This window comes from Odocoileus virginianus, unplaced genomic scaffold, assembly GCF_023699985.2.
Source record: "Odocoileus virginianus isolate 20LAN1187 ecotype Illinois unplaced genomic scaffold, Ovbor_1.2 Unplaced_Contig_6, whole genome shotgun sequence".
NCBI classification, from domain to species: domain Eukaryota; kingdom Metazoa; phylum Chordata; class Mammalia; order Artiodactyla; family Cervidae; genus Odocoileus; species Odocoileus virginianus.
In genome coordinates this window covers 235195-363507 of record NW_027224323.1, presented here as the reverse complement: position 1 = coordinate 363507, position 128313 = coordinate 235195, and the positions used below count along the sequence as shown (strand labels likewise).

Genomic DNA, 128313 nt, shown 5'->3' with positions numbered 1-128313 from the left:
CTCCAACACCACAGTTCAAAAGCATCAATTCTTCAATGCTCAGCTTTCTTTATAGTCCAACTCTCACATCCATACATGACTACTGTAACAACAATAGCCTTGACCAGACGGACCTTTGTAGGCAAAGTAATGTCTCTGGTTTTTAATATGCTGCCTACATAGGTCATAACTTTTCTTCCAAGGAGCAAGTGTCTTTTAATTTCATGACTGCAGTCACCATCTGCAGTGATTTTGGAGCCCAAAAATGTAAAATCCACCAGTGTTTCCACTGTTTCCTCATCTATTTGCTATGAAGAGATTGGACCAGATGCCATGATCTTAGTTTTCTGAATGTTGAGCTTTAAGCCAACTTTTTCACGCTCCTCTTTCACTTTCATCAACAGGCTCTTTAGCACTTTCTGCCATAATGGTGGTGTCATCTGCATATCTGAGGTTATAGATATTTCTATAGGCAGTCTTGATTCCAGCTTGTGCTTCATCCAGCCCAGCGTTTCTCATGATGTACTCCGCATATAAGTTAAATAAACAGGGTGACAATATACCTTGATGTATTGTCAACTACATTGTATACCTTGACAAGTACACCTTGATGTACTCCTTTTGCTATTTGGAACCAGTCTGTTCTTCCATATCCAATTCTAAGTGTTCTTTCCTGACCTACATACAGGTTTCTCAAGAGGCAGGTCAGGGGGTCTGGTATTCCAATCTTTTTCAGAATTTTCCGCAGTTTATTGTGATCCACACAGTCAAAGGCTTTGGCATAATCAATAAAGAGAAATAGATGTTTTTCTGGTCCTCTCTTGCTTTTCTGGTGATCCAGCGGATGTATGGTCCATGGGGTCACAAGAGTCAGACACGACTGAGTGAATTTCACTCATAGATATACATACATACACTTGTATGTGCGCATCTTTTCATAACTGTATTTATTATAAGTGAATTATCACCAAAAATTACACAAATAAATAACATGACAAAATAATAAACAGGCTAATGTTATTGAAATGAGCACTTCTGTAGAAATGGACACATTACTTGAAAGGTGTGTCATGACAATTAATGTATGATAAAGCAGAAAAATTCTACTCTCCTTTATCTGTAAAAGACATTGAGTAGACTGCTCCATAGGGTTCCCGTTCAAGAAGATTTAATTCATATCCAAGAAGTAAACAAGAAATATCACTAAACTTGGAGAAAGTCATCTACTGACAGATGATCATGTGATTCACATCAAACTATTTTTCATCCCTGAAAATTGTATGAAAGTGAAAGTCGCTCAGTGGTGCCTGACTATGTGCGACTCCATGACTATACAGTCCATGGAATTCTCCAGGACAGAATACTGGAGTGGGTAGCCTTTCCTGCTCCAGCAGATCTTTCCAACCCAGGGATCGAACTCATGTCTCCCACATTGTAGGAAGATTCTTTACCAGCTGAGCTACAAGGGAAGCCCAAGAATACTGGCGTGGATAAGCCTATCCCTTCTCCAGTGGATCTTCCCAACTCAGGAATCAAACCAGGGTCTCCAGCATTGCAGGCGGATTCTTTACCAACTGAGCTGTCATTTGCTTTCTAATGCCCTAGGCAGGATTAGATACTTCCAACAGATTTGGTTAAAATCTATATGCCTGAAGAAAACCATAATTCAAAATGTACATGTACCATAATGTGCAACAACACTCTTTACAAAAGCCAGGACATATGAGGAACTTAAATGTCCACCAACACAGGAATGGAATATATGTGGTTGGTGTTCTGGTCTACTGACTCAGTTGTGTCCAACTCATTGTGACCCCATGCACTGGAAGAGCCCACCAGGCTTCTCTCTTCATGGAATTCCTCAGGCGAGAATACTCGATAGAGAAAATGAAATACTACTCAGCCTATTCCAGTGACGTGGAAGGACCTGGACAGTGCCACCCATACAGAGCGAAGTAAGTCAGAGACAGAAAAGCAACTATCTCATATTAACAAACATATTGTATGTGGAATAGACTCAAGCGGTACAGATGACAAGTTCCAGGGCAGGAACACAGACATGCACTTAGAGAGCAAACATAGAGACACCAAGGTAGAAGGCATGGGGTGGGATGAATTGGGAGATGGGGAATACCACCTATGCATGATTGATACTATAGATAAAATCAGTAATGAAGGAGAGCCTACTGTTCAGCACAGGGAACTCTACTCAGTGGTCTGTGGTGACCTACAGAGGAAGGAAAGCCAAAAAAGAGGCTATAAATATGTATCTATGACCGATTCACTTTGGTGTACAGCAGAAACACAACATTGCGCAAAGCAACTGTTATCCAATAAAAATTTTATAACAATTTGATATACTTACACAGGCATTTTCATTAAGGCACAAACATCCAATATACCAAAGAGTAGTTTTTTAAAAAATATCAGCTCAGTTCAGTCACTCAGTCGTGTCTGACTCTTTGCGACCCCAGGGACTGCAGCACACCAGGCTTCCCTGTCCATCACCAACTCCTGGAGCTTACTCAAACTCATGTCCATCAAGTGGGTGATGCCATCCAACCACCTCATCCTCTGTCATCCCCTTCTCCAAACATACATTAGTGTTAAATTATAAAGAGAATTATACTTCTGTTTATTTTAAATACTAATACTTCTAAAGATTGATTCATAGATATACAATTGATGAATCCAGTTTCATATATTTTCTACTAAGAATGTTCATAGTTATTAGGTGGTTATTTTTATTTCTAAATCTTTCCAACCTTTTGGTCTTTAAATCAAACCAATGGTTTGTTGATGCTTTTTGTATGTGTCAATTGTTTCAGAATTTCTTTAAATGGGATGGCTATTCAAAGTGAGTGCACTTCTAAGGACTTCCTTGACGGTCTGCTGGTTAGGACTTGGCCTTCCAATGCAGGGGATGTGGTTCGATCCCTGGTTGGTAAGCAAAGATTCCACATGCCTCACAGCCAAAAATCCAAAATATAAAACAGAAGAAGTGGTGTAACAAATTCAACGTGTGTATGTGTGTTATCCACTCAGTCATGTCTGACTCTTTGTGACACCATGGATTATAGCCCACCAATAGCCTCTGTCCATTGGATTTCCCAGGTAAGAATACTGGAGTGTTTTGCCATTTCCTTTTCCATGGGATTTTCCTGACTGGAGGTTTCAAACCCGTGTCTTCTGCATTGTGGCAGACACTTACAGTCAGAGCCACACACAAGCCCATCAGACAAGATCGGGTGCATTCAGGGCCATAGAATTCTATGGTCATAGAATTTTGACAGATTCAAACAGCCAAGGGGCCCTTTCTAATCAGATTTGTATAATTCTCAAGTCATAGTTTGTTCTTCTCACAGATTCACACAGAGCTCACTCTTTCAAATGCCTCAGAGAATCTACTCACATTGAGAGTTGATCTGTCCTTTATACTCAAAACCTCTCTATAGAAATATTCTCTTTCCAAAACAAGACTCCAAATACACTCTGGGTTCTCATTTTTCTTTATTCTTTATCCTACAGCTATCAAAAAGGATATAATTTGGTAGTTATCTGTTAGCTTGTGTTAATATTTTTATGTTTCATTTCACAGGAAGACCACTCACTGGACAATGTATTGAGCCTGCCTGTTTCCTGCTGAATTCTGAGTCTTTGGTTCTTGTTGGCACTAAATTTTTGTTTACTGAATCAGGACAAAGTAAGGACAGGAGGAACGTGAAGATAGGAGCAATGTCACAGAACACACGTTCTTTATGACGGACGTGTAGGTTACAGTTTACAGCACATGGTACTGAATCTGTTTCTTGTCTGTTACTGTCACATGAAAGAGAAGTCAAGACATTCTCCAGGGAAAATAATTTTTCTCTCACTTGGTACACACACTTTCAGAAGGGCAGGTCTGGGGTTTACTGTTGTTGATGCTGCCTCTTGTTTCCAACATGACATTAGAAAACTCACCCATTATTACAGTAGAGTGGCCAGTAGAAATATCAATAAACTCAGATATGCAGATGACACCACAGTTACGGCAGAAAGTGAAGAAGAACTAAAGAGCCTCTTGATGAAAGTGAGAGGAGAATGAAAAAGTTGGTTTAAAGCTCAACATTCAGAAAACAGAGATCATGGCATCCAGTCCCATCACTTCATGGCAAATAGATGGAGAAACAGTGGAAACAGTGGCTGGCTTTATTTTGGGGGGGATCCAAAATCAGTGCAGATGGTGATTGCAGCCATGAAATTAAAAGATGCTTGCTTCTTGGAAGGTAAGTTATGACCAACCTAGACAGCATATTAAAAAGCAGAGACATTACTTTGTCAACAAAGGACAGTCTGGTCAACGCTATAGTTTTTCCAATGTGTTGCGCTCCTTTAATGGACTGGAACCTGGTGGTCTGGAGTCGACAATAAGAAAGTGAAAGAGAGAAAGAAGCTAATATTCCCTGGTTTATGCAGAGAACCAATAAAACCCTAGAACAGGGCTTGCACCACTCACGAAGGCACAGGGCGCCCTCTCGAGGAGGTCTTGAAAGCCCGGGCAGGAACGTGAGCTCAGCGGGTTTCCAGGCTCCAGAGAAGTAGCCGGAGGGAGGGAGGGAGGAAGAGAGAGAGACACGGGGACCCAAGCCTCTGATGAGTATATATAGGCTGTTGTACAAGGAATTTCTTTCGACAATGATAAAGATCAGAAAACCAAATGTACAGCAACCGTTATCAAGGGAACAAGGGATTAACAATGGTCATAAGGTCAGGAGACAATCCATATCTCAAGAAAGAGGATCAAGACTAAGCAGTTTTGTCATAAGGAGAATGTTTACTGAAGGAGATTCATGCATGTGTTTCATCCTATGACCTCAGTCCTGGGAGCAGCGTGCCGTTCCACTCATTCCTGTTGCCAGGAACTGATAAGGAACAGAGGATTTATGAGAAACAGCATGCAGGAATCCTCCTGTTAAACGTTCCCTGACAATTCCCCCTTATTTATTTATTATATTTGTAAAAAGGGTCCTGACCATTTGAGTTTGTTTAGTTTTAACAATTTTTGCATAAAGGCAACAGTAAACAACAAATATAATTGTCAAGACAATCACCAAAGTTACAGTTCCAGACCCGATGCTGTGAGTAATGCTCTGAAACCATCCACGTGGGTCTAGCCCAGATAATTGATCAGCTAGTTGTTCAGCTAAAGTTTCCAAATTAGTGGAAGAGGGCAGACTTTTAGAAAAGGTTTCAAGGATTTCTTTTTGTAATAATTGTACATTCAGAGAGGCATTATCATGTATGTTTTGTAAATGAAATTTGATTTGTTCCCAGTTGTAGGCACTATGATTGAATTGAACAGGAGTAACACAAAATTGAGTAGAATTCCAATCACATTTTAGTATCACTTGTTTTTGTACATCTATTAATTGATCTCCAACCCATTTGATGGCTGTTTTTAGTTCCTGTATTTCATCTTGAATATCCTCATCTATCTGAGCCTGAGTGGCCCACATAGTATGGGCATCTTTAGTCCAATTTTGGATAAAATTATGTGTTTGAATTGAGGTTTGTAAAGCAAAACCAGCAGCAGTGGTTCAAATACCTATTAATCCCAAATGCCAAGAATCAGCCATCCAATGAATCGTTTAGATCACCGGAGCAGTTTAGTAAGTAACCGGGAAGCAAGTCCAGCCATGGGACCTTCTTCCCAGGGCTGTTGGAGATTTATTGGTAACCACAGACTACGTCGAGATCGAAGAATCAAAAGGGATTCATTTCTTAAGGAAATAGAAGAGTTAAGACAAGTATATAATTTGCAATTTATACAAGTTACAGAATGTAAAGTCTTATTGAATTGTAAGTTTCCTATAGCTATAACAAAAGGAAGGGGAACACAAGCTTGTATGAAATATGATTGATTATAATGATTGATTATAATAGTTACTATGACTACGACTGGTCCCTGTGAAATGTCCAGTCCAAGTCCCAAGTTCTTCAGTGCTCACAGCAAGTTTCCAGATGTCCCATTGTTCAGGCCCAATCTGTTTATCGAGGATGATTCGAGGACAAGGGGGGCCATTCCACCGTCAAGCCACCCAAGAAGTCCTTTGTCATGGTAATGCTCCATTGTAGTGTTAGTAACCTTCCATGCTACTTGAGTAGCATAATCACACACAGTGCTGTTAATATCATCTGAGCAGTTAGATAACCACATACCATGGGGTCCCCAATCGACAATTGTATGATTAGCCACAAACATTAATTTTCCTGATTTGGCTTGACATTTGTCCCAACGAACAGGAGTATATTTAAAGTTCTTATAAGTAAACCCTTTGCATAGTGTTTTGTTCTTTCCCTAACTCTTTCCCTAAAGTTTCAGTAGTATAAACATGGTTCACAGACAAAGAAAGGGCAGTAAATAATCCAAGCAACGTCCAAAAGTCCTCTTTTGGAGGCAGGGAGAAAGCCCAAGTTTGTCGGCTAACGTTTATGCATAATTCTGCTGGGCCCATGCACAAAGGAAGGACTTCATAACCTAGAGAAATATTAATTAGTTTCCCTTCTTCTTCAGGGTGTGAGGGCCCTTTAATGCTCCAGGGAGAAGGCATATGTATGGAGTCATTGGTTGATACGATTGGTCCTTTCTCCTGTCCATTCTACAACCTGTAGTAAAGGGGGGTTGGGTATGTAAGCCCAGTAAGGATGATTAGTTCAGTTCAGTTCAGTTCAGTCACTCAGTCATGTCTGACTCCTTGCGACCCCATGAATCACAGCACACCAGGCCTCCCTGTCCATCACAAACTGTTAGTTCAGCTCGATTGGGGTGGGATGTGGTGGGGGAAGCACAAACAGGTAAAGTCAACATAGCAACAAAAATATTTTCAGGACATCAAGGCATTCCCTGTTGAGAAACCACATTTTCAGCTTGATTAGTAAGGGTTTTTATTCGTCCCCAAGAGGGGAGATCATAAGGTTGATGCTGCTGAGGGTGGTGCTTCCTGAAGATCTTTAGAGCTGCCATGGCCCACATTGGAATTTCTTCCTCTTGGGGTTCTTGCTGTTTCATCTCTAGTTTGAATGCTGGGGGCCCCCTTGGGTTGAATTTTCCGAAGAGGAAGCCATATGAGTTCATTGTATCTATCTGGAGAAATGCAAGTATACCCCTTTTCTTGTAAGATTAATTTCCCAGATTTCCATTGTTTAGTTAACGTCTTGGTACCAAATGGGTAGAGGAAGAGAAGAGTCCTTAAATTCCTCAAAACGCTTTTCTACTCTTGTCAAGATATCTACTTGCAGTAAAAAATTTAAAACAAATAAAGCTGTATTAACAATAGTTATAGGTTTACAGAATATCTTATGTTGGAATTTAGTAAAGTCTGCTTTAGATAAGTAGTGTTCCTGTGTATTCCCCCCCCTTTTTAATTTTTTTATTTGTAATTTTAGTGTGTGATGTGCTAATTCAACTATGCCTGGTGCCTGTGAATTATAAGGAATACCTGTGATATGTTTAATAGAAAATGATTGTAAAAATTGTTTGAAATATCTTGAAGTGTCAGTCAGCCAGTCAGTTCAGTTGCTCAGTCCTGTCCGACTCTTTGCGATCCCATGTATCTCAGCACACCAGGCCTCCTTGTCCTTCACAAACTACCAGAGTCTACTCAAACTCATGTCCATGGAGTCGGTAAAGCCATCCAGCCATCTCACCCTCTGTCATCTGTTTCTCCTCCTGCCTTCAATCCCTTCAGTCCAAGGGCCTCTCAAGAGTCTTCTCCAACACCACAGTTCAAAAGCATCAATTTTTCAGTGCTCAGCTTTCTTCACAGTCCAACTCTCACATCCATACATGACTACTGGAAAAACCATAGCCTTGACTAGACAAACCTTTGTTGGAAAAGTAATGTCTCTGCTTTTTAATATGCTATCAGGTTGGTCATAGGTTTCTAGGTTGGTTTAGGTTACCTTCCAAGGAGTAAGCATATTTAAATTTCATGGGTGCAATCACCATCTGCCTTGATTTTGGAGCCCCCAAAGATAAAGTCTGACACTGTTTCCACTGTTTCTCCATCTATTTCCCATGAAGTGATGGGACCAGATGCCATGATCTTAGTTTTCTGAATGTTGAGCTTTAAGGCAAGTTTTTCACTTTCCTCTTTCACTTTCATTAGGAGGCTTTTTTGTTCCTCTTCTCTTTCTGCCATAAGAGTGGTGTCATCTGCATATCTGAGGTAATTAATATTTCTCCCGGCAATCTTGATTCCAGCTTGTGCTTCTTCCAGCCCAGCATTTCTCATGATGTACTCTGCATAGAAGTTAAATAAGCAGGGTGAAAATAAGCAGGTGATGTACTCCTTTTCCTATTTGGAACCAGTCTGTTGTCCCGTGTCCAGTTCTAACTGTTGCTTCCTGACCTGCAAATACATTTCTCAATAGGCAGGCCAGGTGGTCTGGCATTCCCATCTCTTTCAGAATTTTCCACAGTTTATTGTGATCCACACAGTCAAAGGCTTTGGCATAGTCAATAAAGCAGAAATATATGTTTTTCTGGAACTCTCTTGCTTTTTCAATGATCCAGTGGATGTTGGCAATTTGATCTCTGGTTCCTCTGCCTTTTCTAAAGCCAGCTTGAACATCTGGAAGTTCACGGTTCACATATTGCTGAAGCCTGGCTTGGAGAATTTTGAGCATCACTTTACTAGCATGTGAGATGAGTGCAATTGTGCAGTAGTTTGAGCATTCTTTGGCATTGCATTTCTTTGGAATTGGAATGAAAACTGACCTTTTCCAGTCCTGTTGCCACTGCTGAGTTTTCCACATTTGCTGGCATATTGCATTCAGTACTTTCACAGCATCATTTTTAGGATTTGAAATAGTTTAACTGGAATTCCATCACCTCCACTAGCTTTGTTCATAATGGTGCTTTCTAAGGCCCACTTGACTTCACATTCCACGATGTCTGGCTCTAGGTGAGTGATCACACCATTGTGATTATCTGGGTTGTGAAGATCTTTTTTGTACAGTTCTTCTGTGTATTCTTGCCACCTCTTCTTAATATCTTCTGCTTCTGTTAGGTCCATACCATTTCTGTCCTTTATTGAACCCATCTTTGCATGAAATGTTCCCTTGGTATCTAATTTTCTTGAAGAGATCTCTAGTCTTTCCCATTCTGTTGTTTTCCTCTCTTTTCTATTGCATTGATCACTGAGGAAGGCTTTCTTTCTCTCCTTTTTTCTTTGTTTTTTTTTTTTTTTTCCATTTATTTTTATTAGTTGGAGGCTAATTACTTTACAGCATTGCAGTGGTTTTTGTCATACATTGAATTAGCCATGGATTTACATGTATTCCCCATCCCGGTCCCCCCTCCCACCTCCCTCTCCACCCCACCCCTCTGGGTCTTCCCAGTGCACCAGGCCTGAGCACTTGTCTCATGCATCCAACCTGGGCTGGTGATCTGTTTCACCCTAGATATACATGTTTCGATGCTGTTCTCTTGAAACATCCCACCCCCGCGTTCTCCCATAGAGTCCACAAGTCTGTTCTATACATCTGAGTCTCTTTTTCTTTTTTTGCATATAGGGTTATCATTACCATCTTTCTAAATTCCATATATATGTGTTAGTATACTGTAATGGTCTTTATCTTTCTGGCTTACTTCGCTCTGTATAATGGGCTCCAGTTTCACCCATCTCATTAGAACTGATTCAAATGAATTCTTTTTAATGGCTGAGTAATATTCCATGGTGTATATGTACCACAGCTTCCTCATCCATTCATCTGCTGATGGGCATCTAGGTTGCTTCCATGTCCTGGCAATTATAAACAGTGCTGCGATGAACATTGGGGTGCACGTGTCTCTTTCGGATCTGGTTTCCTCAGTGTGTATGCCCAGAAGTGGGATTGCTGGGTCATATGGCAGTTCTATTTCCAGTTTTTTAAGAAATCTCCACACTGTTTTCCATAGCGGCTGTACTAGTTTGCATTCCCACCAACAGTGTAAGAGGGTTCCCTTTTCTCCACACCCTCTCCAGCATTTATTTCTTGTAGACATTTGGATAGCAGCCATCCTGACTGGCGTGTAATGGTACCTCATTGTGGTTTTGATTTGCATTTCTCTGATAATGAGTGATGTTGAGCATCTTTTCATGTGTTTTTTTGCCATCCTTATGTCTTCCTTGGAGAGATGTCTGTTTAGTTCTTTGGCCCATTTTTTGATTGGGTCATTTATTTTTCTGGAGTTGAGCTGGAGGAGTTCCTTGTATATTTTTGAAATTAATCCTTTGTCTGTTGCTTCATTTGCTATTATTTTCTCCAAATCTGAGGGCTGTCTTTTCACCTTGCTTATAGTTTCCTTTGTTGTACAAAAGCTTTTAAGTTTCATTAGGTCCAATTTGTTTATTTTTGCTTTTGTTTCTAAAATTCTGGGTTGTGGGTCATAGAGGATCCTGCTGTGATTTATGTCAGAGAGTGTTTTGCCTATGTTCTCCTCTAGGAGTTTTATAGTTTCTGGTCTTACATTTAGATCTTTAATCCATTTTGAGTTTATTTTTGTGTATGGTGTTAGAAAGTGTTCTAGTTTCATTCTTTTACAGGTGGTTGACCAGTTTTCCCAGCACCACTTGTTAAAGATGTTGTCTTTTTTCCATTGTATATCCTTGCCTCCTTTGTCAAAGATAAGGTGACCATAGGTTCGTGGATTTATCTCTGGGCTTTCTATTCTGTTCCATTGATCTATATTTCTGTCTTTGTGCCAGTACCATACTGTCTTGATGACTGTGGCTTTGTAGTATAGTCTGAAGTCAGGCAGGTTGATTCCTACAGTTCCATTCTTCTTTCTCAAGGTTACTTTGGCTATTCGAGATTTCTTGTATTTCCATACAAATTGTGAAATTATTTGTTCTAGTTCTGTGAGAAATACCGTTGGTAGTTTGATAGGGATTGCATTGAATCTATAGATTGCTTTGAGTAGTATAGCCATTTTGACAATATTGATTCTTCCAATCCATGAACACGGTATATTTCTCCATCTGCTTGTGTCTTCTTTGATTTCTTTCATCAGTGTTTTATAGTTTTCTATGTATAGGCCTTTTGTTTCTTTAGGTAGATATACTCCTAAGTATTTTATTCTTTTTGTTGCAATGGTGAATGGTATCGTTTCCTTAATTTCTCTTTCTGTTTTCTCATTGTTAGTGTATAGGAATGCAAGAGATTTTTTTTGAAAAAATAAACAAAATTGACAAACCGTTAGCAAGACTCATTAAGAAACAAAGGGAGAAGAACCAAATTAGCAAAATTAGAAACGAAAATGGAGAGATCACAACAGACAACACTGAAATACAAAGGATCATAAGAGACTACTACCAGCAGCTCTATGCCAATAAAATGGACCACTTGGAAGAAATGGACAAGTTCTTAGAGAAGTATAACTTTCCAAAACTGAACCAGGAAGAAATAGAAGATCTTAACAAACCCATCACAAGCAAGGAAATCGAAACTGTAATCAGAAATCTTCCAGCAAACAAAAGCCCAGGACCAGATGGCTTCACAGCTGAATTCTACCAAAAATTTAGAGAAGAGCTAACACCTATCTTACTCAAACTCTTCCAGAAAATTGCAGAAGAAGGTAGACTTCCAAACTCATTCTATGAGGCCACCATCACCCTAATTCCAAAACCAGACAAAGATGCCACAAAAAAAAAAGAAAACTACAGGCCAATATCACTGATGAACATAGATGCAAAAATCCTTAACAAAATTCTAGCAAACAGAATCCAACAACATATTAAAAAAATCATACACCATGACCAAGTGGGCTTTATCCCAGGAATGCAAGGATTCTTTAATATCCACAAATCAATCAATGTAATACACCACATTAACAAATTGAAAGATAAAAACCATATGATTATCTCAATAGATGCAGAAAAAGCTTTTGACACAATTCAACATCCATTTATGATTAAAACTCTCCAGAAAGCAGGAATAGAAGGAACATACCTCAACATAATAAAAGCTATATATGACAAACCCACAGCAAGCATCACCCTCAATGGTGAAAAATTGAAAGCATTTCCCCTGAAATCAGGAACAAGACAAGGGTGCCCACTCTCACCACTACTATTCAACATAGTTTTGGAAGTGTTGGCCACAGCAATCAGGGCAGAAAAAGAAGTAAAAGGAATCCAGATAGGAAAAGAAGAAGTGAAACTCTCGCTGTTTGCAGATGACATGATCCTCTACATAGAAAACCCTAAAGACTCTACCAGAAAATTACTAGAGCTAATCAATGAATACAGTAAAGTTGCAGGATATAAAATTAACACACAAAAATCTCTTGCTTTTCTTTGAAACTCTGCATTCAAATGGCAATATCTTTGCTTTTCGCTTCTCTTCTTTTCACAGCTATTTGTAAGGCCTTCTCAGAAATTTTGCATTTTTGCATTTCTTTTCCATGGGGATGGTCTTAATCCCTGTCTCCTGTACAATGTCATGAACCTCCACCCATAGTTCATCATGCACTCTGTCTATCAGATCTAGTCTCTTAAATCTATTTCTTACTTCCACTGTACAGTCATAAGGGATTTGATTTAGGTCATACCTGAATGGTCTAATGGCTTTCCCTGCTTTCTTTAGTTTAAGTCTGAATTTGGCAATAAGGAGTTCATGATCTGAGCCACAGTCAGCTCCCAGTTCTTGTTTTTGCTGACTGTAGAGAGCTTCTCCATCTTTGGCTGCAAAGAATATCATCAATCTGATATAGTTGTTGACCATCTGGTGATGTCTATGTATAGAGTCTTCTCTTGTGTTGTTGGAAGAGGGTGTGTTGGAAGAGACAGTGTGTTCTCTTGGCAAAACTCTATTAGCCTTTGCCCTGCTTCATTCCGTACCCCAAGGCCAAATTTGCCTGGCCTTTCTTGACTTCCTACTTTTGCATTCCAGTCCCCTATAATGAAAAGAACATCTTTTTTGGGTGTTAGTTCTAAAAGGTCTTGTAGATCTTCATAGAACTGTTCAATTTCAGCTTCTTCAGTGTTACTGATTGGGGCATAGGCTTGGATTACCATGACATTGAATGGTTTGCCTTGGAACTGAACAGAGATCATTCTGTCATTTTTGAGACTGCATCCAAGTACTGCATTTCAGACCCTTTTGTTGATCATGATGACTACTCCATTTCTTCTAAGGGATTCCTGCCCACAGTAGCAGATATAATGGTCATCTGAGCCAAATTCACCATTCCAGTCCATTTTAGTTTGCTGATTCCTAGAATGTCGACACTCACTCTTGCCCTCTCCTGTTTGACCACTTCCAATTTGCCATGATTCATGGACCTAACATTCCAGGTTCCTATGCAATATTGCTCTTTACAGCATCAGACCTTGCTTCTATCACCAGTCACATCCACAACTGGGTATTGTTTTTGCTTTGGCTCTATCCCTTCATTCTTTCTGGAGTTATTTCTCCACTGATCTCCAGTAGCATATTGGGCACCTACTGACCTGGGGAGTTCCTCTTTCAGTATCCTATCATTTTGCCTTTTCATACTGTTCATGGGGTTCTCAAGGCAAGAATACTGAAGTAGTAGGCAGGGCCATTGTCTGGTTTAATAGAACTAAGTGTTCCCATTATAGCAAAGCAAGCTAATAGGTGAGTTATAACGTGTTGTGTAGCTTCACCATGAAGAGGTGTGGCCCATATAAAAGAAGAATTGGTGTTGATACAGACATGTAGGAAGGAAGATGGAGAAAGTTTAGGGCAATGAGTTACATACATCTGCCATAGTGTATTAGGTTGCAATTCCCGAGGATTAATACCCTGTGCAACGGGTTGAAGATGTAAGGGTCTACAAGTAGAACAATTATCAATAATTTCTTTAGCCTGGCAGTATGGGATTTTCCATAGCTTGTGTAGAGAAACACCATTGTTGTGCAACAGAACATGTTGTTCCTCCTGAGTAACAAAAGAAACCAGTTTATCAGCCTGTTCGTTACCATGGATCATGGTGCTGGGAAGGCAGGAATGTGATCGAATACGTGCAATATAAATGGGAGAATTGTGGTTTCTAATAACAGACTGTAGTGCGAAAGAGTTGTTGAATTAACAGGTTGATTGCAGTGTCTGGTGGAGGTTTCTATATTTTTTAATACAAAAACTGAATACAAGGAATCAGAGACTATATTAATGGGGTAAGGGTGTAGGCAAATAACTTGAATAAGAGCATATAATTCATTTTGTTGAGCAGAATGGAATTTAGTGTAAAAGACTTTATATTCTTTGAGAGACCAGAATGAGGCTTTGGTGTTTTTAGTCCCATCTATATAGAAAACTTCAGCTTGTGGTATAGGCTGTGTGCTGATGATGCGGGAAATAATAAATTCAGTATTTTTGAAGAAATTCCATAGCTTGTTAGAAGGATAATGAAATGAAATTTCTCCAAAATATTCCAGAAAAGCTATTTGGAAATCAGTGGAAGTTTGTAATGCATTCTCAAATTGAGATTTATTGATAGGTATTACAATTTTATGAGGATCAGAGCCAATTAGAGTTTTAGTTCTATTTCTTCCATTGATAATGATTAGAGCAATTAAATCAAGGTAGGGTGTAAGTGACTTCATTCCTCTAAAATGGGTATAGATCCATTCTATTGGGTGTTCTTGTTGGGCAAGAAGTCCTGTGGGAGAATGAAGAGAGGGGAGTATAAATAATTCTAGAGGTAAATCTAGTCTGATGCGAGTAAGAAACTGTTTTTGTAATTTATTTTGTACTAAATAGAGTTCCTCTCAGCCTCTTGAGAAAGTGAACGAGGGCTATTTAAATTAGGATCTCCTTTCAAAGTATTAAATAGATTAGTCAGTTGATAATTAGCAATGCCTAATGAGGGTCTAATCCAATTTATATCACCTAAGAGTTTTTGAAAATCATTTAAAGTTGATAATTTATCAGTATGAATCTGTTAGTTGGGGAGTAATATGTTGTCTTTTAACAACAAATTCTAAATAATGGTAAGGTGTAGAGGTTTGAAATTTTTTCAGGGTCAATGATTAACCCAGAGTTATCTAAGCATTGTTGAGCTATATCAAACATGTGTTGAGTTTCTAAAACAGATGGAGCCGAAAACAATATATCATCCATATAATGAATAACAAGAAAGTCAGGAAATTGTTTTCTCACAGGCTCAAGGGCTTTAGCTACGTAGTATTGACACATGGTGGGAGAATTCATCATTCCTTGAGGCAGCACAGTCCATTGATATCATTTATGAGGCCCGATGTGATTAGGAAAAGGGAGAGAGAAAGCAAATCTCTCTCGGTCTAAAGGGTGTAAAGGTATATTAAAAAAGCAATCTTGTAAATCAATAATAATAATGTGCCAATTTTGAGGAATAGTAGTAGGTGATGGGATCCCTGGTTGCAATGCACCCATAGGTTTCATAGATGCATTAACTTTTCTAAGGTCTGTTAAGAGACACCATTTGTTAGATTTCTTTTTTTTATAACAAAAATAGGAGAGTTCCAAGGAGAGCAAGATTCCTCAATATGTTCCAGTTCTAATTGTGTCTATAAATTCTTTAGCAGCCTGTAATTTTTCTTTCATAAGGGGCCATTGCTCTGTCCAAATAGGCTCATCATTCTTCCAAGTTATTTTAATAACTGTTTTGTTTGTAAAATGAGCAGTGGCCCCTAGGAAAAATGTGGAATGTATATCTGAGTTTGCCATTGCATAAGTAAGTCCCTTCCTATTAGATTAAGGGGTGCATCTATCACATAAGGTCTTAATGTTGCAGGTTGGCCTTCTGGTCCCTCACATGGGTAGATTTGAACACTTTGATAAACTTCTTGCATTTTGGTTTGAGAAATTCCTGCAATTTGGCAAGAGATTTTTGTATAGGCCAGGATTTGGGCCATAAGTGTTTGGAAATAATAGTAATATCAGATCCAGTGTCAAGGAGACCAGAAAATCTTTTACCATTAATTTTGATATTTATATTTGGTCAGACATATTTAAATAACAATGATGTCCATAAGGATTGTTTTGATCTGTATTACCAAATCTGCCTGTCCATACATTATTAGAGGAGTTAATAGAAATGTAAGGTAAAAGAAGTAATTGAGCAATTTTGTCCCCCGTTTTGAATTGCCATAAAATCTGAGATGACATCATAATTTGAATCTCTACTTTATAGTCTGAATCAATTACTCCAGGGTGAACAGTAATTCCTTTAATAGTCGAACTAGATCGGACAAAAGTTTGTGGGGGCAGGGGTCCAAAAAGTCCAGTAGGTATTCTAGAAGGAACTGCTTGAGGATAAAGGAGAAAATCATTTAAGGCTGGTATATCAATGGCAGCACTGCCGGATGTTGAGGGTTTGAGGGAAAAGATGGAATTTGCCCCTGGTTTTTGTTGAAGGGGACCTGGGGGGTCCCCTGCTTGGAGTTTCCCAGAATAGGTTTTTCTTCAATATCAAATTTAGATTTACAATCGTTGGCCCAATGCATCCCTCTACAGCAACGAGGGCGGATTTTTGGAGGTTTTTTATTAGCCTTCTTAGGGCAGTCCTTTTTTAAATGGTTTTTATCTCCACATGTAAAACATCCTTCATTTCCCTTTCTAAAGGCAGCAGCCATTGTTTCAGCTAGCATTTGCATCTTTTGAGTTTCTGATCCTAGATTGTGACAAGCCTTCAAATAATCAATAATAGTCCCTGTCTCATGAATTGGAGCGATAGCTTTTTGACATTCCTGATTTGCATTCTCATAAGCAAGTACTTTCTCTAGCTGTTTCTTGGCTTCTTCTCTGACTACAGGATGGGAAATAGTCATTTCTAATCTAGCTAAAAAATCAGCATAATTTTCATTAGGTCCTTGTAATATTTTAGTGTAGCTACCTGTAGGCTCTCCTTGAGGAGTAATTCGATCCCAAGTTTCAAGGGCCACTGTTTTTAATTGTTCATGCAACAAGGGAGGGCATTGTATTTGAGCTTCTATGGCATCAAATTGTCTGGTGTCAGTTAACATTTCAAAAGTAATTTGGTTTTGGGAGTGCCAGCTCGAGCATTCTTGTTAGCATGATCTCTGGCTATATCATGAAACCACATTGTCCATTGAAGATATTCTCCTGGTTTAAGGAGAGCTTTTACTAAAATTCGCCAATCATAGGGAATAAAGTTTCCAATAGAAGATGCCACAGCATTTAGAAGCTCTTTAGTAAAAGGCGAATGTGGGCAATGCTTAGCTATAGCCTTTTCATTTGGTGCATGTGAAAAAAGTTAATACCTTCATATTGAGGTATTATTTGCCCTTGAGTGTCAGGATTTCTTAAAACTGGAAAGCAGAAAAACCATCGGCTTCAGAGACTTGTAATTGCAAAGCCAGCAATTCAGAGAGCCCCTGTCATGAAGGACAGCGAGTAAGTGCAATTTTTTGCAAATATGAGTTTGTGCTAAGGACTTATCATTATTATCCAGAAAAGTATTGCCAGTTTTGGTGTCAAAAAGTGTCTCAGGAGAGTCATTGTTAGAATCATTAGGTTCTAGCAAAGGAGAGACTTTTGGATTTGTGCCTGCTGGCAGAGGAGGAGCATTTGGAGCAGCCGGGGCAGGGCTTGTAGGAAAATTCTGAAATATTTTATGTTGTTCTAATTGGGCCTTTTGTAAAGTTTCATCATCTAATTCATATTCATGTAATAAGTGTTCTGTCTGTTGTCGAATATTGTGAGGGCTAGAATTACCTTGAAATGGCAGCATTACAGCTTTAATGAGAGCCCATAGGGGCCAGATCAATTGGAATATTCTCTCCCTGCCCGGAAAATCATTCAACATTTTCTTTGACCTGGTGCCAAATTTCTAAATCAAAACTGCCTTCATCAGGGAACCAGGGATTATGTTCAACTATTGTTTGAAGGCAAGCCTCTATTCATTGGCGTGAAACCAAAAGTCCCTGAACTTTAAATAAATGATGAAGTAAAGTAGAGAAATGATGGGGCTTTCCAGCCATTTGACCCATGTCTTAGTACTTACCGACCTCAATAGGTCCTGACCTCAATAGGTTCTGAGTCACTCCGTCCGAAATGCCACATATACCAGGTCCCTGTTTTGGGCGCCACTTGTGCAGTCCCTTAATGGACAAGAACCTGGTGGTCCGCAGTGGAGAATAAGACAGTGAAAGAGAGAAAGAAGCTAATATTCCCTGGTTCACGCAGAGAACCAATAAAACCCTAGAACAGGGCTGGCACCGCTCATGAAGGCACAGGGCGCCCTCTCGAGGAGGTCTTGAAAGCCTGGGCAGCAGAGTGAGCTTGGCAGGTTTCCATGCTCCAGAGAATTAGTTAGAGGGAGGAAGAGAGGGAGGGAGAGAGAGAGAGAGAGAAAGAGGGAGAAAGACACGGGGACCCAAGCCTCTGATGAGTATATATAGGCTGTTGTACAAGGAATTTCTTTCAACAATGATAAAGATCAGAAAACCAAACGTACAGCAACCGTTATCAAGGGAACAAGGGATTAACAATGGTCATAAGGTCAGGAGACAATCCATATCTCAAGAAACAGGATAGAGACTAAGCTGTTCTATCATAAGGAGAATGTTTACTGAAGGAGATTCATGCATGTGTCTCATCCTATGACCTCAGTCCTGGGAGCAGCATGCCAGGAACTGATAAGGAACAGAGGATTTATGAGAAATAGAAAACAGCATGCAGGAATCCTCCTGTTAAACGTTCCCTGACAGTCATATACTGATGTGAATGTTGGACCATAAAGAAAGCTGAGTGCCAAAGCAGTGATGCTTTTGAACTGTGGTGTTGGAGAAGACTCTTGAGAGTCCCTTGGACTGCAAGGAGAGCCAACCAGTCCATCCTAAAGGAGATCAGTCCTGGGTGTTCATTGGAAGGACTGATGCTGAAAGTGAAACTCCAATCCTTTGGCCACCTGATGCAAACACCTGACTCTTTGAAAAGATCCTGATGCTGGGAAGGTTGTGGTCAGGAGGAGAAGGGGACAACAGAGGATGAGATAGTTGGATGGCATCACCGACTCAATGGACATGGGTTTGGGTGGACTCCGGGAGTTGGTGATGGACAGGGAGGCCAGGTGTGCTGCGGATCATGCAGTTGCAAAGAGTCAGACAGGACGGAGCGACTGGACTGAACTGATTGAATAATAACACACTTTGATCAAGGACTAAGTCAAGAGGTTGCCTGACTGAAATATCCAGGAAGGAATGAAGTATCCATCATTCAGAAAAACTAACATGTATGATGAAAAGAATCCAGACACTGAGCAACAAATCCCAATATGAGAACATAAACACAACAGTAAACAGTGCTGAGACAGAATGGGACCTTTCCCTATGGGACCTGTCCTCTCTGTTATCTGTGGGACGTTTGCTCCTGTTCACGTCAATCTGCAGCAATCCGAAAAGCTTCCACAGGTATTAGGAAACGCATGGATATGTCACATTTTTTTTCTTTTCTATCTCTCTGTTCCTCTCGAGATGTTCTCAGTGGAAAACAGGAACTGAAAGGAAGCTCTGAGCGGTGAGGATTTCTAGCAGGATCACTTGAGACAAAGGATAGATATCACCGTCTCTATTCACACTGAGCGTTGATCTGTTCTTTACTTGGGCTGTGTGCACCTCAAAGTTTCTCCCTGACATTTAGTAACAAACGATCAATCTTTCCTGAGTCAGACGAATGAGGCACCCTTGGGAGTTGTGCTGAAATCTACAGCCTGGGTTGACCTCTGAGAGGGGCCCCTCCTCTGTGTTACCCTGCTTCTAGGTGGGGACTCCCTAGAGACCAACATGCATGTCTACCTGCCAACTTCGTACATTCCAGTTTATCTAACTGAACCCTTATTGCTCTCTTTCCCTGAGATCACAGGTCAACGGGACAAACAGTCACAGAGCTGGGGTGTGAGGTAACTTCTAAACTCACGTGGGGCCAGTGTACTCCAACCTTCTAGACTCATCTTCCTTGTCCAGTAGATGGTGTTGACTAGGTCAACTTCTGCTGAAGCAATGCACCCATGCATGTCACTGAATGACCCTTGGCTCTGTATTCAAGATCTTCCAAAAGCCCAGCTGGTAATAAACTGCTGACACAATTTTTCAGGCATGAGGTTAAGGAGCATTGATCAGATCCACCTCCTTGTTATAAGAAGTACAGACCCCACTGAGGGGCAGGAGGAAATGATAAAGACTTTGTTTTGATGTGTCTGTCACCTCTGAGAACTAAGAGTTGTTCCAATAGCATGTACTATTGTTAACATCCTAAATTTGCTATGATAAATCTAAGTGACAATAAGTTAAGGTGGGGTTCTGAATCTGCATATTCTCTCTCTCTCACAGATGCAGGTAAAAGTGAAGTTAGAGATTTTTTGCATCGGAAAATGTTCTGATAACATGTAATATCAATCTGGATCAACAAGGCAAGAAGGCAGTAGTGACTGGACTCTCTGGGATGTATGACAGCCTGCTATTCACATCAACATGGTCATGTAACTTTTCCATCATTAGAATTCATTCAGAAAATCAGTATGCAGTGATAATGTCCGTTAATAAGTGAACAAAGCCTAGGTCTTTACAGACACTGAGTTAAGAACCCTGGAATGTAATCTTCCAAGAAAGAGGAGCTCATATGGGTGGGAAGGATCAGATCATCATATAGTTCTAAATAATTCCCATTCTGTTGACACTAAAGAATAAAATATGGGGTTTTACAAGAATAGTTGCTTGGGCTGCTTCTTCTTATTTTAACATTTCAACTAACTACAAGTCACTACTCTGAGTTCAACCTCCATTTTCTGATTTTATACTGGTTTTCCAATGCACTCTAACCCTTGAACAAAAATATTTATAATATATTTTCATCCTGTTCAACTTTTCAAATGCACTGTTCTTATGAACACTGACATCACCTCAAATACCCACATGGAAGTACCAAGACGTGTGTGCACCATTGCAACAACATGTGTCTATTTCAGAAAAGGTACTGGGTACAACAGTGTGTTGATTAAAGTCTAAATTATCTCTCATTATTAAGTGTGACGTGGGGAGTGTGTGTCTCTCAGGAAAGAACCATGTTTCCTATTTATTTGGGTCAGAACAAAGCCATGAGTGGCAGGTACAGGTTCTAGGAAGTTGGTCAAGGAGCACATCGGTTCCCCACTGTGATGGGTGGAGCCCCAAATTCATGGAGCTCCTATGAGTCTTTGGGGTCATGCTCTAAATGTGGCCAGGGGTCTAGTTATATAGTTGGACAGGGATTAATTCTTAAGACAAACAGCAGACATCTGTGTCATGGGAAATGGTAACTGTTTGAGGTTCAACTCACATCAAGTGAAGACCTGATGTGCACACTCAACTTCTTGTTCTATATTCAGAAATTTCTCTGGGTTCTGAGAGGCAAAATTCTACTTTCTGCCTGGTGTTTTTTCAGGTAAGGAAAATGATATTGAGGAGGAAGATGCGAAGTTCTAGGAGCTGATAAGCGAGAAGCGGATTAAATAAAAAATTATTATGCATATCAAAAAAGTGCTAATGGAATTATACTTTTTCCTTAATATATCATTCACCTGGTAAGTAAATATGCTAGCAGGAAACAAATCAATTTAAAATTTATTTAAAATTTCTTTCTTCATAAATACTCTTTTCTATAATATCCTGCTGAAAACAAAATGGTAGAAATATTGGGGAATGATAGTAATCTATGGGTCTTTTCTTCTTTCCCACAGATAACTATCCTCCATGTAGAAAGACAAAGCCTTCAAAACAACCAAAGTGTGAGTGAAAATGGTCTGTTACTAGTGCGGTTCCCTCCAATAAATCAATAAGGACATATTGTGATTTCATACATGCCAAATTTTGCAGGTAACAATTTTTAGTCCTAGTAACTTATATTCTATCTTCTTTATTTTAGGTACTTTCTCTTCTCTTGAGCCATATTAAATTTTAATTCGTTGCGTGATTCATGCTGAGCAGCTTCGGTGCAAAAGCCTTATCCTGCGAGAATCTTACAGACCAGAGTCATCAGATAGAAGCAAGAATGACCACAGTAGTTCTGGAAACTAATTATTTTTCCCGTCAGTCCTGACCTCGTGGTTGTCCACACACACCCCTCCTCCAGGAGGATGGGGAGTAAAGAGAGCTCACTTTTTTTTTTTTTTTTTTACAAGAACATAATACTGACAGTCCCTTTAATGGATTTCCAACGACGCTGAAACACGTATATGCTTCCTTTCCTCCCTCGGGTGACTTATTAAAGCGGGACCTTTAAGCTTTCTAAAATCAGATAGCCTCAGAAAATGATATGGATCTAGGCTAAGTTGGGGTTTTTTTCTGATAGGAAGAGATGGAGTAGCAAAAAGAAAATGGTAACATTGGCTGACTGGTGAATATATTTCTTGAAGCCAGTAAATACAAAACGTGTTGAATTAGGAGATCTTGTAAACCATCTTTAGATGAACCACTCTTGTGAATGGTGCACTAGTAGATCCCACCATATCGTATTGAGTAAACTTTCACAGGGACCCCCACCTACATCTCAGAGATGTGCAGCACTGAGGTCCACGAGGATTCTGACAATGGATCAGCTCCCAGCTCCTGTTTCTTGGACATCCTCCTGCCTGAGGCCCACCCCCATCAGCTGTCACACAATGGATACCACCAGACCTTCAGTTCTGTTTTATTCTCCTACAGAAAGAGGCCCAGAGACCAGACACATCCTTATCCCCATGGAATCAAGATCAACACCACGAAGATGACTTTCCTGGTTCCTGAGTAACACGATCCTTCTCGCTTCACACTCATACTCCCTCTCCCATCTCATCTCTCCTGGTCAGTTAATCATCTCCTGCTCGGTGGTATTTGATTTCTGAGGGTTTAAATAAACTGGTTCAATATACACCCGAATTATGTGTGTCTGAACTCAAAGTCCATGTTTAAAAACACACAAATATGCACATTCTATTTAACTATCCAGAAACATAGACATATTACTATGTCTTTAATAGGATAGGTGTTCCATCAGAGACAATTCAGAGGAGGAGCAGATGCAGATGGGTTGAGGTGTCCAGGGGAGAAGGAGATAAAGGATTCAATGATCATGAGATAGAGGACAGGGGACAGGATCCACTTACTGCAGTGGGAGGGTCAGTCTGGCCAAGAAAACGTCCCTAGAAGAATCTTATTCCCTGAAGAAAAGGAACTTGGGTTGGACTCACTGAGCTTTATAGAAAGTATAAGATGCCATGGGCTGTAATTAAGGGTAAATGTCCATTCTGACAGTACCAGCACTACTGACTGAGATGAAAGACTGGCATTTCTTGTTGACTAGGTCACTAGCAATGAGAGATAGGGCTTCCCAGGTGGTGATAGTGGTAAAAAGAACCCACCTGCCAACCCAAACATAAGACAGGCAGATTCAATCCCTAGAATGGGAAGAGCCTCTGGGGGAGGGCACAGCAACCCACTCCAGGATTCTTGCCTGGAGAACCCCACTGACAGAGGAGCCTGGCAGGCTATATACTCCATGAGGTTGCAAAGAGTCACACATGACTGAAGCGAATTAGCACACACACAGGCAATCAGAGATAGGTCAGTAGCTGAGACTGGATCAATTCACGGCAACAGACAGTGCAGAGTTTGCAGGAACAAGATGACTGACAGTTCAGTTAGGAACTGGTGACTGCAACCACAGTTCACAGGACCTAAAGATGATTTTCCAGCTTCTGCCCTTCAAAGGGCAGTGGACAGTAGTACTGGCAAGGACTGGCCACACCCACAGTCATAGACAGAGCACACAGATCAGCTCTCCAGGGTCCTCGACGTGTTTACAGACTACAAGATCTAGCAAACGCACTCCTGGTTCCCACCCTGCCTCATTTTTTACCCTACAACTTAGAAACAGGATATATTAGGCAACTACAGGTTGGTTGGTTTGTATATTTGTCTCCTCTCTGGAAAAGGGGTCCCCAACTACAGGTCCATAGACTGCTGGTCTGTGCCCAGCAGACAGCTGGTCTTTTGCCCAGTCTGGCCCAAACTGCAGGAGGTGAGTGGCAGGCAAGTGAATGAAGCTTCATCTGTATTTATAACCACTCCTGATTGCTTCTCTGGGCTTCCCAGGCGGTGCTGGTGGTAAAGAATCTGTCTGCCAATTCAATAGACATAAGAGAACTGGTTTCAATCCCTGAGTCTGGAATATTCCCTGGAAATGGGAAAGGCTATCCACTCCAGTATTCTTGCATGGGAAATCCCATGGACAGAAGAGGCTGGTGGGCTATAGTCCATGGGGTCGCAAAGAGTCAGACACGACTGAGGGACTAACTCTTTCACTTACTGCTGTTGTTTCAACATATAAAAGGTTACTTTATAAAATAAAGAAGGCACCAAGTCTTCCTACAGAAAACTGAGACTTGTCCCTCCTGAGTGTTCACATCCAGATAAGGGCTGGCCTGGGAATCACCACTCTTCATCTTGGATTTGGTTTCCAACCTGGCATTAGCTTGATGTTGTTCAGTCACTAAGTCATGTCCGACTCTTCACCACCCCATGAACTGTAGCACGCCAGACTTCCCTGCCCTTCACCAGCTCTCCTGGAGCTTGTTCAAACTCATGCCCATTGAGGCAGTGATGCCATCCAACCATCTCATCTTCTGTCTCCCCCTTCTTCTCCTGCCTTCAATCTTTCCCAGCATCAGGGTCTTTTCCAAAGAGTGAGCAGTTCATATCAGGTGGCCAAAGGATTGGAGCTGCAACTTCAGTCCTTCCAAAGAATATGGTGGGTTGATTTCGTTTATGCTTGACAGATTTGATCTGGCATTAGCTAACACTCATACCAACAACAAGAGTAGGGTGGAGCAGTGGAAAAATCTGATTTGCTTTATTGACAACACACATGATGATCCAGGATGATGTCCGAAGGCTGACCAACTGAAGAACCAAACACACACATTATACAGAGAAGAAAGAATAAAGTGACACCAGCTGATAAATATGGGAACCAATACAGGGACCTAAAACCAAAGGTAAACAGTGGCAAGCCACAATTGGACCCTTCTGTCTGGAAGCTGCAGTCTGTGACATTTGGAGAACATTTTGCCCTGTCCACATCTACCTTCAGCCTAAAAGTTTCCACAAGTATTATGAGGGTCATCGAATATGCCAGTTTTTTTTTTTTTTAAACATTGACCCGCCTTGACCATCTTTCTTTTCTCCAGGGATTTGAGGTACAACTAGTCCCAGCATGGGTGATGCTGGCATTGTCTTTTTCCTTCTAAACAAACCTAAGGCAGTGCACCTCAGCCTCAAGAACAAAACTTTCTGGGACACACACTGTCTCCTTCATTAAACAGCTGTAGGCACTGGAAACACAGTCATTACCCAAGTCTAAAGACTATGACATGGCAGAATTTACTCATCACTGAATGAAGACTTTATTGACTGGCCAAAGCCTTCGACTGTGTGGATCACAATAAACTGTGGAAAATTCTGAAAGAGATGGGAATACCAGACCATCTGACCTGCCTCTTGAGAAACCTATACGCAGGTCAGGAAGCAACAGTTAGAACTGGACATGGAACAACAGACTGGTTCCAAATTGGAAAAGGAGTATGTCAAGGCTGTATATTGTCACCCTGCTTATTTAGCTTATATGCAGAGTACATCATGAGAAACACTGGGCTGGAAGAAGCACAAGGTGGAATTAAGATTGCCGGGAGAAATATCAATAACTTCAAATATGCAGATGACACCACCCTTATGGCAGAAAGTGAAGAGGAACTAAAAAGCCTCTTGATGAAAGTGAAACAGGAGAGTGAAAAAGTTGGCTTAAAGCTCCACATTCAGAAAACTAAGATCATGGCATCTGGTCCCATCACCTCATGGGAAATAGATGGGGAGACAGTGGAAACAGTGTCAGACTTTATTTTTTTGGGCTCCAAAATCACTGCAGATGGTGACTGCAGCCATGAAATTAAAAGATGCTTGCTCCTTGGAAGGAAAGTGATGACCAACCTAGATAGCATATTAAAAAGCAGAGACATTACTTTACCAACAAAGGTCCGTCTGGTCAAGGCTATGGTTTTTCCAGTGGTCATGTATGGATGTGAGAGTTGGACTGTGAAGAAAGTTGAGTGCCAAAAAATTGATGCTTTTGAACTGTGGTGTTGGAGAAGACTCTTGAGAGTCCCTTGGACTGCAAGGAGATCCTAACCAGTCCATCCTAAAGGAAATCAGTCCTGGATGTTCATTGGAAGGACTGATGTTGAAGCTGAAACTCCAATACTTTGGCCACCTGATGCGAAGAGCTGACTCATTGGAAAAGACCCTGATGCTGGGAGGGATTGAGGGCAGGAGGAGAAGGGGACGACAGAGGATGAGATGGCTGGATGGCATCACCGACTCGATGGGCATGAGTTGAGTAAACTCCGGGAGTTTGTGATGGACAGGGAGGCCTGGCATGCTGCAATTCATGGGGTCGCAAAGAGTCGGACACCACTGAGTGACTGAACTGAACTGAACTGCATGAAGACTGCTTGTAAGAAGAAAAAATATAAGATGATGGGGGCAAGGAGAAAGGAGTTAAGGGATTGGGAATCTGTGACCTAGATGAAAAACCACATCCTATAGAAATCATCAGGTTCCTAAAGGGAATATGGCAGAAAGTGAAGAAGAACTAAAGAGCCTCTTGATGAAAGTGAAAGATTAGAGTGAAGAAGTTGGTTTAAAGCTCAACATTCAGAAAACGAAGATCATGGCATCCAGTCCCATCACTTCATGGCAAATAAATGGGGAAACAGTGGAAACCGTGGCTGACTTATTTTTCTGGGCACCAAAATCACTTCAGATGGTGACTGCAGCCATGAAATTAAAAGACACTCACTCCTTGGATGGAAAGTTATGACCAACCTAGATAGCATATTAAAAAGCAGAGACATTACTTTACCAACAAAGGTCCATCTAGTCAAGGCTATGGTTTTTCCAGTGGTCATGTATGGATGTGAGAGTTGGACTATAAAGAAAGCTGAGTGCTGAAGAATTGATGCTTTTGAACTGTGGTGTTGGAGAAGACTCCTGAGAGTCCCTTGGACTGCAAGGAGATCCAACCAGTCCATCCTAAAGGAGATCAGTCCTGGGTGTTCATTGGAAGGACTGATGCTGAAGCTGAAACTCCAATATTTTGGCCACCTGAGGTGAAGAGCTGACTCATTGGAAAAGATCCTGATGCTGGGAAACATTGACGGCAGGATAAGGGGACGACAGAGGATGAGACGGTTGGATGGCATCACTAACTCTATGGACATGGGTTTCGGTGGACTCCGGGAGTTGGTAATGGACAGGGAGGCTGGCATGCTGTGGTTCATGGGTTCGCAAAGAGTCAGAAATGACTAAGTGACTGAACTGAACTGAAAGGGAATATAGCAGCTCGGTAAAAATGACACAGCATGGATGACCCTAAAGATGAACATGCTGACTGAATTCAGTCCGACAGAGAAAAAAAAAAAAAGTCTTATATGATGCCATGTATGTGTGGAATGAATTTTTTAAAATGATCCCAATGAACTTATTTAGAAAACAGACAGAGACTCACAGACATAGAAAACCAACTCATGGTTACCAAATGGGGAAAGGGAAATTGAAAGTCAAAGTCTCAGTCACGTCCGACTTTTGGCATCCCCATGACAATACAGTCCAAGGAATTTGCCAGGCCAGAATACTGGAGTGGGTAGCCTTTCCCTTTCTCCAGGGGGATCTTCTCCACCCAGGGATCGAACCCAGATCTCCCACATTGCAGGCAGATCTTTACCAGCAGAGACACCAGGGAAGCACAGGGGGAAAGGGGACAGGGATAAATTAAGAATTTGGGATTAACATATACACAGCTCCATATAAAACAGATAATCATCAAGGACTCACTGTGAAACAGAAACAAACTCACAGACACAGAGAACAGACTTATGGTTGCCATAGGGGAAGTTGGGGGAAGGATGGATTGTGAGATTTGGTTAACAGATGCAAACGTTGGTATATAGCTTGGATAAGCAACAAGGACCTACTGTATAGAACAGGGAACTCTACTCAATATCCTGTGATAAACCATAATAAAAGAGATTATATTAAAACTTTGTGTATATATATATTAGTGTTTATATACATATTGTAACATAAATTTGTTTATTATATAAGTTTATAAAATTTATATCTATTTTAAAAATTGAATATATATATGTATATACTGCTGCCGTGCTGTGTCTCAGTTCACTCCGGGAGTTGGTGATGGACAGGGAGGCCTGGTGTGCTGCAGTCCATGAGGTTGCAAAGAGTCAGACATGGCTGAGCAGCTGCACTGAAGATGCACTGAAAAAATACCAACTAATGAATTGTGTCAGGAAACTGAAAAGTGGGTTCCCAGAACCAGGTGGGAGATGGTTGGGAAGCAGCAGGAAGAGGGACGACCAAGGAGCCCCAGGATAGTTTTGCACTTGACAGATATGCTCACCATGCCGACTGGGGAAAAGTTCTCACAGCTCTACTCACACAAAGCTTGTCAACTGTATGCCTGAAATAGGTGAACTTTTGTTGTATCTCAACTAAATTAGTTTTAAAAACTCATTTCAGTTCAGCTATAGAGCTTTCAGTTGCTAAGTTTCCATTCTATTTCTATATTTTTTATATCTCTAATCACTATCCATCCATTTTCTTTTCTTCTTATTATTATTAACACGACCATCATAGGGCTGCTGTTGTCCTGAGAGCAAACTGTCCAAGTGAGTATAATTTAGGGATCGGTTGCCCGTGGTTTCTTTAATCTAGGTTCCCAGATGTGTGGACAGTTCAGGAGGAAGGTTGAAATAACCTGGAGCTACAGGTAAGGCAGAAATCTTACCCACTGTAGGGAGACTAGGTCATACGCTCAAGGGAAAATAAAGTGTAGAGATGAACTTGACAGGGATTCTTGAGTAGGGTAGGAGATAAGAGTTTGCTCTTGTTGAAAATATTTCATGACATTTAAATATAAAAACAAAAGTATAATGAGGTTGTAGTGTAAATACACACACACACACAATGGAATACTACACAACCATTAAAAGTAGAAATTTCATCATTTGCAGCAACTTGGATGGATTTGGAGGGTATTATGCTAAGTGAAATAAGTTAGACAGAGAAAGACAAATACTGTATGATACCACTTATGTGTAAAATGTAAAAAATAAAACAAACTAATAGAGTAAAAAGGGACTACCTCACAGATACAGAGAACAAATAGTGATTACCCCTGCAGAGAGGAAATGAATAGAGTTCAACAGGAGGGGAGTAAGAACGACAAGCTACTATGTATAATATAAATAACGTACAAAGATATATTGTATATCATAGGGACTAAACCCAATATTCTTATAACTATAAATGGTATATATAAAAATCATGAATCACTATATGGTACACCTCTAACTTACACAATATTTCATAATAACAACACTTCGATTTCAAGACAAAAAGTACAGACTCCTTTGAGGAATGCCCTGATAAATGATTCCTGGCAGAGGAATTAATCTCCTCAAACTGGACAAGTGTACCATCTTCAGTTTTAGAAAAGAAGCTTAAACCGACCTCTTCAGTGTTAAAGTCATAATACAGGAGTTGTGACTATGTGTCTTGGACTTTCTGTTCCATTTTGGAAACTGAGGATATAAAAATATAAATCACTGCCCTTGAAATACCTCCTATGTCCTGTGATTTCTCACTTAATCTGAAGGCAAATGTCCAGATCTACTTATGCTTCCCTTAAAATTAATCTCTTTATAGAAAGAGCAGATTGCATAAAAGGATCACCAGCCAAGCAGGGTATCAGAAGACAATGTCTATGTAACCAAGGTCTTAGGATTAACTGCTGTTTGATCACTATGTATCCTGCCAAGAAACTCATCCTGTAAGAAGTGGGAAGAATTCACAACCTCTCCAACACCGGGGACACCATCAGCTTCTCTAGAAGAAGTTCGACAAAGGTCAGAAAGATGAAGGGGATGTTTCTGACTCTTCTGCTTAGTCTGGCTTGGTCAGCACAGGAAGCTCCAGCTGAGACAGAAGCCTCAGAGGTACCCAAATTCAGCTGATGTGGGAGAAGGTGTTGTTTCCAGGAGTGTGTGTGTGTGTGTGTGTGTGTGTCTGTGAGATGCTTTTGTTTAATTATTTGTTTTTTAAATTTTTATTGCAGGATAATTGCTTTACAGAATTTTGTTGTTTTCTGTCAAACCTCAACATGAATCAGCATTCAGTTCAGTTCAGTTCAGTTCAGTTCAGTCACTCAGTCGTGTCCGACTCTTTGCAACCCCATGAATCGCAGCATGCCAGGCCTCCCTGTCCATCAGCAACTCCCAGAGTTTACTCAAACCCACGTCCATCGAGTTGGTGATGCCATCCAACCATCTCATGCTCTGTCATCCCCTTCTCTTCCTGCCCCCAATCCCTCCCAGCATCAGGGTCTTTTGCAATGAGTCAACTCTTCACATGAGGTAGCTAAAGTACTGGAGTTTCAGCTTCAGCATCAGTCCTTCCAATGAACACCCAGCACTTATATCCTTCAGGATGGACTGGTTGGATCTCCTTGCAGTCCAAGGGACTCCCAAGAGTCTTCTCCAACACCATAGTTTAAAAGCATCGATTTTCTTGGCGCTCAGCTTTCTTCACAGTCCAACTCTCACATTCATACATGACCACTGGAAAAACCATAACCTTGACCAGATGGACCTTTGTTGTCAAAGTAATGTCTCTGTTTTTTAATATGCTATCAAATTTGGTCATAACTTTCCTTCCAAAGAGTAAGCGTCTTTTAATTTATGGCTGCAGTCACCATCTGCAGTGATTTTAGACCCCCCCAAAAAATAAAGTCTGACACTGTTTCCACTGTCTCCCCATCTATTTTCCATGAAGTAATGGGACAAGATGCCACGATCTTAGTTTTCTGAATGTGGAGCTTTAAGCCAACTTTTTCACTCTCCTCTTTCACTTTCATCAAGAGGCTTTTTAGTTCCTCTTCATTCTCTGCCATAAGGGTGGTGCCATCTGCATATCTGAGGTTATTGATATTTCTCCTAGCAATCTTGATTCCAGCTTGTGCTTCATCCAGCCCAGCATTTCTTATGATATACTCTGCATATAAGTTAAATAAGCAGGGTGATAATACACAGCCTTGACGTACTCCTTTTCCTATTTGGAACCAATCTGTTGTTCCATGCTCAGTTCTAACCGTTGCTTCCTGACCTGCATACAGGGTTCTCAAGAGGCAGGTCAGGTGGTCTCGTATTCCCATCTCTTTCAGAATTTTCCACAGTTGATTGTGATCCACACAGTCAAAGGCTTTGGCGTCATCAATAAAGAAGAAATAGATGTCTTTCTGGAACTCTCTTGCTTTTTCAATGATCCAGCAGATATTGGCAATTTGATCTCTGGTTCCTCTGCCTTTTCTAAAACCAGCTTGAACATCTGGAAGTTCATGGCTCAGGTATTGCTGAAGTCTGGCTTGGATAATTTGGAGCATTACTTTACTAGCGTGTGAGATGAGTGCAATTGTGCAGTAGTTTGAGCATTCTTTGGCATTGCCTTTCTTAGGGATTGGAGTGAAAATTGACTTTTTCCAGTCCTGTGGCCACTGTTGAGTTTTTCAAATTTGCTGGCATATTGAGTGCAGCACTTTCACAGCATCATCTTTCAGTATTTGAAATAGCTCAACTGGAATTCCATCACCTTCACTAGCTTTGTTCATAGTGATACTTTCTAAGGCCCATTTGACTTCACATTCCAGGATGTCTGGCTCTAGGTGAGTGATCACACCATTGTGATTACCTGGGTCGTGAAGATCTTTTTTTGTACACTTCTTCTGTGTATTCTTGCCACCTCTTCTTAATATCTTCTGCTTCTGTTAGGTCCATACCATTTCTGTCCTTTTTGAAACCATCTTTGTGTGAAATATTCCCTTGATATCTCTAATTTTCTTGAAGAAATCTCTAGTCTTTCCCATTCTGTTGTTTTCCTCTATTTCTTAGCATTGATCGCTAAGGAAGGCTTTCTTGTGTCTCCTAGCTATTCTTGGAACTCTGCATTCAAATGGGAATATCTTCCCTTTTCTCCTTTGCTTTTCGCTTCTCTTTGTTTCACAGCTGTTTGTAAGGCCTCCTCAGACAACCATTTTGCCTTTTTTGCATTTCTTTTCCATGGAGATGGTCTTGATCCCTATCTCCTGTACAATGTCACAAACCTCCATCCATAGTTCATCAGGCTCTCTGTCTATCAGATCTAGTCCCTTAAATCTATTTCTCACTTCCACTGTATAGTCATAAGGGATTTGATTTAGGCTATACCTGAATGGTCTAGTGGTTTTCCCTACTTTCTTCAGTTTAAGTCTGAATTTGGCAATAAGGAGTTCATGATCTGAGCCACAGTCAGCTCCCGGTCTTGTTTTTGCTGACTGTATAGAGCTTCTCCATCTTTGGCTGCAAAGAATATAATCAATCTGATTTCAGTGTTGACCATCTGGTGATGTCCATGTGTAGTCTTCTCTTGTGTTGTTGGAAGAGGGTGTTTGCTATGACCAGTGTGTTCTCTTGGCAAAACTCTATTAGCCTTTGCCCTGCTTCATTCTGTACTTCAAGGCCAAATTTTCCTGTTACTCCAGGTGTTTCTTGACTTCCTTCTTTTGCATTCCAGTCATAGGTATACATATATCCCCACCCTTTTGAAACTCCCTCCCACCTCCCTCCCCACCCCACCCCTCTAGGTTGATACAGAGCCCCTGTTTGAGTTTCCTGAGACATACAGCAAATTCCCATTAGCTATCTATTTTACATATGGTAATGTAAGTTTCCACGTTACTCTTTCCATACATCTCACCCTCTCCTCCCCTCTCCCCATGTCCATAAGTCTATTCTCTATGTCTGTTTCTCCACTGCTGCCCTGTAAATAAATTCTTCAGTACCACTTTTCTAGATTCTGTATATATGTGTTAGAATATGGTATTTATCTTTCTCTTTCTGATTCACTTCACTCTGTATAATAGGTTCTAGGTTATCCACCTCATTAGAACTGACTCAGATGTGTTCCTTTTTATGGCTGAGTAACATTCAATCATCTATATGTACCGCAACTTCTTTATCCATTCACTTATCAACGGATATCTAGGTTGCTTCCATGTTCTAGCTATTGTAAATAGTGCTGCAATGAACAATTGGATACATGTGTCTCTTTCAATTTTGGTTTTCTTGGAGTATATGCCTAGGAGTGGGATTGCTAGGTCATATGCTGGTTTTATTCCTAGTTTTTAAGGAATCTCCATAGCATCTTCCATAGTGGCTGTATCATTTTACATTCCCCCCAACAGTTCAAGAGAGTTCCAATGTCTCCACACCCTTCCCAGCATTTATTATCTGTAGACTTTCTGATGAGGGCCAGTCTGAATGGTGTCAGGTGATATCTCATTGTAGTTTTGATTTGCATTTCTCTAATAATGATCAATCAGTTCAGTTCAGTTCAGTTGCTCAGTCATGCCCGACTGTTGCAACCCCATGAATCATTGCACACGAGGCCTCCCTGTCCACCACCAACTCCCGGAGTCCACCCAAGCCCATGTCCCTTGAGTCGGTGATGCCACCAAACATCTCATCCTCTGTTGTCCTTATCCTCCTTCCCACAATCTTTCCCAGCATCAAGATCTTTTCCAATGAGTCAGCTCTTCACCTCAGGTGGCCAAAGTATTGGAGTGTCAGCTTCAGCATCAGTCCTGCAATGAATGTTCAGGACTGATTTCCTTTAGGATGGACTAGTTGGACCTCCTTGCAGTTCAAGGGACTCTCAAGAGTCTTCTCCAACACCACAGTTCAAAAGCACCAATTCTTTAGTGCTCAGCTTTCTTTACAGTCCCACTCTCTCATCCATACATGACCACTGGGAAAACCATAGCCTTGACAAGACAGACCTTTGTTGACAAACTAATGTCTCTGCTTTTCAATATGTTGTCTAGTTTGGTCATAACTTTCCTTCCAAGGAGTAAGTGTCTTTTAATTTCATGGCTGCAATCAACATCTGCAGTGACTTTGAAGCCCTGTCAGGGAATGTTTGACGGGAGGATTCCTACGTGCTGTCTCTCATGAGTCCTCTGTCCCTCTTCAAGCGGAACAGCACGCTGCTCCCAGGGACTGAGGTCATTGTGTGAGGCAAGCTTGGGTCTCCTTTAGTAAACATTCTCTTTAGGACAAAATGCTTAGTCTCGTTCCCCTTTCTTGAGATATGGATTGTCTCCTGACCTTGTGACTAACATTACCCCTTGTTCCCTTGGTAACGGTTGCTGTACGTTTGGTTTTCTGATCTCTATCATTCCCGAAAGAAGTTTCTTGTACCACAGCCTATATATACTCATAGGAAAATCATTAAAGCACCTTTGCTTCATCAGAGCTTAGGTCCCCGGGTCTTTTTTGTCTCTCTCTCTCTCTCTCTCTATTTTTTCTGGCTGACTCTCTGGAGCGTGGAGACCCGTCGTGCTCACTTTTCTGCCCGGGCTTCTAAGACCCCCTCGAGAGGGCGCCTGGTGCCTTCGTGAGCGATGCAAGTCCTGTGTCAAGGACTTTATTGGTCCTCTGCATAAACCAAGGGATATCAGCCTCTTTCTCTCTTTCACTTTCTTATCGTCGACTCCGTACCACTAAAGGACGGAGTCCACTAAAGGTTCCGGTCCACTAAAGGACCCCAACAAAGCCCCAAAAACTAAAGGCAGCCACTATTTCCACTGTTTCCCAATCTATTTGCCATGAAGTGATGGGACCGGATGCCATGATCTTAGTTTTCTGAATGTGGAGCTTTAAGCCAACTTTTTCACTCTCCTCTTTCACTTTCATCAACAGGGTCTTTAGTTCCTCTTCACTTTCTGCCATAATGTCGGTGTCACCTGCATATCTGAGGTTATAGGTATTTCTCCAGGCAATCTTGCTTCTGGCTGTGCTTCATCCAACCCAGAGTTTCTCATGATGTAATCTGCATATAAGTTAAATAAGCAGGGTGATAATATACAGCCTTGACACACTCCTTTTCCTATTTGGAAGCAGTCTGTTGTTCCATGCCCAGTTCTAAGTGTTGCTTCCTGGCCTGCATATAGGTTTCTCAAGAGGCAAGTCAGGTGGTCTGGTATTCACATCTCTTTCAGAATTTTCCACAGTTTATTGCAATCCACACAGTCAGATCTTTGGCATAGTCAATAAAGTAGGAATATATGTTTTTCTGGAACCCTCTTGCTTTTTTGATGATCCATCAGATGTCTGTGGTTAGATCTCTGGTTCCTCTGGCTTTTCTAAAAACAGCTTGCACATCTGGAAGTTCACAGTTCATGTATTGCTGAAGCCTGGCTTGGAGAATTTTAAGCATTACATTAGTAGCATATAAGATGGTCTGTAGTTCTGGTTTTGTGCCAGTACCGTAGTTTCTTTATGACCGTAGCTCTGTAGTTTGAAGTCAGGAAAGTTGATTCCTCCAGTTCCATTCTTTTCTCAAAACTGCTTTGGCTATTCAGGGTCATTTGTGTTTCCGTATGTATTGTGAACATTTTTGGTCTAGTTCTGTGAAAAATGCAATTGGTAATTTGATAGGCATCACATTGAATCTGTAGATTGCATTTGGTAGTATAGTCATTTTCAGAACATTGATATTTCCTACCCAGGAACATGGAATATCTTTCCATCTGTTTATGTTGTCTTTGAGTTCTTTCTTTAGTGTCTTATAATTTTCTGTGTACAGTTCTTTTGTCTCCTTAGGTAAGTTCATTCCTAGATATTCAATTCCTTTTGTTGCAATGGTGAATGGGATTGATTCCCTGATTTCTCTTTCTGATTTTTCACTGTTAGTATATAGAAATACAAGTGATTTTTGAGTATTGATTTTTGTATCCTGCAACTTTACTAAATTCACTGATCAGCTCTAATAATTTACTTTTCTTTTATTTCCATTTATTTTTATTAGTTGGAGGCTAATTACTTTACAATATTGTAGTGGTTTTTGTCATACATTGACATGAATCAGCCATGGATTTACATGTATTCCCCATCCTGATCGCCCCTCCCACCTCCCTGTCCACCCAATCCCTCTGGGTCTTCCCAGTGCACTAGGCGCGAGCACTTGTCTCATGCATCCAACACGGGGAGATGATCTGTTTCACCCTAGATAATATACATGTTTTGATGCTGTTCTCTCAAAGCATCCCACCCTTGCCTTCTCCCACAGAGACCAAAAGTCTGTTCTGTACATCTGAGTCTCTTTTTCTGTTTTGCATATAGGGTTATCATTACCATCTTCCTAAATTCCATTTATATGTGTTAGTATACTGTAATGGTCTTTATCTTTCTGGCTTACTTCAGTCTGTATAATGGGCTCCAGTTTCATCCATCTCATTAGAACTGATTCAAATGAATTCTTTTTAATGGCTGAGTAATATTCCATGGTGTATATGTACCACAGCTTCCATATCCATTCATCTGCTGATGGGCACCTAGGTGGCTTCCATGTCCTGGCTATTATAAACAGTGCTGCTATCTTTAGGGCTTTCTACATATAGTATCATGTCATCTGCAAACAGTGAGAGCTTTGCTTCTTCTTTTCTGATCTGGATTCCTTTTATTTCTTTTTCTTCTCTGATTGCTGTAGCTAGGACTTCCAGAACTATGTTGAATAATAGTGGTGAAAGTGGACACCCTTGTCTTGTTCCTGATCTTAGGGGGAATGCTTTCAGTTTTTCACCATTGAGAATAATGTTTGCTGTAGGCTTATCATATATGGCCTTTACTATGTTGAGGTAGGTTCCTTCTATGCCCATTTTTTGAAGAGTTTTAATCATAAATGGGTGCTGAATTTTGTCAAAGGCTTTTTCTGCATCTATTGAGATTATCATATGGTTTTTATCTTTCAATTTGTTAATATGGTGTATCACATTGATTGATTTGTGTATATTGAAGAATCCTTGCATCCCTGGAATAAACCCAACTTGATCATGGTGTATGAGCTTTTTGATGTGTTGCTGAATTCTGTTTGCTAAAATTTTGTTGAGGATTTTTGCATCTATGTTCATCAGTGATATTGGCCTGTACTTTTCTTTTTTTGTGTTGTCTTTGTCTGGTTTTGGTATCAGGGTGATCATGGCCTCATAGAATGAGTTTGGAAGTGTTCCTTCCTCTGCAGTTCTTTGAAAGTGTTTTAGAAGAATAGGCGTTAGCTCCTCTCTGAATATTTGATAGAATTCTCCTCTGCGGCCATCTGGTCTTGAGCTTTTGTCTTTTGGGAGACGTTTGATCACAGCTTCAATTTCAGTGCTTATAATTGGCTTGTTCATAATTTCAGTTTCTTCCGTTTTGGTCTTGGAAGATTCAACTTTCCTAAGAACCTGCCTATTTCTCCCAGGTTATTTTATTTTATTGCCATATAGTTGTTCATAATAGTCTCTTACGATCCTTTGTATTTCTGCATTGTCTGTTGCAACCTCTCCTTTTTCATTTCTAATTTTGTTGATTTGATTCTTCTCTCTTTTTCTTGATGAGTCTGGCTAAAGGTTTGTCAATTTTCTTTATCTCCTCAAAGAACCAGCATTTAGTTTTATTAACCTTTACTATTGTTGCTTTCATTTCTTTTTCATATTTTTGTTCATATTTTTATCATTTCTTTCCTTCTACTAATTTTGGGGGTATTTTTTTTCTTCTTTTTCCAGTTGTTTTACATGTAAAGTTAGGCTGTCTATTTGATGCTTTTCTTGTTTCTTAAAGTAGGATTGTATTGCTATAAACCTCCCCCTTAGACCTGCTTTAACTGCATCCCATAGGGTTTGAGTTGTCATGTTTTCATTGTCATTTGTTTCTAGACATTTTTAAGTTTCCCTTTCGATTTCTTCAGTAACCTCTTGGTTGTTTATAAATGTGTTGTTTAATCTCCATGTATTTGTGTTTCTTACACTTTTTTTCTTGTAATAGATATATAGTCTCATAGCATTGTGGTTCAAGAAGATACTGCATACAATTTCAATTTTCTTAAATTTACTGAGGTTTGATTTGTGACCCAAGGTGTGATCTATCCTGGAGAATGTTCCATGTTTACTTGAGAAGAAGATGTATTCTTCTGCATTTGCATGGTTTATCCTAATATCAATGAGACCCATCTCATCTAATGTATCATTTAAGACTTGTGTTTCCTTATTAATTTTCTGTTTTGATGATCTGTCCATTGGTGTGAGTGGGATGTTAAAGTCTCCTACTATTATTGTGTTACTGTCAATTTCTCCTTTTATATCTGTTAGTGTTTGTCTTATGTATTGAGGTGCTCCTGTGTTGGGTGCATAGATATTTACAATTGTTATGTCTTCCTCTTGGATTTATCATTATGTAGTGTCCTTCCTTGTCTCTTGTAATCTTTTTTATTTTAAGGTCTATTTTGTCTGATATGACGATTGCTACTCCAGCTTTCTTTTGCTTCCCATTTGCATGGAATATATTTTTCCATCCTCTCACTTTCAGTCTGTATGTGTCTTGAGGTCTGAAGTGGGTTTCTTATAGACAGCATATATATGGGTCTTGTTTTGTATCCATTCAGCCAGTCTGTGTCTTTTGGTTGGAGCATTTAATCTATTTACATTTAAAGCAATTACTGGTATTATGTTCCTATTGCCACTTTCTTAATTGTTTGCGACTGATTTTGTAGCTCTTTGATCTTGTTGTATTTCTTGACTGTATCTATGACCAGATTGTATCAATATACCATGGTACACCTATCTACATGAGCACAATGTGACCCAATGACTTTCTGCCCTTTGCACTTTTTTTCATCTTATTTGTCTGTAGGTGAAAAAAAAATAATATGCCATCATTCAGAGACCTATGAACTGTCATGGTCTTGATTGGCATTGTTTTAACTATTTCAAAAACTCTGAATTCTACGCTTTCTGTTCAAATGTGAACCATGCTTTCATTTCATGTTATTCGGCAGGGTAGAGAGTAGAACCCCACTCTTTACTTAATAAGATTGAATTTACTTCTCTTCTGAGGTAAATGTGTAAGCAAAGATGCTGGTGTCTATTGGTGAAAAACAAGTAAAGAGACGGAATGACACTATGAAGATTTTCCTTCTTAGATTACAGGAGACTGAAACACCATTTACCGTGCTGTGGATAACAAGGAGAAGATTCAGCAAGGAGGCCCACTGAGGGCATATATCCATCACTTTGAATGTATCAACAACTGCGAACAACTCTCCATTACTTTTTACATCAAGTAAGCACAATCTGCCTAAACTGAGAACAACGAGACTGTTGACTTCTGACCTGGGGTCCAGTCTCCAATGTGCACGAAAGGTGTGAGTCATGGCTGTGAGTGTGTGAGTTGCGAAATCTATCCATGGAAGGGTGAGCTTAAGTGCTGGGGAATGGATGGTGAGGAAGGAACACCGTGTTTGTTTGTTTTTCAGGGTTTACTATAACTGCGTGTTACTCACAGTAGTGGCAAATAGAGAAGAAGGAGATGTTTATGTCGTAAACTGTGAGTATGCAAGTTCTGCCGATGTGTGCATCTTCTCAAGCTTGTTAATCACTAAGTTGTGTCTAACTCTTTGAGACACCATGGACGCATAGCACCTGGCTCCCCTGTCCATCACTAACATCTGGAGCTTACTCAAACTCATGTCTATTGAGTCACTGATGACATCTAACAATCTTATCCTCTGTCATTCTTCTCCTGCCGCCCTCAACCTTTATCAGCAGCAGGGTTTTTTCGAGTTAGTTGACTCTTCTCATCAGGTAGCCAAAATATTGAAGCTTCATTTCAGCATCAGTCTTTCCAATGAACATTTCCTTTAGGACTGACTGGTTTGATCTTGCTGTCCAAGGGACTCTAGGAGTGGGTAGCCATTTCCTTCTCCAGGGTATCTTCCCCACCCAAGGATGAAATCTGCGTCTTCAGCATTGCAGGAAGATTCTTTACCAGCTGACCCAACAGGGAAGGGTGAAACCACAGAATGTGTGCAGACTGATGGTCTTGGCTCAGTCCAAGACAACTAGATGTCTGGAATTGTGAAGTATTTCTTCTACTCATTATAAAAGCAACCTTGGAAATGACACTTAATTGTCCAGGAATTCTGCACTGGAAAATCAAGATAAGGTCCAATTTGGAAGGTGCATTGATGGCAACTGAAAAGAAGTCCCAGAACATGGATTCTCCATGTGCCTCAGTCATGGGGAAGTGTTTAAAGCTACTTAAGAATACAACGATATTTAAAAAAAAATTTTTTTCTATCTCTTATTTCACTTGCATGTGTCAGCTCTTCAAATCAGGTGGTCAAAGTATTGGAGTTTCAGCTTCAATATCGGTCCTTCCAATGAACACCCAGGACTGATCTCCTTCAGGAGGGACTGGTTGGATCTCCTTGCAGTCCAAGGAACTCTCAAGAGTCTTCTCCAACACCACAGTTCAAAAGCATCAATACTCCTGTGCTCACCTTTCTTTATAGTCCAACTCTCACATCCATACATGACGACTGGAAAAAACATAGCTTTGACTTGATGGACCCTTGTTGGGAAACATAAGCTGTCTAAGTCGGTCATAACTTTTCTTTAAAGGAGTAAGCGTCTTCCAATTTCATGGCTACAGTCACCATCTGCAGTGATTTGGGAGCCCCAAAATTAAAGTCTGTCACTGTTTTCATTGCTTCCCCATCTATTTGCCATGAAATGATGGGACCAGATGCCATGATCTTAGTTTTCTGAATGTTGAGTTTCAAGCCAACTTTTTCACTCTCCTCTTTCACTTTCATCAAGAGGTTCTTTAGTTCTTCTTCACTTTCTGCCATAAGGGTGGTGTCATCTGCATATCTGAGGCTATTGACATTTGTCCCAGCAATCTTGATTTCATCTTATGCTTCATCCAGTCCAGCATTTCTCATGACCTATTCTGCATATACATTAAATAAGTAGGGTGACAATATACAGCCTTGATGTACTCCTTTCCCAATTTGGAAACAGTCTGTTGTTCCATGTCCTGTTCTAACTGTTGCTTCTTGACCTGCCTACAGGTTTCTCAAGAGGCAGGTCAGGTGGTCTGGTATTCCCATCTCTTTCAAACTTTTCAACAGTTTACTGTGATTCACACACTCAAAGGCGTTGGCATAGTCAATAAAGCAGAAGTAGGTGTTTTTCTGGAACTCTCTTGCTCTTTCAATGATCCAGCAGATGTTGACAATTTGATCTCTGCTTCCCCTGCCTTTTCTAAATCCAGGTTGAACATCTGGAAGTTCACAGCTCATGTACTGTTGAAGCCTGTGTTGGAGAATTTTGAGCATTACTTTGCTAGCATGTGAGATGAGTGCAATTGTGTGGTGGTTTGAGCATTCTTTGGGATTGCCTTTCTTAGGGATTGAAATGAAAACTGAAATTTTTCAGTCCTGTGGCCACTGTTGAGTTTTCCATATTTGCTGGCATATTAAGTGCAGCACTTTCACAGCCTCATCTTTTAGGATTTGAAATAGTTCAACTGGAATTCCATCACCTCCACTAGCTTTGCTCGTAGTGATTCTTCCTAAGGCCAACTTGACTTTGCATTCCAGGATGTCTGGCTATAGGTGAGGGATGACACCATCATGATTATCTCGGTCAGGGAGATATTTTTCTATAGTTCTTCCATGTATTCTTGCCACCTCTTCTTAATATCTTCTGCTTCTGTTAGGCCCATGCCATTTCTGTCCTTTATTGAACCCATCTTATATGAAATGTCGCCTTGATATCTCTAATTTTCTTGAAGAGATCCCTAGTCTTTCCCATTCTACTTTTCCCCTCTATTTCATTGCAGTGATCACTGAGTAATGCGTTCTCGTCTCTCCTTGCTATTCTTTGCAACTCTGCATTCAGTTGGCTATATCTTTCCTTTTCTCCTATACCTTTAGCTTCTCTTTTTTTCTCAGCTATCTGTAAGGCCTCCTCAGGCAGCCATTTTGCCTTTTTACATTTCTTCAACTTGGGGATGATCTTGATCCCCACCTACTTTACAATGCCAAGAACCTCCATCCATCATTCTCCAGGCACTCTGCCTATCAGATATAACCCCTTATATCTATTTGTCACTCCCACTGTATAATCTCCCACTGTAAGGGGTTTGATTTAGGTCATACCTGAATGGTCTAGTGGCTTTCCCTACTTCCTTCAATTTATGTCTGAAAATTTGGCAATCATGAGTTCATAATCTGAGCCACAGTCAGCTCCCAGTCTTCTTTTTGCAGACTGTATAGAGCTTCTTCATCTTTGGCTGCAAAGAATATAATGAATCTGATTTTGGTATGGAAAATCTGGTGATCTCCATGAGTCTTCTCTTGTATTGTTGCAAGAGCATGTTGGCTATGACCAGTGCATTCTCTCGTCAAAATTCTACTAGCCTTTGCCCTGCTTTATTATGTAATCCAAAGCCAAATTTGCCTGTCATGCCAGGTATTTCTTGACTTCCTACTTTTGCATTCCAGTCCCGTATAATGAAAAGGACATCTTTTTAGGGTGTTAGTTCTAGAAGGTCTTGTAGGTCTTCATAGAAATGTTCAATGTCAGCTTCTTCAACATTACTGGAATGGGGAATAGACTTGGAATACTGTGATACTGAGTGGTTTGCCTTGGGAATGAACAAAGATCATTCTGTCATTTTTGAGATTGTATCCCAATACTGCATTCTGGACTCTTTTGTTAACTATGATGGCTACTCCATTTCTTTGAAGGGATTCTAGCCCACAGTAGTAGATGTAATGGTCATCAGAGTTAAATTATGAGTTGATGTGATGTACATAAATTTGTAGAATTACTTTTTTATTTTATTTAATTAATTTTATTTATTAGAATTACTTTTAAAATCATGACTGTACTTAAGAATTTGGCCACAGAATTCCTGAAAATTGAACTGTCAGCTCTTAGGAGCTGGTATGAGGTCACTGGAGTCCACCTCCTACTCTAATTGTGAGAAATAACTTTCCTATTATTCACAAACTGTACAGTCTAGAATAATGGAAGATTTTGCCGTTTTTGCAAGAGGAGTCTTTGGAGAAATCTTTCCTAGTTGCAGGCGGATTCTTTACCAGTTGAGCTATCAGGGAAGCCCCTATAGACTATAATGACTAGCCATTAATGATAAGCAAGTAGGTGAAATCTGAGAGGTTTACGTTGTAGGAAGACAATGCAGATGCAAGATGAAGAACTTGCGGCTATAATGCACAAAGCCCCGATGCTTACAGAATCCAGTACCACTACGAAATCACAACACCAGGGTACACACGTTAAGCCAGGACCTATTTTAGGTAGACAGAATTCCCGCGGACCTACTAGCAATGAACAATACACTTAGCATGCAGGAGATCCTCATTTTCTTACCAAAAATTCACCGATGGGAGGGTCTGTTGAGCAGTTTCAAGGGAGAAAAACCGAAAGCTTGTTATCAGACTTCTGGAAATACCAAAAGAGGAACTCCAAAAATTCTCTCCTCCAACAACCAAGACAACTGTTATGCTCACAAAACTATGGTGTTATCAAAGAGAACTATTTTAGGGTTCTGGAAATTACTTAAAGGTGTATAACAAAAGGGACTTCAAGGTGACTCAGCTGGTAAAGAATCCGCCTCCAGTGCAGGAGACATGGGTTCAATCCCTGGGTTGGGAAGATCCCCTGGAGAAGAGAATCGCAACCTGCTCCAGTGTTTTTGCCCAGAGCATCCCATGGACAGAGAAGCCAGGTGGGCTACAGTCTACATGGTCACAAAAGTAGGCATGTGGTCACAATAGCAGACATGTGGACATGACTTAGCAACTAAACAATAGCAATGTTCAGTTCCAGGGTCCATTTCTTCCCATCTCCTTGAGACTAGTTCTTGGGACTGTGCCAGCGTTCATCCTGGCTACAGTCTAGTCATCATGAAGCTAACTTCTCCACCTAGTGGAGCTTTCAGGATCTATCAGACAGCTTACAGGACATGGCTCAGAATATAGTCTATAGTGCTTCAGGAAGAACTGAAGGGCCTTGCTGCTATTACTGACTAAACTATTACTGTTTAGACTTGCCGGATCTGTTACCCTTTGTCAGGATGTTTTTTGTTTTTTTTTTTTGTTTTTTTTTTTAGCTTTTAAGGTTTATGGTAAGAAAAAGTTTGAAATTCAAAGCATATATCAGTATATCACATTTAACTTCTTTGGCTTCTAGGGCAATTTGCATTGCTTTAGAATTCACTTCTTTGTCCTAGGTAAACCTCAGCTGACCTTTCCTTTTTTCTTTTTTCTTTTTTTCATTTATTTTTATTAGTTGGAGGCTTATTACTTTACAATATTGTAGTGGTTTTTGCCATACATTGACATGAATCAGCCATGGATTTACATGTGTTCCCCATCCCGATCCCCACTTCTCGCCAATCTGCATGTTCTAACTTCTCTGATTAAACGGATTCTTTGGCCAAAGTTTTTCCACAGACCAAAGGCAGGTGGAGGATGTGAGGGGCAAAGACCATAGGGTCCCGCTCCGTTTCAGTAATATACCTGGAGAAGGGGTCTTGTGAACAAAGAGATGCCGTGCATTGTGATTAGAATACAAGGAGTTCTGTTTATATTAAGATCTACAAAGGTCATGACCAAGTGGACTATAAGATGTTCGTAGAGAAATCTGAATGATAAAATCAAAGTGGAAAAAAAAAGGGAAAAAAGAATTCACATACATCAGTCTTCCTTTGAAAATCCAAAATGACGATTTCTGCCTTTTCCTTTGTTCATTTATATTTATATAAATGAATATAAATTTATACAAGTTTATAATAATAAATTTGTATAAATTTATATGTATATACACTATTCATTTCATTTATATTTAATGCCATTCATTGCATGGCTGGGTTAATGCCATTCATTGCATGGCATTCATGTGTTGTCTGGCATTTCTCAGGTCTCTAAGTGCCTGTTGGTTCTCCTCTTGTGTCCTATGGACTTCACTGCCCTGCAGACATCTACCTCAGGTCTGTCAGATGATTCTGTACCAGTTATATGTCTTATATATATACTCTATATATAATGCAATATATCTATAATGCATTATATGTACAATAAATTATATAAAATAAATCACATACATATTAAGTTATATACATGATATATTAACTAATTATATTTAACTATAGTACAGCATCAAATACATTTCATGGTTTGTAATTGCCTGTACATCAGGGAGCTCCCAACTCTTTAATAAACTCATTTAATTTAATAGGACTATAATTCCTAAAGTTACAATGATGAAAATAGTGTGTGTGTCTGAGTCTGTGTGTACTTTTGTGTGTGTGTGCTTCTATGTCTGTGTGTCTGCGTGTCTGTGTGTCTGTATGTGTCTGTGTGTGTGTCTGCATGTCTGCATGTGTGTCTGTGTGTCTCTGTGTGTGTTCATGTGTGTGTGTGTGTGGTGTCTGTGTATCTATGTCTGTGTGTGTGTCTCTGTGTGTGTGAGTGTCTGAGTGTCTGTGTGTGCGTGTGTCCATGGGTGTGTTTGTATGTGTGTGTGTCTGTGCCTGTGTGTATCTGTGTGTGGGTCTATGTGTGTGTGTCTATGAGTGTGTGTGTGTGTGTCTGTGTTTGTGTCTGTGTACCCCATTTTTCCTGGTTCTGGACTGAAAACCACGGGGACAACTCTGTAGTTAATGGAAACAGGTCACTGCGAGATTGCACACAGACACTTCACGTGCTACACTTTACAGACGTTTCTCTAATAACCTGATGAGTGAAGGGGTAACTTTTCTCGAGCACAGAAGGGTTCAGAGTTTCCATAACTCACTCATAACGCCAGCATAAAGTGGGGGTGTGGTCAGGAGATGGGAGGTGCATGAATCGCTGAGTCAGGGTGACAGCTGCTGCCATTTAATTATTGAGAAATCATTCGGTGCAGTTCAGTTCAGTTCAGTCGCTCAGTCATGTCTGACTCTTTGCGACCCCATGAACCGCAGCAGGCCAGGCCTCCCTGTCCATCACCAACTCCCAGAGTCCACCCAAACCCATGTCCATTGAGTCGGTGATGCCATCCAACTATCTCATCCTCTGTCGTCCCCTTCTCCTCCCACCTTCAGTTTTCCCAGCATCAGGGTCTTTTCCAGTGAGTTGGCTCTTTGCATCATGTGGCCAAAGCATTGGAGCTTCAGCTTCAACATCAGTCCTTCCAGTGAATACCCAGGACTGATCTGCTTTAGGATGGACTGGTTGGATCTCCTTGCAGTCCAAGGGGCTTTTGAAAGTCTTCTCCAACACCACAGTTCAAAAACATCAATTCTTCTGTGCTCAGCTTTCTTTATAGTCCAACTTCACATCCATACATGACCACTGGGAAAACCATAGCCTTAACTGGATGGACTCTTGTTGGAAAAGTAATGTCTCTGCTTTTTCATATGCTGACTAGGTTTTTCATAACTTTCCTTCCAAGGAGCAAGCATCTTTTAATTTCATGGCTGCAATCACCATCTGCAGTGATTTTGGGTCCCTGAAAAATAAAGTCAGCCACTGTTTCCACTCTTTCCCCATCTATTTGCCATGAAGTGATGGACCAGATGCCATGATCTTAGTTTTCTGAATGTGGAGCTTTAAGCCAACTTTTTCACTCCCTTCTTTCACTTTCATCAAGGGCCTCTTTAGTTCTTCTTCAACTTCTGCCATAAGGGTGGTGTCATCTGCATATCTGAGGTTATTGATATTTCTCCTGGCAATCTTGATTCCAGATTGTGATTCCTCCAGCCCAGCGTCTCTCATGATGTACTCTGCATATAAGTTAAATAAGCAGGGTGACAATACACAGCCTTGACGTACTCATTTTCCTATTTGGAACCAATCTGTTGTTCCATGCCCACTTCTAACTGTTGCTTCCTGACCTGCATACAGGGTTCTCAAGAGGCAGGTCAGGTGGTCTGTTATTCCCATCTCTTTCAGAATTTTTCACAGCTTATTGTGATTCACACAGTCAAAGGCTTGGGCATAGTCAATAAAGAAGAAATAGATGTTTTTCTGGAACCCTCTTGCTTTGTCGATCATCCAGCAGATGTTGGCAATTTGATCTCTGGTTCCTCTGCCTTTTCTAAAATCAACTTAAACATCTGGATGTTCACCATTCATGCATTGTTGAAGCCTGGTTTGGAGAATTTAAAGCATTACTTTACTAGCATGTGAGATGAGTGCAATTGTGCAGTGGTTTGAGCATACTTTGGCATTGCCTTTCTTTGGGACTGGAATGAAAACTGACCTTTTCCCATCTTGTGGCCACTGCTGAGCTTTCCAAATTTGCTGGCATATTGAGTGCAGCACTTTCACAGCATCATCTTTCAGGATTTGAAATAGCTCAACTGGAATTCCATCACCTTCACTAGCTTTGCTCATAGTTATGGTTCCTAAGACCCACTTGACTTCACATTCCAGGATGTCTGGCTCTAGGTAAGTGATCAAACCATTGGGATTATCTGGGTCATGAAGGTCTTTTTTTGTACAGTTCTTCAGTGTATTCTTGCCACCTCTTCTTAATATCTTCTGCTTCTGTTAGGTCCCTACCATTTCTGTCCTTTGTTGATCCCATCTTCACATGAAATTTTCCCTTGGTGTCTCTAATTTTCTTGAAGAGATCTCTAGTCTTTCACATTCTATTGTTTTCCTCTATTTCTTTGCATTGATCACTGAGGAAGGCTTTCTCATCTCTCCTGGCTATTCTTTGGAACTCTGCATTCAAATGGGAATATCTTTCCTTTTCTCCTTTGCTTTTCACTTCCCTTCTTTTCACAGCTATTTGTAAGGCCTCCTCAGACAGCCATTTTGCTTTTTTGCATTTCTTTTTCTTGGGGATGGTCTTGATTCCTGTCTCCTGTACAATGTCAGGAACCTCCGTCCATAGTTCATCAGGCACTCTGTCTATCAGATCTAGTCCCTTAAATCTATTTCTCACTTCCACTGTATATTCATAAGGGATTTGATTTAGGTCATACCTGAATGGTCTAGTGGTTTTCTCCACTCTCTTCAATTTCAGTCTGAATTTGGCAATAGGGAGTTCATGATCTGAGCCACAGTCAGCTTCCAGTCTTGCTTTTGCTGACTGTATAGAACTTCTCCATCTTTGACTGCAAAGAATATAATCAACATGGCAGGGAGGTCCCAACTCTTTAATAAACTCCTTTGACTTAAGAGGACGATAATTGCTAGAGCTACAATGATGAAAATACTGTGCATGTCTGTGTATGTGTCTGGGTCTGTGTGTACATCTGTGTGTGTGTGTTTCTATGTCCCTGTGGGTGTGTCTCTGTGTGTGCATGTGTCCGTGTGTGTGTGCCTGTGTGTGTCTGTGTTTGAATGTGTCTCTGTGCCCCATTTTTCTTGGTTTTGGAGTGAAAACCACAGGGACAACTCTGTGGCTAATGGTAAGAAGTCACTGCGAGATTGCACACAGACACCGCACATGTTACACTTTACAGATGTTTCTCTAATAACCTGATGAGTGAAGGGTTGACTTTTCTCGAGCACAGAAGGATTCAGAGTTTCCATAACTCACTCATAAGGCCAGCAGGAAGTGGGGGTGTGGTCAGGAGATGCGAGGTTCATGAATTGCTGAGTCAGGGGGACAGCTGCTGCCATTCAATCCTTGAGAAATAATTACCAGGCAGTAAACACCTCACCATCATTCCCAATGCACTATATTCTTTGGAGACTGTGTGTCTTGAAAGGGGAGCCATTTCTTCCATTAATATGTGCAGAGAAACAATAACTTTTTAAACTATGTCATGTATATTGATTAGTTGAAACGAAATCTTTTGCATTCTAAAATGTATTTAAGGATTTACTTATGGGATGGTGGGCCCACATTTCCTGTCTCTGTAATTCTTCTTCACGAAGAATGAGAACATAACTTGTAGGAGGACAAATTTTTATACTGCACATGTGTATTACACCAGATGAATTTAATAACCATGCCATTGCATAAATATACCATAAATATAAATGTAACTATCGCTTGCTTATTTATTAAATATATCGATCGGTTCAGTTCAGTTCAGCCCTGTCCAAGTCTGTGATGCCATTGACTGCAGCACACCAGGCTTTACGGTCCATCACCAATTCCCAGAGCTTGCTCAGTCATGACCATGGAGCCAGTGATGCGACCCAACCACCTCATCCTCTCTTGTCCCCTTCTCCTCCTGCCTTCAATCTTTCCCAGCATCAGGGTGTTTTCCAATGAGTTGGGTCTTTCAATCAGGTGGCCAAAGGACTGGATCTTCAGCTTCAGCATCAGTCCTTCTGATGAATATTCAGGACTGATTTCCTTTACTATGGACTGGCTGGATATCCTTGCAGTCCAAGGAACTCTCAAGAGTCTTCTCCAACAACACAGTTCAAAAGCATCAATTCTTTGGCACTCAGCTTTCTTTATGGCCCAACTCTCACATCCATGCATGACCACTGGAAAAGCCATAGCTTTGACTAGACAGACCTGTGTTGGCAAACTAATGTCTCTGCTTTTTAGTATGTTGTCTAGGTTTGTCATAGTTTTTCTTCCAAGGATTAGTTTCCATAAAATTTGCAATATAGTTATCAATCACAACATTATAAATGGATTCAGGCTTGTTTGTGTGTTACCAATGTATAAGGTAATAACAGTGTATAACTGTGGATATATATTTACTGTTTAATTCATCATTTGTGAGTTTCACATAATAAAATATGCTCAAATACAGAAACGTTTACATGGTTTCAGTTCCGTTCAGTCGCTCAGGTGTGTCCGACTCTTTGTGACTCCATGAATGGCAGCACGCCAGGCCTCCCTGTCCATGGTTTACATCATTTATAAATAACAAATATGGGAAGCCCCTGGTGACCTTATGGTACAGAACCCACCTGCCAGTGTGGGGGACACGGATTTGATCACTGCTCCAGGAAGATTCCACCTGCCACGGGGCAATAAAGCTCTGGCAGCACAACTACTGAGCCCATGTGCTGCAACTGCTGAAGCCCGTACTCAGTGGCCCGTCCTCCAAACCCAGAGGAGCCCCTGCAATGAAAGGGCTTGCACCACGACTAGAGAGTAATCTCTGCTCAATGCAAGTACAGAAAGACTGCGTGCTCAACCAAGACCCAGAGCAGCCAAACACAAATAAATACACAAAATGCTTATGTATTTCTCATTCATGTGTCACTTAGCTGATCATATAAATATGATAAATGTGGCTGTAGATAACACTACATAAGTGGATTACGGCTAATAGCGTATCCTTATACTGTATAGGAGAACTTCCTGGTGGCTCAGATGGTAAAGCGTCTGCCTACAATGAGGGAGACCCGGGTTCAATCCCTGGGTCGGGAAGATCTCCTGGAGAAGGAAATGGCAACCCGCTCCAGTATTCTTGCCTGGAAAATCCCATGGACAGAGAAACCTGGTAGGCTACAGTCCATGGGGTCGCAAAGAGTGGGACACGACTGAGCGACTTCACTTATACTGTATAGAGACACGGAGCTATTTCTTCTGAGTTTTCTAAAGGAAGCAGAGAGATGCTGACCATCCATTTTTTGTCACTACAGGAGCAGGTAGGCTACCAGATAATGGGATCCTGGGACAACCAGAGTTCTAGAACCTTCTAGGGGTGAGCCAGAAGCAGTGAGAGGAGCAACAAAGGAACTGTAATGAATATCTCGTATCAAATCTATAATGGAACAGAATCTGAAAAACACCGCTGCTGCTGCTGCTTCTAAGTCTCTTCAGTCGCGTCCAACTCTGGGCTACCCCATAGATGGCAGCCCACCAGGCTCCCCTGTCCCCGGGATTCTCCAGGCAAGAACACTGGAGTGGGTTGCCATTTTCTTCTCCGATGCATGAAAGTGAAAAGGGAAAGTGAAGTTGCTTAGTCGTGTCCGACTCTTCGTGACTGTGGGCTGTAGCCTACCAGGCTCCTCTGTTCATAGGATTTTCCAGGCAAGAGTACTGGAGTGGGTTGTCATTCCCTTCTCTGTGAAAAACACTGATATGAATATATGTATAACTGAATCTCTAGTGCACAGCACAAACTGACTCAACACAATAAATCAAGGATATTTCACTGTTCTGAGAAGAGGCAAGGGAGGCAGGAGGGAATCAAATCACAGTAAACTCCAATACAAAGAAAAGAACTGCAGGGCTCGGCTCCCAGAAGGGTGTGTCTCAGCCCACTGCCATTGCCAGGATCCCGCCAGCCACGTGGTGACCTGTCCTCAGGAGGACTACGCAGTAACCTGAGGTCAGCAGGCCAGAAATGGAGCCCAGAAGCAGTGACTTTCTTCTGATACTTTATGTCTCAGATGAAACACCACTCCCCTGCCGTGCCTCATCAGAAGTGAATATTCTTGAGACCCAAGTCCACCGTTGCCAGGAAGCTTAGCAACACGGCTTGCACCATGGCCAAGGCACCTTTCTTTCAGAATGCAGGTAAACATGCTTCACCGTCACTTCCTGCTTCAACATTTTCAGCAGTCTCCAGGGAGTAAAGAACCAAATCTTACATGATTCTTGACTTGAAATTCAACAATACTGATGCAGGGACTGTCCTGGTGGTCCAGGAGTTAAGACTCCACCTTCCAAAACGCAGAATGTTGGGTTCCACCCATCGTCAGAGAACGAAGATCACGCATGCCCTGGAGCAACTAAGAGTTGGCACAGCCAACAAACAAACAAACAAACAAAATACTGATGCCAACCTAACTTTCAGGCCAAACACCCACACTTCTATTAAAGACACACTGGTCATCTGTCTGTATTTAATCCAAATAGTTTCTTTTTTTTTTTTTTTTTCACTTTTTCAATCTTGGTAGTGTGTTCATCTTTGTGTTCTTTAGTTATCTACTTTATTATATTTTATAATTTTCTACATTGTTTCATAAATAGACTACACACACCTTGATATGAGTTATGGTATTAAATAATTCTTTACTTTTTCTAATTATTTTATCTATTTAAATTGAAGGCTAATTACTTTACAATATTGTGGTGGTTTTTGCCATACATCAATGTGAATCAGCCATGGGTGCGCATGGGTCCCCCCCACCACCCTGAACACCCCCACCCCCACCTCTCTCCCGTTCCCATCCCTCTGAGTTGTCCCAGAGCACCAGCTTTGGGTGTCCTACTTCATGCACTGAATTTGCACTAGTCACCTATTTTACATATGGTGTAAAGAATTCTTAACCTAAAAATTTCTCAGACTACATGTTGCAAGGCACCTGCATTATTTTGTACAAGGAAAACAAGAACGCTTTAGGTCTTTAATTGGGACAGAAGCATCTGTCCTCTCAGCCACCATCCACCACACTGCTGTGGGCACCTGATTAATTACCGGGGACACCAGTCCTCAATGCCCTTCTCTGAACCTATGCCTTATCTGAACACCACTGTCAATCTCTCAACTTCCCTGGTCTAAAAGTGGAAATCCTTAAATGCATGTTGCAACTAGGCAATAGAAACCATTTCAAGGTCTGCTCCACGTCGAGTACAAACTTTTTTAGGGGAAAAAAAAAACAAAAAAGGATTTCATTTAGGGGTCTATGTGGGTTCCTATACCCCAAGGTATTTTGCTGGCAAGGTCTATGGGAACCTGTGTACCTTGCCCTCTCTGAAGCTCTAAGCTCTCAGTTATTAGGACCCAATGAAAATGAAATCAAGAACTGACTAAACATAAGAGACAGACAGTCACAGGAGAAAGGCAGCCGAAAACTACAGCACTTGCTAGATGACCACGAAGCTATCCTGACTGAAGTAGATTTTGCTGTGTGGACAGACCCAGATTCATGTCTTAATGTCTTAATGATACAATCTTCTTTCATTTTCACATAAGGCTAACGGAAAAAGACATTACTCCAAGTTTTTGCAATATAAACAGACTTCCTATTGAATGAAAAAGCAAGGTTCATACAGTTGCTATTAAATATAATCATGAGCTACAGTAAAAAGAGTGACCAGGGCAACAGGCCACTAAAATAAGTGTGAAGAATTTTAAGTGAAATGTTTGCAGTTTAAATAATGACTTAAGTCACAGTCAGGAAATAGGAACCATTGCAAAATTTTTGTCTTTAGAAATTATTTTCAAGGATCTTCTCCAGCTAACAATATATAAAATCCTGGAAAAGAGGAATCTATGGCAGGTATATTCTCAATTTATGGATTGGGTTTAATCAGTGTGGATCAATGAACTCTTAAACCTTGCAGGAAGTAAAAGAGCATGACTCACTGGAAAGGACCCTGATGCTGGGAAAGGTTGAAGGCAGGAGAATGGAATGACAGAGGAGGAGATGGTAGGATGGAATCACTGATTCAATGGACCTGAGTTTGAGCCAAGCGCCAGGAGTTGGTGATGGACAGGGAAGCCTGGACTCCCTGTAGTCCATGGGGTCACAAAGAGTTGGACACGAATTAACAGCACAACAACAAGGATCAGGAAGGTATAGTCAAGGGGTAAATGCCATTGTGATTGTAATAAGAAATGAGTAAATACACATATCTACCTGCTCACACACTTAACCCTGTCTGTGTGTTACATGAGTGAGGTAAGAACACTCAAAAGATATGCTCTAAGTGAGTGACAAGTATACGTGCAATTTTAATAACAGTCACCATACTGTTCATTACATCTTTCAATAAGTCACAGGAGTTCTTTAGGTAATTATAACTAAACAAAAACACCTTGTAGCTCAGTTGGGAAAGACTCTGCCTGCAATGCAGGAGACCCAGGTTCAAGTCCTGGGTCAGGAAGATCCCATGGAGAAGGGAATGGAAACCCACTCCAGTATTCTTGTCTGGGAAATCCCATGGACAGAGGAGCCTGGTGGTTTACAGTCCATGGGGTCGCAATAGTTGGACACTACCGAGTTGTTGCTAAACAACAACAACAAATTATTTAAGTCAATAAAGCTTTATGTTTGAAACTGATTATCTGATTATGTTGAAGACTCTGCAAGTCTCAAGCATTTATTCAATGATTATTTGTTTTTGGTTCAAAATATAGCAGACATGTTGTCTTGCTGGTTTAGATAGCTCTGTGGGAAAATCAGGAGAAAAACATAATACTATAATCTAGTATAAATGGATGAGCAATCCTATACTCAGAAGTTTGTGAACCATGAACGCTTTATGCTTTTGACACAAACGTGTTGAAGGTTAGACATATGAGCTTCATGTTCTAATTATCTTTAATTAAATGCTGTCTCAAACACAAAGAATGGTGGGGGGGAGGGGCTGGTAAACAAAACAAGAGAAACCCTGAACCAGGAAAAGAGACAAGAATATACACCCAATCGAATTTTGCATAAAATTACAAAGGAAATTCAGTGGAAAAAAAGAAATTTATGGAGTAAAGTTGCTGGAAAAGTGGGATATCCACATGCCAAAAACAAATAATTCAATGCATTCATTGCTCCATGTTTTAGAAGTAACAGAGAGGTTCATAGACCTATATGTAAGACCTAAAACAAGAAAGGCCTTCCCTTGTGGCTCAGCTGGTAAAGAAGCCATTGGCTTCAATGTGGGAGACCTGGATTGAATTCCTGGGTTGGGAAGATTCCTTGGAGGAGGAAAAGGCTATCCACTCCAGTATTCTGGGCTGGAGAATTCCATGGACTGTATAGTCCAATGGGGTCGCAAAGAGTCAGACACGACCGAGCGACTTTCACTTTCAAAGCAAGGAAGACTCAAGAGGTAAAACATGGGTGGAAACTCTGTGACTTAAGACCAAGAGGTTGCTGATTAGAAAATACACCAAGTCAGATTCATTCACAGGGGACACTATGTTAGTAAGCAGGCCTAGATCAACACAAAAATATTTACAAACTTGAGGAACACTCTTAAGAAAGTACAGAAGAAGCCTGGGGCTGAGGAAAAATATTTGCCCTTCTATCTCAAAAAGGACTTGTTTCCAGAATGCATAAACAACCTCCAACCTTCATAATAAGGAAACAAAGAATTTATTTCATAATGACCAGATGATTTGAAGAGATATTTAGCAAAGAAAATAGACAAGTGGGAAGTGGAGACCTCCAAAGTCGTCCCATGGCTTTATTCCCTCAGAAATTGAAAGTTAGGATGGCAACTAGATACACTCACACACTTACTTTAATGTCTAAAATGAAAACAACTGAATGGTGCTGTTCATTTGTGTGATCTGAAATGATCACACTGAATCCTGGCAAGGGTCTGAAGCAATGGAAACTCTCAACGACTGTTGGCAGTACTCTAAAATCGGAACATCCTGAGATCCAGTAGTTCCACCGCTAAGTGTCTACCAAGGAGATAAGATGGCGCAGTTTCTTATAAAGACTTGTCTATGAACCTGTATCCATCAACATGTGAATGGGTAAAATGGGATATATCCCTACTTCCTGGGTGGCTCAAGAGTAAATAACCCCCGCCCCCCCATGCCAGTTCAGGAGACACTGGTTCCATCCTTGGATCGGGAAGACAACCTGGAGGAGAAAATGGCACCCACTCCTGTATTCTTCCCTGGGAAATCGCCCCCCACCCCGGAGGAACCTGTCAATGGACAAAGGCTACAGTCCGCGGGGCCTCAAAAAAAGCTGGATACACTTAGCCACTGAGCCCACACACACCGCTGTGCCCAAGCAAGACAATACTTTACCAACTGAGGTATCAGGGAAGATGAAAGTTGATCTTCCCAAGCCAGGGATTGAACCCAGGCCTCCTGGATTGCAGGCAGATTCTTCACCACCTGAGCCACAAGGGAGGAATAGGAACACTGGAGCGGGTAGCCTATCCCTTTTCCAGGGGAACTTCCCGACCCAGGAATTGAACCGGGTCTCCTGCATTGCAGGTGAAGTCTTTACCAACTGAGCTATCAGGGAAATCCCAAGATAATACAATGCAGGGGTCAGTAGGAATGGAGTCTACAAAAAATTTAGACAATCACTAAAATAAACATGCTAAGTGAAAGAAGCCAGAAACACACACACAGATTCCAGTTTTGGAAAATTCTAAGGAATGTCAACTGACTTACTGGGCCAGAAAACTGAAGAGAGGGCTCCCAGGACCGGGTGGGAGGTGGCTGAGAAGGGGCAGAAGGAAGGATGAGCAAGGAGCCCGAGCATAGTCCTGAACTTGACAGGTAAGCTCACCATGCTGATTGAGGGAAGGTTTCACAGCTCACTTCCTCCAAAGCTTACCAACTGTGTACCTCAAGTATGTGAACTTTTGTTGAATCTGAACTGAATGAGTTTTAAAAACTCACCTTTCACTTCAGCTATAGAGTTCAGTTCAATTCAGTTCAGTCGCTCAGCCATGTCTGACTCTTGCAATCCCGTGGACTGCAGCACACCAGGCTTTCCTGTCCATCTTTCCATCACCAAATCCTGGAGTTTGCTCAGTTCATTTACAGAGGCTCAGTTCAATTTCTGTACTTTTATATATCTAATCATTATCCACCCATTTTTTATTATTATTATTGACAAGATCATCACAGAGCTGGTGTCCTGAGAGCAAACTGTCTGAGTATAATTGACAGAGTAGGTGCCCATGATTTCTTTCATCTGGGTTCCCTGACTCTTGAATAGTTCAGGAAGAAGGTTGAAAGAACACACATCTTAGGATCAAGAGCTAAAAGTAAGGCAGAAATCTCACCCGCTGTAGTGAGACTAGGTTATATCCACAGGACAAAATGAAATTGTAGAGATGAACTTGTGAGGAATCCTTGAGTAGGGTAGGAAATAAGAATTTTCTCTTGTTGAAAATAATTCATTAAATTTACATTTTCTCTTGTTGAAAATAATTCATTAAATTTACATATAACAATCTACTAGACAAAGCCATAGTGTATACACACACACACACACACACACACACACATACACACACACCACACACACATATACACACGATGGGATACTACACAAGCGGAAGTTTTGCCATCTGTAGCAACTTGGGTGGATGTTAAGGGTATAGGCTAAGTGAAAGAATTTAGACAGAAAAAGACAAATACTGTAAGATATCACTTGCATGTTAAATCTAAAAAATAAATCCAACAGGTCAATGTTATTAAAAAAAAAAAAGCGGCAAACCAACAGATACAACCAAACTAGTGTTACTAGTATGGAAAGCAAAGGGGGTTGGGGTAAGATAAGAGGAGGGGAGTAAGAGGTATTAGCTATTATGTATAAAATAAACAGTGTACAAAATTATATTCTACAACACAGGGAATAAAGCCAATATTCTTATAATGATAAATGGGTACATAAAAATTACGAATCACTACATGATATGTCTATGATAATACCATGAAAAATGGAAAAGACCATCCTAAACTCCATATATATGCGTGAGTATACTGTATTGGTGTTTATCTTTCTGGTTTACTCCACTCTGTATAATGGGCTCCAGTTTCATCCATCTCATTAGAACTGATTCAAATGCATTCTTTTTAATGGCTGAGTAATATTCCATGGTGTATATGTGCCACAGCTTCCTTATCCATTCATCTGCTGATGGGCATCTAGGATGCTTCCATGTCCTGGCTATTATAAACAGTGCTGCGATGAACATTGGGGTACACATGTCTCTCTCAGATCTGGTTTCCTCGGTGTGTATGCCCAGGAGTGCCCAGGAGCCCATTATACAGAGTGAAGTAAGCCAGAGAGATAAACACCAATACAGTATACTAATGCATATATATGGAATTTAGAAAGATTGTAACAATAACCCTACATGCAAGACAGAAAAAGAGACACAGATGTACAGAACAGACTTTTGTACTCTATGGGAGAAGGCAAGGGTGGGATGATCTGAGAGAACAGCATCAAAACATGTATATTATCAAGTGTGAAACAGATCGCCAGTCCAGGTTGGATGCATGAGACAAGTGCTCGGGGCTGGTGCACTGGGAAGACCCAGAGGGATGGGATGGGGAGGGAGGTGGGAGGGGGGATCAGGATGGGGAACACATGTAAATCTATGGCTGATTCATGTCAATATATGGCAAAAACCACTACAATACTGTAATTATTATTAATATAATACTGTAATTAGCCTCCAACTAATAACACTAAATGGAAAAAAATATATAATAAAATAAAATAAAAAAAGGAAAAGGCCATGATGCTGGAAAAGATTGAAGGCAGGAGGAGAAGTGGATGACAGAGAATGAGATGGTTGGATGGCATCACCAACTCGACGGACATGACTTTGGGCAAGTTTTGGGCATTGGTGATGGAGAGCAAAGCCTGGCATGCTGCAGTCCATGAGATTGCAAAGAATCGGACACAATTGAGTGACTGAACTGACTCACTGTACATCAACTAATACTTCAATTTCAAATAAAAAATATAGACTCCTCTGAGAAATGCCCTCATAATGGGTTCCTGGGATACATGCCACAGATTAGTCTCCTTACACCAGACAGGGACTTCCCTCATGGCCCAGTTGATAGAGAATCTGCCTGCAATAAAAGAGATTCCCTTCATGCAGGTGACTCAGGTTCAATCCCACGTCAGGAGGATCCCTTGGAGAGGTAAATGACAACTCAGTCCAATAACCTTGCATGGGAGATCCCAAGGACAGAGGTGCCTGGGGAGCTACAGTCCGTGGGGACCAGAGTCACACACAATTGAGTGACTAAACCACACCAGATGGTACCATCTTTAGTTCTGAAAAATAAGCTTAAACTGACTGCTTCAATGCTGAAGGAAGAACACAGAATTTGGGGTTATGTGTCCAGGACTGTTTGTCCCATTTTGGAATCTGAGGATACAAAGCAATATACATATCACTGTGCTTGAAATATTTCATATGTGCTGTGATTTCTCATCTAGTCTGAAGGCCAAATGTCCAAATTTACTTATGCTTCTCTTAAACTTAATACATTTATTTTTTTTTCCATTTATTTTTATTAGTTGGAGGCTAATTACTTTACATCATTGCAGTAGTTTTTGTCATACATTGAAATGAATTAGCCATGGATTTACATGTATTCCCCATCCCGGTCCCCTCTCCCACCTCCGTCTCCACCCGATCCCTCTGGGTCTTCCCAGTGCACCAGGCCCGAGCACTTAAAAACCACAGATTGCGAAAAAAGCTCAGCTGCCAACCAGGATATCAGATTACATCAATGCAACCAAGGTTTTATACATAATCATTATTTGGTCATTATGTATTGTGCCAAGAGATGTGTCCTATAAACAGCAGAAACAATTCACAACCACTTTAAAACTGGGAAACCATCAGATTCTGTAGAGGAAGAATCAATAGACTCACAAGATGAAGGCTGTGTTCCTGACTCTTCTCCTTGGTCTGGTTTGTGCTGTCCAGGAAGCCCCAGCTCAGCCAGAAGCCTCAGAGGTACCAAAATTCTGCTGATCTGGAAGAAGGGGTTGGTTCTGTGAGTGTGACAGAGAAAGAAAGTCTTGTTAACATGGATGACCAGCTCGTGTATGTGTGTATATGTGTATATATACACACATACTGTGATACACATATCTACATGAGCATAATACAACACTCTATCTTCCTGATCTTTGTATGTTTTTTTCATCTGATTTGTCTGTATGTAAGAAAAATAAAAGCTAATATGCTATCATTTAGGGAGTTATGATTTGTCATGGTTTTGATGGTATTGTTTTAGCTATTTCAAGAAACTCTGAATTCTATTCTTTCTGCTTGAATGTGAATCATTATTTCATTTCACATTAATCTGCAAGGTAGGAGGTAGAACACTACTTTGCTTAATAAGATTGACTTTACTTCTCTTCTGAGGACATGCAAAAGCAAAGACTGTGCTGGGTGTTGGTGGAAAACATGTAGCCAGATTGACTGATGTTTATGGAGACCTTCCTTGTTAGATTACAGGAAACTGGTACACCATTTACATGGCTGCGGATAACAAGGAGAAGATTGAAGAAGGAGGCCCACTGAGGACATACTTCCGTCGATTTGAATGCATTGACAACTGTGAAAAAATGTCCATTAGTTTTATTCTCACGTAAGCACAATCTGCCCCAACTAAAAACAGGAAGACTGTTGAATTCCATCATGGGGTTCGGTCTCCAACAGGCAGTGAGTGGTGGAGGTGATGCAATTGAAGATGAGTGTGTGAACCTAGTTCATGGAAGGGTGACCTCCAGCACTGGGGAATGGATAGTGATGAAGGAACGTCTTGTGTGTTTGTCTTTCAGGAATTTCGATAGCTGCACCTTACTCACAGCAGTGGCACAGAGAGCAGAAGGAAATGTTTACCACATAGACTGTGAGTAGGCGAGCTTTTCACTGTGTGCATCACCTCAAGTTTGTTAGTCACTAAGTCATGTCCAACTCTTTGTGACCCCATGGACTGAAGCATGCTAGGCTTCCCTGTCCTTCATCATGCCCCAGAGTTTGCTCAGACACATGTCCATTGCGTGATGCCATCCAACCATCTCAGCCTCTGCCATCTCCTTCTCCTCCTGTCCCCAATCTTTCCCTCATCAGGGCCTTTTCCAATGAGTCAGCTCGTCCCATCAGGTGGCCAAAGTATTAGAGCTTCAGCTTAAGAATCAGTCCTTCCAATGAATATTCAGGGTTGTTTTCCTAGAGGATTGACTAGTTTGATCTCCTTGCAGTCCAAGAGACTCTAGGAGTGGGTAGTAATTTCCTTCTCTAAGGAATCCTGCCGAACCAAGGACAAAAGCCAGGCCTCTTGCATTTCACGCAGATTCTTTACCATCTGAGCCACCAGGAAACCCAAAACCATGGACCCTGTTCAGATCGATGGTCTTGGCCCCATCTAAGACAATGAGATGTCTGGACTTGTGTATATTTTCTCTATTCATTACAAATGCCAGCTTGGGAAAGACATTAAATTTTCCAGGCATTAACTCTGCACCAGAAAACTAGGATAAGGTCCAATTTGGAAGGTGCCACTGATGGCATCTGAGAAATGCCCCAGAACAAAGATTCCCCATGTTCCTCAGACATAGGGAAGTGTATACAGCTACCTAAGATTGCAACAATCCATTAATTTTTTTTTTATTTGACATGCATGTGTCTGTGCTCAGATGCTCAGTCTTGACTGACTCTTAATGACCCCATGGACTGTAAGCTACAGGGTCCTCGGTTCATGAGATTCTCCAGGCAAGAATACTGGATGGGGTTGCCATTTCCTCCTCCTGGGATATTCCTGACCCCAGAATCAAGGCACATCTCAGGCATCTCCAGCACTGACAGGCAGATTCTTTACAGCTGAGCCCCCTGGGAAGCCACTTATTTAAGCTTACAAGATCACAATTGCTTTAAATAAAGAAACTCTTTAAGTATTAAAAGTTCTTTACTGGCCTAATTAAGAAGTAGAACCAGATTAATTTAAATCCCACATAAAAGTATGAGAATAAAGTAACTCAAAAATTTCAAGATAATTTTTATGCAGTTCGAAAACAAAAGAGGGCTAGCACAGATTTCTACCTCTGTTGTTTACAATAATAGAAAGAATACTCATATATGAATGCTGTAACACTGAGTGATCAAATGTCTACATATTTGATTTTCAAGGAGAAACTGCTCAAGGGAGCATTCTAATTTGGTCTGCTGCATGTTTTTTGTTTTTGTTTTTTTAATTTCCTGTGTGGACATGCAGCCACAGAAACTAAATGAGAATCATTTCAGAGAACATGTCTCCAGCATTTGACAAATGCCTCATTTCCAGCTCTTTTACCACCCTCTGTACGAGGAAATACATTTATCTATTAACTTTTACTTTAACATGATTTTCTTAAACTTAGAGAACACCTTGGTAATCACGACTGAATGTGTAAATTCAATCAAAAAAATTCCTGAAAAGTTAATGGTAAGCTCTTTACCAGTAAGCTCCTATGAGCTGGTATGAGATGGTTCAGGTCCACCACCTACTATAGTTGCAATAAGCATCTAACTAAATATTGTTCACAGACGGTTCAGTAGAGGACTGCAAGTCTTTACTATGTTCAGAAGAGAGTCATGTGGAGAAAGATTTCCTAGTTCACTAGCTGTCTTAACTGTTTCTCGCAACACACCCACTATAAATATCATTGCAACAAAGGCCACCATCAGAGGGAAGACTGAGAATAGCAGGTGAAGAATAAGAGATGCCCAAATCAAAACGAAAGAAGTTAATTGTACTGAGGCTTGAATTTATGTTTTTCTGTTACAGTCATGGGTAAAAATTCTGTGCAACTGATCCGTGTATCAGAAAGCATGTTGGTATTTGATGCTGAAAACTTTGATGGAGAGAAGACCACAAAAGCAACTTATGCCCTGGGTAGGTACTGTAACTGATTCTATGGAAACTGGTCATGTTCATATTATCAGTATTTTTGTATTGAGGACAGAAGACATTACACACCATATCTTTTATTAAGCACACTGGAGCAGACATGTATTCACATGGGAGAACTGAGACTTCATGTGACATGAGTCACGGCTGTGCCCAAAGGTTGTCTACTAGGAAACTGGACAAACGTATCCACTGCCAATTCTATCATGTGGCTTTTTTAAAAATTAGATACACTATTCCTGGAGGTGCAATGAAATATTCCAGGATGGTCTATGGGATCCTTGACAAATATCACATATTGGAGTTGCCAGATTCTAACACCAAAGCAAACCAAGGTTTAAATTTGAGTTTAGCAGACTCACAGTTTCTGATCATGAGTGTAATCATCTCTACCAGAAATGCTTTATTGTTTGTCTCAATCGTTAAAATAAATCCTGAAACCTGAATTCATGCTCTGGAAAAAACACTGGAGCATATTGAATCGTTCAGAAGCATGTGGTCAGGCTTGTGAATATGGTGCCAAGTGGCCAACACTACAGGGACACTGCCTGGTCCCTTTATCCTTTCTGATAAGAAACCCATGTTGGAACCGGGTAGGGGGAGTGTCTGCTGTCTGAGGATGACAAAGACTGAGTTTTCCCCCTCAGTAACATGTGTAATGAAATTAGTGCTTGGTGAATGTTCAAATCATTTCTCCTCATTTTGTGAATATTGTTGCTCAGTCACTAAGTTCTGCCTGACTCTGTGACCTCATGGACTGTAGCACGCCAGGCTCCTCGGTCTTCCACTCTGTCCCAGAGTTTGTTCAAACTTATGCTCATTGAGTTAGTCGTGCTATCGAACCACTCCTTTGACTGGAGATCATGAAAACCCCAGGGACGCAACTCTAGGATGTAGACAAAGTGGACAGGAACAGGTAGCATTGGGAGGAATTCTGAGTTTCTAACTCCACCATGACCTTCTCGGATGTTCCACTAGAGACAGCACTGTCTTGGGGCTGCTGAATATCACAGGTGAATGGTCTGCAGTTCTCTCAGTAGTTGTGAGAACTGGAACGTGAGAAAATGGAAACTATGTAGATTCTACCCCCTTGGACCCATCTGAAGACCTGTATGCACACATGGGCACCTCTGTAGAAAATTCCCTGGTGAGCAGGGTTTAGGTGATGGAGGAGGGAAGTGTTCATGCTGAGACTTACTGGACACTACAGATACGAGCCGGGGGACACTCGGTAACCAATGAAGGATTCTGACGCACACCTCTTCTGTCCTATTTGCTATGAAATCCAGGCAAAGGAGACAGTTTGAGTCAAGAAGATATTCAGAAGTATGAGGAAATGAACAACGAAAGGGGTATTCCAAATGAAAATATAGAAGATGGTGCCCAAACAGGTAAAGAAATGCCCTGAGGACAGTGGGTATCAGAAATGAAAACTCATCAGGAAGATACTTGATTCAAATTCCCTACTCCCTCAGTCATCTTTCATGCAGGTTGTTATGAAATAAGTATTTGAAGTAGAGACGTATCAATGATCATTTGTGCCCTTCTTCATTCTCTTTCGCAGACAACTGTGCTAAATAAGAACTGAGAACCTCCGTTGGGTGAGTAGAAACACGATACCTAACAACACTGAGTCTTCTTTAGCAGGTTAAGGCTCCCCCCGCCCCGGGGGGGCATACTGCTTTAAGAATGGGCTAGATACACAACTGGCTATTACTCAACCATGACAAAGACTGAAATAATGCCATTTGCAGCAACATGGATGGACCCAGAGATAATCGATAAGAAACAAAGAGAAAAGCACATATCATATGATATCCCTTACATGGGGAATGTTAAATACGACATAAATGAACTATTTACAAAACAGAAACAGACTCAAGACACAGAAATCAAAGTATGGTTACCAAAGTGATAATTGGAGGGAGGGATGAATTGGGAGTTTGGGTTTAAGAGATACATACTGCTAAAAATAAAATAAACAACTAGAATCTGCTGTGGAGCACAGAAATCTATATGAATGACTTGTAATAACCTGCAAAGAGAAAAATCTAAAAGAGTACATATTTACCTACATATGTGTACAAAAGACCCTGATGCTGGGAGGGATTTGGGGCAGGAGGAGAAGGGGACGACAGAGGATGAGATGGCTGGATGGCATCACTGACTCGATGGACATGAGTCTAAGTAAACTTCGGGAGTTGGTGATGGACAGGGAGGCCTGGCATGCTGTGATTCATGGGGTCGCAATGAGTGACTGAGTGACTCCACTGACTAACTGAGGGATCCCTTGTTAGCTCAGTACAAAGAATCTGCCTGCTGATGCAGGAGATGTGGGTTTTGCAATAGGTAATGACTATCCACTCCAGTATTCTTGCCTAGAAAATGCCAAAGACAGAGGAATCTGGCAACTTACCATAGGGACAAAGGGCGGGACATGATTTGGCCATTACACAAATACAACAAATGTATGCATAAATCAATTTGCTGTGCATCTGAAATTAACACAGTATTGCACATCAATTTCATTTCAATAAAGATTTATTTAAAAAAATAGGACCCCAAAAAACATCCACCTTGCCAAGTGGCAATGGCTAGGGCTTCCATTAGTTTGGATTTAAGTATCTAAACACTCACACTGGTCTAGAGTGACATGCTTGGCAGATAAAGGAGATTGTGTGAAGCCCTGAGCTGTGAAACATGGTGAACTCTGGGGAATCCCAGTATGAATGAATGATCTTGCAGCCACATCTTTATGAGTGTAAGGAAGATTTATAGAATATGTAAGCAGCATACGTGACCCAGTACATAGTTTCCTACATGTTGGACGTGTGTATATGTAACTTAGTGACTCTCATCATAAGACCCGATACCAGGTTGCTCACAGCTAGTTTCAGTTCACTTCGGTTGCTCAGTCACGTCCACCACTTTGGGACTCCATGGACTACAGCACACCAGGCCTCCCTGTCCATCACCAACTCCCGGAGTTTACTCAAACTCATCTCCATCGAGTAGGTGATACCATCCAACCATCTCATCCTCTGTCGTCCCCTTCTCCTCCCGCCTTCAATATTTATCCAGCATCAGGGTCTTTTCCAATGAGTCAGCTCTTCACATCAAGTCGACAAAATATTGGAGTTTCAGCTTCAGCATCAATCTGTCCAATGAATATTCAAGACTAATGTCCATTAGGAAGGACTGTTTGGATCTCCTTGCAGTCCAAAGGGCTCTCAAGAGTCTTCTTCAACACCACAGTTGAAAAGCTTCCATACTTTGGTGCTCAAACCTCCTTATATTCCAACCCTCACACTCATACATGACTAGTGGAAACATCATAGCTTTAACAGATGGACACCAGGTAGTAAATCTATGCAAATCCCAAGGGCAGTCACATGGAGGGACTCCTGTGAAATGGGTCTTGTAGGGGAATTTCTCACTACATCCACCAATAACTGTTTCCATGTTCTCTTTCATTCTCTGACCAGCATCATGCTAATCGTAATCCTCTCAACAACCTCTTAAATCTTTTCATAGTTAAAGAAGAAAATGAAGTAAGAATATGAGAAGCATTGCATCACTAATGTGTCACAATCATCCATATGAAGATTATAGACCTTTTCCTTGAAATCATCCTTTCTTCTCTCCCAGGAAATCATGATACTGGCCCCATGGCTTTCCTGCCACAAATCTCCTCTGCTCTTGCTGATGTTACTGAATTCCTAAAATGTTCAATAAAATGATTAGTATATATATGTGTCAGTAAAGAAACATGCCATATTTGCAAATACTTAAACCACATAAATTCAACTATGTAGAAAATTGAGTATACAATCTGGCAGGAGAAAACTGTTTAGGACACATGGTGTGAACACTGCAAATGTCTTGGTGAGAAGAGAGAATAAACCACAGATACTAATTTTATCTGAGCTTCCCTTATGGCTCAACTGGTAAAGAATCCACCTGCAATGCAGGAAACCTGGGTTCGATCCCTGGCTTGGAAGATCCCCCCAGAGAATGCAACAGAAACCACTCCAATAATCTGGCCTATGGAATTCCATGGACTGTACAGTCCATGGGGTCACAAAGGTGCTACGACTGAGCAACTTTCTCTTTCATTAGTTTTATACAGTGATATGAGTTTCCCACCCGATGTCATGTGAGCAATGGGAATGATTAGTCAGACAAGTTCAAATAGGACTTGTGCTTTCCTACCTGGCATAGGGGAAAAAAAAAACTCAATTCTGTTTTTAAGCAGTGCTCATCTGCTGCGGGGTTGGTGGTAGTGGTAAGGATTTAGCAGAATGCAGTGCTACATAGGCTTCGCAGATGGTGCACTGGTTTAGAATATGTGGACCATTGCAGGTCACACAACATACCTGGGACCCATCCCTGCGTGGGTATATCCCCTGGAGAAGGGAATTAAAACCCACACCTGTATTCTTGCCTGGAGATTCCCATGGACAGGGGAGTGGGCAGGCTATGGGGTCCACTGTGTCTCAAAGAGTCAGAGAAAATTTATTGATATGCAAGAACGTGAACAGTAACTACTCAAGAAAGAGCACTGAGGTTGGATACAAGGCACCGGGTATGTGCTGTTCCATTCTGGACATCTGGTGGTCAGCTCCATCCCCAGAGGCAGTGTCATTGCTGCTGATGGAGGCGTGGATTTATCTGCAGCTGTGCAGTCAGTTATCAGTGGTGTTTTAAAAGAAAAATCATTTCTTGGTGCCTACTGATGGGAAAAAAAAGGAGCCTCGTGGGAAAGCAAAATGGTCATGCCACTGGCCCAGACGAGAGATTCAGTTCAGTGGTCCATGGTGTCCGACTTTTTGTGACTCCATGGAATGCAACATGCCAGGCTTCCTTGCCCATTACCAATTCCTGGAGTTACTCAAACTCATGTCCATCGAGTTGGTGATGCCATCCAACCATCTCATCCTCTGTTGTCCCCTTCTCCTCCTGCCCTCAATCTTTCCCAGCATCAGGGTCTTTTCCAATGAGTCAGTTCTTCCTATCAGGTGGCCAAAGTATTGGAGTTTCAGTTTCAACATCAATCCTTCCAATGAGCACCCAGGACTGATCTCCTTTAGGATGGACTGGTTGGATCTCCTTGCAGTCCAAGGGACTCTCAAGAGTCTTCCCCAACACCACAGTTCAAAAGCATCAATTCTTCTGTGCTCAGCTTTCTTTAGAGTCTAACTCTCACATCCATACATGACCACTGGAAAAACCATAGCTTTGACCAGATGGACCTTTGTTGCCAAAGTCATGTCTCTGCTTTTCAATATCCTGTCTAGGTTGGTCATAACTTTCCTTCCAAGGAGTAAGCAGCTTTTAATTTCATGGCTGCAATCACCATCTGCAGTGATTTTGGAAACCCCAAAACTAATGTCAGCCACTGTTTCCACTGTTTTCCCATCTATTTGACATGAAGTGTTGGAACCAGATGCCTTGATCTTTCTTTTCTGCATGTGGGACGTTAAGCCAACATTTCACTCTCCTCTTTAAGTTTCATCAGGAGGTTCTTTAGTTATTTTTCAATTTCTGCCATAAGAGTGTCATCTGCATATCTGAGGTTATTGATATTTCTCCCAGTAATCTTGATTCCAGCTTGTGTTTCATCCAGCCCAGCATTTCTCATGATATACTCTGCATATAAGTTAAATAAACAGGGTGACAATATGCAGCCTTGATGTACTCCTTTCCAATTTGGAACCAGTCTGTTGTTCCATGTCCACTTCTAACTGCTGCTTCCTGACCTGCATACAGGTTTCTCAAGAGGCAAGTCAGGTGGTCTGGGATTCCCATCTCCTAAAGAATTTTCCACAGTTTATTGTGATCCACACAGTCAAAGGCTTTCACATAGGCAATAAAGCAGAAAGAGATATTTTTCTGGAACTATCTTGCTATTTTGATGATCCAGCAAATGTTGGCAATTTTATCTCTGGTTCCTCTGCCTTTTCTAAAACCAACTTGAGTATCTGGAAGTTCACGGGTCACATATTGCTGAAGCCTGGCTTGGAAAATTTTGAGCATTACTTTACTAGCATGTGAGATAAGTGCAATTGTATGGTAGTTTGAGCATTCTTTGGCAATTCCTTTCTTTGGGATTGGAATGAAAATGGACCTTTTTCAGTCCTGTGGCCACTGCTGAGTTTTCCAAATTTGCTAACATATTGAGTGCAGCACTAAGAGACTAGAAAGTGTTCTAATTTCATTCTTTTACGAGTGGTTGACCGGTTTTCACAGCACCATTTCTTAAAGAGGTTGTCTTTTCTCCATTTTATATTCTTGCCTCCTAAGTCAAAGATAAGGTGTCCATAGGTGTGTGGATTTATCTCTGGGATTTCTTTTTTGTTCCACTGATCTCTCTTTCTGTCTTTTTGCCAGTACCATACTGCCTTGATGACTGCAGGTTTGTAGTATGAAGTCACACAGGTTGATTTCTCCAGTTCCATTCTTCTTTCTCAGGAATGCTTTGCCTACTCAAGGTGTTTTGAATTTCTATACAAATTGTGAAATTATTTGTTCTAGTTCTCTGAGAAATGCCATTGGTAGCTTGATAGTGGTTGCATTGAATCTATAGATTGCCTTGGGTAGTATCCTCATTTTCATTATATTGATTCTTCTAATCTTTGAATATGGTAAATTTCTCCATCTATTTGTGTCCTCTTTGATTTGTTTCATTGCTGTTTTATAGTTTTCTATATATAGGTCTTTGGTTTCTTTAGGTAGATTTATTCCTAAGTATTTTATTCTTTTCATTGCAATGGTGAATGGAATTGTTTCCTTCTCTTTCTGTATTCTCATTGTTAGTGTATAGGTATGCAAGGGATTTCTGTGTGTTAATTTTATATCCTGCAACTTTACTATATTCATTGATTAGCTCTAGTAATTTTCTGGTGGAGTCTTTAGGGTTTTCTATGTAGAGGATCATGTCATCTGCAAACAGTGAGAGTTTTACTTCTTCTTTTCCAATCTGGATTTCTTTTATTTCTTTTTCTTCTCTGATTGCTGTGGTTAAAACTTCCAAAATGATGTCGAATAGTAGTGGTGAGAGTGGGCACCCTTGTCTTGTTCCTGACTTTAGGGGAAATGCTTCCAAGTTTTCACCATTGCAGGTAATGTTTCCTGTGAGTTTGTCATATACAGCCTTTATTATGTTGAATTATGCTCCTTCTATTCCTGCTTTCTGAAGGGGTTTTTTTTAATCATAATTGGATGCTGAAATTTGTCAAAGTCTTTTTCTGCATTTATTGACATAATCGCATGGTTCTTATCTTTCAATTTGTTAATGTGGTGTATTACAATGATTGATTTGTGGATATTAAAGAATCCTTGCATCCCTGGAATAAAACCCACGTGGTCATGATGTATATGATCTTTTTTAATATGCTGTTGGATTCTGTTAGGATTTTTTTTCTAAGGATTTTTGCATCTATGTTATTCAGTGATACTGGCCTGTACTTTTCGTTTTTCGTGGCATCTTTGTCTGGTTTTGGTATTAGGGCGATGGCGGCCACATAGAATGAGTTTGGAAGTTTACCTTCCTCTGCAATATTCTGGAAGAGTTTGAGTAGGATAGGTGTTAGCACTTCTCTAAATTTTTGCTAGAATTAAGCTGTGAAGCCATCTGGTCCTGGGCTTTTGTTTGCTGGAAGATTTCTGATAACAGTTTCGATTTCCGTGCTTGTGATGGGTCTGGTAAGATTTCCTATTTCTCCCTGATTCAGTTTTGGGAAGTTATACTTTTGTAAGTATTTGTCCATTTCTTCCAAGTTTTTCATTTTATTGGCATATAGTTGCTGATAGTAGTCTCTTATGATCCTTTGTATTTCTGTGTTGTCTGTTCTGATTTCTCCATTTTCATTTCTAATTTTGTTGATTTGATTCTTCTCCCTTTTTTTCTTGATGAGTCTGGCTAATGGTTTGTCTAATTTATTTATCTTCTCAAAGAACCTGCTTTTAGCTTTGTTGATTTTGGCTGTGGTCTCCTTAGTCTCTTTTGCATTTTTTTCTGCCCTAATTTTCATGATTTCTTTCCTTCTACTAACCCTGAGCTGCTTCATTTCTTCTTTTTTAGTTGCTTTAGGTGTAGAGTTAGCTTATTTATTTGATTTTCTCCTGTTTCATGAGGTAGGCTTGTATTGCTATGAACCTTCCCCTTAGAACTGCTTTTACTGAATCCCATAGGTTTTGGGTAGTTGTGTTTTCATGTTCACTCAGTTCTATGCATATTTTGATTTCCTTTTTTATTTCTTCTGTGATTTGTTGGTTATTCAGAAGTGTATTGTTTAGCCTCCATATGTTTGTATTTTTAATAGTTTTTTTTTCCCTGTAGTTGACATCTAATCTTAACACATTATGAACAGAAAAGAAGCTTCCAATGATTTCAAAATTTTTGAATTTACCAAGGCTAGATTTCTGGCCCGGGATGTGATCTATCCTGGTGAAGGTTTTGTGTCCAACTGAGAAAAAGGTGAAAATCACTGTTTCAGGGTGAAATGCCCCATAGATATCAATTAGGTCTAACTGGTCCATTGTATCAGTTAAAGTTTGTGTTTCCTTGCTAATTTTCTGTTTAGCTGATCTATCCATAGGTGTGAGTGGGGTATTAAAGTCTCCCACTATTATTGTGTTACTGTTAATTTCTTCTTTCATACATGTTAGCATTTGCCTTACATTCGCGTTGCTCCTATGTTGGGTACATATATATTTAGCAATGTTATATCTTCTTCCTCGATTGATCCTTTGATCATTATGTAGTATCCCTCTTTGTCTCTTTTCATGGACTTTGGAGAAGGCAATGCCACCCCACTCCAGTACTCTTGCCTGGAAAATCCCATGGACAGAGACTGCTTGACTGCAGTCCATGGGGTCACTAAGAGTCGGACACGCACGATTGAGAGACTTCACTTTCATTTTTCACTTTCATGCATGGGAGAAGGAAATGGCAAGCCACTCCAGTATTCTTGCCTGGAGAATCTCAGGGATGGGGGAGCTTGACAGGCTACCATCTATGGGGGTGCACAGAGTCGGACACGACTGAAGCGAGTTAGCAGCAGCAGCAGCAGCAAACCGACAGATACACACAAGAAACCAGTGGTTACTACTGTGGAGAGTGAACGGGGTTGGAGTAAGGTAACAGGAGGGGAGAAAGAGGTGTCAGCTACTATGTATAAAATAAATAATGTACAAGATGATATTGCAAAACATAGGCAATGAAGCCAATATTCTTTATTGCAAAACATAGGCAATGAAGCCAATATTCTCATAGCTATACATGGACTATATAAAAATTATGAATCACTATACAGTACATCTATAATGATATAATAATGCCCCATCAACATTGCAAAAGACCCTGATGCTGGGGAAGTTTGAAGGCAGGATGAGAAGGGGACGACAGAGGATGAGATGGTTGGATGGCATCACCAACTCCATGGACATGAGTTTAAGCAAGCTACGGGAGTCAGTTATGGACAGCGAAGCATGGCATGCTGAAATCCATGGGATTGCAAAGAATTGGCATGACTGAGTCACTGGACTAACTGTACATCAACTAATACTTCAATTGCAAAATAAAAAATAGAGACTCCTCCGAGAAATGCCATTATAAGCGACTCCTGGGACAGATGCCACATATTAATCTCCTTACACCAGACATGGGATTCACTCATGGCTCAGTTGGTAGTGAATCTGCCTGCAATACAAGAGACAGCCTGCACATAGGGGACTGGGGTTCAATTCCTGGTCAGGAAGATCCCTTGGAGAAAGAAATGGCAACTCAATCCTGTAGTCTTGCCAGGGAAATCCCGTGGACAGAGGAGCCTGGTGGGCTACAATCCATGGAGTGCAGAGTCAGACACAACTGAATGACTAGAGCACATCAGACTATACCATCTCTAGTTTGAGAAAAGAAGCTTAAACTGACTGCTTCAGGGCTAAATCAATAACACAGGAGTTGGGGCTCTGTGTCTAGGACTGTTTGTCCTATTTTAGAATCTGAAGATACAAAAGAATATAAATATCACTACACTTGAAATACTTCATACGTGCTGTGATTTCTCATCTAGTCTGAATGCCAAATGTTCAAATTTATTTATGCTTCTCTTAAAATTAATTCATTTATAAAAACCACAGACTGCATAAAAAGCTCAGCTGCCAACCAGGATATTGATGATACACTTTGGAACCAAGATTTTCTGATTAATCACTGTTTGATCATTGCATGTTCTGCCAAGAAGTGTATCCTATAAAAAGCAGAAACAATTCACAACCTCTCCAACAACTGGGACACCCACAGCTTAACTAGAGAAAGAATCACTACTTGCACAAGATGAAGGCTGTGTTCCTGACTCTTCTCCTTGGTCTTGTTTTTGCTGTCCAGGAAGCTCCAGCTAGGCCAGAAGCGTCAGAGGTACCCAAATTCTGCTGATCTGGGAGAAGGTCTTGGTTCTGTGAGTGCGTGTGTGAGTGTGACAGCAAGAAACAGTCTTGCTTACATGGATGACCAGCATGTGTAAGTGAATATTTATACACACACACACTGTGATACACATATTTACAGGAGCATAATACAACTCATTATTTTCCTGCTCTTTGTATTTTTTTCTCATCTTATTTGTCTGTGTGTGAGGCAAAAAACAACCATGTTAATATGCTATCATTTAGGGAGTTATGAACTGTCATGGTTTTAATGGTGTTGTTTAATCTACTTCAAGAAGCTCTGAATTCTATCCTTTCTGCTTGAATATGAATCATTATTTCATTTCATGATATTCAGGAGGTAGAACACTACTTTGCTTTAAGATTGATTTTATTTCTCTTCTGAGGTAAAGGCAGAAGCAAAGATTGTGCTGGGTGTTGGTGAAAAACATGTAACGAGATGGACTGATGATTATGGAGACCTTCCTTGTTAGATTACAGGAGAATGGTACACCATTTACATGGCTGCAGACAACAAGGAGAAGATTGAAGAAGGAGGCCCACTGCGGACATACTTCCGCCGATTGGAATGCATTGACAACTGTGAAAAACTGTCCATTACTGTATTTCTCACGTAAGCACAATCTGCCCCAACTGAAAACAACAAGATTGGTGCATTCTATCATGGGGTTCGGTCTCCAACGGGCAGTGAAAGGTGGGGGTAAGGCAAGTGAAGATGAGTGGGTGAACCCTGTTCATGGAAGGGTGACCTCCAGCGCTGGGGAATGGATGGTGAGGAAGGACTGTCTTGTTTGTCTGTTTTTCAGGAATTATGATAGTTGCACGTTAATCACAGCAGTGGCACAGCTAGCGGAAGGAAATGTTTACCGCATACATTGTGAGTAGTTGAGCTTCGTCAATGAGTGTGTCTACTCAAGTTTGATTCACCAAGTTGTGTGTGACTCTTTGTGACCCCACGGACTGCAGCATGGCAGGCCTCACTGTCCATCATCAACTCCCAGAGTTTGCTCAGACTCATGTCCATTGAGTTGGTCATGCCATCCAACCATCTCAGTCTCTGTCATCCCCTTCACTTTCTCTCCTCAATCATTCACTCATCAGGGTCTTTTCCAATGAATCAGCCATCAGGTGGCCAAGAAATGGGAGCTTCAACTTCAGAATCAGTCCTTCCGAGGAATATTGAGGGTTGGTTTCCTAGAGAATTAACTAGTTTGATCTCCTTGCAGTCCCAGGGACTCAAGAAGAGGGTAGTCATTTCCTTCTCTAGGGGATCTTGCCAACTGAAGGACAAAAGCCAGGTCTCTGGCATTGCAGGCAGATTCTGAGCCACCAGGAAAGCCCCAAACCATGGACCATGTTCAGAAGAATGGTTTTGGCTCCATCTAAGACAACTAGATGTCTGGACTTGTATACTATTTTCTCTACTCATTACAAATGCCAACTTAGGAAAGACATTAAATTTTTCAGGCATTAATTCTGCACCAGAAAACTAGGATAAGGTCCAGTTTGGAAGGTGCCATCGATGGCATCTGAGAAAAAGCCCCAGAATACAGGTTCCCCATGTACCTCGGACATGGGAAGTGCATACAGCTATCTAAGATTGCAACAATCCATTAAAAAGTTATTTTCTTGTATTTGACATGCATGTGTCTGTGCTCAGATGCTCAGTCTTGACTCTGAATGACCCCATGGGCTATAGGCTATAGGTTCTTCTGTTCATGGGATTCTGCAGGCAAGTGTACTGGAGCGGTTTGCCATTTCCTCCTCCAGGAATATTCCTGACCTGGGGATCAAAGGCATATCTCAGGCATCTCCAGCACTGGCAGGCAGATTCTTTACAGCTGAGCCCCCTGGGAAGACACTTATGTAAGCTTCCAAAATCAAATTTGCTTTAACTAAAGAAATTCTTTAAATATTAAAAGTTCTTTACTGACCTGATGAAGAAGTAGAACCTGATTAATTTAAATCCCACAGAAAAGTATGAGGATAGTTAAATTAACACAGAAATTTCAAAATAATGTTTATGTATTTAGAAAACAAAAGAAGACTAGGACATAATTATCTCTATCGTTTGCAATACTGGAAAGAATTCTCATATACCAATACCATAACATTGAGTGATTAAAAGTCAACATATTTGATTATAAAGGAGAAACTGTGCAACGGCACATTCTAACTTGGCCTGCTGCATGTTTTTAAATTTCCTATGTGGACATGTACCCAATGGAACTAAATAAGAAACATTTCAGAGAATATATCTCCAGCATTTGGCAATCACCTCATTTCTAGCTCTTTTGCCACCCTCTGTACTAGAAAATAACAAGTTTATCTATTAACATTTATTTTAACATTATTTGCTTAAATTTAGAGAATACCTTTGTAATCAGGACTGTACATGTAAATTCGGCCACAGAATTCCTGAAAAGGTAATATAGTAAGCTCTTTACCAGTAAGCTCCTATGAGCTGGTATGAGATGGTTCAGGTCCACCACCTACTATAGTTGAACTATTCAACTTACTAAATATTGTTGAGAGCAGTTCAGTCCAGAAGACTAGAAGTCTTTACTATGTTCAGAAGAGAGTCATGTGGAGAAAGCTTTCCTACTCACTAGCTGTCTTAACTGTTTCTAACAACACACCCTCTATAAATATCAATGGGACAAAAGTGGCCATCAGAGGGAATACTGCCAATAATATGTGAAGAATAAGAGATACCCAAATGAAAAGGAAAGAAGTTAATTGTTTTGAGGTTTGAATTTCTGTTTTACTGTCACAGTCATGGGTGAAAGTTCTCTGCAACTGATCCGTGTATCAGAAAGCATGTTGGTATTTGATGCTGAAAACTTTGATGGAGAGAAGATCACAAAAGCAACTTATGCGCTGGGTAGGTACTGTAACTGATTCTATGGAAACTGGTCATGTTCATATTATCAGTATTTTTGCATTGAGGACAGAAGACATTACACACAATATCTTTTATTAAGCACACTGGAGCAGACATGTATTCACATGGGAGAACTGAGACTTCATGTGACATGAGTCACGGCTGCGCCCAAAGGTTGTCTACTAGGAAACTGGACAAACGTATCCACTGGCGGTTCTACCATGTGGCTTTTTAAAAAATTGGATACACTTATAATGGAGGTACAATGAAATATACCAGGATGGTTCAGGGGATTCTTGACAAATATCACATATTGGAGTTGCCAGATCCTGACACCAAAGTGAACCAATGTTTTAATTGGTTCCGGCGACTCACAGTTTCCAAACATGAATGCATTCATCTCCAACACAAATGTTTTTTTTTCTTTGTCATGATCATTAAAATAAATTCTGAGAACTAAACCAAGAGCACTGCAAAAAAAAAAAAAAAAAAAAAATCCAACACTGTATCCTATTGAATCCTTCAGAAGCATGTGGTCAGGCATGTGAATCATGTGCCAAGTGGCCAACCCCACAGGGAAACTGCCTGGTCCCTTTAGCCTTTCTGATATTGAATCCACATTGGGACCGGGCAGGGGGAGTGTCTGGTGTCTGAGGATGACAAAGTCTGAGATTTTCCCCTTAGTAGCATGTGTGATGAGATTAGTGCTTGGTGAATGTTCAAATCATTTCTCCTCATTTTGTGAATATTGTTGCTCAGTCACTAAGTTCTGCCTGACTCTGTGACCTCATGGACTGTAGCACGCCAGGCTCCTCGGTCTTCCACTCTGTCCCAGAGTTTGTTCAAACTTATGCTCATTGAGTTAGTCGTGCTATCGAACCACTCCTTTGACTGGAGATCATGAAAACCCCAGGGACGCCACTCTAGGATGTAGACAAAGTGGACAGGAACAGGTAGTGTTGGGAGGAATTTTGAGTTTCTAACTCCACCATGACCTTCTCGGATGTTCCACTAGAGACAGCACTGTCTCGGGGCTGCTGAAGATCACAGGTGAATGGTCTGCAGTTCTCTCAGTAGTTGTGAGAACTGGAATGTAAGAAAATGGAAACTATGTGGGGTCTACTCACATGGACCCATCTGAAGACCTGTATGCACACATGGGGCACCTCTGTAGAAAATTCCCTGGTGAGCAGGGTTTAGGTGATGGAGGAGGGAAGTGTTCATGCTGAGATTTACTGGACACTACAGATACGAGCCGGGGGACACTCGGTAACCAATGAAGGATTCTGACGCACACCTCTTCTGTCCTATTTGCTATGAAATCCAGGCAAAGGAGACAGTTTGAGTCAAGAAGATATTCAGAAGTATGAGGAAATGAACAACGAAAGGGGTATTCCAAATGAAAATATAGAAAATGGCGCCCAAACAGGTAAAGGCCCTGAGGACAGCGGGTGTCAGAAATGAAAACTCATCAGGAGGATACTTGATTCAAATTCCCTACTCCCTCAGTCATCTTTCATGCAGGTTGTTATGAAATAATTATTTGAAGTAGAGGCATATCAATGATCATTTTTGCCCTTATTCATTCTTTTTCGCAGACAACTGTCCTAAATAAGAACTGAGAACCTCTGTTGGGTGAGTAGTAACACAATACCTAACAACATTGAGTCTTCTGTAGTAGGTTAAGGCTTTTTTTTTCTGGGGCATACTGCTTTAAGAATGGGCTATATACACAACTGGCTATTACTCAACCATGACAAAGACTGAAATAATGCCATTTGCAGCAATGTGGATGGAACCAGAGATAATCGATAAGAAACAAAGAGAAAGGCACATATCATATGATATCCCTTACATGGGGAATGTTAAATATGACATAAATGAACTATTTACAAAACAGAAACAGACTCAAGACACAGAAATCAAAATATTGTTACCAAAGTGTTAATTGGGAGAAGGGATGAATTGGGACTTTAGGTTTAAGAGATACATACTACTAAACATAAAATAAACAACTAGAATCTGCTGTGGAGCACAGAAATCTATACTCAGTGACTTGTAATAATCCCTAAAGAGAATAATCTAAAAAGGTACATATTTACATACATATGTGTATAACTGAGGGCTTCCCTGGTAGCTCAGTATAAAGAATCTGCCTGCTGATGCAGGAGATGCAGGTCATGCAATAGGTAATGACCAGCCATTCCAGTATCGTTGCCTAGAAAATGTCAAAGACAGAGGAATCTGGAAACGTCCCATAGGAACACAGGAGTGGGACACAACTTGGCCGTTAAACAAAAATAACAAATGTATGCATAAAGCACTCTGCTGTGCCCCTGAAGCAAACACAATATTGCACATCAACTACATTTCAGTAAAACTTTATTTAACAAAAAAAATAGGATCATAAAATCATCCACCTTGCCAAGTGGCAAAGGCTAGCGCTTCCATTAGTGTTTGGATTTAAGTATCTAAACACTCACGCAGGTCTAGACCCCAGAGTGACAGGTTTTGCAGACAAAGGAGATTGTGTGAGGCCCTGAACTGTGAAACATGATGAACTCTGGGGGAATCCCAGCATGAATGATCTCGCAGCCACATCTTTATGATTGTAAGGAAGTTTTACAGAAGATGTAAGCAGCATAGGCAACCCAGTACATTGTCCCCTACATCTCAGACATATGCATATGTAACTTACTAACTCTCATCATAAGATCTGATACCACAAGGCTCACAGCTAATTTCAGTTCAGTTCAGTTGTTCAGTCATGTCCAACTCTGCGACCCCATGGACAGCAGCATGCTAGGCCTCCCTGTCCATCACCAACTCCCGGAGTTTACTCAAATTCATGTCCATTGAGACAGTGATGCCATCCAACCATCTCATCCTCTGTCATCCCCTTTTCCTCCCGCCTCAATCTTTCCCAGCATCAGGGTCCTTTCCAATGAGTCAGTTCTTCGCATAAACTGACCAAAGTATTGGAGTTTCAGCTGCAGCATCAGCCCTTTCAATGAATATTCAGGACTAATTTCCATTAGGATGTACTGGTTGGATATCCTTGCAGTCCAAGGGAATCTCAGTCCAAGAGTCTTCTTCAACACTACAGTTGAAAAGCTTCAATGCATTGGCACTCAACCCTCTTTATATTCCAACTCTCACACCCATACATGACTACTGGAAAAACCATAGCTTTACTAGATAAACACCAAGTAGCAATTCTATGCAAACCCCAAGGGCAGTCACATGAAGGGACTTCTGTGAAATGGGTCTTCTTGTAGAGGAATTTCTCACTGCTTCCACCAGTAACTGTTTCCATGTCCTCTTTCATTCTCTGACCAGCATCATGTTGATCCTAATCATCTCAACAACCTCTTAAATTTTTTCATATGTTTAATGAAGAAAATGAAGTAAGAACATGAGAAGCATCACATCACTAATGTGTCACAATCATCCATATGAAGATTATAGACCTTTTCCTTGAAATCGTCCTTTCTTCTCTCCCAGGAAAACATGATCCTGGCCCCATGGCTTTCCTGCCACAAATCTCCTCTGCTCTTGCTGATGTTACTGAATTCCTAAACTGTTCAATAAAATGATTAGTACGCATATGTGTCCATAAAGAAAGATGCCATATTTGCAGGTGCTAAAAATATGCAAATCCAACTATGTAGAAAATTGAGTACACCATGGTGTGAACACTGCAACTATCTTGGTAAGAAGAGAGAATAAACCACAGATGCTAATTTTCTCTGAGCTTCCCTTGTGGCTCAGCTGGTAAAGAATCCACCTGCAATGAGGGAAAACTGGGTTTTATCCCTGGGTTGGGAAAACCCCAGAGAAGGCCATGTACACCCACTCTAATATTCTGACCTGGAGAATTCATGGACTGTATAGTCCATGGGGTCACAAAGAGTCCACCACGACTGAGCAACTTTCACTTTCATTAATTTTAAACAGTGATATGATGTTCCCACCAGATGTTATGTGAGCAATGGGACTGGTTAGACAGACAACTTCAAATAGAACCTGTGCTTTCATAACTGGCATCAAAAAACAACTCAATTCTGTGATTAAGCAGTGCTCATCTGCTGTGGGTTTGCCGGTAGTGATAAGGATTTAGCAGAATGCAGTGTGACAGGGGTTTCCCAGGTGGTTGCACTGGTTTAGAATATGCTGACAGAAGCAGATCACACAGGACACCTGGGACCCTTTGCTGGGTTGGGATGATCCCCTGGAGAAGGGAATGGCAACCCACTCCAGTATTCTTGCCTGGAGATTCCCATGGACAGGGGAGCCTTGCAGGCCATGGGGTCCATGGGGTCTCAAAAAGTCAGACACTATTTACTGATTGAGCACACATACACACACAACATAAGTGAACAGTAACTACTCAAGAAAGAGCACTGAGGTTGGATACAAGGCACCGGGTATGTGGTGTCTTATTCACGGCATCCAATGTTCAGCTCCAACCAGGAAGCAGTGGCTTTGCTGCCGATGGAGCTATTGAGTGATCCATAGCTGTTCAGTCACTCATCAGGGGTGTTTTAAAATAATAGTCATTCACTGGTGCCTAATGATGGGGAGCAAAGGAGCCTTGTGGGAACTCACAATGGTCATGCCACTGGACCAGACAAGAGACTCAGTCCATTTCAGTTCAGTTCAGTTTAGTTGCTCAGTTGTGTCTGACTCATTGCAGCTCCATAGACTGCAGCTAGCCAGGCCTCCCTGTCCATCACCAACTTCTGGAGCTTGCTCAAACTCACGTCCATGGAGTCGGTGATGCCATCCAACATTCTTATCCTCTGTCGTCTCCTTCTCCTCCCATCTTCAATCTTCCCAAGCATCAGGGTCTTTTCCAATGAGTCAGTTCTTCCCATTAGGTGGCCAAAGTATTGGAGTTTCAGCTTCAGCATCAGTCCTTCCAATGAATATTGAGGACTGATTTCCTTTAGGATGGACTGGTTGGATCTCCTTGCAGTCCAAGGGACTCTCAAGAGTCTTCTCCAACACCACAGTTCAAAAACATCAATTCTCTGGCACTTGGTTTTCTTTATAGTCCAACTCTCACATCCTTCCCAACTCTCACACCCCTCACATTCCACTACCAGAAGGCAATGGCTTCGACTATATGGACCTTTATTGGCAAGGCACTGTCTCTGCTTTTTAATATGCTGTCTAGTTTTGTAAGCCAGCCTTAAAATGACAGCAAGAGTTAAAACCAAACCAAAAAATAAAACCAAAAATCTGAGCAGAGGTACTTCCCTAGGGGCTCAGAGGTTGGGAACCCACCTGCCAAAGCAGAAGACACAGGTTGAATCCCTGACCCTGGAAGATCCCATGTGCAGCAGGGCAACGAAGCACTACCGATCTTCTTCTCTATATTTCGTGAGATTCAACAAGAAAACCACCACAATGAGAAGCCCTCAAATCACAGTAGTGAAAGGCAGAGACCACAACAAATATCCAGTGTGTGTTTTATTTATATATATATAAATTTATTTATTTTAATTGGAGGCTAATGACTTCACAATATTATATTGGTTTTGCCATACACTGACATGAATCCGCCATGGGTGTATATGTGTTCCCCATCATGAACCTCCCCTCTCACCTCCCTCCCCATCCCATCCCTCTGGGTCATCCCAGTGCACCCTGTCTTATGCATCAAACCTGGACTGGCGATTCATTTCACCTATGATAATATATATGTTTCAATGCCATTCTAGCGGCTTCAGTGGGTACACACTGCAGTGACCTAAGACTCTATAAATTACCAGTGACTCAGTAAATTAAAAAAATCAGTTTTCTCAGCCCTACATTCAAAACAATAGTGGAGACAACTGCCCCAGAGAGGTAAAAAAAATGAGAATTGAAATCTGTTGCTCTATACTGATACAAAATGGGGCTTCCAAAGTGACTCAGTGGTCAAGAGCTCACCTGCCAATGCAGGAGTTGTGGGGTTTGATCCCTGGAGAAGGCAGATCCCCTGGAAGAGGAAATGACAGCCCACTCCAGTATTGTGGCCTGGAGAAGCCCATGGAGAGAGGAGACTGGTGGGCTACTGTCCATGGCCTGGAAAAGACTCAGGACACGACTGAGTGACTCAACAACAACAATCATCAGTTTCAGGATCATTTTCTTTCCCTTTTCCTGTGAGGCAAGTTCTCAGAATTGTGACAACTTACATCATGGATACAGTCTGGTTATCCTGTAGTTAACTTGTCCACATTTTGGGGGCTTCAGTGTCTATAAGACAGCTCCGGGACATGGCTCAGAATACTGTCTACAACCTTTGAGGACAAACTAAAGGCCTTGAACTTGCTTATGGACTAAACTACTAGTGTTTATTATGGTTGGATGTTTTTCTTTGCTTCTGCATTTCTCCCTTCTCTGATTAACCTGATTCTCTGCCTCAAGTTTTTCCACAGACAAAAGGCAGGTGGAGGACGTAAGCAGAAGGGCCATGGGGTCCCGCTCTGTTCCACTAAAATCCATCAGAAATGGATTCTGTGTAGGAAGGGTTGCCATGCACTGAGATGAGTTCAGTTCAGTTGCTCAGTCGTGTCCGACTCTTTGCGACCCCATGAACCGCAGCACGCCAGGCCTCCCTGTCCATCACCAACTCCCGGAGTTTACTCAAACTCATGTCCATCGAGTCGGTGATGCCATCCAGCCATCTCATCTTCTGTCATCCCCTTCTCCTCCTGCCCTCAATCCCTCCCAGCATCAGGGCTTTTTCTAATGAGTCAACTCTTCACACAAGGTGGCCAAACTGGTGGAGTTTCAGCTTCAGCATTAGTCCTTCCAATAAACATTCAGGGCTGATTTCCTTTAGGTAGTTCAATTTATATTCAGAGCTGGGATGGTCATGACCAGGCCAATCTAAGATGCTGGTAGAGAAGTCTAGAATAATAAAGACAAAGGCAAGGTAAAGAAAAAGAAAAGAAAACATGCAGTTCTGTCTTCCTTTGAGAATACAAAAAGACAATCTGCCTTCTGCTCCATTCTCATACTTAATGCAGTCACTGCATGGCTGGGTTTAAGTCTGGTATTTCTCACGTCTCTAAGTGCCTGTTGGTTCTCTTATTCTGTCCTGTGGGCTTCATTTCACTGCAGACATCTACCTGACGTCTCTCAGGTGATTCTATATTAATTATATACCTTATATATATACTCCATGCATAATGTGTATTTGTCACTCGAGTCATGCCCGACTCTTTGTGACCCCATGGACTGTAGCCCACCTGGCTCCTCTGTCCATAGAGTTCTCCAGGCAGGAATACTGGAGTGGATTGCTAGTTCCTTCTCCCCATATACAATAAACTCGATCTATAATGAGCTATACCTATAATAAATTATATCTACAATAAATTATATGTGTTATACGCTAATTAATTATATTAAAGCATAAAATACTTTTCATGCTTTGAAACTACCTGTATATGTCTTGGAGGAACAAACTCTTTAATAAACTCCTTTTATTTAATAGAACTGTAATGCCTAGAATTACAATGATGAGAACAGTGTGTGTGTGTGTGCACGTGTGTTAGTTTGTGTATGTCTGTGTGTGTCTATGTGTTTGTGTGTCTGTGTTTTTGTGTGTGTCTTCGTGTTTGTGTGTGTATGCATGCCATTTTTCTTGGTTCTGGACTGAAACCCATGGGGAACACTCTGTAGCTGATGAGAACAGAATGCTCCCAGATTGCACAGACACCACATGTGCTTCCCTTTATAGACGTTTCTCTAATAACCTGACAAGTGAAGGGGTGACTTTTCTCGAGCACAGAAGGATTCAGAGTTTCCATAACTCACTCATAGGGCCAGCAGGGAGTGGGGGTGTGGTCAGCAGACGGGAGGTCATGAATCTCTGAGTCAGGGTGACAGTTGCTGCAGCTTAATCCTTGAGCAATCATTACCAGGCAGTAAACACCTCATGACTGTTCCCAACACACTAGGTCCTTTGGAGACTGTGCATCTGGAAAGGGGGAGCCATTTCTTCCATTCATGTGCAAAGTAAGATCAATTTTTTTTTTAAACTAAGTAAGGTTCATTAATTAGTTGAAATTCAAAATTTTTTAAATTCCAAAACATATTTAAGGATTCACTCACAGGATGGTGGACCATTTCCTGACTCTGTAATCCTTCTTCACAGAGAATAAGAATATAAGAAAGACACAGGTTTATATATCACGTGTGTGTTACACCAGACAGATTTAATAAATCTGCCATTTCCTAATTATACCATAAATAGAAATGTAACATTATGGTTTATTTATTTATAGAGACATAAATTTCCACAAAACTTGCAATATAAACTTATGAATATTATATCATTATAAGTGGATAGAGGGTTGAGTGTTATCAGTAGCTACTATAATAACAGTGTGTAGTTGTACATATATTTAATGTTTAATGAATCATGTATAATTGTGAGATTCACATAATAAGATGTACACAAATACACAAGTTATTCACCTGATATATCTAATTTATGTATAAATATTGGATTTGTGTGAGGGCCCAGTGGTAAAGATTCTACCTGCCAATGCAGGAGACACAAATTTCATCCCGGGCCCAGGAAGATTCCACATACCTTGGGACACCTCAGCCCATATGGCATAAATACTGAGCCTATATGCAGCAACTACTGAATCCCACAATGTGGAGCCCGGCCTCCACAACAACATAAGCTACACAATGAACAGCCAGTGAACCACAACTAGAGAGAAGCCCCTTCTCACTGCAAGTACAGAAAGTCTGCATGCTCAGCAAAGACCAGTGCTGCCGTGCATAAATAAATAAATGTTTATATAGTTTCCACTCATGTGTTACTTACCTGAATGTATCCATATAATAAAGGAAGCTATGCATAACTTTACGCATATGGAATACTGCCTATGGCATAAGAATACTGCCATGACCTGTTACACCTTATGCTGTAGATAGATATTGAGCTATTTCCTCCACGTCTCCTAAAGGAGACAGAGAGATGCTGATAGACACTTTCGTTGTCACTGCAGGAGCATGCAGGCCAACAGACAACGGGGTCCCAGGACATCCAGGGTTCTAGAACATTCTAAAGATGAGTCAGAAGCAGTGAGAGGAACAACAAGGTGCTTCTACCCAACACAGGGAACTATATTCAATCTCATACTGATCTATAATGGAACAGACTCTGAAAAACACTAGGCGTTGTCTATATGTATATATGTATAACTGAATCACTGCGGCATGGCAGAAACTAACACAACAACGGAAATCAAAGATATTTCCTTTTTTTTTTTTTTAATAAAGTGGTAAGATTTGACTCATTGGAAAAGACCCTGAAGTTGGAGGGATTGGGGGCAGGAGGAGAAGGGGATGACAGAGGATGAGATGGCTGGATGGCATCACCGACTCGATGGGCATGAGTTTGAGTAAACTCCGGGAGTTGGTGATGGACAGGGAGGCCTGGCGTGCTGCGATTCACGGGGTCACAAAGAGTTGGACATGACTGAGCGACTGAACTGAAGTGAAGAGGAAGGCAGGAGGGCACCAGTAAACCTCAATGCAAACAAAAGAACTGCAGGGCTCGGCTCCCAGCAGGGTGTGTCTCCCTACCACACACACACCCCTCAGGATCCCACCAGCCACGTGGTGACCTGTCCTCAGCAAAACACACGGTAACCTGAGGTCAGTGGGCGCTCTCACCCTGCAGGGAACCAGGGGTGTGCGTGCAGAACTGGAGTCCAGAACCACAGTGAATTCCTCCTGCTACTTTAGGTCTCAGATGAAACGCCACTCCCCTGCCGTGTCTCATCAGAAGTAAGTATTCTCAGGACACAAGTCCATCGTCGCCCAAAAGCTTAGCAACACAGCTCACACCATGCCCAAGGCACTCTTCGTTCAGAATCCAGGTAAACACGCTTCACCGTGTGACTTCCTGCTTCAACATTTTTAGTAATCTCCAGTGAGTAAAAAACCAAATCTTACATGATTCTTGTCTTGAAATTCAGCAATTCTGACTCAGGGATGGTCTTGGTGGTCGAGCAGTTAAGACTCCACCTTCCAAAGCACAGAATGTTGGGTTCCACCCATGGTCGGAGAACCAAGGTCACACATGCCCTGGAGCAACTAAGAGTCGACACAGCCAAAAAGCAAAAGAAAAAAAAAGAATGCTGATGCCAACCTAACTTTCAGGCCAAATACCCACATTTCTGCTTAAGGAAATCTCTTCATCCTTCCATATTTATATATTTATTTTTCATCCTTCCGTATTTAATCCGAATAATTTCTTCCTGCTTACTTTCTGGCTTTTGGAAATGTATTCATCTTTGTGGTCTATATTTACCTACCTCACAACATTTTATAATATAATTTTCTCAAGTGTCTCATAAAAAGACTACAGATCCCTTGAGGAAAGTTTATAGTAATGAAGTAAGTGAAAATAGGTCAGTTCTGTTCTGCTATTTCTGACGCCAGCAACTATACAGTCCATGGAATTCTCCAGGCCAGAATATTGGAGTGGGCAGCCTTTCCCTTCTCCAGGGGATCTTCCCAACCCAGGGATCAAAGCCAGGCCTCCCGCATTGCAGGCGGATTCTTTACCAGCTGAGCCACCAGGGAAACCCAAGAACCCTGGAGTGGGTAGCCTATCCCCTCACCAGCATATCTTCATGACCCAGGAATTGAACCAGTGTCTCTTGCATTGCAGGCAGATTCCTTACCAACTGAGCTATCAGGGAAGCCCAAGGGGAGTTTATGCGAAATAAAGTATTTCTCAGTTAGTCGAAATATTTCAAAGTGCCTATATTATGCTTGACAGAGGATGAGATGGTTGCATGGCATCACCAACTCAACAGACATGGGTTTGGGTGGACTCCAGGAGTTGGTAATGGACAGGGAGACCTGGCATGGTGCGGTTCCTGGGGTCGCAAAGAGTCGGACACGACTGAGCAACTGAACTGAACTGGACTGACATCATGCTGGCAAGGAAAAGGATAATTTTTAGTCTTTATTTGGGACAGAATAGAATTTGTCTTCTCTGTCACCATTCACCACCACTGCTGTGGGCACCTCATTTATTTTCAGCCACTCCAGCCCTCAGCTCCATTCTCTGAGCCTATGCCTCGTTCTGACATCCTTCTCTCATTTGCTCTGGTCTAGAAGGGGGCAGTTCATAAATACATTTTGAAAACTTGGCAATAGGAACTTGTTTCATGGCCTTGCTCCACATCAACTCCAAACTACTGTAAATAAATAAATAAGTCATAATAATTTCATTTAGGTGTCTATGTGGATTCCTACTCCCCATGTAATTTTGCTAGAAAAGTCTATGGGAACATGTGAGCCTTGCAGTCTCTGTAACTCTGAGCTCCCAGGTATCTGCACCACATGAAAATGAAATTGGAAACTGAGTATGGATAGGTGGCAGGTCACAGGAGAAATGCAGTCACAATCAAAACTTACTAAATGACAAAGCAGCCTTGCTGACTGAAGTAGATAGCATTGTGCTGTCAGACACAAATTCAGGTATTAATTATAAAACCCTCTTCCATTTTGCACAGAAGACTAACGGAAGACACATTACTCCAAGCTTTTGCAATATAAACAGACTTCTTATTGAATGAAAGGAAGGTTTACACAAATGCTCTTAAATATAATAATGAGGTACAGTAAAACATGTGACCAGGGAGACAGACCACTAAAATAGCTTCAAGAATTTAAAGTGAAATGGCTGCAGTTTAAATAATGAAAGTGTTAGGCACCAAACAGGAAACAGGAAACATGAGCCACTAAAAAATATTTTCAAAAACTATTTTCAAGGTCTTTCTCCCAGTTGACAATATATCCATCCGATCCTAGAGAAGAGGGATCTATGACGTGATGACTACAGCCATGAAATTAAAAGATACTTGCTCCTTCAAAGAAGAGCTGTGACAAATGCAGGTAGTATATTAAAAAGGAGACATATTACTTTTCCGACAAACATCTATGTAGTCAAAGCTATGGTTTTTCCAGTATGGATGTGAGAGTTGGACCAGAAAGAAAGCTGAGCACTGCAGAATTGATGCTTCTGAACTGTGTTGTTGGAGAAGACTTTTGAGAGTCCCTTGGATGGCAGGGAGATCCAACCAGTCCATCCTAAAGGAAATCAATCCTGAATATTCATCGGAAGGACTGATGCCAAACTGAAGCTCCAATACTTTGGCCACTGATGCAAAGAGCCGACTCATTGGAAAAGACCCTGATGCTGAGAGGGATTAGGGGCAGGAGGTGAAGGGGTCGACAGAGGATGAGATGGTTGGATGGCATCACCAACTCAATGGACATGAGTATGAGCAAACTCTGGGAGAGGGTGAAGGACAGGAAAGCCTGAGGTGTTGCATTCCATGGGGTTGCAAAAAGTTGGACACGACTGAGGGCCTGAACAATACAATAGCAACAGGACTGAGCTTAATCAGTGTGCATCAGTGTACTCTTGAAGTTTTCCAGAAGTTAAGGAGTGGGAAGGTGCAATCAAAGTAAAAGCTGCTTGCAACTTCAATTAAGAAACAAGTGAAGGAACACATCTGTCTCATCACGAAGTTACCCTGTGTGTGTGTTGTGAGTGAGATAAAAACATTTAAAAGCTACACTCTAAGCGAACGACAAGTATACTTGATATATTATTAATTATAGTCACCACACTGTTCATTACATCTTTTTTTAAATCATAGGATCTCTTCAGGTAATTGTAGCTTAAAACACACACACACACACACACACACACACACACACACACACACACACCTAGTAGTTCAGTCAGGAAAGAATGTGCCTGCAATGCAGGAGACCCAGGTTCAATTTCTGGATCAGGAAGATCCCCTGGAGAACAGAATAGCAACCCATTCCAGTATGCTTTCTCAGAAAATCCCATGGACAGAGGAGCCTTGTGGGTTGTGGGTTACAGTCAATGGGGTTGCAATAGTCGGACACTACTGCACGGCTAAATAAAAATAACAAAGGACTCATTTAAGTCAATAAAGCTTTGTTTTTGAAACTGGGTATCTGCTTATGTTGAGGACTCTGCAAGTCTCAAGCATTTACTCAGTGATTATTTGTTTTAGATTCAAAACGTAGCAAACATAACGCCTTGCTGTTTAGATAGCTCCCTGGGAAAATCAGTAGAAAAACATAATACTGTAACAATCTATAAATGGATGACCAATCTTAAATTCACAAGTTTGTGAACCATGAACACTTAATGCTTATGACAGGAACTTGTTGAAGGCTAGTCATATGACCCTCATTTTTTAATTGTCTAGTTTAATTCTGTCTCAAACACAAATAAAGAAAGGGGGACAACAACCATAACAAAATGAAACCTGTGCCAGGAAAAAGAGACACAAATATACACACAGATGGATTTTGCATAAAGTACATAAGTACAAGGGATATTCAGTGGAAAATAATAAATGTATGGAGCAAAGTTGTAAAAATTGGATATCCATTTGCCAGAAAAAAAAAAAAAAAGAACTTCATTCATCACTCTATGTGTTACAACTAACACAGAGAGATTTATAGACCTGTATGTAAGACCTAGACCAAGAAGTACTCTAGAGGTAAAACATGGGTGGAAGCTCTGTGACCTAAAACTAAGAGGTTAGTGATTAGAAAATACACCAAAACAGATTCAACCATGGGGAACAATATGTTAGTAACCTGATCTTGATCAACACAGAAATGTTTACAAACTTCACGGATACCCTTAAGGAAGGATAAGATAAGCCTGTGGCCGGGGGAAAATATTTGCACATATTCTATCTGAAAAAAGGACTTGTATCCAGAATACATTAACAATCTCCAGCCTTTAAAATAAGCAAACGCATAACCTACTGGGTAATGACTAAATGACTTGCAGAGACACTTAACCAAAAAAAATAGGCAAATGGGAAGTAGAGACATTGTAAGATGTCCCATGTCTTTATTTCTTCAAGAAATGGAAGTTACAACTGTAACTGGATGCCATTATGCACTTATTATAACATCCGAAATATGAAAACAATAATATGAAAACAGCTGGTCACTCCAAGTCCTGGCAAAAACCTGGAGCACAGGTAGTTCCATTCACTGTTGGCAGGACTCTAAAATCCTAAGGCACTGAGATCTAGTAGTTCTAACCGTAAATGTCTACCTGGGAGATAAGACGGCTGAGTTCATTACAAAGACTTGTCCATGAATCTGTATCCATCAACATTTGAATGGGTAAAAATGGAATAAATCCACACTTTCACTGGTGGCTCAGAGGTAAAGGGCACAGATGCAAAGGCTGGCGGTGTGGGTTCCATCCCTGGGTTGGGAGAGTTCCCCTGGAGGAGGAAATGTCAAGGCAGCCCAGTATTCTTTCCTGGGAAGTCCCCTGGGCAGAGGAGCTGGGTGGGCTAAAGTCCATGGGGGTGCAAAAGAATTAGATGCACTTAGTGACTAAGCATACACATATCACTTTGCCCAAGCAAGATAATACTATGCAGGACTAAACGGGAACAGAGTCTACAAAAAAATGCAGATGATTATTAAAATAAATATGCTAAGTGAAAGAAGCCAGAGACACACACACGCAGAGATTCAATTTGTTGGAAAATTCTGAAGAACACCAAATAACTGATGTTGGTGTCAGAAAACTGAAGAGTGTGTTCCCAGGACTGGGTGGGATGAGGTTAAAAGGGGACGGAGGAAGGACGACCAAAGCGTCCCAAGTATAGTTTTGAACTGGACAGATATGCTCACCATGCTGATTAAGGAAAAGATATCACAGCTCTATTCATCCAAAGTTTATCAACTGTACCACTAAAATATATGAACTTTTGTTGCATCTCAGATAATACTTTTAAAAGCTCATCTTTCACTTCAGCTCTAGAGTTCAGTTCAGTTACAGAGGTTCAGTTCAATATCTGTATTTTTATATCTCTAATCACTATCCATCCGTTTACTTTTTTTTTTTTTTAATTAATAGGGCTGGTATCGTCCTGAGAGCAAACTGAGTATTATTTAGAGAGACGTTGCCCATGTTTTCTCTAATTTAGGTCCCCTAATGCAGGGATAAGTTCAGGAGGAAGGTTGAAAGAACATGCATCTTAGTATCAGGAGCTACATGTAAGGCAGAAACCTTACCCACTGAAGTGAGACTAGGTTATATCCACAAGGCAAGATGAAATTGTAGAGATGAACTTTGGAGGAATACTTGAGTAGGCTAGAAGATAAGAATTTTCTCCTGTTGAAAGTACTTTGTTAAATTAAAATATAACAATCTAAACATAAAGAAGTCATAGTGTATACACACATACACACACACACACACACACACGTAATACTACGCAACCATAAAAAAGTTGAAATTTTGCTACTTGCAGCAACATGGATGACCTTTGATGGCATTAGGCCTAGTGAATAAAGTCGAAGAAAGACAAATACTGTATGATATCACATGGAAATCTAAAAAATAAAATAAACTAGTGAATATAACCAAAAAGCAGCAAATCCACAGATACGGAAAACAAAGTAGTGATGAGCAGTGTGGGAAGCGGGGTAGGGGTAAGGTAACAGGTGTGGAGTAAGAGGTACAAACTACTGTGTATAAGATAAACAGGATACAAAGATATATGATACAACATAGGGAATAAAGCCTATATTTTGTAACTATAAATGGAGTATACAAAAATTGGAAATCACTATATGGTACATCGCTAACTTCTACAATATTTTACATCAGCTATACTTCAACTGCAAAACAAAGAAAATACAGACTCCTCTTAGGGATGCCCTGACAAGCAATTCCTGGTAAAGAACCCACATGTTAATCTTCATAAACTGGACAGTACCATCTTCAGTTGCAGAACATAAGCTTAAACTGACCTATTCAATGCTAAACAAATAACACAAGAGTTGGGGCTATGAGTCTTGGACTGTTTGTCCCATTTTGGAATCTGAGGATATAAAAGAAAATAAATATCAGTGTCTTTGAAACACCTCATACATCCTATAAGTTCTCATTTACTCTGAAGGCAAATGTCCAGATCTACCTAAGCGTCCCTTAAAATTAATATGTTTTTAAAAACCAAAGATTGCAAAAAAACATGCTCAGCTGCCAACCAGGATTTAAGGAGATGATATCTACATAATCAAAGTCTTGGGATTAACCACTGTTTGATCATTGTTTTCCACCTAGAGACCCATCTTTTAAGAAGTGGGACCAATTCACAAACGCTCCAACAACTGACCCATCCTGAGCTTCTGTAGAAGAAGGACCACAAGACTCACAAGATGAAGGTTGTCTTCCTGACTGTTCTCCTTGGTCTGATTTGTGCTGCCCAGGAAGCTCAAGCTGAGCTAGACCCCTCAGAGGTACCCAAATTCATCAGATCTGGGAGAAGGTCTTGGTTCTGTGTGTGTGTGTGTGTGTGTGTGTTAGAGAGAGATGGCCTTGTTTATTTGTATGCGCAGACTGTCTAGAGATGCCACAGTCCACCTATCTACATGAGCATAATACAACCCTCTGTCTTTCTGCTCTCTGTATTTTTATTTTTCATTTTATTTGTCTGTATGCAAAAATAACCAGTTACTATGCTATCATTCAGGGAGCTAAGAACTGTCATGGTTTTTAATGTTGCTGCTTTTGCTAATTGAAGAAACTCAAACTCTATGCTTTCTGCTCAAATATGAGTGATTATTTCATTTCATATTCTTCTGCAAGGCAGGTGGTAGAATCCTACTTGGCTTAATAAGATTGAATTTACTTCTCTCCTGAGGTAAATGTAGAGGCAAAGATTGTGTTGGGTGTTGGTGAGAAGCCAGTGAAAAGACTGAGTGATGTTTATGGAGACTTAGACTTCTTAGATTACAGGAGACTGGCACACCATTTCCATGACCTGGGATAACAAGGAGAAGATTGAGGAAGGAGGCCCCCTGAGGGCATATGTACTGACAGCTGGGAAGAGCTCTCCATTATATTTTATGTCAAGCAAGCACAATCTCCCTAAACCGAACACAATGAGACTGCTGACTTCTGATATGCGGATCCGTCGCCAATGTGCAGTGAACGGTGTGAGTCGCAGTTGCGAAGTTGAGTGTGTAAACTCTATCGATGGAAGGGTGCCCTCAAGCGCCGCGGAACAGATGGTGACCAAGAAACAGATGGTGACCAAGAAATGTCTGTTTGTTTTTCAGCTCTATGAGACATGCATGTTACCCAATGCACTTGCAAAGAAAGAAGGGGATGTTTATCGCGTAGGATGAGAGTATGTGAGCTCTGCCAGTGTGTGCGTCTTCTCAAGCATGTTAGTTGCTCAGCTATGTCTGCCTCGGCAACCTCAAGGACTCGAGCCCGCCAGGCTCCTCTGTCCATGGGATTCTGCAGGCAAGAATACCAGAGCGGGGTGTCATTTCCTACTCCAGGGGATCTTCCCAACCCAGGGATTAAACTCACGTCTCCTGCATCTCCAGCCAGGGTAGGCAGATTCTTCTCTGCAGAGCCACCTGAGAAACCCTTTATTTAACCGTCAAGATCAAATTTTCCTTAACGAAATCCTTTAAATATGAAAAGTTCTTCTTTAGCATGTTGAAGAAGTAGAATCTGATTCATTTAAATCCCACAGATAAGTACGAGAATAGTTAAAACAACAGCAAAAATTTCACCCTAAGTTTTACATAATTTGAAAGTAATAGGGACACTGGCACAGACCTTGATCTCTACAGTTTATAACACTAGAAACAAATGCCAAATACCAATACTGTAGCATTAAACATTGAAAAGCCCACATAATTGACTTTCATGGGAAAACTGTACAGTGGCACATTCTAATCTTGGTCCCAGGTGTGTTTTTTAATTTCATCTGTGGACATGCAGACACAGAACCTAATTAGGAAACATTTCAGAAAATATATCTCCAACATTTGGCAATAGCTTCACTTATGTCTCTCTGATTACCACTATACCAGAATGTAACCTTGGTTTATCTATTAATTTTATTTTCACATGATCTCCTCAAATTCATGACGGTACTTGTGAATTCAGTCAAAAAATCCCTGAAGCTTTAACAGTCAGCTCTTGTTAGCTGGGATGAGACAGCTGATGTGCCAGTACAATTGCAATAAGCAACCTCGCTATCCTTCACAGATTGTTCCATCTAGGAGACTGGAAGTCTTTACTGTCTTAAGAAGAGGGGTGTGTGGAGAAAGCTTCCCTAGTTCACTAGCTGTTTCAATTGGTTTTAACAACACGCCACTAGAAATGCCAGGGACATAGAGATCACCATCGGAGCAAAGACTGATGATAGCAAGTGAAGAATAAAACATGTCTAACCGAAAAGAAGTTAATCGCATGGGGACCTGAATTTCCTTTTTCCTGTCACAGATGTGGGTTCAAATTTTCAAACTGATTCATATATCAGACAATGTGTTATCAGTCTACAGTGAAACCTTTGATGGAGTGAAGACCATAAAAGTGACTCCACTTCTTGGTGCATTATTATAGCTTATTCTATGCAAATTAACTATGTTCATATTATCAATATTTTTATACTAAGGACATAAGTCCTTATACTAAGGACACTTTATTAGTTACAGTACAGAAGACATGAGTTTACACGGAAGAATTCAGACATCATGTGACATGAACCAGGAACGCAGAAAGGTTGTCTACTAGAAAACTGAAGAAATGCATCCACTGGGGATTCTATCAGATGACTTTTTTTAAAGCTAGATACACTTACCCAGTGGGTGGAATGAAATATTCCAGGATGTTTCATGGGTTTCTTGCTAAATATCACATATTGGAGTTGCTGGGTATGGACACCAAATTGAACCAAGGTTTAAACTTCAGGTTCAGAGACTCACAGGTCCCGGCCATGACTGAGTTCATTTTGAATATAAATGCTTTTTTTTTTTTTTGGTCACAATTGCTAAAATAATACATGACACCTGAACCCAAACCTCCGCAAATAACCACTGGATCACATAGAATCCTTCAAATGCACTGTGGTCAAGCATGTCACTCACTCTGCCATCTGGCCAACCACAAGGTTCAACAACATGACTTTCTAGCCCTTCTGATATTGTGTGCACATTTGGGGTGGGAAGGGCTTCTGTCTGGTCTCTGAGGATGACAGAGCCTGGGTTATTCTCTGAGTAGCATGTGCGATGAGATTAATGTGCTTGGGGGAAACTCCAAATCATTTTCCCCCCATTCATTTCAACATTGCTTTCAGTTGCTAAGCTGTGTCTGACTACTATGGCTCCATGGACGCCAGCACACAAGGTTCCTCTACCCTCCACTATCTCCCAGAGATTGCTCAAACTCATGTAAATTGTGTCGGTGATGCTATCTACCCATCTTAATTGATTAAGGTCAAGGAAAACCCCTGAGACAGAATTCTATGATACAGACAATGTGGACAGGAAGAGTTAGACTTGGGAGGAATTCTGAGTCTCACTTCCCCTGTATAAACATAAGGAATTTGTTTTAGGTCATACCTGGATGGTCTAGTGTTTTTTTTCCTACTTCTTCCATTTAAGTCTGAATTTTGCAATAAGGAGTTCATGATCTAAGCCACAGTCAGCTCCCAGTCTTGTTTTTGCTGACTGTACAGAGCTTCTCCATCATTGGCTGCAAAGAATATAATCAATCTGATTTTGGAATTGACCATCTGGTGATGTCCATGTGTAGAGTCTTCTCTTGTGTTGTTGGAAGAGGGTGTTTGCTGTGACTAGTGTCTTCTCTTGGCAAAACTCTGTTAGCCTTTGCCCTGCTTGATTTTGATCTCCAAGGCCAAATAGGCCTGTTACTCCAGGTATTTCTCGACTTCCTAATTTTGCATTCCAGTCCCCTATGGTGAAATAAACATCTTTTTAGGGTGTTAGCTCTTGTAGGTCTTCACAGAAATGTTCAAATTAAGCTTCTTCATAGACTGGCCAGGGCATAGACTTGGATTACTGTGACATTGAATACTTTGCCTTAGAAACAAACAGAGATCATTCTGTCGTTTTGAGATTGCATCCAAGTACTGCATTTCAGACTCTTTTCTTGGCTATGAGAGCTACTCCATTTCTTCTAAGTGATTCTTGCCCATGGTAGTAGATATAATGGTCATCTGAGTTAAATTACCAATTCCAGTCCATTTTAGTTCACTGATTCTTAATGTTGATATTCACTCTTGCCATCTCCTGTTTGACCACTTCCAATCTGTCTTGATTCATGGACCTAACATTCCAGTTTTATATGCAATATTGTCCTTTACAGCATTGGACTTTACTTCCAACACCAGTCATATCCACAACCAGGCATTGTTTTTGCTTGGGCTCCATCTCTTCATTCTTTCTGGAGTTATATCTCCACTCTTCTCCAGTAGCATATTGGGCACCCACCAACATGGGGAGTTCATCTTTCATTGTCATATAGTTTTGCCTTTTCATACTGTTCAAGAGCTTCTCAAGGCAAGAATACTGAAGGGGTTTGCCATTCCCTTCTCCAGTGGACCACATTTTGTCAGACCTCTCCACCATGCCTGACCATCTTGGGTAGCCCTACATGGCATGGCTCATAGTTTCATTGAGTTAGACAAGGCTATGGTCCATGTGATCAGTTTGATTAGGCAAAGGAGAAAAGGAAAGATATATTCATTTGAATGCAAATATCCAAAGACTAGCCATAAGAGATAAGAAAGCCTTCCTCACTGATCAATCCAAAGAAATAGAAGAAGAAAATAGAATGGGAAAGACTAGAGACCTCTTAAAGAGAATTAGAGATATCAAGGCAACATTTCATGCAAAGATAGACACAATAAAGGACAGAAATGGTATGGACCTAAAAGAAGCAGAAGATATTAAGAAGAGGTGGCAATAATACACAAAAGAACTATACAAAAAAAAGTTCATGACCCAGATAATCATGATGGTGTGATCACTCACCTAGAGACAGACTTTCTGGAATGCAAATGCAATTTGGCCCAAGGAACCATAATTATAAACAAAGCTAGTGAAGGTGATGGTATGCCAGTTAAGCTATTTCAAATCCCAAAAGATGATGCTGTGAAAGTGATGCACTCAATACGCCAGCAAATTTGAAAAACTTGGAGGTGGCCAAAGGACTGGAAAATGTCAGTTTTCATTCTAATCCCAAAGAAAGGCAATGCCAAAGAATGTTCAAACTACTGCACAATTGCATTCATCTCACACACTAGCAAAGTAATGCTCAAAATTCTCCAAGCCAGGCTTCAACAGTACGTGAACTGTGAACTTCCATTTGTTGAAGCTGGATTTAAAAATGGGAGAGGAACCAATGTTCAAATTGCCAATATCTGTTGGATCATCAAAAAAGCAAGAAAGTTCCAGAAAAACACCTACTTCTGCTTTACTGACTATGCCCAAGCCTTTGACTGTGTGGATCACAATAAACTGTGGAAAATTCTGAAAGAGATGGGAATACCAGACTACCCAACATGCGTCTTGAGAAATCTGTATGCAGGTCAGGAAGCAACAGTTAGAACTGGACATGGAACAACAGACTGGTTCCAAATAGGAAAAGGAGTACATCAAGGCTGTATATTGTCACCCTGCTTATTTAACTTATATGCAGAGTACATAATGAGAAACACTGGGCTGGATGAATCACAAGCTGGAATCAAGATTGCTGGGAGAAATATCAGTAACCTCAGATATGCAGATGACACCACCCTTATGGCAGAAAGTGAAAAGGAACTAAAGAGCCTCTTGATGAAAGTGAAAGAGGAGAGTGAAAAAGTTGGCTTAAAGCTCAACATTCAGAAAACTAAGATCATGGCATCTGGTCCCTTCACTTCATGGGAAATAGATGGGGAAACAATGGAAACAGTGAGAGACTTTATTTTTGGAGGGGTTCAAAATCACTGCAGATGATGACTCAGTGATGAAACTAAAACATGCTTGCTCCTTGGAAGGAAAGTAATGACCAACCTAGACAGCTAATTAAGAAGCAGAGACATTACTTTGCCAACAAGTTCCATCTAGTCAAGGCTAGGGTTTTTCCAGTAGTCATGAACGGATATAAGAGTTGGACTATAAAGAAAGCCAAATGCTAAAGAATGGATGCTTTTGAATTGTTTTGTTGGAGAAGACTCTTGAGAGTCCCTTGGACTGCAAGGAGATACAACCAGTCCATCCTAAAGATTAGTCCTGAATAGTAACTGGAAAGACTGATGCTGAAGCTGAAACTCCAAAATTTTGGCCAACTGATAGGAAGAATTGACTCATTTGAAAAGACCATGATGCTGATAAAGATTGAAGGCAGGAGGGGGAGGGGACAACAGAGGATGAGACGGTTGGATGGCATCACCAAAGCTGTGGACATGAGTTTGAGTAAACTCCAGGAGTTGGTGATGGGCAGGGAGGCCTGGTGGGCTGCAGTCACAAAGAATTGGACAAGACTGAGCGACCGAACGGAGCTGACCTGAACTGACAGATAAGTTGCTGGAGAAATTAGAAATCTGTATGCCAAAAAAGCACAAAAACTTCATCCCATTCATTACTCAATGCTTTACAACTAACACAGAGAGACTCACATAGCTATATGTAGGACCGAAAGTAAGAAAGACACTGGCAGTAAAACACAGGTGGATACTCTGTGACCAAAGATTAGGCGGTTACTGATTAGAATACACACCCAGAAGGAGCCTTCAGTGGGAAGAGTAACCAGGCCTCTATCTAGATATTTAACTAGTGGTTAGAAGTGTGGGAAGGGGCCCAGAGGTAAGGTAAGAGGAGGGCAATAAGAGGTACAAACTCCTGTGTATAAAATAAACAGTGTATAAAGATATATGGTACAGCATAGGGAATAAAGCCTATATTTTATAGCTATGAATGGAATATATAAAAATTATGAATCACTATATGGTACACCTCTAACTTATATAATTTGGTACATCAACTATATCTCCATTTCAAAACAAAAAATGTAGACTCCTCTGAGGGATGTCTTGACAATTCCTGGTAAGGAAGCCACATATTGATCTTTTAAATCAGTTTATACTGTCTTTAGTTTTAGGACATAAGCTTAAACTGACCTTCAAATGCTAATAAATAACATGAGGGTTTGGGCTATGAGTCTTGGACTGTTTGTCCCATTTTGGAATCTGAAGAAATAAAAGGATAAAAGTATCAGTGTCTTTGAAATACCTTGTATGTTCTCTAATTTGTCATTTAATTGGAAGGCAATTGTCCATATCTAACTAAACTTCCCTTAAAATGAATCTCTTTGTAAAAACCACAGATTACAAAAAAATAAATAAATAAATAAAACCAACTCACCAGTCAACCAGGATATCAGAAGATAACATCTAAGTAACCAAGATCTTGTGATTTACCACTGTTTGATCATTATGTACTCTGCCAAGAGACCCATCCTATAAGAAGAGGGACAAATTCACAACCTCTCCAACACCTGGGGCACCTTCAGCTTCTGTAGAAGAACCACGAGAGTCACAAGATGAAGACTGTGTTCCTGACTCTCCTGGGTCTGGTCTGTGCTGCCCAGGAACCTCCAACTGAGCTAGAACCCTCACAGGTACCCAACTTCAGCTGATCTGAGGGAAGGTCTTGGTCTGTGAGTGTGTGTGTGTGTGTGTGTGTGTGTGTGTGTGTGTGAGAGAGAGAAATAGCCTTGTTTACATGTATGAGCAAGTCTGTGTATACATGCCATGGTCCACTATCTACATGAGCATAATACAACCCTCTGTCCCTAGGCTCTGTGCATTTCTTCCCCCTCAACTTACTTCTGTGTGTGTGTGGGGGGGGGGGGACGTAACCATGCTATCCTTTAGGGATCGATGAACTGTCAAGGTCTTAAGGTTGCTGTTTTAGCTATTTTAAGAAACCAAAACTCTATGCTTTCTGCTCGAATATGAATGAGTATTTCACTTCATGTTATTCTGCAAGGCGGGGGGTAGAATCCGACATTGTTAAACAAGATTGAATTTTCCTCTCTTCTGAGTAAAGGCAGAGGCAATGATTGGGTTGACTCTTGGTGAGAATCCAGTGCAAAGACTGAGTGATGTTTATGGAGACCTTCCTTCTTAGATTACAGGAGACTGGCGCAGCATTCTCACGGCCGCAGATAACAAGGAGAAGATTGAGCAAGGAGGCCCTCTGAGGGTATACATCCATCGGCTTGAGTGTACTGACAAGTGTTCTTCGGTAGCTATTAAATTTTATATCAAGTAAGCACAATCTCCGTAAACTGAAAACAGTGAGACTGCTGACTTCTGACATGGGGTCCGGTCTCCAAAGTGCAGTGAGCGGTGTGAGGCAAGGCTGTGAAGATGCGTGTGTGAACTCTATCAACGGATGAGTGTCCTCAAGCTCTGGGAAACAGATGAGGACAAAGGAACATCTTGTCTGTTTGCTTTTCAGGTTTCAAGATGCATGCTTATTACTCAATGCAGTCGCAGAGAGAGACGGGGAAGTCTATCACACAGGATGTGAGTATGCCAGCTCTGCTGATGTGTGCCTCTGCCCAGGAATGTTAGATGCTCATGTGACCCCATGGACTCGAGACTGCCAGGCTCCTCTGTCCAGGGGATGCTGCAGGCAAGAAAACTAGAATGGGTTGTCATTTCCTACTCCAGGGGATCCTCCTGACCCTGGGATCGAGCCCAACTCTCCTGCATCTCCAGCAAAGCCAAGCGGATTCCTTATTGCCGAGTCACCTGAGAAGCCCCTTATTTACCTCTCGAGAGCAAATTTTCTTTAACGAAAGAAATCCTTTTAACATGAAAAGTTCTTTTCTAGCATGTTGAAGAAGTAGAACCTGATTCATTTAAATCTCAGAAATAGAGAACTGTCAAAATGACAGGAAAAATTTCACACAAAGTTTTACATAATATGAAATCAAAAGGGACACTGGCTCAGACCTCAATCTCTATAGTTTCAAATTTAGAAAGAAATCTCAATAGCAATACTGTAATGTCAAGTAATGAAAAGTACCTACTTGAGTTCATGGGGAAAATACACCAGGCAACATTCTAATCTTGGTCAGAGGCATGTTTTTGGTTTGTTTGCTTGTTTCTTTATTTCATCTGTGGCCATTGGACACAGGACATAATTAGGAAACATTTCAGAGTATATATCTCTAACATCTGGCAATACCTTCATTTCTACCTCTCTGATTACCTCTGTTCCAGAAGGTAACTTTGGTTAATCTATTAAGCCTTATTTTCACATGATTTCCTGAAATTTAAAGAATATCTTTGTAATCATGACTGTACTTATGAATTTGGTCAAAACACTCCTGAAACTTTGACAATTAGCTCTTGTGAGCTCATATGAGATGATTGAGGACCAACACCTACTCTAGTTGCAAAAACCAACTTTGCTATTGTTCACAGACTGTTTGGTCTAGAAGACTGGAAGTCTTTACTGTCTTAAGATGAGGGGTGTGTGGAAAAAGTTTTCCAAGTTCACTAGCTCTTTCAACAGGTTCTAACCACAGACCACTAGAAATGCCAGGGAAATAGAGACCACCATCAGAATGAAGACTGATGACAGCATGTGAAGAACATGATATGTACAAATGAAGAGAAATTAATTGCATTGAGATTTGAATTTCTTTTTTCCTATCACAGATATGGGTGCAAATTTTTTCGAACTGATTCCTATGTCAGACAACACATTAGCAATCTACAGTGAAAACGTGGATGGTGTGAAGACTACAAAAGTGACTCAACTTCTCGGTACGTTACTGAAGCTTATTCTGAGCAAATGAACAGTGTTCATATTATCGTTATCTCATTTAAGGACAGAAGTACATGGCCAACTTATATTTTATTAAGCACACTAGAGTAGACTTGAGATCATATGGGAGAATTCAGACTACATGTGCCATGATCCAGGGCTGTGGAAAGGTTGTCCACTAGAAAACTGGAGAAATACATCCACTGGGGATTTTATCAGATGACATTTTAAAAAATTAGATACACTCTCCCAGGAGCTGCAATGACATATTCCAGGATGCTCTGTGGTTTCTTGATAAATATCACATATTGGAGTCGCTGGGTTTGGACACCAAACTGAACCAAGGAAGGAACTTTGAGTTCAGACACTCGTAGGTCCTGGCCATGACTGATTCCTCTTGAATAAAAATGCTTTCTTTTTTGCCACAATCATTAAATGAATCCCTGAAACCTGAACCCAACCCCCTATAATCATCCCCGGATCATATAGAATCCTTCAGAAGCAGCCTGTTCAGTCATGTAATCTTTCTGATAACCAGCCAACCACAAGGTGCATCAATTCTGATATTATATCCTCCATGGGGGTCGGTGGAGCTTCTGTGGAAGCTTTGGTGGAGCCTGAATGAGATAAAATGTTAACTATGTGGACTCTATCCCCTGAACATCTGAAGACGTGATGTGAACACTCAGGCACCTCTGTAGAAAATTTTCTGGTGAGCGGGCTTTAAGGCATGGAAGAGGGCAATGGTGTTGATGAGACTGACTGGACATTACACATAGGAGCTGGGGAGACTCTATAAGCTACCAAGGACTCTAACGCACACCTCTTCTGCCCTCTTTGTTATTAAACCCAGCCAAAGGAGATGGTGTCACTCAAGAAGAAATTCAGCAGTATGAGGAACTGAACAAAGAAAGGGGGATTCCAACTGAAAATACAGAAGATCTCACTGAAACAGGTAAAGCCAAGAGCACAACAGGGATCCGAAATGAAACCACATCATGAGGATACTCGATTCAGATTTCCTATCTGCATAGTCATCTTATACAAAGGCTGTCATGAAATCATCCTTTGAAACAGAGGCATGTCAATGATTATTTTTCCACTTTTTCATTCTCTTTCACAGACGACTGTCCTCAGTAATATCTGACAGCCTCTTCTGGGTGAGTAGAATAATGACATATAGAACACTGAATTTTCTTTCTAAGGTGAAGACATTTTCCTGGGGCATACCACTTTAATCATGGCATATATACACAAGGGACTATATTACTCAACTATGTAAAAGAATGAAATAATGGCATTTGCAGGAACATGGGCAGATCTAGAGATGATGATGCTAAGGGAAGTAAGAAAGAGAAAGGCAAGTTTGATATCACTCCCATGAGGAATGAAAAAATATGGCACAAATGAACTATTTACAAAATAGAAACAGGCTCACAGTCCAAAAATACTTGATGATTCCTAAAAAGAACACAGGGAGTGGGCTATAGGGGGAGTTTTGGATTAAGAGATGCACACTCCTGGCTTGTATATACATGCATGTCTAACTGAGGTTTCATGGGCTCTCAGAAGTAACGAACCCACCTGCCAATGCAGGAAATCTGGGTTTGATCCCTGGGTTGGGAAGATCCCCAGGAGGTGGAAATGGCAACCCACTCCAGTATTCTTGCCTGGGAAATCACAGACACAGGAGTCTGGCAGGCTAAAGTCCATAGGAACACAAAAGTTGGGACAGGAAGTGGCATCTAAACAACATATACACAAACCTTCATGTTGCTATACACTTGACACTAACACAACATTGAACATCAACTACATTTCAACAAAAATTAATTTTAAAAAGAAATAGGAAAACAAAGCTCTTCACCTGGCCATGTGGTCATTGCTCGGGATTCCATATGTGTTAGGATTTAAATATCTAAACAATCACACTGGTCTAATTTCCACAGTGAGTTGCTTTGAGGACCAAAGAGGAGAATGTGTGAAGCCCTGAGCTGTGAAATACGATGATCCCTGGTGAATACCAATGCGAATGAATGATCTTACAGCCACAACACCTTCATGATGAAAAATAAGATTTATAGGACAAGTAGGAGGAACAGGTTACACAGTCATCTCCTACACCAGGGAGCTCTGGAGATGCAACTCAGCAACTCTCAACATACCAGCTGATCCACGACTGCTCACAAATACTTTCATTGGGTGGTAGTTCTATGCAACCCCCTATGAACACACACACACAGGGGATTTCTGCAAATTGGGTCTTACAGGGAAATTTCTCCACTGCTTTCAACCGCAATTGCATCTATTTTCTGTCTCATTCTCTGACCAACATTATGTTAATCCTAACCAGCTCAACTACGTTTTACACTTTTTTTCTCTTTATAGAACTGAACGAAAAAGAATACTTGTAGCATCACAGCACTAATGTGTTACAATCAGCCAGATGAAGATAAAAGATATTTTCCTTGAAATCCTCATTTCTTCTCTCACAGGAAGTCATGATCCTGGACACACAGCTTTCCCTATGAACCTCCTCTGCCCTTGCTGATGTTACTGGAATCTAAACTGATCAATAAATTGATTAATGCATGTATGTGTAGTGAACAAACGTGCTATATTTGCAAATACACTAAACATGTAAATTCAACTGTTCAGAAAATCTGGTGACAAAAAAGTAGGAGAACTCTGTTTAGGATGCATGGTATGAATCCTGCAAGGATCTTGTCTAAAAGAAGGAATAAACCACAGGTGATAGTTTTATAGGGTCGTATAAAGTGCCCACCAGATGTCACAAGAGAGATGGGATTTGTTAGTCAGACAACTTCAAATAGAATGGAGTTGTCCTAAGTAGCACCTAAAATTCATTCAATTATGGGGTAAAGCAGGATTCATCTGCTGTGGGGTTGCAGGGCGTGGTAAGGATTTTGCAGAATGCAGTCTTACATGGGCTTCCACGGATGCACTGGTCAAAAAAAAAAAAAAAAAAAAAAAAACACCTACAAAGCAGGAGATGCAAGAGATGCAGTTTTGATCCCTGGGTCAAGAAGATGTCCTGGAAGAGGAATTGGAAACCCAGTCCAGGCCTCTTTCCTGAAGAATCCCATGAACAGAAGAGTCTGGTGAGCTATACAGTCCATGAGGTGGCAAAGAGTCAGACCTGATTTCTCAAGTGAGCACACAGACACATACAACAAAATGAACAGAACTGACTCAAGAAAGAGCACGCACGGTCGTGACAGCGTACCAGGCCTCTGGTGTCTGACTCAGGGCTGCTGTTGCCCAGCCCCAGCCCTGAAAGCAGTGGCCTTTCTGCTGAGCAGGTACAGAGTCATCTGCAGCTCGGTAGAAATGTCCCTCACAAGGGGTGTTTGAAAATAACAGTCATTCATTGGTGCCTACTGATGGGAAAAAAGGGGCACTGTGGATACCCACAATGGTCAGGCCCCTGGACCAGACGAGGGACCTAGAAAAGTGGCTAAGGGAGATGGGAAAGACGAGGAAGTCCTAGAACACTTTGGAGACCTTGGGTAGACTCCTGGGGATGTGGAAGGCTGTGTGCACCTGAAATGCTACAGGAGTGACAGGAAAGACAGAACAGAGCCCTGCTCACCCAGGGCTCACTGTGAACTGCACACACTTTGAATGTCTGTTACACGCATCTGAAGGTCTCCAAGGGCAAGACATGTGAGCCTGATCACTTGAATTGTTCTAAGAGAACGGACCAGTAGTGGATGAAGAATAAGCGATTCCCCCCTTCTTGAATCACTGCCTTGGTGGTGAGGGGGCTTGCATAACTCAGTGAAGCTATGAGCCATTTCATGTAGGGCCACGCATACATGAGCATAGTGGAGAGTCTTGACAGAATGTGATCCACTGAAGGAAGGAGTGGGAAACCACTCCATTATTCTTGTCATGAGAACTCCAAGAACTGTATAAAAAGGCTAAAATATATGACATTGCAAGCTGAGACAACACCCCCTCCAGTTTGGGAGGGTGTTCAATACGCTACTGGGGAAGAGTGGAGGATCACTACTAATACCCTAGAAACAATGAAGCTATGCTCGCTTAGGTCTGACCCCTGGGAAGCCAGCCTTTAGAATGAAAATTAGAATTAAAAAAGAAAAGAAAACTGAGCAGAGAGATTTCCCTAGGTTTCCAGTGGTGCAGAAGCCACCTGCCGATGCAGGGAACACACACTGAACCCCTGATCCAGGAAGATCCCACGTGCCGAGGGGCAACTAAACCCACGAACCACAACTACTGAGCCTGCGCTCTAGAGGGTGCAAGCCAGAACAAGTGAGCCACCAAACTGAGAAGCTCTCAAACCTCAAGTAGAGAAAAGCTGAGCCAGCAGCCAAGACCCAGTGTGTGTCTGAAAAAGAACCTAACCGCAGGTTAAAAGAAGTGTGCCCATAGAGACAGAACACTAGGAAAGTTTTTAAAATTCTAAGTGAAACAGTTGCTGTTTGAGTAATGAAAGCAACATGAGGAACCCGGCAGGACAGGACATTCGAACCATTAAAAAAATTTTATCTTAATCATTCTTTTCAAGGAAGTTTATCCAGCTGACAATATATCAAATCCTGCAAAAGAGGGATTTATGGTCAATGGATTGAGCTTAATCAGTGTGGGTCAACAGAGTCTTAAAGTGTGCAGGGACTTAAAGAGCAGAAAGGGTTACTCAAAGAGTAAATGTTACTTGCAACCAGGCTCCTCTGTGCATGGAGTTCTCCAGGCAAGAATACTGCAATGGGTTGCCATTCCCTTTTCTAGGGATCTTCTTGATCCAGGGATTGAATCCAGGTCTCCTGCACTGCAGGCAGATGATTTACCATCTGAGCCACCAGGAAGCTATAAACAAGATACACGTGAATAAACACATCTGTCTCATCACCTCCTTACCATGTGTGTGCCTGTGTGTGTGTATCTGTGTGTGTGTGTGTGTGTGTGTGTGTGTGTGATGCATACACCTAAAAGCTATGCTGTTAGCAGCTGACAAGTATACGTACCATACTATTAATAATAGTCACCATGCTGTTCGTTACATCTCCTTTAAGTCACAAGAGATCTTCAGGTAATTATAACTAAACGAGAATAAGGACACACACACAAACAACAGTACTTCAGTCATTTAAAGCCTTACGTTTCAACTGAGTACTGCACATGTTGAGAACTTTGCAGCCAGCATTTACTCAATGAGTATTTGTTTTGGCTCCAAAATGTAGCAAATCTAACATCTTGCTATTCCAGATACGCTTTATGAAAATCAACAGAAATATAAAATTCTCTAATGATCTATAAGTTGACAAGAAATTCTATTTTTACAAGCTTTTGAATTGTGAACATTTTACACCTCTGACAAGCAACTGTTGAAGGCTACTTATATGACCTTCATGTTCTAACTATCTTTAATATTGCCCCAAACACAAATCTAAAACTGGAGAAAAAAGCCAAAACAGAAACACATTTGTTCATGGGGAAGTAACAGGAATATACAGACAAATGGCTTTGGGATAAGGTTTAAAAGGAGATTCAGTGGAAAATAATAATCTTATAAAGAAAAGTTGAAGGACAAATTAGAAATCCATATTCCCCCCCCCTCAAAAAAAGCTTCAAGCCATTCATTGCTCCATGTTTTACAACTAATGCAGAGAGTCTCAGAGACCTATATGTAAGACAAAAAGCAAAAAATACTCTACCGATAAAATACAGGTGCATACTCTGTGAGCAAAGATTAGATGGTTACTGATTAGAATACACACCAAGCAGGATCCTTCAGTGGGAACAGTATGTAAGTAAGTAGGCCGTGATCTAAATAATTGCATCTTTGAGGGACATCCTTAACAAAGCACAAGAGAAGCCTGAGACAGGGGAACAATATCGGCACACCTCCGTCTGTAAAGAGGGTCTTCCCTGCTGGTTCAGAGAGTGAACAATCTTCCGGCCCAACAGAGGAGACCTGGGTTCAATCCCTGGGTCAGTACGATGTCCTGGGGAAGGAAATGGCAACCCACTAAAGTCTTCCTGCCTGAAAAATTCCACGAGCAGAGGAGCCTGGAAGGCTACATAACCATGTAGTCAGAAAGAGTTGGACACAATTGAGCAACTCACTTTATTTTTTTCTGAAAAGGAACTGGTATGCGGAATATATTAAAAGTCTACAAACTTCATAAAAAAAATAAATAATTCACTCAGTAATGAACAAAGGACTTGGACAGACACCAAAGAAAACAGACAAATGGCAATCCCACCTCTTCATTCATTCAGGAAATGGAAATTACAACTGTAACTGGAGAGTGTCACACACTAATTATAATGTCCTGGCAAGGATGGAGCAATGGACATTCTCAACTACTGTTGGCAGGACTTAAAAATCAGAAGGCAGCGAGATCCAGCAGTTCCAACCCTAAGCGTCTACCTAGGAGATAAGAGGGCTCAGATCCATACAGAGACTTGTGTATGAAGATGTGTCCATGAACATTTGAATGGACAAAAATGGGATATATCCTGAAGATACTATGGGGGCGGAGTCTACAAAAAAATATACAGATGTTTATTCAAACAAATATGCTAAATGGAACCCATGAGAAACACACACGGGTTCAATTTTTGAAAAATTCTAAAGAATGCTAGTTACTCTATCGTGCTAGGAAACTGAGGACTGGGTTCCCAAGTCTAGGGTGCGGAGGCGTCTGAGAGGGATAGGAGGAAGGGAGACCGAGAAGCTAAGGATATCGTTTTGAACTTACATGCAGTTTTATGAGCTGCATATAAGGCAGACATCTCATACACTGTACGGAGAGTAGGATATACCCTCAAGGCCAAATCAAATTGTAGAGAGGAGTGTGGGAGGGATCTTTGAGTAGGGGAGAAGATGAGAATTTGCTCTTGTTCAAAATATTTCAGTACATCTAAAAATATATAAATATAAAGAAGCCACGGTGATGGTAATGATGGTTTAGTCACTAAACATGTCCCAACTCTTGAGACCACATGGACTGAAGCCATGGAATACTACACAACCATGAAAGAGTGAAGTTTCCCCGTTTGCAGCAACATGGACAGACTTCCAGGACATGAGGCTAAGTAAAATAAGTCAGATGGACAAGGACACACACTGTATTATATCACTTAGTGTGTTGGTCGCTCAGTCCTATCCTACTCTTTGCGACCCCATGGACTGTAGACCACCAGGCTCCTCTGTCCACGAGATTCTCCAGGCAAGAATACTGGAGTGGGTTGACGTTTCCTTCTCCAGTTACATGACTTACTGTGGAATCTAAAAAAACAAAACAAACTATTGTATATAACAAAATAGGGGAAACTCATAGATACAGGGAGAAGGCAATGGCAACCCACTCCAGGACTCTTGCCTGGAAAATCCCATGGATGGAGGAGCCTGGTAGGCTGCAGTCCATGGGGTCTTGAAGAGTCGTACACGACTGAGCAACTTCACTTTCACATTTCATTTTCATGCACTGGAGAAGGAAATGGCAACCCCCTCCAGTGTTCTTGCCTGGAGAATCCCAGGGACGGGGGAGCCTTGTAGGCTGCTGTCTATGGGGTCGCACAGAGTCAGACACAACTAAAGCGACTTAGCAGCAGGAGCAGCATAGATGCAGAGACCAAACTAGTGGTGACCAATGGATGGAGGGAAGTGGTGAGGATAACACACGAGGAGCAGAGTAAGAGGTATAAACTAAGTTGAATAAAATAAATAATGTAAAAAAGATATATTGAACAATACGGAGAATAAGATGACATTTTTATACTATTAATGGAGTATAAAAAATTATGAATCATTACTATTATTATTATTATTATTGTTATTATTATACAGGAACACCTGTAACAACACCAACAACAAAAAGTACATATCAACTATACTTATTTCCTCCTCTGAGGAATGCCCTTACAACTGATTCCTGGCAGAGAAGCCACATATTTATCTTCTTAAACCAGACAAGACTATCCACGCCTTTAGAAAAGAAGCTTAACAGACCTCTTCAATGTAAATACCACAGGACTCGGGGCGATGTGTCTTGGACTGTCTGGCCCACTTGGAAACTGAGGACATAAAAGAATACAAATATCACTATCCTTGAAATACCTCATACGTCCTGTGATTCCTCACTTAGTCTGAAGGACAAACGTCAATATCCACTGTAGATTCTCTTCAAATTAATCTCATGATAATAAGAACAGATGGCCAGAAAAGCTCGCCTGCCAACCAGGATAAAAGAGGATGACTTGCAAATAACCAAGGTGGTGTGACTGAGCACTGTTTGATCATGATGTATTCCACCAAGAGACCCACCCTATAAAAAGTGGGACCAACTCACACATCCTCTCCAGTGCCCTCAGCGTCTCTGGAAGAAGGACAAGGAGAATCATAAGGTGAAGGTTCCGTTCCCGACTCTTGTCCTTGTCCTGGTCTGTGCCATCCAGGAAGCTCCATCAGAGCTAGAACCCTCTGAGGTACCCAGAACGAGCTGATGCGGGAGAAGGTCTTGGTACTGTGAGTGTGAGTGTGTGTCTGTGTGTGTGTGTGTGAGAGAGAGAGAGAGACAGAGACAGAGACAGAGAATTTTGTTTATATGCGCAGACTTTATATTCACCATGGTCAACATACCAACATGAGCATAATAGAATGCTCTATCTTTCTGCACTTTGTATATTTTTTTTTCATCTGTGTCTGTAATTTTTAAAAAATTTTTCTGTATGTGGGGGGAAAAACACACCTAATATGCTAATTAATACCTAATTAATGGTACCTAATAAACAAGAGGTACCATTACACGCCACTGAGAACTGCTGCTATCCAAAAGTCTATAAGCAATAAATGCTGGAGAGGGTGTGGAGAAAAGGGAACCTTCTTACGCTGTTGGTGGGAATGTAAACCAGTACAGCCACTATGGAGAACAGTATGGAGATTCCTTAAAAACCTGGAAATAGAACTGCCATATGACCCAGCAATCCCACTCCTGGGCATACACACCGAGGAAACTAGATCTGAAAGAGACACGTGCACCCCAATGTTCATCGCAACACTGTTTATAATAGCCAGGACATGGAAGCAACCTAGATGCCCATCAGCAGACGAATGGATGAGGAAACTGTGGTACATATCCACCATGGAATATTACTCAGCCATTAAAAAGAATTCATTTGAATCAGTTCTAATGAGATGGATGAAAATGGAGCCTATTATACAGAGTGAAGTAAGCCAGAGAGATAAACACCAATACAGCATACTAACACATATATATGGAATTTAGAAAGATGGTAACGATAACCCTATATGCAAAACAGAAAAAGAGGCACAGATGTATAGAACACTCTTGTGGACTCTGTGGGAGAAGGCGAGGGTGGGATGATCTGAGAGAACAATATCGAAACATATATATTATCAAGTGTGAAACAGATCGCCAGCCCAGGTTGGATGCATGAGACAAGTGCTTGGGGCTCGTGCACTGGGAAGACCCAGAGGGATGGGATGGGGAGGAAGGCGGGAGTGACCGGGATGGGGAACACATGTAAATCCATGGCTGATTCGTGTCAGTGTATGGCAAAAACCACTACAATAATGTAAAGTAATTAGCCTCCAACTAATAAAAATAAATGAAAAAAAAAAGAATTTGCCTCCTGTTGAAAATATTTTATTAAATTTAAATATTAAAATATGAATATAAAGCCACCAGGGTGATGATGGTTTAGTCCCTAAGCATGGCCAACCCTTGTGACCCCATGGACAGCAGCCCACCAGGCTCCTCTGTTCGTGGGATTCTCCAGGCAAGAACACTGAAATGGGTTGCCATTTCCTTCTCCAGGGGATCTTCCTGACTGAGGGATTGAACCATTACCCATCTCTTGCATCTCTTGCATTGGCAGGTGGGTTCTCTACCACTAGTGCCATCTGGGAAGCCCACAGAAGCCACGGTATGTATGTACAGGTGTCTCTGCGTGTATACACAAACACACACACTGTGCCTATATGCATACACAAACACAGTGGAAGACAACCCAACCATAAAACATGGAACTTTTGCCATGTGCAGCAACGTGGACGGAATCCAGGGTATTAGGCTAAATGAAATAGGTCAGATGGAAAAAGACAAATACTGTATGATGTCACTTATTGTGCAATCTAAAAAATGAATCAAGCTATTAAATAAAACAAAAAAGGAGGAGACTCACAGAGAACAAACTAGTGGTGACCAGTGGGAGGACGGTTCTGCTTCATGAGAAGCAGAGTAAGAGGTATAAGCTAAGCTGAATAAAATATATAATATTAAAAGATGTACTGAACAACATAGAGAATAAGACAATATCTTTACACTATAAATGGAGCATACAAAATTGTTAATCATTATATGCAACACCTGGAACAAAAGAACTGTGAACATCAACTATATTTATTTCCTCCTCTGAGGAATGTCCTGATAACTGATTCCTGGTAGAGATGCCCCACATTTATCTTCTTAAACCGGACAGGACCATCTGTAGTTCTAGAAAAGAAGCTTAACAGACCTCTTTAATGTTAAATAGCACAGGACTTGGGGCTATGTGTCTTGGACTGTGTGTCCCATTTGGAAACTGAGAATATCAAAGAATAAAAACATCACTGTCCTTGAAAGACCTCATACATCCCAGGATTCCTCACTTAATCTGAAGGACAAATGTCCAGACCCACTGTAGATGGTCCTCCAGTTAATCTCATTACAAAAACCACAGATTGCTAGGTACGCTCATCTGCCCGACGGGATATCAGAGAACCACTTGCAAATAAGCAAGGTCCTGTGATTAACCACTGTCTGACCGTTATGTATACCACCAGGAGACCCATCCTATAAAAAGTGGCACCAATTCATATCCTCTCCAGCGTCCTTAGCTTCTCCAGAGGAAGGACCAGAAGAATCACAAGATGAACCTTCTGTTGCTGACTCTTGTCCTTTTTGCGGTTTGTGTCACTCAGAACACTCCAGCCGAGTTAGACCCCCGAGAGGTACCCAAAACGAACTGATGTGGGAGAAGGTCTTGGGCCTGTGAGTGTGTGTGCGTGTGTGAAAGACTCTTGTTTACTTGTACAGACAGATTTTATAAGCACCATGGTCAGTGTATCTACATGAGCATAATACAAAGCTCTGTCTTTTCACACTTTGCATTTTTCTTCCATTCTATTTGTCTGTATGTTAAAAAAAAATATATCTAACATGCTATCATTTAGATGCCTATAAAGGGCCATGGTTTTTAGTGGCATTCGTTCAGCTATTTCAAGAAACCTTGAATTCTATGCTTCTGACTGAATACGATTCACTATTTCATCTCATGATGTTCGGCAAGGTAAGGGGTAGAACTCTTCTTCAGCTGATAAGATTGAATTTTTTTTTTTTTTAAGTCAATGCAGCAGCAAAGATTGCGCTGTGTGTTGGAGACAAACAAGTAGAGAGACTGCATGATGTTTCTGGAAACCTTCCTTGTTAGATTACTGGAGACTGGCGCACCATCTACACGGCCTTGGATAACAAGACGACTGAGGAAGGAGGCCTCCTGACGGGGTACATACTTCGGCTTCAGTGTGTTAACATCCGAGAACAATATTCCATGGTGTCTATGCACCACAGCTTCCTCATCCATTCGTCTGCTGATGGGCATCGAGGTTGCTTCCATGCCCTGGCTGTTATAAACAGTGCTGTGATGAACATTGGGGTGCACGTGTCTCTTTCAGTTCTGGTTTCCTCAGTGTGTATGCCCAGCAGTGGGATTGCTGGGTCATATGGCAGTTCTATTTCCAGTTTTTTAAGGAATCTCCACACTGTTCTCCATAGTGGCTGTACTAGTTTGCATTCCCACCAACAGCGTGAGAGGGTTCCCTTTTCTCAGAAAGATAAACACCAATGCAGTATACTAACACATATATATGGAATTTAGAAAGATAGTAACAATAACCCCATATGCAAGACAGAAAAAGAGACACAGATGTATAGAACACTCTTTTGGACTCTGTGGGAGAAGGTGAGGGTGGGATGATCTGAGAGAACAGCATCAAAACATGTATATTATCAAGTGTGAAACAGATCGCCAGCCCAGGTTGGATGCATGAGACAAGTGCTCGGGGCTGGTGCACTGGGAAGACCCAGAGGGATGGGATGGGGAGGGAGGTGGGAGGGGGGTTCAGGATGGGAAGCACATGTAACTAAATCCATGGCTGATTAATGTCCATGTATGGCAAAAACCACTATAATACTGTAAAGTAATTAGCCTCCAACTAATAAAAATAAATGAAAAAAAAAATCTGAGAACAACTGTCTACATTACTTTGTATGTCAAGTAAGTACAATCTGCCTAAAATGACAACAAGGACACTGCTGTCTTCCTAGATGGGGTCCTGCCTTCAATGTCCACTGAAATGTGTGCGTCACGGCTGTGAAGTTGAGTGTGTGGATGCTATTGACGGAAAGGTGTCCTCAAGCACTGGGGAACAGATGGGTAAGGAATGGTGAGGAAGGAATGTCTTTGGGTTCAGGTGTTATGAGAGAGGCATGTTACTCAGTGTAGTGCAAAGAGAGACGGGGGTGTTTATGTTGTAGGATGTGAGTATTTCAGAGTGTCTGACGCATGCATCTTCTCAAGCACGTCAGTTACTCTGCCATCTCTGACTCTGTGACTGCATGGAGTGTAGCCCACTAGGATCCTCTGTCCATGGGATTTTCCAGGCAAGAAGATGGAAGAGGGTTGCCATTTCGTCCTCCCACTTAATGCACTGGCAAGCAGATTCTCTGCAACACTAACTGACCCAAATATTTATTTCACCCTTTGTTTGACCTTCATGATCAAATTTGCTTTAACTAGAGAAATTCTTTAAATATTAAAAGTTCTTCATGTATGTATTTAAGAGGTAGAAACTAATTCAAATCTCACAGAAAAGTATGAAAAACAAGTAAAAGTGACAAAAACTTTGAAACTAATTTTTGCATAATTTGAAAGTGAAAGGAACACTGTTTCAGAGTTCTATCTCTATAGTATAAAGTATGGGAAATAATTCTCAAGTCCAATATTTAACAGTGCCATCACTTAATAGTATCATAAGTGATAAAATATCTACATATTTGATTTTCACAGGAAAAATGCACAACAGTTTTCTAATCTTCACCTGAAGTGCCGCTTATAATTTCCACTGTAGGCACGTAGCCACAGGAACTAAGAATCATTTCAAGTACATATGTCCAACATTTTGTAATATCTTCACTGATACCTCTTTTATCACCTCTCGTACTAGTTAATGACTTTGATTTTTCTATAACTTTTAATATGATTTATTTAAATTTATAGAATTACTTTTTAATCACCACTGTGCTTGCAAATTCAGTCACAAATTCCCTGAAAATTTAACAGCCAGCTCTTGTGAGCTGGTATGAGACAGCTGAGTTCCACCACCTACTATACTTGCTGCAATAAACAACATTGCTATCATTCACAGACTGTTGAGTCTAGAAGAACGGACGTCTTTGCTATCTTAAGAAGAGGGGTTTGTGGGAAAACCGTTCCTAGTTCACTAGCTGTCTTAGCTCATTCCAGCCACACAGCCCCTAGAAATGTCATTAAGACAGAGTTAGCCATATGAGGGATGATTGAAGATCGCCTGTGCAGAACAAGACATGTCCAACTGAAAAGGAAAAAAGTTAATTGTATTGAGGTTTCAATTTTTTTTTTTTTTGTCACAGACACGTATAAAAACTTTTCTGAACCGATTCGTGTATCAGACAACACGCTGGTACTCTATGCTGAAAACTTTGACGGAGTGAAGACCACAAAAGTGATTCATGCCTCGGTACATGCTGTAGCTTATTCTGTACAACTTAGTCATGTTCATATTCTCAATATTTTTTTTTATTAAGAACAGAGGTGCATACCCAGCTTATATTATATTAAGCACACTACAGGAGACACGCGTTCAAGCGGGAGAATTCAGACTTTATGGTCACATGAGTCAGAGTGGTGGAAATGTTGTCTAATAGGAAACTGAACAAATGTATCCACAGGGGGTTCTATAAGATTTTTTTTTAATCAGATACTCTTATCATTGAGGTACAATGAAATATTCCAAGATGGTCCATGGGATTCTTGCCAAATACCACATATTGGCGTTGCCAAGTTCTGACACCAAAGTGAACCAAGGTTTAAATTTGAGTTTAACAGATGCACAGGTTCCATCCTTGACTGCATTCATCTACACCACATACACTCTATTTTTGTCACAATCACTTTAAGGATGCCTGACACCTGAACCCAATGCTCTGAAAACCACCACTGGTTCCTACTGATCCTTCAGAGTCATGTAGTCAGGCATGTCAACCATTGTGCATCTGGCCAACCCCACGGGGTCACTGACAGGTAGCTTTAACTTTTCTGATATTATATCCACATTGGTGGATGGTGGGGATTGTGTCTGCTCTCTGAGAATGAAAAAGTATGTATTTTCCCCTCAATAGATGTGTAATGGGATTAATGTGCCTGGGGTACATCGTTTTTCCCCAATCATTTGAATTTTTTTTTTTTTCAGTTGCTAAGTCCTGCCTGACTCATTGCGACTCCATGGACTCCAGCACACCAGGATCCTCTGTCCTTCATGGTCTCCAAGAGTTTGCTCAAAATATGTACATTGATTCGGTGATGCTATCTAACCATCTCATGTGTCTGGGGTTCATGAAACCACAGGAAGAATTACAGTGGTAAAGAATCTGCCTGCAATGCAGGAGACCCCAGTTTGAGTCCTGAGTTGGGAATACCCCTGAGAAGGGATAGCCTACCCACTCCAGTATTCTTGGCCTTCCCTGGTGGCTGATGGTAAAGAATCCTCCTGAAATGCAGGAGACCAGGTTTGATCCCAGAGTTATAAAGATTCCCTTGAGAAGGAAATGGCAAAGCACTCCAGTATTCTGGCCTGAAGAATTCCAGGGACAGAAGAACCTGGCAGGCTACAGGCCATGGGGTCACAAAGAGAAACAACTGAGAAACTTTCACTTCCTAATTAGACAAGTTGAACAGGAAAAGTCAGAGTTGGGAGGATTTCTGAGTCTCAGGACCCACCACGACCTTCTCCAACATACCATGAGTGCCTACATCTGACTCGGAGATGCTTAAGCTCATAGGTGAATGGTCTCTGGTTCTCTCAGTAGTTGCCACAAGTAGAACATGAGAAAATATGAACTATGTGGACTGTATCCCATGGACCCATCTGAAGACGTGCGTGAAGCTCAGGCACCGCTGTACTGAATGACCTGGTGAGCCGTGTTTAGGTGGTGGTGGAGGGCAGTGGTGCTGGTGAGACTTACCGGACACTACAGGAATGAGCCAGGTGGCTCTCCATAACCTGTAAAGGATTCTAACGCACACCTCTTCTGCCCTGTCTGCTATGAAATCCAGCCGAAGGAGTCCGTTTCACTCCAGAAGAAATTCAGACGTATGAGGAACTGAACAATGAAAGGGGGGGGGGGTTCCAAAAGAAAATATACACGATGCCACCAAAACAGGTAACACCCCACAGGACAACAGGTATCAGAAATGAAAACACATCACAAGGACACTCGATTCAAATTTCCTATTCGCACAGCCATCTTTTACAAAGGCTGCTATAAAACAATCCTTTGAAATAGAGGCATGTCAATGGTCATTTTTCCCCTCATCCACTGTCTTTCATAGACAACTGTCTTAAATAATAACTGAAAACCTCCAGTGGGTGAGGAGAATAATGACACATACAATACTGAGTTTTCTTTGTAATTGAAGACTTTTCTTCTGTCGCGTACTGCGTTAAGAATGCAGTATATACAAAATGAACTATTAACTAGGACAAAGAATAAATAACTCCATGTACAGCAAGACGGTTGGGCCTACAGATGATCATACTAAGTGAGGTGAGTCAGAAAGAGAAAAGCAAATATCCTACGACATCACTTACAGGGGAAACGTAAAATGGGATGCAAATGAACTATTTATAAAGCAGAAACAGACTCACAGACACAGGAAACAAATTTATCATTACCAAGGAGAAAATTCTGGGGAGGGGTAAATTAGGAGTTTGAGATTAACAGATACACACTACCTCACATAAAATAAATAACAGGACCTACTATATAACACAGAAATCTACTTGTCTTGTAATAACCTATAAACAAAAAGATTCTTAAAAGGTATATATTTAGCTACACAGATGTATAACTGAGGGCTTCCCTGGTGGCTCAATGATAAAGAATCTGCTTTCCAATGCAGGAGATGTGAGTTTGATCTCTGGGTCATAAAGATACCCTGGAGGAGGAAATGGCAACCCACTCCAATATTGTTCCATGGGAAAACCCACGAACAGAGTAGCCCAGCAGTCTACAGTCCATAGCGACAAAAAAGAGAGGGATGTGACTTAGCCACTGAACAACAAGAAATGCATAAATGAGTCACGTTGCCGTAGACCGGAAATGAACACGACATTGTAAATCAACTACATTTCAATATAAATTAATTTTTAAAAAAGACTGGGATAGCAAAACATGCACCTCACCATGTGACAAAGTCTCGGGCTTCCTTCAGTCTTTGGATTTAAACATTCAAACACTCACATTGGTCTAGTCCACAGTGGGATGCTTTGAGGTCAAATGAGAAGACTGTGTGAAACCCTGAGCTGGGAAATATGATGATCCCTGGGGAATCCCACTGTGAATGCAGGACCTTGCAGCCACAACACCTTTATGATGATAAATAAGATTACAGATGATATAAGTGGCACAAGTTACATGCTATGTTATCTTGGACATGTGCTATACATCTTGGACATGCGCATATGTAGGTTAGTGTCTCTCAACATAACACGACTGCTCACCACTAGTTTCACCAGGTGGTAATTCTATGCAAACCCACAGGGGCATATGCACACATAGGGACTTCTGTGAAATAGGTCTTGTAAGGAAATTTCTCCACAGCTTCCATCAGTAACCACTGCTATTTTTCCTTTCCTGCTCTGGCCAATATCATATTAATCCTAATCAGTTCAACAACATTTTACTTTTGTTCTTGTTTAAAGAAAAAAAAAAAAAAAAACAAGTAAGAATATGAGCAACATTGAAGCACCACTGTGTCCCAATCATCCATATGAAGATAACAGACCTTTTTCTTGAAATCATCATTACTTATCTCCCAGGATATCATGACCCTCGACCCAAGGCTTTCCAACAATGAATCTCCTCTGCTCTTGCTGATGTTATTGAATTCTTAAATTATTCAATAAACTGATTGGTGTACATATGTGTCAGCAAGGAAATGTGCCGTATTTGAAAATGCGCAAAACATGTAAATCCAACCGTGCAGAAAATCAAGTATACAACGATGGAGGGAATAACTCCGTTTAGGACACAATGGTGTGAATCCTGCAAGTGTTAGTTTCATAAAGTGATGTAAGGTTCCCACCAGATGTCATGTGAGAGATGGGACTGGTCAGTCAGGCGACTTCAAAATAGAATATGTTCTGTCCTGACTGGCATCTGAAAGCAACTCAATTATGTAGCTAAGCAGTGTTCATCTGTGTGGTTCATCTGGTGAAGTAAAGTGAAGTGAAGTGAAGTGAAAGTCGCTCACTCGTGTCCAATTTTTGTGACCCCATGAACTATACAGTACGTGGAATTCTCCAGGCCAGAATACTGGAACGGGTAGCCATTTCCCTTCTCCAGGGGGTCAAACCCAGGTCTCCCACATTGCAGGCAGATACTTTACCAGCGGAAAGTAAAGCTGGTAGTGGTAAGGATTTAGCAGAACACAGTGTTACATGGCCTTCAGAGGTGGTACAGTGGTTAAAAAAAAAAAAAAAAAAAAACCTGCTTGTCAATGTAGGAGGTGTAAAAGATGTAGTTTTGGCCCCTGGGTCAGGAAAATCCCCTGGAGGAGGAAATGGCAACCCAATCCAGTATTCCTGCCTGAGAATCTCATGGAAATAGAAGCCCAGTGGGCTCCAGTCCACGAGGTCACAAAGAGTCAGAAGCCATTTACTGATTGGGCATGGATCCATTTACAACAAAAGTGAACAGTATTTACTCAAGAAACAGCACTGATGGTGGTTACAAAGAACAGGGTCTGTTGTGTCCAACTTGGGACTGCTAAGCTCAGCTCCACCCCCAGAAGCAGTGGCCTTGCTGCTGACACAGGTGCTGAGTAACCTGCAGTTCTGCATAAATTTTCCTCATCTGGGATGTTTTCAAAAGAATATTCATTGATTGGTGCCAACTGAAGGGAAGAAAGAAACAGTATGGGTACCCAAAATGATCATGCAGCTGACCAGCCAAGAGACCGTGAAAAAATGTTTCAGGGAGATGGGAAAGATGAGGTAGACCTGGAACACTCTGGAGACCTTTGCTAGGTTTCTGGGGATGTGGAAGGCTGTGTCCACCTGAAAAGCTAGTGGAGTGACAGGAAAGACAGAATAGATCTCTGGTCACCCAGGGCTTACTGTAAGCTACACGCACTTTGAATGCATGTTATACTGATACGAAGGTCTCCAGGCATAAGATATTAGTGACTGATCACTTGAACTGTTCAAAGAAAATGGAACCACAGTGGTTGACTATTATCCTATGCCTGCTGCATGGATCACTGCCTTCTGTGGCAAAGAATATAACCAATATCATTCCATATTGACCATATAGTGATGTCCTCTGTAGAAGTCATCACTTGTGTTGTTGGAAAAGGGTGTTTGCTATGGCCAGTGCATTCTCTTTGCTAAATTCTGTTAGCTTCAGCCCTCCTTCATTTTGTACTTTAATGTCAAACTTGCCTGTTACTCCTGGGATCTTCTGACTGCCTACTTTAGCATTCCAGTCCCATATAAGGAAAGGACATCTTTTTTTGGTGTTAGTTCTAGACGGTCTTCTAGGTCATTATAAAAGTATTAAACTTCAGCTTCTTCAGCATTAGTGGTTGGGGCATAGACTTGGATTACTGTGATATTGAATGGTTTGCCTTGGAAACAAACAGAGATCATTCTGTCATTTTTGAGACTGCATCCAAGTACTGCATTTCAGACTCTTTTGTTGACTATGAGGGCTACTCCATTCTTCTAAGGGATTCTTGCCCACAGTAGTAGATATAATGGCCATCTGAATTAAATTCGCCCAATCCGGTCCCTCTTAGTCCACTGATCTCTAGATTGTTGATGTTCACTCTTGCTATGTTCTGTTTCACCACTTCTCATTTACCTTGACTCATGGATCTAACATTCCAGCTTCCTATGAAATACTGTTCTTTACGACATCAGACTTGACTTCCATCACCAGTCACATCCACAGCTGAGCCTTGTCTTGCTTTGGTCTGCCTCTTCATTCTTTCTGGAAATGTTTCTCCACTCTTCCCCAGTAGCATATTGGGCACCTACTGGCCCAGGGAGTTCATTGTTCACTGTCACATCTTTTTGCCTTTTCATATTGCTCATGGGGTTCTCAAGGCAAGAATACTGAAGTGGTTTGCCATTTGCCATTCCCTTCTCCAGACTTGTGTGGAAAAAGGTTACGCATAACTTAGTGAAGGTATGAGTAATTTCGTGTAGGGACACCCAAGAAAGACGTGTCATACTGGAGAGTGCTGCCAGCACATGATCACCGGAGGAGGGAGTGGCAAACCACTCCAGTAGTCTTTCCATGATAACTCCATGAACTGTATAAAAATGCAAAAAGTTACGACACTGAAAGATGAGCACCCCCCCCCCCCATGTCAGAAGCTAGCCGATATTGCTACTGGGGAAGAGTGGAGGAAACCTACTACTAAACCCAGAAAGAATGAAGGTATGCTCACTTATTCCCAATGAAAGGCAATGCCAAACAATGCCAAAGAATATTCAAACTAACACACAGTTGCATTCATCTCACGTGCTAGTAAAGTAATGCTCAAAATTCTCCAAGCCAGGCTTCAGCAATAAGTGGACCGTAAACTCCCAGATGTTGAAGCTGGTTTTAGAGAAGGCAGAGGAATCAGAGATCAAACTGCCATAATCCGCTGGATCATCAAAAAAGCAAGAGAGTTTCAGAAAAACATCTGTTCCTGTTTTATTGACTATGCCAAAGCCTTTGACTGTGTGGATCAAAATAAACTGTGGAAAATTCAGAAGGAGATGGGAATACCAGACCAGCTGAACTGCCTTTTGAGAAACCTGTATGCAGGTCAGGAAGCAACAGTAAGAACTGGACAAGGAAAAACAGACTGGTTCCAAATAGGAAAACAAGTATGACAAGGTTGTGTTTTGCAAACCAAAATACAACCAAATCTGCTCCTGGGGAAGGGATAGGAATACACAGGCAAATAGCTTTAGGATATCGTTCCAAAGGAAATTCAGTAAAATAATATAGGAAAAACTGTTGGAGGAATTGGAAATTCATATGACAAAAAAGAATAATAATTTCACCCCATTCATTGCTCCATGTTTTTACAAGTAACACAGAGAGACTCATAGACCTATATGTAAGACAGAAAGCAAGAAAGACTCTAGAGGTAAAACACACGTGGATACGCTGTGGTCAAAGTTTAGGTGGTTACTGATTAGAATCCACACCAAGCAGGTGTGGAACAGAATGGTAATAACCAAGCCTCAATCAAAATATTTACATCTTTGTGGGACAACCTTAGGGAAGCACAAGAGAAGCCAGCAGAGAAAAAATATTGGCACATCTTTATCTTACAAGGGACTCATATCCAGAATATCTTAAAACTCCACAAACTTCATAAAAAATACTTAATTCACACATTTAAAAAAAATTAAAAAATAATTCACTTAATTCACTCAGGAATGAACAAATGACTTGCATAGCCACTTCACATACAGAATCAGTTCAGTTCAGTTGCTCAGTTGGGTCTGACTCTTTGTGACCCCATGGACTGCAACACGCTAGGCCTCCCTGTCCATCACCAACTCCCGGAGTTTACCCAAACTCATGTCCATGGAGTCAGTGACGTCATTCAGCCATCTCGTCCTCTGTCGTCCCCTTCTCCTGCCCTCAATCTTTCCCAGCATCAGGGTCTTTTCCAAGGAGTCAGTTCTTCACATTAGGTGGCCAAAGTATTAGAGTTTCAGCTTCAGCATCAGTCCTTCCAATGAACACCCAGGACTGATTTCCTTTAGGATGGACTGGTTGGATCTCCTTGCAGTCCAAGGGACTCTCAAGAGTCTTCTTCAACACCACAGTTCAAAAGCATCAATTCTTTGGCACTCAGCTTTCTTTACAGTCCAACTTTCACATCCATACATGACTACTGGAAAAACCACAGCCATAACTATAGCACAAAGAGAATGGACATATGAAAATCGCCCCTCCTTATTCATTCAAGAAGTGGAAATTGCAGCTGTAACTGCATCCCATCACATACTTATCATACAATCTAAACTGAACACAACTGACCACACAGAACACTGGCAGGGATGAAGGAACAGCAACTGTCATCTCCTGTTGGCAGGAAGCAAGAATCAGAAGGCGCTGAGATCCACCAGTTCCACCCTTGAGTGGCTGCCCAGCAGATGAGCAGCTTAGTCCCTTACAAAAACTTGTCTGTGAACATGGGTCCATCAACACTGCAAAGGATTAAAAGAGGACATATCCTGAAGACACTATGCAGGGCCAATGGGAACGTATCTACAAAAAATATATAGGTATTTACTCAAACCAATATGCTGAGGGAAATAACCCAGATACACACACACACACAGGTTCAATATTTTAAAAATTCTAAAGAATACCATCTTTCTAAATTCCATATATATGTGTTAGAATACCAATTAATGTATTGGGCCATAAAACTGAGGAGGGGGTTCCCAAGTTTGGGCTGGGAGAAGTGGTTGAAAAGCAGCAGAAGTTGGTATGACAAGGGAGTCCAAGGAGTTTTGAAGCTGACAGATATACTCAGATCCTAACCAAGGAAAAGTTTTCACAGCTCTATTCATCCAAACTTTATCAACTGTACAATCTGCAATATGTGAGTTTTTATTGTGTATCACTTACATCTCAAATAAGAGTCTTAAAAACTCATCTTTCAGTTCAGCTATAGAGTTTAGTTCAGTAACATGGGTCTAGGTCAGTTTCTGTATTTTATATCTCTGATCAGGTTCCATCCATGTACTTTCTTATTATGAACACGATCATCATAGCGCTGGTGACATCATGGGAACAAACTGCCCAAGTGAGTGTCATTTAGACAGTGGATGCCCTTGGTTTCTTTAATCGAGTCTGCCTGATTCATGGACGGACAGGATGATGGTTGAAAGAACCTGAAACTTAGTGTTGGGGCTACATATAAAAGAGCAACCTGATAAAGTGTAGTCAGAGTACAAGACACGTACACCCATGGCGGATTCATGTCAATGTATGGCAAAACCAATACAATATTGTAAAGTAAAAAAATAAATAAGTAAAACTGAGAGAAAAAAAAAAATAAACGCAAAATGAAACTGTAATCACAAATTTGGGAAGGATCCCTGAGTAGGGTAGAAGATGAGAATCTGCTCCTGTTGAAAATATTTCATTCAATTTAAATAAAAATATAGAGAAGCCATGGTAATGATTTTATGCACTGAGTCATGTCCCACACGTGTGACCCCAGGCACTGTAGACCGCCAGATCCCTCTGTCCATGGGATTCTCCAGGAAAGAATGCTGCAGTGGGTTGGCACTTCCTTCTCCAGGGGATCGTCCCGACTCAGGGATCGAATCTGCACCCATCTCTCACATTGGCAGGTAGATTCTTTACCTTTCATGCCACCTGGGGAGCCCAAAGAAGCCACAGAATGCGTGTGCATATATGTGTATACACACACACACACACACATATATATATATACACACACACACAGTTTGTGTGTGTATCATACACAAATACAGTGGAACACTCATGCATATATATATGTATATATACACACACATATCTATGTGTATCCATACACAAATACATGCAATACTTGTGCATTTGTAAATACATATATATGTGTTTATATATGTATACAGACACACATATATGTATGTGTATCAAATATGAATCAGTGGAATACTTGTGTATATGCATATATACACACACACACATATATGTATATAAGTATATATGGATAATATATATAAGTATATGTGTATACTTATATGTGTATATATATATACACACACATATGTGTATGTAAGTGTATATATATATATATATATATATATATACACTTATATAGGTCCATACATATATATAAACACACATATCTGTATCATACACAATTCAGTGAAATACTTTTGCATATGTACATACATATGTGTGGGTGGGTGTATATATACACACACATATCTGTGTGTATCACACACAAATCAGTGGAATACTTGTCAACCACAAAAAAGTGAAATGTACAACACCATGGATGGACTTTGAGGGCATTATGCTAAATGAAATAAGTCAGATGAAAGACAAATACTGTATGATATCACTTATATGTGGAATTGAAAAAAATGAAACAAACCTTTGAATATAACAACAAAAGAGCAGACACAGAGAGAACAAACTATCGGTGATGAGTGGGATGATGGAAAGTGGTGGGTTAAGACAGGAGGAGTGCAACGAGAGGTGCAAACTACTATATAGAGAAAAAAATAATGTGCAAAAATATACTGTATAACATAGGGGATAAAAAAGCCAATACTTTTATAACATTAGAAAGAGAAATAAAATTATGCATATCTACATGATACCCAAGAACAACAACAAAAACTGTACATCAATTATACTTCAGTTGAAATATTAAAAAAAAAATACCCCTCGGAAGAATGCCCTGATAACTGATTCCTGGTAGAGACACCACATATTTATCTTCTTAAACCAGACAATGTCATCTTTAGTTTTAGAAAATAAGCTTTAAAAGATCTCTTCAACGTGAAAGAAATAACACAGGAGTTTCATCAGAAGCACAGAATGCCAAAAAGCTCAGCTGCCAAGCAGGATGTCAGAAGCTGATGTGTATGGAACTAAGGGCTTGTGATCAACCACAGTTTGATCAATATGTATTCTGCCAAGAGACGTATCCTATAAAAAGTGGAACCGACTCACAACCTCTCCAGCAACTGGGGCGCCCACAGCTTGTCTAGAAGGAGCAACAAGAGAGTCAGAATGAAGATCGTGTTGCCGATTCTTGTCCTTGTCCTGGTTTGTGCTGCCCAGGAAACTCCAGCTGAGATAGACCCCTCCAAGGTACCCAGAATGAGCTGATCTGCTAGAAGGCCTTGCTTGTTTGAGTGTGTGAGTGTGTGTTTGCGTGTGTGTGTCTGTGAGGTTGTGTGTGCGTGTGACACAGCTTTCGTGTTTATAGGATGACCAGATTGTATACATATCATGGTCCATTAACTACATGAGCTGCTTTTTGTATTTTGGGGTTTTTTGGTGTTGCTGTTCTTTCTCTTTATGTTCAAAAAAAAAAAAAAAAAAGCCTAACGTGGTCATTCAGAAAGTGATGAACCATCACAGTCTTTATTGGCTTTCTTTTCGCTATTTCAAAAAACTCTGTGCAAAATTCTCTGAACTCTATGCTTTCTGCTCAAATAGGAGTCATGAATTTATGTCATGTTATTCAACAAAGTAGGGGGTAGACCTCTTCTGTGTTTAATGAGATTCAATTTACTTCTGCTCTGGGGTAAACGCAGAAGCAAAGATGCTGCTGTGTATTGGTGAGGAACCAGAAAAAAGTCCGACTGATGTTTATGGAGACTTTCTTTCTTAGGTTACAGGAGACTGGCGCACCATTTACTTAGCTGCGGATAACAAGGAGAAGATTGCGGAAGGGGGCCCACTGAGGTGTCTCTATCGTCAGATTGAATGTATTAATGGCTGCGAATACCTCTCCCTTACATTTTATGTCAAGTAAGCACAATCTGACCCAACTGAGAACAAGCAGGCTGTGGACTTCCCACACGGGGTGCAGTGAAAGGTGTGGCTCATGGCTGTGGAGTTGAGCGTGTGAACTCTACTCACAGAAGGGTGTCCTCAAGTCCTGGGGCATGGATGGTGAGGAGAGAATTTCTCATCTGTTTTTCAGGCTTGACGGGACATGCCAGTTGTTCCATGAAGAGGCAAAGAGGCAAAAAGGAGATGTTTACATCATCGAATGTGAGTATCTGAGCTTTTCCAGTGGGGTGTCGCATGAAACATGTTCAGATGGATGGTCCTGGTTCCATCCAAGACTAGATGTCTGAACGGGTGGCCTATTCCCTCTACTCATTACCAAGGCAACCTTGGAAAAGCCAGTTAATTTTTCAGGAAGCAATACTGTCCCACAACATCAGGATGAGGTCCACAGGTATAATGTTGCCAGTGATGGTCCCTGAGAAGATGCCCCAGAATGGTGACTACTTGTGTTCCTTGGGCATGAGGAAGTGCACAAAGTGACCTAAGACTATAATGACTCTTTCCTACATTGTTCTACCTTTTATCTTACCTACATCATCAAATCTGCCTTAAGAAATTCTTTAAATATTTAAAGTTCTTTATTAGCAAGTTCAGTAAGTATAACATGATTAATTGAAAGCCCCAAATGAGAAAACTTACGAGCAAAAATAAGAGCAAAAATTTAAAACTGATTTATACATAATTTGAATGGGACTTTAGCATAGACTTCTATCTCTGTAGTTTAAGATAAGAAATAAGTCTCAAATATGAATAGAAATACAAAATTTGAAATGGGCATTAATATAGACATCTACCTTAGTAGTTGAAAATAAAAGGAAATAATTCTCAAATATGAATATCAATTCTGTAAGATTATATTGCGAGCATATGTCCCTATGTTTCATTTTCAAGGAAAAAAAAATGTACAGCAAAGCACTGTAATCTTGGTCTGATGCATTTATATTAATTTCAAATGTGGACATGCAGTGACAGGATCTAACCTGCAATAATTTCAGAGTATATATGTCCAACATTTTGCAGTAGATTAATTTGTGCCTGTTTAATTGCCTCTTGTACTAGGAAATAAATCTGGATGATGTATTAACTTTCATTTTAACATTATTCATTTAAATTTTTAGAATTCCCTTCTACCCATGACTATACTTGTAAACTGGGTCACAGAATTCAACAGACAGCTCTTGTGAGCTGGTAGGAGATGGTTGAGGTTCAACACCCAGGATGGTTGCAATGAGAAACTTTGTTATCATTTACAGGCTCCTCAGTTTAGAAGACTGGATGTCTTAATTATCTTCAGGTGAAAGCAGTGTGTAGAAGGCTTTCCTAGTTCACTAGCTGTCATAACTGGTTCTAACAACACACCACTACAAATGTTAATGAGATAAAGCTCACAATTAGAGGGAAGACAGACAATAGTGTGTGAAGCATAAGACATGTTCATTGGAAAGGAAAGCAAATAATCATAGTGAAATTTGAATTCTTTTTCTCTCACAGTCGCGGGTACAAATGTTTTGCGACTGATTCATGCATCAGACCACATGCTGGTAATTTACATTGAAAATTATGATGGAGAGAAGATCACAAGAATAACTAAAGGCGTCGGTATGTACTGTAGCTTATCCAATACAAAGGAGATGTGTTCATATGATCAATATTTTTATAGTAAGGAGAGAGGAAAACACATACCTTATATTAGGGCTTCCCTGCTGGCTCAGATGGTAAAGAATCTGCCTGCAATGAGGGAGACCTGGGTTCGATCCCTGGGCTGGGAAGATCGCCTGGAGGAGGGCATGGCAACCTACTCCAATATTCTTGCCTGGAAAACCCCCATGGACAAGGAGCCTGGCAGGCTAGAAAATTCCAAATCACTTCCGCCCTCCATTCATTTCATGAGGGTTCATGAAGACCCCAGGGATGGAATTCCAGGATGCAGACAAAGTGGACAGGAAGAGTTAGTGCTGGGAGGAATTCTGAGTCTCAGACCCACCATGACCTTCTCCAATGTACCACAAACGATTGCATCTCAGTGGGGCAGGCTTAAGCTCACATGCGAG

The 128313-nt window shown here is 40.9% G+C and overlaps 4 protein-coding genes and 1 long non-coding RNA gene across 6 annotated transcripts in view; all 5 read left to right on the top strand.

Annotated features, from left to right (window-relative positions):
• The first annotated feature begins 29737 nt into the window (after positions 1–29737).
• Positions 29738–53919, top strand: LOC110125858 (uncharacterized). 2 transcript variants are annotated; one of them, XR_011486356.1, is made up of 4 exons: positions 29738–30049; positions 39099–39238; positions 39432–39502; positions 40281–42815. It is a non-coding gene; the product is annotated as an uncharacterized lncRNA (long non-coding RNA). The 2 variants fall into 2 exon arrangements; XR_002310211.2 differs by lacking the exon at positions 40281–42815 and adding an exon at positions 50547–53919 and having other exon boundaries at positions 29761–30049.
• A 5216-nt stretch (positions 53920–59135) lies between these two features.
• Positions 59136–66016, top strand: LOC139029611 (allergen Bos d 2-like). The gene is made up of 7 exons (XM_070463754.1): positions 59136–59325; positions 59826–59965; positions 60159–60229; positions 62144–62251; positions 63556–63657; positions 63831–63867; positions 65801–66016. Exons 1-6 carry the CDS (start codon positions 59245–59247, stop codon positions 63845–63847), a joined length of 519 nt encoding a protein of 172 aa, XP_070319855.1. The 5' UTR covers positions 59136–59244; the 3' UTR covers positions 63848–63867; positions 65801–66016.
• A 6288-nt stretch (positions 66017–72304) lies between these two features.
• On the top strand, positions 72305–79205 carry LOC110125860 (allergen Bos d 2-like). Its single transcript, XM_020875179.2, has 7 exons — positions 72305–72686; positions 73189–73328; positions 73522–73592; positions 75492–75599; positions 76927–77028; positions 77198–77234; positions 78939–79205. The coding sequence occupies exons 1-6, from the start codon at positions 72606–72608 to the stop codon at positions 77212–77214; spliced, it is 519 nt and encodes a 172-aa protein (XP_020730838.1). The 5' UTR covers positions 72305–72605; the 3' UTR covers positions 77215–77234; positions 78939–79205.
• A 19809-nt stretch (positions 79206–99014) lies between these two features.
• Positions 99015–103911, top strand: LOC110125864 (allergen Bos d 2-like). Its single transcript, XM_020875185.2, has 7 exons — positions 99015–99150; positions 99663–99802; positions 99996–100063; positions 101207–101314; positions 102169–102270; positions 102439–102475; positions 103704–103911. The coding sequence occupies exons 1-6, from the start codon at positions 99073–99075 to the stop codon at positions 102453–102455; spliced, it is 513 nt and encodes a 170-aa protein (XP_020730844.2). The 5' UTR covers positions 99015–99072; the 3' UTR covers positions 102456–102475; positions 103704–103911.
• Positions 103912–125402: 21491 nt separating this feature from the next.
• LOC110125866 (allergen Bos d 2-like) overlaps positions 125403–128313 on the top strand; it is a 3488-nt gene continuing 577 nt past the window's right edge. The window contains exons 1-4 of the mRNA XM_070463778.1: positions 125403–125551; positions 126078–126217; positions 126393–126463; positions 127754–127861. Coding sequence (XP_070319879.1) covers positions 125471–125551; positions 126078–126217; positions 126393–126463; positions 127754–127861 — 400 coding nt within the window. The 5' untranslated portion in view covers positions 125403–125470. The remainder of the gene's footprint in view (positions 125552–126077; positions 126218–126392; positions 126464–127753; positions 127862–128313) is intronic.

What these genes read in the sequence shown, in the direction of transcription:
- LOC139029611 (XM_070463754.1), top strand. Translation starts at nt 59,245, where the DNA reads ATGAAGGCTGTGTTCCTGACTCTTCTCCTTGGTCTGGTTTGTGCTGTC. An exon ending in CTCAGCCAGAAGCCTCAGAG is followed by an intron (nt 59,326 to 59,825) that starts GTACCAAAATTC and finishes CTTCCTTGTTAG; the next exon opens with ATTACAGGAAACTGGTACAC. An exon ending in TCCATTAGTTTTATTCTCAC is followed by an intron (nt 59,966 to 60,158) that starts GTAAGCACAATC and finishes TTTGTCTTTCAG; the next exon opens with GAATTTCGATAGCTGCACCT.
- LOC110125860 (XM_020875179.2), top strand. Translation starts at nt 72,606, where the DNA reads ATGAAGGCTGTGTTCCTGACTCTTCTCCTTGGTCTTGTTTTTGCTGTC. An exon ending in CTAGGCCAGAAGCGTCAGAG is followed by an intron (nt 72,687 to 73,188) that starts GTACCCAAATTC and finishes CTTCCTTGTTAG; the next exon opens with ATTACAGGAGAATGGTACAC. An exon ending in TCCATTACTGTATTTCTCAC is followed by an intron (nt 73,329 to 73,521) that starts GTAAGCACAATC and finishes TCTGTTTTTCAG; the next exon opens with GAATTATGATAGTTGCACGT.
- LOC110125864 (XM_020875185.2), top strand. Translation starts at nt 99,073, where the DNA reads ATGAAGACTGTGTTCCTGACTCTCCTGGGTCTGGTCTGTGCTGCCCAG. An exon ending in GGAAGTCTATCACACAGGAT is followed by an intron (nt 100,064 to 101,206) that starts GTGAGTATGCCA and finishes TTCCTATCACAG; the next exon opens with ATATGGGTGCAAATTTTTTC. An exon ending in AAAAGTGACTCAACTTCTCG is followed by an intron (nt 101,315 to 102,168) that starts GTACGTTACTGA and finishes TATTAAACCCAG; the next exon opens with CCAAAGGAGATGGTGTCACT.